Below are 144,179 nucleotides of genomic sequence, written 5' to 3' on the forward strand. Positions count from 1 at the left end.
TATTTACATTACAGTAAGAAGGTTTAATATTTCACCTATAAAGAAGCTTAAGGAGTAAAAACCCAAAAGACTATAGTTTAGTGGGAATATAAGCAATAGCTGTAAACAATAGTTGAATGAAAAAATGACCATTTTACCCATTTTTTGTCAATTAGCGATTCATAATTTCTTTCAGTGAAATAGAACCAATGAGAATGTAACACCAAAATATTTCCTGTGTAGTTACAAGATAATAATTAAGTGCATTAGACTTTAAACCATTTTCTTTCAATACTTTATACACAAAAATAATTTTTTGTGGATTGCAATGTAAATAATTATATATTACTTTTTAAAAAAGATTTATTTTATTTATTTGAAAAACAGAATTACAGAGAGAGGTAGAGACAGAGAAAGAGGTCTTCCATCCTCTGGTCTACTTCCCAGATGGCCGCAACAGCTGGAGCCACACCGACCCAAAGCCAGGAGCCAGGAGCTTCTTCCAGGTTTCCCATGTGGGCGCAGGGCCCCAAGGACTTGAGCCATCTTCTACTGCTATCCCAGGCCATAGCAGAGAGCTGGATCAAAAGAAGAGCAGCCAGGACTGGAACTGGTGCCCATATGGGATGCTAGTGCTTCGGGCCAGGGCTTTAACCCACTGCACCACAGTGCTGGCCCATATATATTACTTTTTTGTACTCTATTTGTTACTATAGATTAGGGAAAATATAAGGTATTTGTCTTTTGGGATTGGCCTATTTCACTAAGTATAATGGTTTGTATTTTGTTGCAAAAGATAAGATTTCATTCTTATTTATGGCTGAATATTATTCCATAGTGTATATATGCCATAATTTTTTTATCCAGTCATCAGTTGATGGGCATTTGGGTAGATTCCATATCTTCACTATTGTGAGTTCAGCTCCAATAAACATGTGCATACAGGTAACTCTTTCATATGCTGATTTCATTTCGTTTGAGTAAATCCCAGAAATGGGATTTCTGGTTCATTTGGTAGATCTATTTTCAGTTTTCTGAGGAATCTCCATATGGTCTTCTACAATGGCTGTACTAGCTTGCATTTTCACCAACAGTGGAAATATGGGACATTTTTTTCCTCACATTCTCACCAGCATTTATTTGTTTATTTTTTTGATTTCTGTGTGAGAGCCTTTCTAATTGGGGTGAGGTGAAACCTCATTCTGGTTTTTATTTGCATTTCCCTGATGGCTTGTGATCCTGAGCATATTTTCATGAGTGTATTGGCCATGAAACAAAATATTCTTAATTGCTGAACAATGCAATTAGCCTTGAGGGTCGGGGGTTTGAATCAAGAGATCATAGAAATTTTACACATTCCAAGCATTCCAGGGTAACAGGACAAAAGAAAACAAGGTAGCCAGGACAACTCTTCAGAAATCAACCAAGAACATAATAAGTTTTAGTTCAGCTTTATTAAAGTATAACTGGTAAATAAAAATTACATAAATATGGCATAAATTTATGCTTTATTATAGTGGGAATAATCACCACAATCAAATTAACACACCCATCACTTTCCTCTGTTAATGTTTTTTGTTTTATGGAAACATTTTAGACACATCATCTCGGTCAAATTTAAATATACAATACAGTATTATCAACTATGCATATATTATTACTGTACATTAGACTGGCAGAACTCATTCTTTCATAAAACTAAAACTTTGTACTTTTTTTTCTTTTCTTTTTTTTTTTTTTGACAAGCAGAGTTAAACAGTGAGAGAGATGGAGAGAAAGGTTGTCCTTTTTCTGTTGGTTCACTTCCAAAGTGTCCGCTATGGCCCACACGTTGTGGCCGGCACACTGCACTGATCTGAAGCCAGGAGCCAGGTGCTTCCTCCTGGTCTAACATGGGGCGCAGGGCCCAAGCACTTGGGTCATCCATCCTCCACTGCATTCCCGGGCCACAGCAGAGCTGGACTGGAAGAGGAGCAACCGGGACAGAATCCAGTGCCCCAACAGGGACTAGAACCCCAGGGCATCAGCACCACAGGCAGAGGATTAGCCTAGTGAGCTGCGATGCTGGCCAACTTTGCTCTTCTTATCAAACCTCTCTGATTTTCTCTTCCCCAGCTCTGAAAAATGTCATTCTAATTCTACATATAAGACAGATCATAAAGTCAAATCTTCTGCATCTGGCTTATCTTACTTAGCTTAATGTCCTTCAGGTTCATCCACATTGTTACAAAAGCTAAGATTTCCTTTTCTCATTTTAAAAGCTGGATAATATTTCATGTAGGTATCAGGGGTTATAAAATATTAATGGAAAAATCCCAATATTATTTAATTAAATTTTTCCATAAACGTTTTGAAGCTCCCTGGTATGTGTATATGTATGTATACATACATATCTTCAGAAACAGTATTGTTGGATTATATGGTGGTGCTATCTTTAGTTCTTTAAAAAATTCCTTGCTATTTTCCATAATGTCTACCGATTTACATTCCTCTCAATAATGTAGAAAGATTTCTTTTTATTCACATCCTCACTACTGCTAATTTTTTGTAGTTTTAATAATAGCCATTCCAATTAGAGTGAGGTGATACATTATTTGGGTTTGGATTTGTATTTCTCTGATGATAGTGATGTTGAATGCAATTTCATATACCTATTGACCATTTATTTGTATGTTTTGCTTTGAGATATGTTTATTTAAGTCCTGTACTCATGGCATCAAATTTGTTGATTTCAAAGTATATTACAAAGGTGTAGAAATCAAAATAATATGGTACTTGCATAAAAATGGGATGCATTTATACAAACCAATTGAATAAATAGACCAGAATTAAAACCATGTATCTATGATAAATTGACTTCAACAAGTGCTTAAAGAAGTCATATTGGCAAAGAACAGTCTTTATTACTAAATAGTACTGGAAAAATTGGGCATTTACATATGTAAGTATGAAAATGGTCCTTTATCTCATATTACATACAAAAGCATATTAAATTGATTAGCCTTGGGAGTCTGTTGAGTATTGTTTGTGGATCTGCAAATTTATTTCTGGTATTTCTGTTCCATTGATCTAGGCGTCTGGTTTTAATTCTGATACCATGCTATTTTGGATAATATAGCTTTGCAATATGTTTTGAAATCAGTTTTTGTGATGCTTTCAACATTGGTTTTTTGGTGTGTGTTTCCATATGAATTTTAGGATTGTATTTTTTGGTTCTGTGATGAATATATTAGTACTTTATTGGTATTTTGGTGAAGGTATAAAATGCTTTGGGTAGTATGAATATTTTAATAATATTAATTCTTCAAATCCATGATATAATCATCCCATTATTTTGTGTGTTCAATTTCTTTCATTAGTGTCTTTTAAATTTTATGGTACAGGCCTTTTACATTCTTGATTAAATTTATTCCAAATTATTTTATTGCATTTGTAGCTATTGTGAACAGGATTGCTCTTATAATTTATTTCAGATGTTGTTATTAGTGTATAAAATGCTTCTAATTTATGTATATTGATTTTGTGTCTTGTAATTACACTGAATTCATTTATATTCTAGAAACATTTAGCTTTTTATAAATACTGAATTGTATCACCTGCTAACAGGGATAATTTGACTTATTCCTTTTCTATTTATTTATCCCATTTATTTCTTTCTCTTGCCAAACATTTACTGTAGTAAAGGCAGTCTTGTCAACAATGATGCTAATAAAACTGAGAATATATATGCTGAAGAGTGAAACTGATCTCCCCCGACCCCAGCTTCTGGTTCTATACAAAAGTCAACTAATGATGGAAAAAACATCTGAAGTTTAGACCACAGGCTATGAAACTACTAGACCAAACCATGGTGGAAACACTTTAAGACATTGGTATGGACAAGAACCTTTTTTGGACAAGACCCCAAAAGATCAAGCAACAACAACAACAAAAAAACAAAAATATATAAATGTGACTATATCAAATTAAGAAGCTTCTGCACAGAAAGTGAAATAATCAACAGAATAGGAGGAAAAATGCAAATGGTTAATTTGAGAAAAGACTAGTATCCAGAATAGATCAAGAAATTCAGCAATGATGAATCAAATCATTTAGTTAAAATTGGGTCAAGGATCTGAAAAGACGTTTCTCAAAAGAAGAAATACAAATGGCCACCAAATATTTTTTAAAAATGCTCAACACCACTAGCCATCAGGGAAATGCTGACAAACCCTCAATGAGGCATCATCTCACTCCAGCTGGGATGGCTTATTATGAGTGGTTAAGACACAGGTTAAGAGGCCTGTGTACCACATCAGAGTTTCTGGGTTTGGCATTCACTGACTCCAGCTCCCTGAGAATACAGACCCTGGAAGGCAGAAGTTATGGCCCAAGTAGTTGTGTCAAAGCCACTTGTGTTCGAGACCTGGATTGAATTTCTGGCCAATGACTTTGACCTTGGCCCAGCTGTAGTCACTCTGGACATTTGGTGAGTGAACCAGGGGATGGGTGTTTCTCTCCCTCTCTTCCCCCCTCTATCTCTGCCTCTTGAATTGAAAAATAATTCAAAAGGACAAATGCTGCAAGGATATGTAAAAATGGAACCTTTACACACTTTGGTGGGGATGCAAATTAGTACAAACATGGAAAACAGTATGGAGAGCTTATCATATAATTCAACTATCTCATTTCTGGGTATATATCTGCAGGAAATAAAACTAGTGCATCTTAGAGGCATCCGTTCTCCCATGTTCAGTGGAGCACTGACTGATTCACAATAGCCAAGATATTGAGTCACCCTAGGTGTCCATCAATGGATGAGTAGATAAGAAAAATGTGGTATATACACACCATGCAACACAGTGATACTCAGCCATGAAAAGGAATGATTTCCAGCAAAATGATGAATTGAAGATTGTTATGCTAAGGGAAATATGCCAAACATAAAAAGACAAATAATTCATGTTGTCTATAATATGTAGTTCTTTTTCTTGAAGATTTAATTTGAACTCAGAGTAGTGATTATTATAAGCTGGGAATGATCCAAAGAATGAGGTTTAGAGGGATGTTGGATAATGTCCAACAAAATAGTTAGAAACAGCAGTTGGGTGACTATTTTGATAGCAACATATTATATACTATGTTGCTCTGAACATGGGGAAAGGATAAGTGGAAGTGCTAGCTAAACTGATTGTCCAGTTTGGTCAGTTTATGCTGTAGGTACGTGTTGACATGAGACACTGTGCCTCATAAAGAGGTACAAGTATTACATGTTGTTCAAAGTTATTTTAAAAAGTTATAAATACTGGGTTAAAACCCTAAATGTAAAATCTGAAACCATAAAACTACTAGAAGGAACCATGAAGAAAGGCTTTTTGACATTATTCTGGGTAATGTCTTTTAATATGGCATTAATAATGCAAACAGCAAATGTAAAAACACATGAATGGGATTGCACCAAACTAAAAATCTTCTGCCCAGCACAAAAATAAATGAGTAAAGTGAAAACTAAACTATAGAATCGGACAAAATATTTGCAAACCATGTATTTTATAGGGAAATAAGTTGAGAAATCATATTATTCAGTAGCAACAAATAAGCTAATTAGAAAACGCAACACACCAAATCTTTCACTTTTATTTTAAGACTGATAAGAGAGGGCTGGCCCCATGGCTCACTTGGCTAATCCTCCGCCTGCAGCACTGGCACCCCGGGTTCTAGTCCCGGTTGGGGCACCGGGTTCTAGTCCCAGTTGCTCCTCTTCCAGCCCAGCTCTCTGCTGTGGCCCAGGAAGGCAGCGGAGGATGACTCAAATGTTTGGGCCCTGCACCCACATGGGAGACCGGGAGGAAGTACCCGGGTCCTGGCTTTGGATCGGCACAGTGCTGGCCATGGCAGCCATCAGAAGGAAGACCTTTCTCACTGTCTATAACTCTCTGTCTCTCTCTCTCTCACTGTCTAACTCTGCCTGGCAAAAAATAAAAATAAAAAAAGACTTATAAGAGAGTTTCAGAAAAATAAGTAAGTTAATAAAAAAGAATGAATTTTTGTAAGTGAAACAGCATAACAGATACTCCTGTAATAAAGTTAGTTTCATTATTGTTGCATATAATGCTGATTCTTTTCTTTAGAAATGTTTTCATGAATGCTACTATTAAAAAAGCTTCTTTTCCTTGTGTGATTAAAACTGTTAATTAATTGTCAGATGAATTGTAAGGCTTTCACATATTTTCCTTGAAGGATCTGAAGTCATTAGTTTTCATGACTCTTCACAGCTATTCTTATGTAAGACCTTTAGGACAACAACAGACACTCTAGAGATTTAATAATGCAAGACAAAAAAAAAAAAAAAAAAAAAAAAAAACCACTGTTTTCCATTATCTCAACCTCCTGAGTGTTTCCCAGCCTAATTCATCATTTCCTACAATCTCTTCCTTCCCCATCCTCACAACACCACTTCTACATTATGTCTGAAAAAATTGAGATTTTATTATTATTTAATATCAGTTTATTATTTTCACTTTGTTTTCTTGAGGGCATATTGATAATTCCTGAGACATTAACATAAAAACTATTGTGATACTATAATATTAATTTGGAGGGTGATTTTTGGATGACATTGACATCAAAATTGGTGAATGTGGGTAAAGCAAATTTTTTTCCGTAATGTGGATGCACCTCATCCAAACAGTTGACTGTGCAAATGGAACAGAGTCTAGTCTCCATATGCAAAAGAGAATTCACTACTAGACTGCTTTTAAATCTATCTATCTATCTATCTATATATATATATATAAAACTCCTATTAATTCTCTTTCTCTGGAAAACCCTAACATATTAATTATATAAAACTTAAATATTCATATTAGATACATGTGTGCTTCAGAAATCTAGGAAAGACCAAATGACTCACTTCCCTCTGCAGTTATATCCTGGGTCCTTAAACACTTTTGGCTTAGATACCAGAGCACGTGTAATGGAGAAATTATTCTTATTTCATTGCCAGACAGTTTTATGTCACACATCAACTATTTCTCAAGAAAATGTCAATGCAAGAATTTTCTTTCATATTTGAAATACCAGAATATAACACCAGAAAATAGAATGAAAAAGGGAAATAAAATTGTTTAAAAATATTAATATCATCTGGTCTGGGAAAGATGGTAGTATGTAGATATAGAATGGCTATGTAAGGGAAAATCTTCTGAAGTCACTGATAAAATCATTTTCTTCTCAAATTCTTTTGCTTCACAGCTTTCTAGATGAATAAACAAGTCATAGCATACTACAAGACTTTGAACTTTTAAATTTACATAATTGTGATTTAATTATCTGACAAGTAACATACAAACTTTACACATAGAGAAATTTTGGCCACAGTAATTTTTCCCAAGGTAAAGTTCCAAAGTAGGATTCTGACATTCTGAAACAGAGAAAGCACGTGCAAGCGTTGACATCTCGTATATTGCATGGAAGAACACTAATATTTCTATTCTGTATTTTTCATAATTGTCCAGAATTTTTCTCAGAAAAAAATGTGCATAGATAATATTTCTTAATACAAAATTCCTCTTGAAAATTATATAGAGGATTTCTGCTTTCACATAAGGTTTTATTTTATTCCATAAATAATCAGGACATTAGACATAATGTGTTTTTTTTTGTTTGTTTGTTTGTTTGTTTGTTTTTTTCACCACCAGCATCTCCTTTAATAAAACGTGGAATGTGTGAGACAGGACGTGGGGGCGGGGGGACGGGAGGGTGAAGTATGACCATTTACAACCTCAAAAAAAAAAAAAAAAAAAAAAACAAGCAAACAAACAAAACCCACCGCCTCTGTACACATCTAGCGCCGGGCAGAGCGGAGGCGGCCCCTATCTGTAGAGGATGTCGTAGTGTCCGGGCGGTAGAGCATGCAGACCTTGGGCTCGGAGCCTTCGGGGAAGATGTGCGGGTTGGTGGTGCCGCCCTCGCCGCGGTCCAGGTACTCCACCTGGATGGAGACGCTGAGGGCCTGGGCTAGTGCGATGATGTGGATGTTGTCCCTTCACCTCCTGCTGGCAGAACTCCTTGAGGGTCCGCCCGCCCTCCAAGAACTTGCTCTTGCGATGCAGGTAGCCCACGAGGTAGTCCGAGGTGCTCTGGTCGTTGAAGGAGGCCAGCAGGTCAGCGACGGAGGTCTGCTTCTCCGCCTGCTCGATCAGGTCCATGAACGTGTTGTGGAAGTCCTCGATTGTGAACCCGGTGAAGCCCTGGGACACCAGGTCCTCTTTGCTCTTGGCTTTGAACCGCTGCAATTTTGTGTTGTCGTCCAGCAGTGCCTCCAAGTGGGAAAACCCGAATGCGTGATGGAAGCAGTTCCATCGGGCCTGGTATTCCGGATGTAGGAGTCCTTCTGTGGAGGTCCTTGATCTTCTGTTGGTAGATGTGGTCGTCCTCAGCGTACCCCTTGTTTAAGACCGAGAGCTCCAGCCATTTGGACACCAGGGGGTTGTGCACGGCAATCTTGCTGAATCCGGTCCTGCTGGGCCATGATGGCTTCACCTTAGGCCAGACAGTTAACACCTTCGGAGTCGCTGCCCAGCGGCTCCTGCTTCTCGACATAATGTGTTGCGGGTTTTTTTTTTTTTTTTTTTTTTTTTTTTTTTTTTCCAGGCAGAGTGGACAGTGAGAGAGAGAGAGACAGAGAGAAAGGTCTTCCTTTGCCGTTGGTTCACCCTCCAGTGGAACCAGGAGCCAAGTGCCTCTCCTGGTCTCCCATGGGGTGCAGAGCCCAAGCACTTGGGCCATCCTCCATTGCAGTCCCGGGCCACAGCAGAGAGCTGGCCTGGAAGAGGGGCAACCTGGACAGAATCCGACGCCCCGACCGGGACTAGAACCTGGTGTGCCAGGGCCACAGGCGGAGGATTAGCCTATTGGGCCACGGCGCCGGCTCATAATGTGTTTTCTGGAACTAAACAAAGACCAGCATAGGACCATGAAATAAAAAGGCAAAAGAGATAACTGCCCACAAAAACGCTGTTTGTCTGTGTGTGAATATTTTGTAAATCCTGGAGCAAGGAAAGCAACCCCAAAGAGCTGTGGTAACTTTTTATCTGGAGGAGATAGAGTTTGGAGTCCGAAAAAATGGAGGTAGCTATAATATGTAGGGGCAGGTGAATAGTGAGGAGGAAGTTACGCAGAAAAAGAACTCCAGAAATCTGCTTCAGGATCCCATGGAATCTTTGGTTCAATACCAACAGCATGCGAAGGTGAAACTTTGTGAAACTAGGTGAACTAAGATTTCAGAAGAGAAAAATGATTTCCAGGTACACAAGCCAATTCCTATGCTTCACACAGAACTGTCCACTCTTCCAAACCCCATAAGACTACGTGCAGCACATTCACCGGATGTGCAGGCAGTTAGCAGAGAGGAAAGAAAGTTCCTGCTTTAGTCATCAGTCTGAACTGCGCCACAGAGTAGATTATTGTAGACCGGTAGTCAGCACATTAAGGACCTAATCTAACCTGCCACCACTCAGTGAATCATATTACTTTGCCAAATGGTTCCTTAAGTAATTTACATATTATCCACGGAGATGTCTGTGTTAGGACATGAGAGTTCATTAGAATCCAAATCATCTACTAAGACTAAAAGGTATATCCATCTTACCTTTTATCAGAAATGTTTGCTGATTTCTTTCCTGTATTTGCCCTGATCAGAAGACAGAAGTGGCTTTCTCTCTGTCTCCTGATCTCTGTCTTTCTCTTTCTGTCTCTGGATCTCTTTCTTATGCTCGCCTTCTCCCTCTTCCTTCTTCCCCCCTTCCCTCCAGTCTGTCGGGTTTTCCTCAATAAACTCTTTCCCTTGAAAAAAAAAAAAAAAAGAAAGAAAAGAAAAGAAGAAGACATACGTGCAATTCCACAGTCTGTAAGAGCAACATTAAACACTATTAAAAGTAAGACAAAATGGGTTGGTGCTGTGGCTCACTTGGTTAATCCCCCACCTGTGGCACCAGCATTCCATATGGGCGCTGGGTTCTAGTCACAGTTGCTCCTCTTTCAGTCCAGCTCTCTGCTGTGGCGCTGGAGGGCGGTGGAGGATGGCCCAACTCCTTGGGCCCCTGCACCCGCATGAGAGACCAGGAAAAAGCATCTGGCTCCTGGCTTCAGATCGGTGCAGCATCGGCCCTGGCGACCATTTGGGGGTGAACCAATGGAAGGAAGACCTTTCTCTCTGTCTCTCTCTCTGTGTCTATAACTCTACCTCTCAAATAAATTAAAAAAGACAACAAAACCTAATAATCAAATATTAAAAATTCACATATTGTCATCCAAATCTACCACATATAATAGTAAGCAGGAGAATTTCTCTATATCCTGGAAAACTGACCAGGAAATGACAACAATGATGAAAGAAATAGAAAATATGTATCAAAATAGTTATAATTAGCATGCGTGGCATGTTTAGGGATTTAAAGAAAACATGACTGTAAAGAAGAGAGTAATAAGAATATAAAACAAAGTACCAAAGGGAAATGCTAGAGATATGAGTACAATAACAGAAGTTGGAAATTCTAGATTGGTAGGTTAGACTTGAAAAACTAATCAGTGAAATGGAAGACATAACAAGAGAAACTTAATAATAAAACAAATAAAAGCACCAAGACTTCAAAAGAAAATGAAGAAGCCTTATTGGTTTGTGGGATCATATCAATTACAACAAAACACATGTAATGTGGTATAGAAAGGTAATGTAAGGGGAAGAAGAATATGACAGAAACTCTTATTTGAAAGATGTGTATACTTTATACCAAGTAATTCATTTTTGGAGAGTATGTTCTACTGAAGGAAAACACAATAAGTAAATCTATACATAAAGGATGGCTATCGAAGAATTGTTCACATTATTAAAAATATGAAAATATTGAACAGTTATGAAATATCCTTGTTGTAAAACAGTAATTTAGTTTTAATATTTATTTTCATCTACTTGAAGGGAAGAGAGAGAGAGAGAGAGAGAGAGAGAGAAATTTTCCAACAGCTAGTTCTTTACACAAATGACAGCAGCAGCCAGGACTGGACCAGGCTGAAGCCAGGAGCTTGGGTGGAAGAGGATGTAGGTAGAAGATACCGAAGTACCTTGGACGTTATCTGCTACTTCCCCACATCATCAGCAGGAAGCTGGATCAGAAGCAGATTTGGAACTTGAACCAGTCATTCCAATGTGGGATGCAGGTGTCCAATTGGTGGTTAACTGCTAGGTCAAACACCCACCCTGATCTCATATTTTCAGAATAACTTATTATAAAATTATGTGTATGTACACATAATTACCAGATCGTGTGAGTGTGAGGAGAGATTTGTAATGTGAATTTTTTTTTTTTTTTGACAGGCAGAGTGGACAGTGAGAGAGAGAGACAGAGAGAAAGGTCTTCCTTTTGCCGTTGGTTCACCCTCCAATGGCCGCCTTGGCCTGCGTGCTGTGGCCGGCGCATCACGCTGATCTGATGGCAGGAGCCAGGTACTTATCCTGGTCTCCCATGGGGTGCAGGGCCCAAGCACTTGGGCCATCCTTCACTGCACTCCCTGGCCACAGCAGAGAGCTGGCCTGGAAGAGGGGCAACCGGGACAGAATCCGGCGCCCCGACCAGGACTAGAACCCGGTGTGCCGGTGCCGTAAGGTGGAGGATTAGCCTAGTGAGCCGTGGCGCTGGCCTGTAATGTGAATATTATAAAGATAGTGAGGTTGTACTGACAAATATAGAATAATAGTATAGAAAATGTAATTTTAATGTCATTTCACATCTGCTTATATTTCATGCAAAATTAAAGTGCTGCAAAAATTACAAACAATGTTCAATTAAAAGAAATTCATTAAATGCACACAGAAAAGCATAAAATTATGTGAATATATGCATATCCATGGTGAATTCTTGATACACATATATGTATATACAAAATAGAAATGCATTGTTTCTCATAGTGTCCATTTCACTTCAACAAGTTTCCCCTTTGGTGCTCAGTTAGTTGTCGCCGATCAAGGAGAACATATGATATTTGTCCCTTTGGGACTGGCTTAATTCACTCAGCATGATGTTTTCCAAATTCCTCCATCTTGTTGCAAATGAAATACTTTATCCATTTTAGTATTTTTTTTTTTTGTTCTAGTACCATTGGTTGAACTCTGTAATTAACACACAATTATTCTTAGGTGATTAAATTTTAACTGAAAAGTGATCCCTGTTAGGGATGTACCAATGCCATCTCACTAGTCCCAGTGATCAATTTCTGTTCACAATTGATCATAATGATAGGACTAAGAACCAAAGGGATCACATAAACAAGAATAGTGTCTGCAAATACTAGCTGATAGAATAAAAAAGGGAGAGAATGATCCAACATGGGAAGTGAGATACACAGCAGACCCATAGAATGGCAAATGTCCTAAACAGCACTCTGGCCTCATAATCAGCCCTTACAGCATGCGGATCTGGCTGAAAAGCCCATGAGAGTATTTCAGGCATGGAAAGCCAAGGCACTCTGGAAAAAAAAAAAACCTAAATGAAAGATCTCCGCGAGTGAGATCCCAGTGGAAAGAACGGGTCATCAAAGAAGGAGGTACCTTTCTCTGAAGGGAGGAGAGAGCTTCTACTTTGACCATGGCCTTGTCTAAATATTATCAGAGTCAGTGAACTCAGGGGGCTTCCATAGCCTTTGCAGCTCATGACAAGAGCCTAGGGTGATTACTGATGCCAAAAACAAGAGTGTCTATTGGTTAAGTCAACAACAGGAGTCACTGTGCACTTACTCCTCATGTAGGATCTTTGTCCTTAGTGTGCTGTACATTGAGATTTAATGCTATAATGAGTACTCAAACAGTATATTTCACTTTGTGTTTCTATGGGGGTGCAAACTGTTGAAATCTTTACTTAATGTATACTAAACTGATCTTCTGTAAAAAAAAAAAAAAGAAATTATCAATTCCCAACTTGACTCTCACTGGGATTAAACATGACAATAGGTCTGATCTGATTTCATCATCATTTAAAAAAATCATCTATTATTTTTCACTTTATGTTTCTGTGTGGGAGCAAACTGTTGAAATCTTTACTTAATGTATACTAAACTGATCTTCTGTATATTAAGAGAATCAAAAATGAATCTTGATGTGAATGGAAGGGGAGTGGGAGTGGGAAAGGGGATGGTTGCGGGTGGGAGGGATGGTATGTGGGGGAAGCCATTGTAATCCATAAGCTGTACTTTGGAAATTTATATTCATTAAATAAAAGTTTAAAAAAAAAGAAATGCATATACATGCATATAAAATGTATGAAAGGTATATGATCATATATCCACACTGACATTCTACTGCTTGGATTTATTAGAATACAAAATAAATAAAATAATTTAGTCATTGAAAAAACAATAGCACTATAGTAATGATTATCGTGATATGTCAAATGTACAAGTGCAACAATGCATTGTGAATATTTTATGTATTTCACAAATGTAAATTATATATTTCAACTAGCTTTAGAAGTGAATTTGGTAGGTGAGAGAGCAGAAATTTTATAATAAAATTTTGCCACATTTCTACTTTACTGCCACTAATAATGTAGAAAATTATCCATTTTATCTTACCACAGCAAATATTAGTTCTATTATCATTATAATTTAAAAATTGGAAATTGATAGCAAAGATGGCATTTTGTGAACTTATTCTGCATTCTTTAGAGTAGTAAAAAATGCCTGAAATGAATACATGTAATTATTTATCTTTTTTGGTGTCATTTAATAATTGAGGTTTTATTGATTATTCTGTGGATTCACATGGGTTCTTCTATCAAGATATGCTCTGAAATAGTTGCTAATAATAATTTAGTGCTGGTTTATAATTATCTTAATTTTGGTTAACACTTTTGACATACAGCAGCTATAAAGTATATCGAGTCACACTGGTCATTTTTTCCTATGATTATTTCTTGTTTACCATGATCCAACTTAAAATAACTGTTCTTTCCAATGAGCTTTCCATGTACACTGTATTGGATTTTTCCCTGGAGGGCTTTGTGAATTCACAGTGCTGTCAGGATTCCTGAAATCTAACCAAATATCAAATATTTCCCAAGGACTGCAGAAGTAAATGTTTTCATGCTGATTTTTAATCACATGAAATATTTAATGCTTAGTAAAGGATACATGCATCTAAAATTAATTCATATGTGAAGTTCGTGCAATTTTTCAGTGATCCAAGAACAGAAACTAAAGAAAACATATCTATAATGTTAAGGATTTGAAATTTGTTTTGGCACAGGAACTTTTATAGCAAGATTGAGAATTTTGCCGTAGAAACCTGTCAAATATATATTCTCTACTTCCCTACTAAACTTGTGATTTGGATTTTCCATATTTATTACTATAATCTATTAAAATTATTTTTATATAGAATTACATGTAATACTACAATTCATCTTGTCAGGCTTGATAGTTTTTCCAAAAAGTTATATGTATGCCTCTTGCAAAAATGAAATAATTTTTGTGTTAGTTTCATTATTACTTAATAGCCTTAACTGATATATTGAAGTTTCAATACTTACATGCTTTCTAATGTTTGTCCATTTAAGGTAAATTTAGTTTCTTTTCAAACTCTAGTAGTTTTCTATTTGAAATATATTGAAATTTTTACTTTGTTTTCTATCAGAATAGATGCTTTTCTTTTTCATATAGAGTTTTGTTTTGGTTTAGTAGTTGAGAGGAATAAGTGAGAAAAATCTAGTTCCAAGAAGTCTAGGAATTCTTGATTTTTATATTTTTTGTTATATCAATTCCAAGTGTCTGTGTATAAATTTAAATTATTTGTGGCCAGCTTTACGGCATAGCAGGTTAAGCTGCTGCCTACCATATTGGCACCCAATATGGGTGCTGATTCAAATCCTGGCTGCTCTACTTCCAACCCAGCTCCCTGTCATTGGGTCTGGGAAAGCCACAGAAAGTGGCCCAAGTGCTTGGTCCCTTACACCTATGTGGGAGATCCAGAAGAAGCCTGTTCCTTTGGCCTGGTCCAGATCCAGCCATTGAGGCCAACTGGGGAGTGCTACAGCCTCCTGCACAGGGTTTCTCAGAGGAATACATGTTTTCCAGATGGTCCTCTCGTCAATGGGAGCAGTGGGCAGCAGGCGGTGGTGGTGGGGCTGTCCTGGGAGACCACGCTGGCCCAGTGTAATGGTGCCGGCGGTGGTACCGCAGTGCTCTCCATCCCCATTGTTTCTCTTTCTGGCAAAACCGAGCCTCGAACCAGGAAGTTCCCCAGCAGGACACCTCCTGCCGCCGCTAACTATAATGTCACTGTCTTTCTAAATATCTTACAGCTTTAAAATCTTCTTGTCAGACAAAATTTAAACGAAGCCGCATGTTCAAGGCACTCAGTCAACTGGGTTCAATTGTCCTACTCATTATTCCCTAACCTGGTCTGCCCATCTCTTCCTTTTGCTCCTACCTCTGTGTCCTTTTACTTGTCTCTGTCCCCCTCACTGTCCCCTTCCTTTCCGTCAAATACTGACCCAAGCTGTGTGGCCATCTGGGGAGTGAACCAGTGGGTGGAGGATATCTCTTCTCTCTCTCTCTCTCTCTCTCTCTCTCTCTCTCTCTTTTTCTCTCCCTCTCCCTCTCTGTAACCATGCCTTTCAAATACATAAATTTTTAATATAAAAGAAAAAAAGGCTGATCCTTTATTTAGATTGGTTGAAAATTCTGTGTGTGATCTTAGCTTGAGAGAACAATGCATTTCCACGCTTTGTCATTTCACTCCTTTGCTGCACTGACATGCAGAACCTTGAGAATGCTAAGTTTCTAAATCAGGTTTTCCAGCTCAGTCTTGACAGTGGGCAGAAATTTCTATTCAGACCAACTTCTATTGAAAAAAAATCTGAATTTTTCATTCAGGAGGGTGAATTTCAAGTTTCTCCTTGGCATGACCAAGGTCACCTTTTACTTCTTGTCTTCTAAAAGCTGGCCACAGCTTATCAACAAAGTCACACGAATTGCTAGAAATAGAGTCGTAGGAAATATTGTTACATGATGGTGGTACTTAGCTTTATGTTAATTTCACTTTTTTTCCCCTCAATTTATATTACTTTTGCTTGCCATTCCTCTTGGTTTCTTTTGTCATCTCCATAGAACATGATACAAACATATCAGGTACACATTACAAATGTATCATTTTATTGTCATGATTTGTGATAGAAATACCAATAGTCTATAGCGATGCCCTTCAATAGAAATATAATATGAACCTAATACAAAAAGCATACATGTAATTTTTGTGCTTAACAAATAGGATGAAAGAAAGATATATTGTAATGCTGGGTGCCGGTGCTGCGGCGTACCCAGTAAAGCCGCTGCTTGCAATGCTGGCATCCCATGTGTACTCCTGTTCATACCTTGGCTGCTCAACTTTTGATCCAGTTCTCTGTCAATAGCTTGAGAAGAGCAGTGGAAGATGGCCCAAATGCATAGGCCCCTGCTACTCACATGGGAGATCTAGATGAAGCTCTTGGTTCTTAACTTGGACCTGGCCCAGCCCTGAGCTACTGCAGCCATCTGGGGAGTGAGCCAGAAGATGGACGTTCTCTCTCTGTCTCTCCTTCTTTCTCTGTAACTCTGGCTTTCAATAAGTAAATACGTCTTTAAAAAAGTAATAATGCAGTTTATTTAATTCACAATTAATCAGTTAAAATGTAAATGAAAAATTATTAATAATAAATTAACCTTTTTATACAAGGTCTTCTACATTCAGTGTTCATTTTACAGATAATGAAAGTATATCTCCATTTGGTCTCAAACATTTCGAGTGCTCAATATGCAGACATGACTTGAGGTTATGATATTGAACAGTATAATTCTATAGGGATTTCTAATATTGAATTGCACTTAGTTTATTTGCAAATTTGATGAGGACAGAGCGTTTGCCTATCTTGTTTACCATGATATTCACGGAACCAAGTGCAGGTTTGATATATAATTAGTTTAATAGAATATTTCTTTTAGAATTCTTCCTGTGATCTTAGGGTATGCTGGAAGGAAAATTAGTATTATTTGGCTGAATATTATTAACACGCTTATAGCAATAATATATAGTTTAATTTGATAGCATTATTAATTCTATTGAACTTGTATTTTAATGTTCACTGGATTGCATGAGTTAGATATTCACTTCTTTCGATTTTTATTTATCCATTTTGCTTACTTGAAAGGCAGAAACAGAGAGAGACAGAGGGAGAGAAAAGAGAATGACAGATGTGATATGAATTTTTTAGTAAAGGAAACATTAAAGTAAGGCAAAAGAAACTTTATGCCTACTAATCTTCAGCTATGTGAATTAAGGTAAAATAGTGGATACTCTATATTTGGGCAGCTGAGAGTTATTGCTGAATTTCCTTAATATTGTAAAATTGGATTAATAAAATATAAACAAGATGAATAATCATATTTGATGAGTTCAATATTTTAACATGTTAATTACCTTCTAAGTTCCATTCTGTCTCAAAGCCTTTTTACATACTGTGGAACATATTGAAGAATTATAAACATGTCATATAAAATATGTTGTTGTATATTTTTCAGTAACTAGGATTTAGGAAAACCTGCTCAATGCTTAACAAAAATAAAAATTTTGGGTGTTTTGTCTACATCAAAAGCAGTGCTTCATCAATGTAATAAATTATAGCACCTTTGTAAACTATAGATATTATATTGTATTTGTTTCATAGAATATTCTGTAACTAAATATTATTCTCTAAATATTTGAAATTATTAATATGTCCATAATATATTCAATGAAATGTATTTATTATGAAATGATATGTAACTTATTGATAAAAATAGTGTGAGTGAAAGAAATGTGTTATACATGTACATATATACTGTGTGTAGAAAATGAAAGAGCCGGCGCCGCGGCTCACTAGGCTAATCCTCCGCCTAGCGGCGCCAGCACACCGGGTTCTAGTCCCGGTCGGGGCGCCGGATTCTGTCCCGCTTGCCCCTCTTCCAGGCCAGCCCTCTGCTGTGGCCAGGGAGTGCAGTGGAGGATGGCCCAGGTGCTTGGGCCCTGCACCCCATGGGAGACCAGGAAAAGCACCTGGCTCCTGGCTCCTGCCATCGGATCAGCACAGTGCGCCGGCCGCAGCGCGCCGGCCGCGGTGGCCATTGGAGGGTGAACCAACGGCAAAAAGGAAGACCTTTCTCTCTGTCTCTCTCTCTCACTGTCCACTCTGCCTGTCAAAAAAAAAAAAAAAAAAGAAAAAAGAAAATGAAAGAGCATGCTAGCAGCTTGAAACAACTATTAGTAAAAAAAAAAAAAAAAAAAAAAAACTATGACAAGCAACATCTGTGTGGAAGGGTTATGCGTTCTTACTTTCCTTCTTATGCTTTTAAAAATATTTTCAAATTTTTTCACAATGAGTACGTATGACCCTTTTAAGAAAATGATTACTGCAAAAATCATGTATCACTAACGACTAATAAGTATGATTAATTAATATATACAATAAATACTTCTTTTAACAAATAAAAAGTACTTTGTTTTCTTTTAAGATCAGAACTTAAATAAATCGAAATTATATTTCTTAGATCCATCTGCTCCATTTATGCTCGCTCCTTTACCTCTGGGAAAGGAACTCTTTCTTGTGGCTCTATTTTCTTCATACCTTATCTTCTCTTGTCAATCCCATTGATGAGAATGAAATCTCTGGTGGAGACATTCAGTTCATCAGGAACCAAAGAGTATTGAGAGGTGATGCCTGCAATTGAGTCAATCTACCAAAAGTGCCTCTGAATGAAGGAGGTTTGAGCACTAAATAAGTGATGACACCTCCCTGGACAGAACAGGATCTAGTGTTTGTTAATTTGGGGCTGGAGATGCTTAGCCCCTGGACTTGACTGAGAACTTCTCTGAAGGGCCACCGCCATTTCAGATGCCCTATGGAGTTGGCTCAAGCTTTTCCTACTGTACTCAATCCCTTCCTTCTCTCTTCCCTGTTCTGATTCCTATATTCCTTCACAGACAACAGAGTCTGAGACATGACCCCAAATACTTCTTGGTTGCAAATCTCTGTCTTCTGATCTATTCTGTGAGCAATGAGACAAAGTAATTGTATACAAAATTGCCTCCCGCTGATGTTGCAAGGAAATATTTACAGGAAATTTTAAGATGCTAGATAGGAAGGTAAGTCCATTTTCAGTTCAAATCCCAGATGAAAGAAATGTCTTTCACTCATTCTCACTTAACATGGCAAAGACCCTGAAGTAGGGAGAGAACTTCAGTATGGAGAAAGTGGCAGCCTAAGCAGACAGACATACACTCTTCCTGTGGAAAACAAGGGAAGCTGTCAGGGAACATATTGCAGAACATTTAAGAGGGAAGCAAAGTCTCTGTGGAAATTGGTTGATGCTGATCTATTTAAAGGGAACTGTGGGTTTTTTATATTTATAATTCAATGGCTAAGTATTTAGTGATAATGGCTCATAAAATTGTTACTCAGAAGAAAGAAGATCAGCAGAGTTGGGAAAATTCAATCAGATTTAATTAAAGAAATATTATATTCTTCCTATGTTTTTCCAACCCTGTGCCAAATGTTGGGGACAGAGCAACAAAGCAAATAGACTTTAAAATACAATGGGGTGACCCTTTGTTTGGTTGTTAAGACCTTGCATGGGACACCCAAAACCCATATTGGAGCAACTACATTTCAGTCCCAGCTCCACTTGACTCCGGTTTCCTAATGCACACCCTTGTTCCTAACAGCTTCCCTTGTTTTCCACAGGAAGAGTGTATGTCTGTCTGTTTAGGCTGCCACTTTCTCCATACTGAAGTTCTCTCCCTACTTCAGGGTCTTTGCCATGTTAAGTGAGAATGAGTGAAAGACATTTCTTTCATCTGGGATTTGAACTGAAAATGGACTTACCTTCCTATCTAGCATCTTAAAATTTCCTGTAAATATTTCCTTGCAACATCAGCGGGAAGCAATTTTATATAAACACCCTGGGGGGCAGCGGGTTATGGCTCAAGAGGTAGAGTCCCCGCCAACTATGTTGGAGATCCAGACTGAGTCTTCAACTCTTGAGTTTTTCCCTGGTTTAACCCTCCAGCTCTTAGAGCCATTTGGGAAGTGAACCAACAGATGAAAGATCTTTGAAAGATCTTTGTGTCTGTCTATCTGTGTGTGTGTGTGTGTGTGTCTGCCTTTGAAATCAAATGAAAACAAATAAAAATTAACCAAAATAATGAGTCTGATACATTACTGATGGTAAGGCTTAAGGATTAAAAAGCCAGGAAAAAGAAAAGACAATATTGGTAGAAGTTTGTGATTTAAAAAAGATGAGAAAAGAGTAGGTGGTATTTGAGTCAGCACCTGAAAGAGTTGATGGAGTGAGCCATCTGTGCCATTGTGAGAGGCTTGGGAGAGATTTTAGTAGTGATTTTATGAGGGAAAAATGGTTAATGTTTCTTCACTTCCTTAGTTACATGTACTGCACAGTCCCTTACTTGTCCATTCCCCACACCTCCCAGTGACTGAACTTCTTACCTGCTGATTTTATGCTGTGTCATGGTTTAGTTACAACCCTACAATTATTGGAGCTCAATTGTTAAATTTAAACCTCATGTAGTTTTATCAAATCCAGGTTCATTCATTCCATGAAATATGTAACCTATGGCTTCTATCACACTTGTGGTAGAGGTAAAATAAAAGAATTAAGAGACTAATCAAGCAATCTGGGTCTTCCATTCACTGAATACTGGGAATATCTTGCTTCACATTTGGGCTGTGGCCAAGGACTGAAATATGAAACATTGGATAACTACTCTGAAAAGTGACTTGATGCTCTCATTTGCATGAATAATTCTGAAACCTGGTATATTCATTTTCCTCATAATTTTGTTGTTTTGTTGTTTGAAATATTTTGTGAAGTTACTCACCCTTTCCTTCATATTAATTTTCCTGCTGGTCTTTTCCTCTTATTTCATCACTCATGTTTCCTCTTTGCCTATCTCTACCCCTCCAAATATTGGCAATTACTAACTGTTCAACATTCCTGCAGTTTTTCCTTTTCCAGAGTGCGAAGTGAGCACAATCTCAAAACATGCAACCTTTAAAACTGACTTCCATTACAGCAAAGTGCATTTAAGACTCACAAAAGTATAAAGTATAAAGTAGGGGTCTTGTTTCCTACTTTTGCATGTGTAAATCCAATTTTCCCAGCACCATTTGTTGAAAAGACTGTCTTTTCTTCAAGGATTGATTTCAACTAATTTGTCAAAGACTAGTTGAGTTTAGCTGTGGGGATTAAATTCTGGGGATTCTGTTCTGTTCCATTCTTCTACATGTCTATTTTTGAACCAGTACCAGGCTGTTTTTGATTATGACTGCCCTATAGAATGTCTTGAAGTCTGGTATTATGATACCTCCACCTTTCTTTTTTGTTGCTTAATTGATTGCTTTAGCTATCTGTGGTCACTTTTGTTTCCATATAAATTTTAGCATCTTTTTTTTTCTAGATCTGAGATCTGACCATGGTATTTTGAGTGGGATCACATTGAATCTGTAAATTGTTTTAGGTAGTATGGAAATTTTGATATTGGTTCTTCCAATTCATAAACATGGAAGATTTTTCCTTTTTTGTGCCTTTATCTATTTCTTTCTTTAATGTTTTATAATTTTCATTGTAGAGATCTTTCACACTCTCGGTTAAATTTATTACAAGGTATTTAACTTTTTTGTAGCTATTGTGAATGGACTGACATTACAAGTTCTTTCTCGGCCTTGGCATTGTTTATGTATCAAGGACCTAAATCTACAACCTGATAACATCGAATCATTAGAGGAAAACATTGGGAAAATCTGCCAGACATTGACATAGGCAAAGACTTCTTGTAGGCCAGCGTCGCGGCTCACTAGGCTAATCCTCTGCCTTGCGGTGCTGGCACACAGGGTTCTAGTCCCGGTCAGGGCACCGGATTCTGTCCTGGTTGCCCCTCTTCCAGGCCAGCTCTCTGATGTGGCCAGAGAGTGCAGTGGAGGATGGCCCAAGTGCTTGGGCCCTGCACCCCATGGGAGACCAGGATAAGCATCTGGCTCCTGGCTTCGGATCAGCGCGGTGCGCCGGCCACAGCGCGCCCACTGCGGCGGCCATTGGAGGGTGAGCCAACGGCAAAGGAAGACCTTTCTCTCTGTCTCTCTCTCTCACTGTCCACTCTGCCTGTCAAAAAAAAAAAAAAAGAAAAAAAAAGACTTCTTGTAAATGACCCAAGAAGCACAGGGATAAAGACAAATATAGGCAAATATGATTATATCAAGCTAAGAAGCTTCTGTAGTGTAAAGAAAACACTATCAAATGAAGAGGCAACCAACAGAATGGGAGAAAATACAAAACTGATAAGGATTAATATCCAAAACCTTTATTGAGATCAAGAAATTCAACAATAACAAAATAAACAATCCAGTTAACAAATGGACTAAAGTCATGAACAATTAATTTTCAAAGGATAAAATACAAATGGCCAACAGAAACATGAAAAAATGTTCAGGATCACTAGCCTCTTGAGAAATACAAATGAAAACCACAGTGAGATATCACCTTACCCTAGTTAAAAAGGCTGCCACCCAAAAATCAACAAACAATAAATGCCGGCGAGCATCCAGGCATAAAGGTACTCCAATGCACTGTTGGTAGGAATGTAAACTAGTACATCTATTATGAAAGATAGTGTGTGCGCCGGCGCCACGGCTCACTAGGCTAATCCTCCGCCTTGCGGCGCTGGCATACCAGGTTCTAGTCCCGGTCGAGGTGCCAGATTCTGTCCTGGTTGCCCCTCTTCCAGGCCAGCTCTCTGCTGTGGCCAGGGAGTGCAGTGGAGGATGGCCCAAGTGCTTGGGCCCTGCACCCACATGGGAGACCAGGAGGAAGCACCTGGCTCCTGGCTTAGGGTCAGCATGGCATGCAGGCTGTGATGGCCATGTGGGGAGTGAATCAATGGAAGGAAACCTTTCTCTCCGTCTCTGTCTCTCTCTCTGTCTAACTCTGCCTGTCAAAAAACAAAAGGAATGAAATGGTCACTTTGGGATATAATTGTAGTTTTTAACCTTTTTTTATACTCCTGTGGAACTGTAGTCTTCCTACTTTTTACTTATTGAGTATTATGATTAGTGGTGAATTGAGCCTGTGAATATGGATTGGATTGAAGTTATGTCCTTGCAGAAACTGATTAAGAGAGGGTAGAAAGGAAGGAGATTTGGGGGGAGAAGGGGAGTGAAGGAAGTATGGTTGTGATTTTGGAACTATACCTATAGAATGTACAAAATCTATTCTCTTTATAGTAATAAAAAATTGAAAAGATCCACCTGTGATGTTGTATATGTCAATGGTTGATTATTTTCTTTGTTGGGTGGCATTCTTTTCTTGGATATGCAAAGTTTGTGTATATATTCATTTGTGGAGAACATTTGGATTAATACCAATTTCAACAACTCCGATTTATCCTCATATTAAATTTCTGTTTATGTTTGGGCTGAATGTATGTTTTCATTTCTCTAGGATAAATACTGGAGTACTTCAATAATTCATGGAGAAATAGAACTAAAGCCTAAATTTATTTTTGTGCAAATTTTTAAATAAATGCATTTTTTAATTTTCATAGTAAATATTTTTCACAAACTTTTTGAAGTTCCCCTTACCAACACAATTTCAAAAATTTTTGCATCAAAATAAAAATAGTGTAATTCAATTTTTCCACAGACTTCTTGAGGTACCCTTGCACATAGCAATGGAAATGAAATGGAAAAATGCTGAGGACTTTGATTTCATTTTTTTACATACTGCCAAGCCATTTTCTATAATGATTGCACAACATCTTATAAATAAACAACATTATATTCACAGAGCTCTGCATCATATATATATATATGTACATATATATATATTCTTTAGCAACTTATCTGGCCAAATCTCTACAACCTGAGAAAGACTATATCTTGGTTTCTAATTATTGAGTTACAATTAGGAAATAAACATTGTATATATTCAAGGTACAGCAGGACAATTTTTATATACATAGAATGTATAATGATTAACACAATCTAGTTAATTAAAACATCTTTTATCACAATTATAATATATGCAGAGATATGTGTGTGTGTGCATGTGGGTCTCCCACACAGGTGCAGAGGCCCAAGCACTTGAACCATCTTCTATTGTTTTCCCAGGCCATAGTAATGAGCTGGATTGGAAGTGGAACATCTGGGACTCGAACCCACGTCCATGTGGGATGCCGGCACTGCAGGTGGTGCCTTTATCAGCTACACAATATTACTGGCCCTAAAGCTGAATATTATATTGTATATATATACCACACTTTTAATCCATTCATCTGTTGATAGATACATAGGTTACTTCCACCTCTTGGCTATTGTGAATGATGCTGCAATAAATATGGGAGCATGGGTTTATCTTCCATATACTGATTTTATTTCCATTGAATTTATATCTGGAAGGGGGGGTTTGCTGGATCATTTGTTCTATTTGTTCGAATTTTTGAAGACAGTACATACTGCTTACTATGATGGCTGCATTTTTAAATTTAAGAATTCTATAAATCATTCTGTACAAGTCTTTTGATGAGTTTTCCACTTGACAAATATTTTTCCTCAGTCAGTATCTTCTATTTTTCTTGTTTAACACTGCTTTTCCCAGAGAACAGTTAATTTTTATGAAGTCCAATTTATCGTGTGTGTGTGTTTGGGATTGTTCTTTGATGTGATTGCTAAGAATTCTTTATCTAAACTAAGGTTACAAATCCTTTCTCATTCTTTCTGATTATTTTTGTATTTTTATTTTTGCATTCAAGTCTATGCTCCATTTTGAGTTAATTTTTGTATGTTTTGTGAAGCATAAGTCAAGGCTCATTTTTTTATAATATGCTGTTTTACTATTTCAGCATACTGTGTTATAAAGACTATCCATTATTTTTCCATGGAAGTCCTATTTGCACATATGTCATAAAATCATATCTCTATGGACTTCAGTTTGTTCTTATCTATTGTATCACACTGATCTCTTACGCTTTGACTAAAACCACATTGTCTTGATTACTATTTATTTGTATTATGTCTTAAAATTGGGTTGAATGTGTCTGCCACTTTGGGTAGCATTTTCAAAATTATTTTACTTTTAGAGTTAATTTTCCTTTTTACATACATTTTGGGATCACCTTTATGTATTAATGATCCTGCTGGTACTTCATGGGAATTCTGTCCCATTTATGGTTCAATCTGGGGAGAATTTACACCTTAGTGATATCGGTTCCCATACATGAAAATAGTTTATCTCTCCATTTATTTACACCTGCTTTAATTTTCTTCTTCAGTATTTTATAACATTCAACATAGAGCTGCTGAGTAAATTTATATATAAATATTTCATATTTTGGAGCTGTTGTAAGTGATACTCTTTTCTTGATATTAATTTTTAATTGCTAGCATATAACATTATGATTGTGATAAATTTATGGTTATAATATTATGGTTGTGATTTTTCTTTCATCCTACAGTCTTGCCAAATCCATTTGTTAGTACTGGGAATATGTATTTTAGTTTTGGTTGATTTCTATGTATATAGTCTTGACCATTTTGTCAATGACTTCTTTTACCTTCCTAATGTTGATTTCCTCTAATGTTTTCCTTGTCTTACTCTACTTATTTTCACCTACCTACTTTATCTGCAAAATTTAATTCTCATTTGTTTGTTACCTTTTCACAGATATTTTAGATAGTTTTTACAGTGGTTGCTTTAGGCATTTCTTTATGCATACTTTATATTTCCTTCTTAGAATTAATATTTTTTGAATTAACACATGTTATAGGAATATTTTAGCTGTATGGGGCTCACCCTTCATGTTCTATCATCAATATAGTATAGATACATCTGATAAAAATCTTACAAAATTATAATTTTGATATTAACTGTTCAAACATATTCAGCAGTTAGGTTGTGTAAAACCAGTGTATTACATTTACTGAGATATTTATCATTTCTGTTGCTCTTCATTCAGATTTCAGATTTTCCATGACATTCCATCTGACAGATTTTTTTTTTTTTTTTTGACAGGCAAAGTTAGGCAGTGAGAGAGAGAAAGACGGAGAGAAAGGTCTTCCCCCCAAATGGCCGCTAAGGGTGGCACGCTGCGCTGATCCGAACCCAGGAGCCAGGTGTCTCCTCCTGGTCTCCCATGTGGGTGCAGGTGCCCAAGCACTTGGGCCATCCACCACTGTACTCCCGGGCCACAGCAGAAAGCTGGACTGGAAGAGGGGCAACTGGGACAGAACCTGGTCTCCCAACCGGGACTAGAACCAGGGGTACCAGCGCCACAGGCGGAGGATTAGCCTAGTGAGTTGTGGTGCCGGCTCATCTGAGAGACTTCTAAGAACAATTTTTTACACAATTATTTCTTTATCTATTCATTTAAAAGGCAGAGTGACAACAAGGGAGAGAGAGAGAGAGAAAGACACACACACACACACACACACACAGATCTTCTATCTACTGATTCACTCCCAGAATAGCCACAATGGCCAGGCCTAAGCCAAAGCCTGAAATTCTGAGACTCTGGTGTAGGTGGCAAACGCTCAAACCATGTTCTGCTTCTTCCCAGGAGCATTATCAGGATTGGAAGTTAGCAGCCAGGACTGGAACCGGCACTCTTATGGGAATTTGGCACTGTTGGCAGCAGTTCTTTTTTTTTTTTTTTAAGATTTTTATTTATTTATTTGAAAGGCAGAGTTACAGAGAGGCAGAGGCAGAGAGAGGGAGAGGGAGAGGGGAGGGAGAGGGAGAGGAGTAGGGAGAGGGGGGAGAGAGAGAGAGAGAGAGAGTGAGAGAGAGAGAGAGGACTTCCATCCGCTGCTGGTTCACTGCCCAGATTGCGGCAATGACCGGAGCTATGCTGATCTGAAGAAGCCAGGAGCTTCTTCCCCGTCTCCCATGTGTGTGCAGAGGCTCAAGGACTTGGGCCATCTTCTACTGCTTTCCCAGGCCACAGCAGAGAGCTGGATCGGAAGTGGAGCAGCAGCAACTCAAACCAGCAAGGCAGACCATGGCTTTAACCCGCTGTGCTACAGCGCCAGATCCAAGAAGTTTAACCCACTGTAGCGTGACACTGACCGCTGGCAGCCTCCTTTCCACCACTCTCCTTGCATTTATTGGCTGCCAAGATGCTACCTCTTGTTCTGGCTAAAATACCCAGACATTAGTCTCCCTGAGCTTGCACTTCACATGGTTGGATTTACCTTGAAGAAACTGGAGAGAGAAAAGAAGCTTTGGGCATGCTGCTCTGTGACACAGTGACTACTTCTGCAGTTATATAGCTCATGAGCTACAGTTTTGGATCCTGCTGAGGTTAGAGCTGAGAGAATGACAATGGGTCTACCTGGCAGGAACTGTTCCCACTCCCAGGCCCGGAGAGCCAAAGGGGCTCCATTCCACAGTACTTCCACTTGTGCGGTGGGTACTGCTCTGTCACCAGTACTTACGCGTATATCTGGATGGTCAGGGAATTGACCTGAATGGAGGGAGGGCCATTGCTACTTTTTTTCTGGCATTCAAATCAAATGGGATCAAAAGAGGCAGAGTGACTTGTAGCACTGTTGGTTTTGGGCAGGTTGAGAACAATGTGGCATTTCCTTATATGGAGACTGGGGCTCCTGCCTGCATTAGTGTGGGGAGAACGTTTCACAGTACAATGCTGCTGCTTACCTTGGTTACAGCAGGAGGATCAAAAGAACTCTGCTGTCTTGAGGTTGTCACCTCCACTGGTTGGGAAAGAGATTGCCTCACCCTTGCTGGTGTTTGCTAGCAACAGAGCCAGGAAAATCACAAACCCTCTACTGCCTCACAAACCTCTCTGCCTCACACAGAGTAGATCCTGCAGGTGCTGCCACTTTGTGCTGATGCTTGCTGCTGGGTCAAGTCCTGGTCTGCCACCCAGCACAGCTGCTCTTAGCCATTTTCCAAAAGTCCTCTGAGAACTGCATGTTTTGTGTCAAGAATTCTTAGCCATAATTAGTGAGAAAAATAGGCTGGATGGGATATTTCTCTTTCATCTTCACCTTGAAGTTTGATAGTTGCTTTCTGGCAAATGCATTCATTCCTGTATTTTTTGGATAGTCTATTTCATCTGTCTTGCAGCTATAATACCTTTGTTTACTGATGGATTCTGTATGAAATGCTCCTGATAAATTTCCCAAATTTGCTGATGTTTCCAAACTTAACATGGACCACTTGTTCTTGTTACCCCAGCATCCGGCATCTACTATCATGCTTTGTTTCTTCACTGTTGGTATCAGTTTATCAAACTATTAGTCTTTGTCCACCTTATCTCCAAACACCTGAGACTTCTCCCCATGTTGGATGCCATTCTAGTGACGCCAGCCTGGTTGTCCTCATTCTTCAGGATTATTCCATCTCTGGAGTAATGATTTTGGGGCATCCTATGTTTGGATCTTAACACACCATCCTTCCTTGATCAGATATATTTCTCCTCAGTTCCTCCAACCTGCTCAGTCTTGTACTACAGTTTCATTAACTTTAGATTCTTTCCCAAGCAACAAACAAAAACCAATGGTGACTGCTATAGCAAATTACCATAAAATTGGTGATTTAAAACAATATACAGAGTTCTGAACTCAGAAGTCCCAAATTAATCTCATTGAGACAAAATCAAAGATTTGCCACATTCCTCTCTTGAGTGGAGAATTCGTTTCTTGCTATTTCAAGTTTCTGGTGGCTGCTGTAATTCCTTGGCCCATGGTTACATCACTGCGGTCTCTGTTTATGTCTTCATATTACCTTTATATTACTTTAATCTATGAGGGCCTAATCTCCTTCTGCTTCCCCCTTGTAAGAGCACATGTGGTTGCATTAAGGACTATATTTGATAACCCAGGAGAATCTCTCCTCATATTCTGTAACCTAACAATACCTGCAAAAAACCATTTTCCAAATAAATTGCTGTTTGCGGTTTCCAAGGATCAGGTCCTTATGCCTTTGGGGGCCATTGTCAGCCTGCTACACCTACTGATGCATCATAAATAAAAAAAGAAATGAAGAACTTAGAGATAAAATAAAGATTTTTATGGAACTCAAATTCAGGAACTGCAATCCAGCCTATTGATGGATCAGAGCCAGGAAGTGATTAGCTATTTGATCATCTCTCTGTCCTCCCCTCCTATTTCTCTGTCTCTCTTCTCTCTTTCCTCTTCCTTCTCCCTATCATCTTTTTAACAAGACAAATGAAATTTCATTTCAGTTCATTTTTCTTGCTTGCTTTATCTCACAAAACAACTGTCCTTTTTAAATCCTTAAAAAATATCCTGTTCTTCTGTCCTGTTAAATCAAATATCAACAGAAGTGAAATTGAAGAGCTTGTCAATCATAAATTTTAATTTGGTGTTAGATTATTAGAATGACAATTTAGGTCATGTACACATTTTACATTAAGATTGGATGGAGTATAGTGTTATACGTGTATGAATGGAGGAGTCACCTCTTAGGAATGGGTGATATTGGTCATGCTCCCCGACTCAAGTGTCTACTGCAAATAAGTTCTGACTGTGTTTCTCTGTGCAGACTTGCCTTCTTTCTCTCTATTCATAACATTACCCACAAATCTCTCCATCCTGGATGTACTCAACAAGAAGAGGTTATCTCTGTCTCTACCTGGACAAGTAAATTGTAAAATAAAACTATTGGAGAAAATTCCAATTCATAAATAAACAGAGGTCTCTGACTTGACGTCTTCAGTTTGTTATGAGTCTGTCTGCAAAGCCAGGTGCATCTCTACAAAAATCCCTCTGGGCTCCAGAATTCTCTGTCTTCTCTGCAGGAACCGAGAATAATGAATCAGTCGATTTCTTGTTTTCCATCCCTCTTTACCAGTTCTTTACTACAATTCTTTAGAATTCTTCTTTTCTTCCTCCACTCCACAGATATGGAACTGCTGCTGAACCTTTCTTTTCCCTTCTGCTATCTCTATAAACTGACTTTTTCCAGAAATAAACTTCCATAAGGAGTTATCTAGACTCCTCGTCTCATTTTATTCATTGCATACACATTCGTCAACCCACTGAAATCTGGCTTTCATCCGCCTTATGCCTGTAAACTACTCTCATCAAGGACACGGATACCACACTTATTGCTAAATCTAACAGGAATGTAGTTCATTTCCACTTTTACTTATGTCTCAAGAGAATTTGACGCTCCTGAAAACTGTTTAATCTTCAAACATTCTTCCATTAGTTTTCATGACATGACTTTGGCTCTCTTTGTTCTACTTGAGCTCTGCTCACTTTATCGTCCCTTTTATTTCTTCCTTCGTTATAATTTTTTAAATGCACCTCCAAACTGATGCCTTCTCTTCTCATGCAACAAGATCTTCCTGTTGTGTCATTCTACATGCACAAGTTCCATTAGTGTGTACATGCTGATACCTCCCTAGCCAAAATTACTCTACATTTACTTTGTGATTGCCAAACACTACTTTCTTCTACACATTTATTTTGAAATTTCTCTGAAACATCCTATACATATTTAACATTGAACCAATCATACCAGATCAGTTATCTCCTTGAAATACATGTTTTCTCCAGTATTAATTTTAATAAATATATCACCATTATCCACTCTATTACCCAACAGAAAAAGAAGTCTTTCTTCAATTTCTCCTTTTAATCAATAACAGATCCTATTACTTGTACTTCTCAGCTTCTGATTGTGTCTCCTTTCCACTTCTGCTGGTACACTTTTAGTGCAAGCTGAAATCTAACAAATTCCTCTCATCTGTTGTCTCTGTGAAGATACATAAAGCAGTCTAATCATTTGGTATTCTTAAGGAATTCTAAAAGAGTCACTTAGAAAATGTAAATTTGTTCATGTTGCTGGCAATGTTAGACTTTTTTAGGTTCCCATTAGCTTTATGTTAAAGTCTATATGTTAAAATCTAAATTCCTTCACATAACTTAAAATTCTCTTCATAATCTTAGACCTGCCTACATAGCCAGTCTCACCTTGTCATGTTCTCTAAAATTACAAGGCATGGATGGTGTAGACTACATTTGTCTCCCAGGCTGTGTCATGCCATTTTCTTTCATGTACTTTTAAAGGTACATGAAGGTTGCCAGGTTTGAAATCATCATCTACTTCTAACTGGCCCTGCATCAGAGCCCTGCATCAATGCTGGTTGCCTTGAGAGACATTTCCTTGACCCCTACATCAGTCAGTTCCCACTGACAAATACGGCCATGGCATTCAAGACCACTAATCCCTCGGCCTGATGTTCTGACTCAACAGGTTAAACCACTGCTTAGGTCACCATGTTTCCCTGCTAATGCACCTGGGGAAGCAGGGGATGATGGCCCCAGTGCTTGGGTCTCTGCTGCCCAACCAGGAAACGCCAAGGGAGTCCTGTCTCCTGGTTTTGGCCTGGTCTGGCTCTGGCTATTGCTACCATTTAGGGAGTGAAAAAGTGGATAGAAAATCTCTCTCTCTCTCTGCCTTTCAAATCAATTAATCTTTTTTTTTTTAAATCAACATTCCCATTTAATTTACTCTATTAGACAGTTGGGGTTCAGCCAGGAAAACAAAACCCACAAAACATATTTGAATTAATGGATATTTGGGAAGTGTTGAAAAGCCAAAAGGGGGATATTAGCTCTCCTAAAATATTAACAGCAGTTGGAATCCTCAGGAACCAAGGGAAAAGGCTGTGATATGAGACCACAAAATCCAAAATGACCAGGTGAGAACTGAAACCATGGAAAGGGCTGTCCAATACGCTGTGTGACCATGAGCAAGGTGGCTGTGGAAAGAAGCGAGAGCCTCTCAAGTGATATTGCCACTGTCAGAAAAATGACTGACAGTGGATAAAGATGAGGGGAGGAACAGCCTGGCATCTCTCACCTTCTTTGCTGCTGATCCACCACTAATTCCTCTGAGTGGCAAAACCCAGACTACAATCTGGTGATGTGGGAGCCATGGAGGTTTCATGTGAGAACAAGACCCCACTATGATACAGAAAGTGAAGGGAAGGTAGAGGATGTGTATGATCAAGATTGACTGTATATATATATATATTTATTTATTTGACAGGTAGAGTTATAGACAGTGAGAGAGAGAGAGAGAGAAAGGTCTTCCCTCTGTTAGTTCACTGCAAAATGGCTGACCTGGCCGGCAGCACGCAGATCCAAAGCCAGGATCCAGGTGCCCCCTCCTGGTCTTCTACGCGGGTGCAGGGGTCCAAGCACTTGGACCATCCTTCACTGTCCTCCCGGGCCACAGCAGAGAACTGGACTGGAGGAGGAGCAGCTGGGACTAGAACCCGGTGCCCATATGGGATGCAGGAGGAGGATTAACCAAGTGAGCCACGGCACCGGCCCCAAGATTGACTGTATATTTTAACTAGCTGAATCTTTTAGGAAGCATAAACAGAGTGATTTTTTTGTTGTTGTTTTGACAGGCAGAGTTAGACAGTGAGAGAGAGAGAGAGAGACAGAAAGGTCTTCCTTTTCTATTGGTTCGCCCCCCAAATGGCTGCTACGGCTGATGCGTTGTGGCAAGCGCACTGCGCCCATCTGAAGCCAGGATCCAGGTGCTTCCTCTTGGACTCCCGTGAGGGTGCAAGGCCCAAGGACTTGGGTCATCCTCCATTGCCCTCCCGGGCCACAGCAGAGAGCTGGGCTGAAGAGGAGCAACTGGATTTTATTCTTTACTAATTTATTCTCAGAATATAGACTTTGCTGAGTTCCTAGTGAGTGCTCATAAATACTTATTTGAAGCATTGATAATGCCAGTGTCCCCTTACATTTATTCAAATTTTATCAAAAAATTCACAGAAATGTAATTAAAATGAAAGTTTTCAGGCAAAAGCTGTGAAATCCATGCCTACAAAGGATTTTTAAAAAGTTCCTAGGTATATGAAAAAACTATGCATGAATTAAAAAAATTTTAACACCAAAATAAGTTTCTCTTTGAATTACATTTCTATAAACTTCTTAAAGTCCCTTTGTATATATACAAACAAATACACACACACGTATGCACACATTTTATTTTAGGATTTCAAATATTCTTGCAAGGTTTTCCTTTTCTTTCTTTTTTTTTTATTAAGAGAAAGGGTTTATCGGGGAGGAATCCAACAGATCAGAAGGAAGGGCGAAGGAGGAAAAGAGGGAGAGAGTGTAAGAGAGAGATCAAGAGAGAGAGCAGATGCGAGAGAGATCAAGAGACACAGAGAGGGAGAGAGAGAACGAGGAAGAGAGATCAGGAGACAGAGAGAAAGAGAGTCACATGGCAAGGCTTTTCTAACAATTGGATTCAGCAGTTATCTCTAGATGCAGTTTCTGCAGATCTCTGTGAAGTACCTAATACACTAGCCCATTCACATTTGAAATTCAGGTATCTGAAGTAGGTTAAACCAGGCGAGCCCTGTTGCTCATTTATGGCTCCTAATGCAGGTTGTTTCTGCCTGAGTGTATCATGCGTCAGCTATTTACTTCCCTTCATAGTGTGTCCTTTACCACCTGACACCCTCTTTCATCTATTTTTTGGGTGATTTTTGCTTCCTTAGTGAATGCCATCCTTGACACTTTCTCTCACAAGACTCGTGTTGGCTTGTGGCCCAGGAGACAGCAAGTTATACTGGGTTTTCTAATATACTTCAAAAGCTCTGATTGCATTCTGACATCAAAGAGCCATAGAATGACAGAATGACAGCTCTAGATTTCACTTTGAGAAGTCATCTAGTTTAATCCCTTTCCGTCTAAAAGGCTAATAACTATAGTGTAGGTACTGGCTATCTCATACATTTTTTATTCTTTTTGCTTTTACTTAGGCCTCCATGGATGACATTTATACCACCTTGCAAGCTACTGCATCCCATATTTAAGTAAATACTCATGGACAAGCAAGTACTTCTTCTTTTCCTCCTTTACATTCCTTAGAAAGAAGAAATCAAACAGCTTTTCAGAAATCACTGTTAAATTTTGGAAATTAAGCTCATTTTAGAAATTTATATTTTTAAATATTTTTCTTTAAGTAAACAAAACCTCAATATTTTTTGGTTAGGTCCTTTTATGTTAATCTTTGAATAACTTCTTTAACATAAATGTTATAGATGCAGCATACACCAAAATATGATCTCTCCATCTCTGCCTCTCAGTGTCTCTGCCTGAGCATAAGTGAATGTGTTTATCTCTATTTGAATTATAAAGATTACTTCACCTGTCTTGTGTGATGTTGGTGTTAAAATAATACAGTCTTGCCCAACATTTCAAAACAAATTTTTCATTTGTATTTCTCAAACATGCTAATAGAAAAATATTATTGATTATAGATTTTAATTTTATATTTTTCCCACCCCAAAATTGTGCTTGTTCTTCACTCTTCACTCATCCCTACCCAAAACACTCCACTGGAAGTGCCACACGAATATTCAGGTCTAAGACCAAGGCAGCTTGGGTATGGGATTTTTGCTCTTATTATAACATTGTACTGTTGTTGTGCCCATTTCAATCAATATTTATAATAAATTGATGCTGAGATTGTTGTTTGTAGTGAAAAGGCTGCAACCAAAGCGATGCGTTTTCTCTTTTGAGACAGTGCAAATACGGCTATTTCAAATATAATTTCTTAAATGAACCTTCAACTTTGAACCAAAATAGCATGTTTTTATAAGCAGATTCCTGAATAATGGTGATGATTGATCATTAGTTTGGATGTTGGCAGAATTATTTTGAAATAATTCTGAACAGTCTATAGCATCATCTCATACGTGAAGTACAGGCATGATTAATAATAAAACATCATCTCATTAATGATTTCCAATACAACTTTAGATATTCATGAAAAATTTACTGGCTTTTTATCCAGCTTATAAATTGAGAAAAGTGAGATTGAGAACAAGAGAGATAGCAAGTGAGCTGGTATGAACATTGGAACAACAAATGAAATATTTTTTCTCTTTGCTCACTGGAGTCATTGTTGTTAAATGACTGGTGTCTGCAGCTTGAATATGGTGTTGTAAAATGCTGTGAAGACACCAGTGGATTCCTTGTGAACATAGTCTTAAACAAAGTGCCCATGTTTGTGTGTGTTTGCCTCTCCATTCATACTGAAAGTCACTGGTGTTTTCTGCAGTTACTAGCACATCATTTATTGAACTGTGCTTAATCCCTTGGTATTACTTCAGATATCTTCGCTAGACTGGGCATTTTGCCTGTTTAATTTTTATTTCTGGAAAAGCATCATAGACTGTAGTGAGAAAATATTTCCATGCAGTTATGGGTCTTCCTTACAACTAATTTTAGCTATCTTTTAAACTTTTAACTTCTAAGACAAGCGTCAGCTACGTAAGGACAAGCTAACTGTCTCCCACACATTTCACTCCTCTCAGCTGCCTCCCCCAGCAGCTCTGCTGCTCTAAATGGATTTGTCTGAGAGTATAATTCAGACGTGTCTGGAAACTTACATACTTAGAAATTAATGGTCTTGAGGTCGGCGCTGTGGTGCAGGGGATTAAAGCCCCAGCCTGCAGTGACATCATCGCATATGGGCACCGGTTTTAGTCCTGGGTGCTCCAATTCCAATCCAGCTCTCTGCAATGGCATGAGAAAAGCAGTGGAAGATGGCCCAAGTCCTTGGGCCCCTGCACCCATGTGGGCGATCTGGAAGAAACTCCTGGCTCCTGGCTTCAGATCAGCTCAGTTCTCTGGCCGTTGCGGTTATTTGGAGAGTAAACCAGCGGAATGGAAGACCTCTCTCTCTGGCTCTGCCTTTCTCTGAAACTCTTCCAAATAAATAAAATAATTCTTTAAAAAAAGAAATTAATGGGGACAGCATCATGGCTCACTTGGTTAATCCTCCGCCTGCAGCACCAGCATTTTATATGGACACCGAATTTTAGTCCCGGTTATTCCTCTTCCAGTCCAGCTCTCTGCTGTGGCCCGGGAGGGCGGTGGAGGATGGCCCAAGTGCTTGGGCGCCTGCACCTGCATGGGAGACCAGGAAGCAGCACCTGGCTCCTGGCTTCTGATCAGCACAGTGCCAGCCATAGTGGCCATTTGGGGAGTGAACCAATGGAAGGAAGACCTTTCTGTCTCTCTCTCTCACTGTCTATAACTCGACCTGCCAAATAAAAAAAAAAAAAAATTAATGGTCATTATACTTTGATAATACTTCTTTGTTGAATGTTTATTTCTTTTCATGTTGTTCTGTTATTTAATAAATGCATAATTATGTATTATTCATATATAATGGAATAAGAAGTCAAAAGTTCTACACATAAAAAGCAGTGGAGTTAGACACACTTTTTAGGAAGGGATTCACAGGGTAGATAATATCTAGTTGGGTACTTTTGGTGGATTTTAGCACCACATGCATATGTGATGTGTATTAAAGGAACTATATCATAACTCAGTTCACATGTCTTACAGATAAGCCAGAAGGAATTGACTGGTAAATTATTGTTTTAAAAGATTTTTGAGAGAGAGAGAGATCTTCTATGTGTTGCTGTTTACCTTCCAAATGGCCTCAATAGCCAGGGCTGGACCAGGCTGAAGTTGGAAATGGGATCTCTACCCTGGTTTTCACATGTGTGGCAGTGGCCCAGGTGCTTGGGTCATTTTCTCTTGCCTTCCCAAGCACATTAGCTAGTAGCTGGATTCAGAACAGAGCAACTGAGACTTGAACTGGCACTCAAATATGGGATGCTAGCGTGGCAAATGGCAGTTTAACCCCTAGTTGGTAAATTTAGGTAGAGAATTTCATCACAGGATGACTGAGAAAGATGAGTGTCATCTTAATCTGATCTGTGATGGCTCCACCACTCTCTAAGGGATAGACAGCTTTTGAACATGGCCATGGTCCGGGACACAACTTCCACCAGGTAACCATAGAGACAAGCTATCACATAGTGCTCTTCGATTCAAGACCATGTTTCTCACTTGTTCCTTATACAACTACAGCGAGGTTATTAAATTTCAGATTTCATTTTATTCATTACAAGCATGCTATATACCCAATCATTGCCAATTCCCTTTACTTTCTTTTTTTTTTTTTTTTTTTTTTTTTTTTTTTTTTTTTTTTGACAGGCAGAGTGGACAGTGAGAGAGAGAGAGAGAGAAAGGTCTTCCTTTGCCGTCGGTTCACCCTGCAATGGCCGCTGCGGCTGGTGCGCAGCAGCCGGCGCACCGCGCTGATCCGATGGCAGGAGCCAGGTGCTTCTCCTGGTCTCCCATGGGGTGCAGGGCCCAAGCACTTGGGCCATCCTCCACTGCACTCCCGGGCCACAGCAGAGAGCTGGCCTGGAAGAGGGGCAACCGGGACAGAATCCGGCGCCCCGACCGGGACTAGAACCTGGTGTGCCGGCGCTGCAAGGCGGAGGATTAGCCTAGTGAGCCACGGCGCCGGCCTTCCCTTTACTTTCAATTTACAAATTTTCTCTTCCTGTTGGTTATATCTATAAATTGAGAATATCCTTTTAACGAGTTAAACTCTATCAATGTCATTTTTTTTTCCATTTTACAAGATGTCCTTCATTGGAAACTGTTATGTAGAGACAAAATACATCAATGTTTAATTTATTTCTGTTTAATTTATTTATTATGATCCTTACATAGGCTCTGAAGAAGATTCTTCTGCTCATAGTATATCATTATCATAGGTAGATTAAATGTAATCATTATATGTTTTATTTATATTTTCTCCCTTCTAATTTCTCTTATATTCCAAATCTGAAGAATATTACTAATGTATTAAAATATATCTTTTTAAAAACATATTTATTTATTTATTTATTTGAAAGAGCTACAGAGAGAGAGAGAGAGAGAGAGAGAGAGAGAAAACACTTCCATCTGCTGGTTCACTCCTGCAATGGCCACGGCTGGGCTATGTTGAAGCCAGGCTGGAGCCAAGAGCTTCTTCCAGGTCTCCCATGTAGGTGGCAGTAGCCCAGACACTTGGGGCATATTCTGCTGTTTTTCCCAGGACATTTAGCAGGGAGCTGAATTAGAAGTAGAGCAACTGGGATGTGAACTAGTGCCCATATGGAATGCTGGCATCAAAGGTGGCAGCTTTACCCATTATGTCACAATGCTTTCTCCTAAAATATATCTAAGAATATATGTGAAGTATATATTACTTATTTTCACAATTATTATTTATATCAATCACATTGTGCAACATTGTTTTCCATATTAGGGCCCAGCGTGGTGGTACAGTTGGTTAAATTTCAAGCTGCTCAACTTCTGACTTAGCTCCCTGCTAATGAGCCTGGGAAGATAGCAGAAGACAGCCCAAATACTTGGGACACTGCACCCATGTGGGAGAACTGCATTGAGTTTCAGGTTCCTGGCTTTGGTCTGTCCCAACCCTAGCCATTGTGCTCCTTTTGAGAGTGAAGCAGTGGACAGATCTTTGTCTCTCTCTCTTTCTCTGTATGTGTGTGTGTATGTGTCCCCCCACCAACTCCAATTCTTATATAAAGAAATCTGTACACCAAACAGATTTTTTTAAAATTTCCCATTTTTACACCCAGTGTTATGTTTCTAAGACATGTTTCATCAATAACACTTAAAAGCTTATCCAGGTCTTGGACGTTCTACACACTAAGTAGTCTTCCCTTACATGCCTGTATCAAATTTTTATTGTCAATTCCCTCTGTGAGAGTGACCCAGGTATCTCCATTGCAAACATGTTCAAAGGAACATCGTTATGATCTAATTTCATTTTTAACAGATCCATAAATCTCTTAAAAATGGTGCACTTACTTATTTCTTTTACATCAATGAATGAAAGCTTTTATTTCCTCACTTTCTCTTTCTTTCTTTCTTTCTTTCTTTCTTTCTTTCTTTCTTTCTTTTTTTTTTTTTTTTTTTTTTACAGGCAGAGTGGACAGTGAGAGAGAGAGACAGAGAGAAAGGTCTTCCTTCCATTGATTCATCCCCCAAATGGCCGCTACGGGCAGGCGCACTGAGCCAATCCGAAGCCAGGAGCCAGGTGCTTCCTCCTGGTCTCCTATGCGGGTGCAGGGCCCAAGCACTTGGGCCATCCTCCACTGCACTCCCAGGCCACAGCAGAGAACTGGAAGAGGAGCAACCGGGACAGAATCCCGTGCCCCAATCGGGACTAGAACCCGGGGTGCCGGCGCCGCAGGTGGAAGATTAGCCAAGTGAGCCGCGGCACTGGCCTATTTCCCCATTTTCTACTAACACTTGAGCCTATATAACTTTATAATTTTAGAACAGTTTATTGGCATTTTGCTAACCTCTTCATACATTTCTTAGCTTTGCTTATGTTGCCTTTGGTTAATGAAAATAATTTATTTTCAATGAACTTATTTTTATGTATTTTCTTCATTTTATGGTTAGTGCTTTTATGAACTTTAAAAGAAAATATTCTCTACCTTAGGATCACAAAGATATTTATTAATTTTTCATCTCTCATTGAATTACTTGACTTTAAAATTAATCTTTATGTCCAGCCTGAGGTCAAAGTTTTCCATCTGTTAAATATTGCTCACAATCAAGGTCAAACATTCCTCCTTTTATTCCTAATTTAATATAATCTATGTCACATACATCTAATGGTTTCATGATTTATTTATTTTGAAGGTGTGACTTATATAGATAGACAGACACACACACATACACACACACACAGAGGGAGAGAGAGAAAGAGCGATCTTCCATCCACTGGTCCACTCTCCAGAGGGCAGCAACAGCCAGAGCTGGGTAATGCCAAATCCAGGGGCTAAGAGCTTCATCCAGGTCTCCCACATGGGTGGAAGGGGCCATCTTCTATTGCCTTTCCCAGACCATTAGCAGGAAGCTGGAACAGAAGTGGAGCATCCTGAAAATGAACCAATTGTCGATATGGCATGCCAACGTCACAGGCAGCAGGTTTACCTGCTATGCCACAACAGCAGTCCCTAGTGCTTGGTATTTCATTATTTTAAAATTCACTTTATCTTTCCACTAATGTCAAATGAGCTATATAAATGTCCCTGAATGTGTAGAATAGCTTAACACCTGGTAGAAATCCTCACTTGCTCTTTACTTCCTTATGATTAATTTTAAAAATCAGCTTGGTATACATTTTATAGTCATTATTTCCCATATACATTTTGAGTAATGTTTGGCAGAGCTTCTTGTAATTTTAGTAGATTTGTTTTCAATTATTACTTTGATTTGACAGAATACATTTGTAAAATGCAGTCATGGACAGAATGTACACTGAATATTTCTTGTTTTCCTTTCCAATATTTGCTCCTTTTCTCTGGACTTGGGCAAATGCCTCTCCCTTCTCTCACAATTAGGGCCACAGTAAGGGTTTCTCACTATCATGTTTTGGAGGGAAAACAAACTTAGGTCTGAACTCCACTGACTCTTGTAAACTATTAGTGGTAGCCAGCACTGCTGCCACATAGCAGTCCCACACAGACGTGTCCCTTGAGGACAGGGATAGAGGCAGATTACCAGTAGGCAGATAAGGAAAAGTAGATGCATTTTCAGAACATGAGTTTACTTATCAGTCCACCAGGGCACATCTATTTGATACATGCTATTTTATTTCACTTGCCTGTTCTGTTGTGATTTCTTGTGTGTGTAAAAATGCCTCTATAATAAAATATGATTTATGCACTCAGTATTTAAGAGCCTAAAGATAAGCATTAGTAATAAATGCACAACTAGTTAGTAGATGCTTATAGATGTATAATGAAGTAACAATTAATATGAATTATTAATTTTTAAAGAATGATAAATTTTTTTTAACATTTATTTCAAAATCAGTTACACAGAATGAGGAGAGGCAGAGAGAGAGGTGGGGGGTCTTCCATCTGATAGTTTACTCCCCAATTGGCTGCAATGGCTGGAGCTGCGTAGATCTGAAGCCAGGAGACAGGAGCTTCTTCCATGTCTCCCACATGGGTGCAGGGGCCCAAGGACTTGGGCCATCTTCTACTGCTTTCCCAGGCCATAGCAGAGAGCTGGATTGGAAGTGGAACAGCTGGGTCTCGAACCGGCACCCATATGGGATGCCGGTGATTCAGTCCAGGATGTTAACCCACTTTGCCACAGCACCCAAGAATGATAAATTGCTAATGAGCATACCAGGCGTTATATATCTGAAAGCCTGTGAATCTAACTACTTCTTTTATTTTTAAGATTTTTTAATTATTTGAAAGGCAGAGTTACTGAGAGAGAGAGGCAAAGACAGAGAGAAATCTTCCATCTGCTGGTTCATGCCCCAGATGGCCACAATGGCCAGGGCTAGGTCAGACTGAAACCAGGAGGCAGGAGCTTCTTCCAGGTCTCCCATGTGGATGCAGTGGCCCCGGAAGTTAGGCCATCTTCTGCTGCTTTCCCAGGCATGTTAGCGGGAAACTGGATTGGAAGTGGAGCAGCTAGTACTCATATGAGATGCCAGGTACGTATAAACAGGAACTCATATGAGATGCCAGCACCTGCAGCAAACCCATTTTTTTCAAGATTTATTAATTTATTTGAAAGGCAGAGTTGAGAGAGAGAGAGAGATTCTAAGTTCTCAAGTAGATGGCATAAGTATTTTCAAGTCTTATGAGAATATTTTTAGAAAAAATAAAAAATTGGTTGGTAGGTTCCATACACTATTATGCATATCTTCTTTGTGGAAAAATATTTATTCTTTATAAGTCACCGAAAGTCTACTTTGAGGTGAAAACTGCTGAATACATTGTGTAACCTGGTTTGGGCGTGATTTTAATTTGGAGGGGGTTGATGATATTGGCATGTTAAAAATGAGAACTGACTTTGTGTATCTTGTAAACGGAGCTAAAATAAAAAATTCACAAAAGATTTTGAGCACAAGACATTCCAGGACATATTAAAGATATTTGACTTCATTACCAACACCGATAGTCTTACAATAATCATATTGTAATTTAAAGCTAGAACTCAGTTGGACATTGTTAAGGGTTGAGTGGGATTTGTCTCCCCAGATCTCATACAGCTATTTAAATATGAATTGTTGATGGAGGAAGGGTAGAGATTTATCTAATTGCAGCAGCTACGATTTGTGGCCAGAGGGGCCTTTGGATCATTGAGGGTGTGTCCTCCATGGGTGGTTCCAATGAGAGATTTGAGTATTTTGAGTTTGAGTTTGCCTCTCTCATTCCTGCCCTCCACCTCCGCCATGACTAACTTCCATCAGACACTGGACTGTGGGAACTCATGATCCTGCAGCTGCCAACTATAAGCTGAAATTAACCTTTTCTTTCCCAAATAAGTTCATCTTGTATATTTTAAAGTAACAGAAAGCATCCTAATACAGATATATATGAAATATTTCCTCTGATATATTTAAACACGAATCTGTATAGATTTTCTACATAAATTTAAAAATATATAAACACATTAAAAGTAAATAGAGGGGCCAGCACTGTGGCATAGCAGGTAAAGCTGCCACCTCTGGTGCCAGCATCCTATGTGGTCGCCGTTCATATCCCGGCTACTCCACTTCCAATCCAGCTCTCTGTTATGGCTTGGGAAAGCAGTATCTTAAGATGGCCCAAGTCCTTGGGCCCCTGTACCCGCATGGGAGACCTAGAAGAAGCTCCTAGCTTCTGGCTTTGTATCCATGCAGCTCCAGCTGTTGTGGCCAATTGGGGAGTGAACCAGCGGATGGAAGACCTTTCTCTCTATCTCTCTGCCTCTCCTTCTCTCTCTGTGTAACTCTGATTTTCAAATAAATAAATAAATCTTTTTTTTAAATCAATAGAAGCATTTGAGAAATTGTTTTATCTTTCTGGAACATTGATTTGTAATTTATTGTCCAAATCATGCAGCTTTTGTAAAGAAGATGGAATTCAGGAATAACAGCTGGAGGGCAGCAAAGCAGAACAGACAGTTATGCTACTTCAATAATATTAGGTTATTTCTGATTGCATATGTGATTGTTTTTCTGTAGTTTTTGTTTGTTTTCAAACACTACCCATGTAATGTGGAGAATCAGTGGGAGAAGGTGTCTAGAATTCTTCTGTTGATCCTAATGTAGACATACTCTGGGCTCAAGAACATCTGTGGCAATATTGCTTGATAATTGATGATTCCAAAGGATGCAAACTTATAGATTACTCATTAGTGGGAAGAGATCCAGACTTCTCTTCCTTATCTAAGTTTTCCATGGCATAATTTCTCAGCTTGTTACTAGTAACAAGCTTTTCCTAACCATCAGAGAAGTTTTTGAATTCTGGTGACAGAGATAAATGGAGAGGTGGCCAAACTGTGTATTGTTAAGGCAGTACCTGCTCTGTTTCCATTTGCTATTTTACACCATTTAGTAGGAATTACATGCTGCCCACAGTAATTAAAAATATGTGAGAATCACAAGCAAAGACAGTTCAGGGATTTTCTGTTTGTCAAAGCAGCTGGTTGAATTGCAAAATTCTTATGCACAAGGAAAACATACAGAAATAAATCATTATTAACCATGCTACAGAAATTTTTTTCTGAATTTTTGTTGCTTGGCAATTAGTTCTAACTTGAAAAACTGTCAGATTTATCAATTTCAGTAAATCTTTTCAATTTATTTTTGTTTTTACCAAAACATAATGAATATGTATTTGTATTTACTTGCTAAGTTATTGACTTATAAGTTAGCAAACTCTCTCAAGTCACTGAATCATTTTCAGAAATAGCACCATTGTGTGACTAAATTTTAGCAGGGGTATGCAAGACTCAAAAACTCCATATAAATGCTGTAAAGAACAGTTCACATAAACTTCACCATTAAGTCAGATTTTTTTCTGACTCAATGGATGGAAAAAACCACATAAAACATTTTACAAACCCCCGAAATTGTGTCATTAAAGGATAACAAATGAGTTTTAAACCCAGTGTTAGAGTTTTAATGTAACTAAACAATATCAGTCTTATAAAATCACATGGCTTTATACATGTTCAAAAGTTTAGTACAGTTGATCACTAGTGAAGTTCCACAAATGCACAGTGAAATTAGAATAAAATATTTTCCAAAATAAGAAAAATACTTAAATGTGTTCTGTATTTAAACATTCTTGAATTAACTTTTAGCCATATGTATAATTAAGAAGTCATTTTTAAACCATTTTGGAGGGAAGGTAGGATAGATAAATACATAAGAATGTAGTATTTTTGTCAAATTAGAATGAGTAACATGACCAGCACTGTGGCTCACTTGGATAATCCTCCGCCTGCGGCTCCGGCACCCAGGGTTCTAGTCTCAGTTGGGGTGCCGGTACAAGTCCCGGTTGCTCCTCTTTCAGTCCAGCTCTTTGCTGTGGCCTGGGAGGGCAGCGGAGCATGACCCAAGTGCTTGGGTCCCTGCACCCGCATGGGAGACCGGGAAGAAGTACCCGGCTCCTGGCTTCGGATCTGTGCAGCTCTGGCCCTAGCGGCCATTAAGGGAGTGAACCAATGGAAGACCTTCTCTGTCTCTTTCTCACTGTCTATAAATCTCTCTGTGTCTTTCTCTCTCTCACTGTCAACTCTGCCTGGCAAAAAAAAAAAAAAAAAAAAAAAAAAAAAAAAAAAAAATTAAAAAAAGAATCAATAACTTACTATTCTCCTTGCATTTGAAAATATTTAGACATTTTGCATTTTTTTAAGTGTGCTAACTTGACAAATTAGTTTGGCTGAATTGTCAACTAATTCAAGCATTAGATTGTCTTTGATATAGAATGCTACATTTCAATTAATAGAAAAGCTATTCAAATTAGCTCTATGACTTTGCAAATCATCATATACTGTACAATGCTATATCTACTAAAGGAACAGCTTCAATGGTAGATAAAATTTATTGTAATCCCACAGAATGTCTTGTGGAAGCAATACTCAAAGTTCTATTCCCATGGCATTACTATTTAGTATGATTTCATGTTCTAATGTGATTTCATGTTAAAATATAATGTTATTTATTAAAAATTTTTATTCTGGCATGCAATTTTGTTGAAGATACAGATGAATATGAATACCCATTTATTGTTCAGATTTATTATTCAATTCTTTCTATGTCTTTACCTCAATAATTTGATGACCACCACAATGTTTCAACTTACTCCTTTATTCCAAAGAAAGTATTTTACATAGCTGTACTTTCAACAATATTTTTTCAAAGAAAGTAGATTTATATTATATTCCATACTTTGCCAACTTTGTGCCCCTACTCACCTTTACCACAAATAAGCAAACTCTGCCAAGAAATCAATTCAGCGTAGAAAATTTAAATTACTTTCCTAAGTCTGTGGTAGATCTTAGAGGGAAGTAAATATGAAATAATTGTAACACTGTCTTGCACAAGGTGTGCACAATTTAGTATAGTTCTTTCATAAATAAAAACACTATGTTAAAGAAAGTTAAGCAATTGTATAAAAATCCCATCAATAGTATTCAAATTATAAGCTGAATATAGTAATCAGTATTTGGGAAAAAGGGAGACAACTTTTTTAGCAAAATAATATTTCAAGGAATACTACATGTTTACTTTAATTAGTTTGTTATTCAAGCATCACATTTGGATGCATTATTTTGTTGAAAATGGGATTTACTTCAGTGATTCTGGGTCCAAGGGTTTAGTGTGACTTCTCTGCTTCTTGTGTGATTATCCCTGTTTCCTTGAGTTTGCAATTTACTGTCTATAGTGAAAACTATATATTAGCTTGTTAAGGATAACAAAAATCCTCCTACGTATCACAACTTTGTTTGATCTAGAATTAAAAATCAGTATTGTTAATATTAAAAGAACTTATCCAACATACACTAATGAAGTTCCACAATTGCACAGTGAAATTAGAATAGAACATTTTCCAGAAGATAGATTTTTAAAGATGAAATTTTGATATGAAAAGAATCACTTTCAGATGTTAATTTTTAAATCAACATTTAATTGTTTAAGTGACTTAATTGGTTTTCTCGCAGTAGAAGTTAACTCCATTCACCTGTTCATTGTAATGCCATACATCATCCTGTGGAAGCAACTTTCACTTGACTGGACACTTGTTTCAGCAAATGTGCAAAGGAAAAGTTGGACTTTTGATCATAAAAGTTTTTTCATAAGACTTTAAAAATTATTTAATGCACATAGATATTACTGTAGTTATAAAAGGCAAATATATATAATATATGTATATTAATATATGGAGACAGATTTTGAACTTAACGAAGGCTAAAATAAATATAAACTATAACCAAAATTGAATAGTGCCTGCCTCCTGGCATTTGTGTAGATAATTGGATAACTGAATATAGGAGGCTTATTTGGTTTGAACAGATATTAATTCAAAGGGGCTATTTAATAACACTTCCTTTAAAAATGATAGTTGATGTAATTAAAATTCAATAATTTTTTCTTCTGTTTTGTCACTTTTGCTTTCCATTCTCACTTTCTTTTTCCAGTCATATCTTTCAATACTGGTATTTTATGATGGAATGTTATGTTTGTCTTATTAATAATAATTTTGGTTTGTGGTTTCAGTAGTTGCTTATAGTTAATAGTATGTATTTCCAATATATCATGGTTTAACTTCTACTGATATTATACTACTTTACCTGTAGTGTAAGAAATAATATTAAATTTTCATTTCTTCTTACTTTTGCTTTTTTATCACATACTTTTATTTTACATACATTATTCAACCCTCATTATATTTTTATGACTTTCTTTCAAAGCAGGTAGTGTATTTTAAAAGGACACATGAGAATTTCTCAAGAAGAAAGATCTCCTATATTTACCCATAAGACTTCTTTTCTGTGGTTTTCATTATCTTTGTGTAGTTCCACTTATTCTTCTGGTACCTTCTTGAGTTTTACTTAAGTACTTCCTTAAACTTTTCTTATAATATGGTTATGTTGGTGAAAATGTTTGATTGCTTTACATTTTAAAAAACACTATTTCACATACTTTTTCAAAATATAATTGCATGTACTGTTCTTATTGTTTTCTTGTTATAATTGTTCCATGAACTCCCAAACTTCTGTCATTGTTATCTTTATATATATAATATACATGTGATATAACTTTTCCCTTGGTAAATTTTAATGTTTTATGTTTTTTACCTTGCTTAAGCGATTGAATTATGATGTACCTTAGTGTAGTTTTCTTCATCTTTCATTTGGATATTGTTGAACTTCTTGAGTCTATGGGTTTGCAGTTTTTATCAAAATTTGAACATTCTTATTCATTATTTATTCAAACAATATTTCATGTCCTAATTTCTTCCCTTACGGATTTCATATGCCACCTTTGGTTGGTACTCAATCTTCATAGCCTAATCTCTCAAGTTGCCTACCTGTGCACTCTATCCTCTCCAGTTTTCTTTCTGCCAATTCTAGCCACCTTATTTCCCTGAGTTCTCAGTGCCACCTCCTAACTCAGGGATTTCAACCTGCTGTGATAGAGTTAGCTCTTTCTGTGCCATGGTCTACAGAGCTCTGTCTTTTTTGCATGACATATCCAAGGGAAAAATGCTGGGAAAAGGCATACATGTGTATGTCTCACAGACATCACATACAGTGCTACAGAGTGTATATGTGCAAGCATGTCTTCCATGTACTTTGTGCTATAGTTGTTCCGAGCTGGAGGGTGAAACTATTACATCTTCAATGGAGGCTGAGGTCTCTAACAATTTTTCTGTTTATACTTCAACCCTGTACTCTCCATACCTTTTACTTTTCCTAGTCTGCTGTCTCTTTGCGGAGTCATTGTGACTTCATAGTTTACTTCAACACTAATTTTGACTTAATAGTTATGACTTCTTTTAAAATATTTCTGTTATTTAGTGACTTTTCAGTGTATGTGTCACAGACTACTCCCTCTCATTCCTTGTGCCATTGACTTCACAGAATTTTCTCAACATGTACACCCAACAGCAGGTGTTTATGGCATTATATTGACAATTTAGATTCAATATGATGCACAACAATGACAGAATATTTTAATAATTCCCCACAAATTACCTTTCTTGGTGTTCTATCCTCATGTTTGATAAACATTTCATAGGCTACTGTATTTTTTTAGCTTAGAAAACTTTCTGTGACATTTCTGTATTTCAAGTTTGCAGACAATGAATTTTCTCAGGCTTTGAATTATTCAAAAAAAGTCCTCATTTCATTTTGAAAGGAATGTACACAGAGAATGTAATACTAATAATACTTTTTTTTAACATCTTTGTGTGCTTTTTCACTACCACCCGGATTACATAATTAATGATAGAGCAGCAGGGTAAATTCTTATCTTTTCCTTCTAACTCATCTTCATCTCTCAAGCTATTAACATATTATCAATATCATGCATTTTCAACAATTTATTTATGAATCTTGTGTATTGAGATGATATTCTTTGCATTGATTTGTCTGAGGTCTTTGATATTACAATTCTATAACATGATTTGCCTGAGATTTTGAAAGATTGATTTGTTATTTCTTCAGATATTTTTCCAACTCCTTCATTTTGTTGAAACTCCTACTAAGAACATTTTTCTTAACCTAATTTTCCACAAATCACTGAGGTTCTATGTTTTTAATGTTAGTATTTTTGTCTGTTCTATATCTGTATTAACTGTTCTTGTTTTTCCAGTGTGTAATATGTTCTGAATTTCATCCAATGAATATTGAATTTCATATTTTTTTCTGAAAATTCCATTTGGCTCTTTTGATATGTTCCATTTGTCTCCTTTTTATGGTAACGGGTTCCTCAATGTTGTTGAGTGAGTGTAGTGCATTTATAACAGATTTTGAGATTTTATTATATGAATTATATTCTATTTATTGATTTTTATCTGGTTTGGGATCCTATTTTCCTCATGTTCACACTAGTAATATTTGTCCTCATATTTTTGTGGCTAATGGATTTTGTTTTTTTCTCTCCTAATCTACCAAGATTGTTAAATAAGTTTTTCTGTAGTAGTTAAACTCCAGTTCACTGTTTGATCAGTTAATGACGTGTTTTCTAATTCAATTGTGTATTTTTAGAGAAGCTTATATTCCAGGGTAGCCTAGCATTACTATATTCTCTGCTGATGACTGGTTCTCTTCTTAAGGACTGTGGATTTTGACGAAGATTCTCCACTCCAGCTGGACATGAAAGCCTCCCAGCTCTGTATTCATACCAGCAACTTAGCCTATAGGTTCTCTGTTCTCCTGACCTTGCAAAATTTCTACAACGCATTCACATATAATGCATTCAGGATCACATAATCACATTCATATACAGGTTCCTGAAACTGTGTAAAATAACTACTCTGTTATGAGATCTTTAATTTCTAATGGCTTCTTCTTCAAAATCAGAAAAACTTCAATTCTGCAAAACATATATGTATTGCTTGGTTTCACCCCATGCACCATGCTCTAGATTTTCCTTCAAGCAGAAAGCTAGAGTGATGAAAATTTCCTCCTTCAGTTCTCCTTTCCCATGGATAACACACTGTGGTATCTGATGCACAATGTATGCACATATTGTTTAATTTATATTGTTTACTGTTGCTTTTGTTTATATTGTAGGGAATGTGTAGAGATAGTAAATTCATCACAACCAGGATTGTCCAAACTTTTTTGAGTTCTCTTAAAGCTCGGAAATTGCCAAAAGGTATGAGTGAAATGCATATATATATATATATATATATATATATACACACATACATACATACATAAATGTCAATTTTAGAGATGTCCCAGAAACTATACACTTTTAAAATGTATTTCAATTCCAAGCCAAACATTTTAGTATAACATAATGCATTCTATAGTTAATAGAGGAAAAAATGGTAACGACTAGGGTTATTTTACTAAGAAGAAGTCAGATAAATGAACTCATTTAATTTTTTCACTGAATTACTAGGTTTGAGATATTTGGACACCTACATACCTTTTTGTTCTACTTGTGACAAAATTTGATAGACAGTCTCATATTTTGTTTGAGGGCATGATTGGACAACAGAGAGTTGGTACATTTATACCAGGTTACATATTTTAAATGTGACAAACTACCTGAGGGAGAATCTCATCATTTTTAATATTTGACTTTGAAAATCAGAACTGTGTTACGTTGTAAAAACAAGCTAAATGGCCTTGTGGATTTGGGGCCATTGTGATAGGTTTAAGCTGTGTTTTATGTATAGGAATGATACATTTCTCTATGAAAACTTTTCCTTTCATTGGATTTTCCTGCTTTTGGGCAAGTTAAAAACAAGATCAGAAATTTAACTGTATCCTTTTTTTTACATAAAATATATCTTTATTTTAATATAAAATATTCATAACTCTTCTGAAAATATCTTTGGGTAAGTGCTTCTGTGGTAATAGGATACAAGAAAGAGAACATTTTAAATTGAAGAATTATTCATACTAGACATTTTCCAAAAGGTTCTGAGTTAAACAACTCTTGTATATTTTAGACCTAGTCATATTATTAAGCTTCTTTTAGTTCTCTGAAAACATGTCAGAGAAAAATGATACTGAGAGGAATGCATTTTACTCATAAACTTCTAATTGGAAGAGAAAATTATAAAGAGGCAGTGAATAATGAGGACAAATGTAAATGAAGATTAGAGGGGTATATTTCAGGAATTAATTGCAAAAGCACTCTTACAATGTCAAGAATCAGAAAACTGAAAGAACAAGAATCCCAGTGTAGGTGTTTATCTTAAGTGCAAATATTATGTATATAATGTTATATATATATACACACACTATATATATAACTTGCATAATACATGGTTTTGTTAATAATAGACTATAAGCTTTTTATCTTCTAAACAGTAGTTAAAAAAGAATGTGTGCTTCGTATGCTTAAGCCCAGGAATAATAATAACAAAAATTACTGTTTCTTAAGTAATTATTCTCAAGTATTGTGTTAGATATTAGCTCTAATTGTTACAATAATATAATACTTCAGAAAAGTTTGAGAAAATTTGAATTAAATGATGAGTTTATTTTGTTGCAAATATTTTTAAATTTATAAATAGTTTTTTAGTAATACATTTTTTCATAAACTTTTGGAAGTCTTCTTGTAACCGTCACACTGGGTGATCCTGACCACTTTTGTTTTTCCAAATGGGGAACTGTCTCAAGGTTGAATGCATTGCCCATGATGAAGGCAGAATTGGAATACAGGTCTTCTTGACTCTGGCTTGAATATCTAAACTCTTTTGTCTCCAAATGAAGTAGATATGATATAGTTTTTTTTCTGTTTGATTTTTTTTTAACTCTTCATATCTTTTCACAGTAAGCGCCACAAAATCCTGGTGGTAGTTATTGAGGACAGATGAATTTGTATTTCATTTGAATACAGGTAGCTGTAACACACTCACAAATACTGCTTCTTCCAGAAACGTTTATGATATTTTCCAATTCTAGCACGTTGACTTTCTGATAGCCAAATGCTATCAGAAATGCTGCTCGCTACGGGGTAGCAGGTCCGATGGAGCTCCTCAGGACCAGCCTGGGGAGCTCGGGGGCCGAGTGGGATGATGAGTGTCCACGGCAAAGGAATCACACCAGAGCCGGGAGATCAGTCAACGCCCAGGGCACAGCCGGGCTCTCGACTTTATTGGGAGGGGGAAAAGCTTTTATAGACACAGAAAGGGGGCTTTCCAGGGCACAAGGGAACTGAGCCAACCAGCTGAAAGGTAAGGCAGGACAGGAGCCGGGCACACCCTCAAGGGCCTATCGCAGCCGAGGACACGTACTGTTCACGAGTACGGAAGTCTCCTGTCAGGCTAGACACCTCCTCTTGGTATGCCATTTTGTATTTTGGAAACACTGAGTCACTGTAACGCGGAAGTATGGCAAACTCTAGAGAAAGCTTGGAGGTTAGCAGGCCCCACAGCCAAAGTAATTGGATTCCTAAAAAACCCACATGGGAGATTCAGATTGAATTCTTGGCTTTGGAATTTAGCCTGGACCAACTCTGGTTGTGGCAATTGTTTTGGGGATGAATTAGTGGATGGGAGTGTTCTAATGCATGGGTGTTCTCTCCCCCCACCTCATCTAAATAAATAAAAATGAAAAAAAAAAAAACAGTTTCTTTTTGTCTGCTAAAGATACATGATAGTAATTTTTGGAAAACTAATGAGCTCTACACGTTGTTGTCTTGCTCAGTTCAGAGATCCATAGACCTGGGTTCGGGTTGGAAGAAGCCCTTGCAAAGCACAGGGATGCATTTCTTATAGTTCTGGAGCTCCAGATTCTGAGATCTGGGTTCCAGCAGATCTGAGCTCTAATGTGGGTCCTCTTTGGGTTAGAGACTTCTCATTTTATCCTCACGTGGTGAAAAAGAGTAGTTAGTTTTGTCCTGTTCTTGTAAGAACATTAATCCCATTCATGAGAGTTCCACCCTTAGGACATGTTCACCTCCCAAAGGCTCTACTTCAAAAACACCAGGGCCCTTCTGTGGGTCATTATTTAAAAATTTCAGCAACGTGTTCCTCATTTGAAACCATTGGTTCATCTCGGTGACAGATTGTTTTAAAAGTCAATCAAACAAACAATATTAATAAAACACAAAATACTTTGCTCCTGGAAGGATGATTTCTAGACATTATCTTTGGGTGTCCTAAATTATTTGTATCAATACTCTTTAGTTATCACTACCAAGCTATTCTCTTATACGTATTAATGGGATTTATGGTGATAAAATCATAATCTGTTGCAATTAGATATTGCTATTTATAGTTAAGTGGATGAATGCTTTTTGTTGTTCTGTATAGGAAACTTTTTTTTCTGAAGCTATATTTCACTAAATGATCCTGTGGTTACTAACATGGCATCAATGGATAAGAAGGAAGAAGTTTTCCTACAGTGAAGAGCCTTGGTTTTAATGTTGCAGTTTTGGTCCACATTCTTGGTTGCAACAATTTAAACATTGGGTTTAGCTGGATATGAAGATATTTACAATCCCCTTAATCTATTTTGGCATAGGGTCATGATTACTTTAATAGCTGCATTTATCACCAATAACTTATACTTAGAATAGTACTAGGGTGATTACTCTGTTCACTAAAATTCTATGAGGAAAAATAAGCTTTAAATATTATTTCTATTCAATTTATAGAAGATAAATGAGCCATTTATTATCCCTTTATATAGATGACTTACCTTTACTCAGATTTTATAGAGGAGTTCATCATTAAATACATCCTAGTAAAAAGAATGCTTTCAAATGAATTTCAGAATCAATTGAGAAATTCATATTAAAATGTTGTATCATATTAGAAGTTCTATCTCATTTTGTAGTCTTTTAAAAAATGTTAATATTATCCAGACAGAAAGTTCAAATTAGATGCTGTGATTTTTCTTAAATAATAGCAACTACAGTAATCTCCATTACAATTACATTTTTTCCATTTTATTTTCTCATTGGACTTTGTTGTAATGAGTCCTAAAATTTTGTGACAGATTTTTGGTCAAGTTGTTTCCATTAAAAAGTACTGATTTTAAAAACTAATAACTTAAAACTGCCAATCACAAAAAAAAGGAATGGTCTACAAATATTCTCCTTTCCTTCTGAAGGTTTACGATGCATCGTTATCATTAACTAGTCGTTACTATGAGACTTAAATGGCCAATTGAGACAAACAGTTCTGAGACTGGGCTTCCACCCCTGGTGAATACTGGCGTGGTATGTGTTAGGTATAACATTCATTTAGCCTTCTGAGCTTTCTGAGCAGACTTGGTGACCTTGCCAGCTCCAGCAGCCTTCTTGTCCACTGCTTTGATCACACCCACAGCAGCTGTCTGTCTCATATCACGGACAGCAAAATGATGCACAGGAGGATAGTCTGAGAAGCTCTCAACACACATGGGCTTGCCAGGAACCATATCAACAATGGCAGCGTCACCAGATTTCAAGAATTTAGGGCCATCTTCCAACTTCTTTCCAGAATGATGATCAACCTTTTCCTTCAGCTCAGTGAACTTGCAAGCAATGTGAGCTGTGTGACAATCCAGTACAGGGGCGTGCCCAGCACTGATCTGACCTGGATGGTTCAGGATGACCACCTGAGCAGTGAAGCCAGCTGCTTCCATTGGTGGTTTGTTTTTGCTGTCACCAGCAACGTTGTGATGGCAAACATTTTTGACAGACATGTTCTTGACACTGAAGCCCACATTGTCCCCAGGGAGAGCTTCATGGTGCATTTCAATGGGCTTGACTTCAGTTGTGACATTGACTGAGAAAAGTTACCACCATGCCAGGTTTGAGAACACCAGTCTCCACCTGGCTCACAGGGACAGTACCAAAACCATCAATTTTTAGAAATCCTGTAGAGGCAGATGCAAAGGCTTGTCAGTTGGTCTAGTTGGTACAGGATGGTCAAGGCTTCAAGCAGTGTGGTTCCACTGGCATTGCCATCTTTGCCGGTGACTTTCTGTCCCTTGAGCATGGCATATTAGCCCTTGGCTCCAGCATGTTGTCACTGTTCCAACCAGAAATTGGCACCCATGCTATTGTGTCAGGGCTGTAGCTAATTTTCTTCTTCCTTTTTAAGATTTATTTATTTATTTGAAAATCAGAGTTACACACAAAGAGAAGGAGAGGGGGGGAGAGAGAGAGAGAGAGAGAGAGAGAGAGAGAGAGAAAGTCTTCCATCCACTGGTTTACTCCCCATTTGGCTGCAAAGGCCGAAGCTGTGCCGATCCGAAGCCAGGAGCCAGGAGCTTCTTCTGGGTCTCCCACACAGGTGCAGGGGTATAAGGACTTGAACCATCTTCTACTGCTTTTCCAGGCCACAGCAGAGAGCTGGGTCAGAAGTGGAGCAGCAAGGACTTGAATTGGTGCCCATATGGGATGCTGGCACTGCAGGTGGCAGCTTTACACACTATGCCACAGTACCAGCCCCCAATTTTCTTAATGTAGGTGCTGACTTTCTTAACAATTTCCTCGTATCTCTTCTGACTGTAAGGTGGCTCAGTGGAATCCATTCTGTTAACACAAACAATTATTGTTTCATACCCATTGTGAAGCCAGAAGGACATGTTCATGAGTCTGTCCATTCTTGGGGGCACCAGCTTCAAGTTCCCTAGCACTAGCAGCAACAATCAGGATAGCACAGTCAGCTTGAGATGTGCCTGTAATTATGTTTTTGATGAAGTCTGTGTGTCCTGGGGCATCAGTGCTAGTCACATAACACTTGCTGGTCCCAGATTTCCAAGGGGATGTGATACCACACTCATGCTCCTCTTCCAGTTTATCCAATACCCAGGTATACTTGAGAGACCCCTTTCCCATCTCAACAGCCTCCTTCTCAAAATTTTCAATGGTTCTTTTGTTGATGTCACCAGATTTGTAGATCAGATGGCCAGTGGTGGTAGACTTGCCCAAATCTACGGGTCCAATGACAATGATGTTGATTGAGTCTTTTCCTTTCCCATTTTGGCTTTGATTAGGCGGTGGTTTTCATGACATCTGTCTTATGGCAGCAAACCCATTGTGAAAAAGCTCATTTAAAAAAATCCAAAGTACAGGAACTGTGCTAAGCACTTTATACACATCTGAATCATCTGATTCCAACAACCTTTTGTATATGCCTATTATTATCTGCCGTCAGTTGGGGATCATTGAAATTGTGTTCTAAGGTTCAGTATTGGAGATATTTGATCCAAGGTTAATTCTCTTCACCACAGTATTATTTATGACCAAACCAAGAAAAAACTAATGCCTGATTACTGTTATGTTAACATCTTTCTTACACTCAGAGTTAGTAACACATTTGCTAATTTAAAAAAATTCTCATGATAATGATTGATAATTCATTTGATACCATTAAATATTGTCCTAAAAGCATTCCTCGTCTGCCTTAGACGCATGGTTATCTTTAAGAAAGTCCACATATTTGAAATTAGGTTATGGCTAATATGATTCTTAAAAGCTATCATGTACTTAAATATGCATAATGTTCACTAAGCTTTCTGATAATTTTCTGTCATGATAAGTTAATTAGTACATCATTTGTACTGCAATGACTGCAACCAACTGTGTCTAACTTAAACAGAGAAGAAACCATTGAATGATGGACAGAATAAAAAGGGAATTGTGGGGCAAACTGAGCCACCAAGAATTGGAAGCAATGATTCTAGAAATTCTGTAAGCTGGTTCAATGGGCAATCTTTATGGCACTGTCAGATGGTTAAGTTAGTGCCAAATATTTAAGTCCTTGTTTAAAATACAGTTGCTGCAAATACAGTGCTTTTCAAGTTTTGTTATAATTCTTTGTCAAACAAGTTGTTAAGGATTATATATATATATATATACTATAGCTTTAATGATTTGGGGACTGATTTTAAACTGACTTTAGGAGTGAATTTGAAAATCTTTTCATTTGATTACTGTATATAGCAATTACCTATTTTCCTCTTGAACGGTGGTCATTTTACTTTTCATTTTTTGAACATTTTCCTTAGTGGAGCAGTTACATGTTTGACAACAATGTAAATTAAAAATATGTTATCTAAAATAATAAAGAATACATTATATTAAAACATATGTACACTTTCTTTTATTTTTTTAAAGATTTATTTATTTGACAGGTAAACTTATAGACAGTAAGAGAGAAAGAGAGCGAGAGCTAGGGAGAGGTCTTCCATCTTCTGGTTCACTCCTCAAATCGCTGTGACTGCGGGAGCTTGGCCAATCTGAAGCCACGAGCCAGGTCTCCCATGTAGGTGCAGGGGTCCAAGCATTTGAGCCATCTTCTGCTTTCCTAGGCCACAGCAGAGAGCTGGATTGGAAGAGGAGCAGCCAGAACTAGAACCAGCACCCATATGGGATGCCAGCACTGCAGGCAGAGGATTAACCTACTGCGCCACAATGCCAGCCCTACATATGTATACTTTCTGAGAAGAGAGTTTCTCATCAGCCCATTTGGCTCAGGTGCCAGGAGAGGAGGTAGGTGAATCTGATGTAAGATACACACTATACATGAGGTTGTTGTAGCTCCCTAAAGGCTCCAAGCTGTTATCATGGATGCTGGGTAGACAAAACAACTGGTATCAATTAGACCAGATTTTTAAATAATTGTCTCTCATTAATAATTGTCCAGGAAAATAATTCAAAAAACATTATATCATCCAGCTTGAAACATTATTTTTATGTGGTAATAAATTTGCATATGTATTTGAAAATTTCCAATGCTGCTCATTGTCAGCCATTTACACTTGGTTGCTTATAATGCATGATTAATTTATTAGCTTTTTTTGTTTTGATTTCTTCTTCAGTTGCAAGTTCTAATGCAAATACTTAACCTAGTGTGCTTAACAAAACCATTGATATTCAGCATCCCCACCCATCTCTGTGCTCTGGATAACATCAACCATACAAGGGTAAAAAATCCTCTGTGTCTAGATTTCTATCAGTTTTTCCCAATGAAATCTGTACATTTTGAACCAGAATTTGAAAGAAGACTGAAGCTAGATTGTTTATCCTTATGTCAGCTGGCAAGCATGTTGGACATGAGGATTGGCAATGACTGGTTGCCGTGTTGCAGGGTCTGGTCACTAGCTCTGTGAGTGTGTGGGAGTTGTGGTGTGTGGCAGTTGTGGTAACTGTAACAGTAATAGCAGAATCAGTTTTCTCATGCAAGTTGACAACAGTGTCAGCATTGAACCAAATGCCACCTACTCCTCCTGTGTGTATCCAACGATTTTCTAAGAGTTGGTTATTCTTCTTAGGTTTCCTAGACGAATACCACATGAGAAGTATTATATATAATCACAGAAATAACATATCCAATGGTGTGTGTCTACTTGTGTGTGTGTGGAGTCAAACAAACCTGAAATTACATATTACATCATAATGAACTTGCTGAAACTTGATTTCTTCAACTTATAATGCTCATAACAGGTTCATTATGTTGTATTATTGTAAAGATACAATGGTAGAACATATATAAAATATCTGCCTCCAATAGCAGCAGTAAATAAATGTGACAGACAGAGGGGAGGAAATTGCTATTATAATATGAGAATTGAAATTATGCAATGTGCTCAGTTTCTTGTTGCTTGTATAGAAATTAATTATTTCTAGATGTTTTACATATTTTCTCAATTTTCTGACATTCAGTAGATACATTAAAAAACAATAAAAAAGAAAAAACAGATGTATGATTTTCATGAGTTCCAGGATTTCATTATGACAGGTAACTTATTAAATAAAGACAGCAAGCAAGAAAATGTACTTAAGAAAATCGTTTCTTAAATGTGTGCACAAATGGATTGTATTTCTAGAGAATAAGCTGCATTCAGTGTAGATGTAACAATTGAATGAATATGCATTGACTTCATGGAAATTAAACTAATTTTGGGAAAATGATTTCATTTTCATAAGACAATCTAATCAAGGCATAGGTTCTATTTAGAGTAATTAAAGTGAATTGGTTTAAATATTCAGTTTAGTTATAAGTGTTTTGTTTGAAAAGCATCAAGATTTTTCTTAATTTTAGCAAATATTTCCATTAGAAAAAATCATTCTATTTATATTCTCTGTTTAGTTTGAAACATCTGAATTAATCAAATTTCCTTTAATTGATTTCCATAATAATTGTAAATTTTGCAAATCTTTTATTAGTTTTTAAACATGATGTCTTGGTTTGACAGATTTGATGAATGAAAATAAGTATACTCCAAAATTCACTGGACACCACTGAAAGGAAAAGTTAACATACTTTCTTAAGTTATACTGGGAGATTACTTGTTTGATGATTTTTAAAAAAGTAATTTTTAAAACATCAAATTCTTGAATGTTTTACCATATTCATAATTGAAAAATAGTATCAGAAGCAGAAGAATATGTATAGTTTTAGTCAAAACAACTAATTTTAAGTGAACTTCTTCCTCCAATGAACACTTTCAATATTGGGTGATTGAAAATTTATTCAAATTGCAGATACTCAATCTGTGATTGACATATAAATTGAGAGGAAAATAAGATTTTAAGGTTTTTATTGTTAACAGTTATTACATTAAAATGTTCCTTATTTTTCCTTTTCTGTTTCCACTCTAATAATATAACATCATAACTTTAAAACCTTAAGTGGACATAAAATTGTATGCATTTATCCAGTACAATAGAGATTATACTGGATAAATAGAGATGATGGAAAGGCGGACTGCCAATGACTCTACACAACAACTTTGTTGAACTGATCACATTTATTAATAGGTAAGACTATGAAAATATAGAAGCTCAACACTTATTCAACTCACACTTTCAGAAACTTGTTTGTGTGTGTGTGTTCATGTTTTTTCACTATTGTTATATGGTTTCAATTAGCACATGCCTAAGGACAATAAGTTTATTTTCTCTATTTTATTTCCGTCCAGATTAACTATGGTCAAGAAAGAAATATGAGTGTGGAGAGGGTAGGAGAGGGAAATGCAAGAATGAGAGAAAAAGAGAGAGAGAGAGAGAGAAAATATAAAGAGAGAGGATGAATAATAAAATCTCTATATGAATACATGCATGAGAAAAATATGTATGTACCATATGTTTTTTATCTACGAAAAGCTTAGTGCCTGGTTCTATCATAATCTCCTTAAACAAATCAATGGCAAAAATAAGGGATATACTTCCAGAAATTTATAGATTATCTTCTTAAACATTTTAGTGTGTATAGTCTTTCCTTTGCATTTTATATAAAATATTTCTTCTTTTGATTAAAATGTTAAAACCATTAATACTACAGAGCTCAGGAATTATTGAGGCTTCTGTGAATACACTTAGTATTCAATATTCATTGACAGCTCTGTCAACATTTTTTAGTACATGTTGAGGTTTCTCTGATATAATTTCATGTTAATTTGAAGCAATGTCTGCTTTTATTGAATTTTTTTCTTTGCAGAGTCATTATTTGGGTCACAACTTAGTTTTGGTTTCTTTCCAAAAATTTTATCTGTGTTCTAGTTTATATATATTCATAACATGAAATGTGATGAAGGTTTTACATTTAAATCAGAGACACTGAAGACATCAGCTCATAGATACAAATATTTCAGCTCTTACTCTTATAAAGTGTTCAAGAAATAAACAAACTGTTCTTGATTGCTCATTTACTAAAATAGTGATTTTTTTTTAAAATTTTTTAACTTTTATTTAGTAAATATAAGTTTCCAAAGTGCAGTTTATGGATTACAATGGCTTTCCCTCCCCCATAACTTCCCTCCCACTAGCACCCCTCCCATCTCCTGCTCCCTCTCCCATTCCATTCACATCAAGATTCATTTTCAATTATCTTTATATACAGAAGATCGATTTAGTATATATTAAGTAAAGATTTCATCAGTTTGCACCCACACAGAAACATAAAGTGTAAAATACTGTTTCAGTACTAGTTATAGCATTACTTCACGTTGGACAACACATTAAGGACAGATCCCACATGAGGAGTAAGTACACAGTGACTCCTGTTGTTGACTTAACAATTTGACATGCTTGTTTATGGTATCAGTAATCTCCGTAGGCTCTAGTCATGAGTTGCCAAGGCTATGGAAGCCTTTTGAGTTCTCCTACTGCGATCTTATTCAGACAGGGTCATAGCCAAAGTGGAAGTTCTCTCCTCCCTTCAGAGAAAGGTACCTCCTTCTTTGATGGTCCTGTTCTTTCCACTGGGATCTCACTCACAGAGATCTTTCATTTAGGTGTTTTTGTTTGTTTGTTTGTTTGTTTTGTTTTGTTTTTGCCAGAGCGTCTTGGCTTTCCACACCTAAAATACTCTCATGGGCTTTTCAGCCAGATTGGCGTGCCTTAAGGGCTGATTTTGAGACCAGAGTGCTGTTTAGGACATCTGCCATCCTATGATTCTGCTGTGTATCCCACTTCCCATGTTGGATCATTCTCTCCCTTTTTGATTCTATCTGTTAGTATTAGCAGACACTAGTCTTGTTTGTGTGATCCCTTTGACTCTTAGACCTATCAGTGTGATCAATTGTGAACTGAAATTGATCACTTGGACTAGTGAGATGGCATTGGTACATGCCACCTTGATGGGATTGTATTGGAATCCCCTGGCACGTTTCTAACTCCACCGTTTGGGGCAAGTCTGATTGAGCATCTCCCAAATTGTACATCTCCTCCCTCTCTTATTCCCACTCTTATATTTAACAGGGATCACTTTTCAGTTAAATTTAAACACCTAAGAATAATTGTGTGTTAATTACAGAGTTCAACCAATAGTAGTGATATTTTTGTGAAAAGAATCTAAACAATGATGAAAAATACAAGAAAGGGGTTGGTTGTTGGGGCACTGCTGGCTAAGCTGCTGCCTGTGATGCTAGCATCCCATAGGAGTGCTGGTTCTAATCCTAACTGCTCTAATTCCATTCCAGCTCAGTGCTAAGGTGTCCAAGAGATAGTGGAAGACTGCAGGAGTGTTTGGTCCTTTGCTACCCATGTGAGAGAACCTAACAGACATCTAGCCTCTTGGCTTCAGCACAGCTCAGCCTTGAAGAAATAAGTATTTCAAAATCCGAGCATATAAATACAATATGTGTGTGTATAAATGGATAGAAATCATTTTCTAAAAATGAAGTCACAGAATGAACTTTGTTTTTAATTATTAAATTATTCAATTTATTTTTCTGTATCTAATGGAAGAAAAAATACAACAATGAACATAAATGAGTTATCAAACTATGAATAGATATGGAGGAAAATTAAATACATATTGCTAAGAGAAAGAAAACAATTCGAAAGACAATTTGAGTATATGGCATGCTGGGAAGAAAAATATGAATCAACAAAAAATCCATTTGCTTGGTTCTGGTGGGAGGGAGGGAGTGATGAGTAAGTGGAGATAAGGAGGATTTTTATAGCAGTGCAATCGTTCTTAATAATACTGTAGTGGTTGATGCAAATTTTTGTGAGTTTGTGAACGATAGTTTGTACAACACTAAGTTTCTGTCCCACAGAGTGATTCCTAATGAAAAATACAGATATTTGTTCATATCTATCAAACATTTGTTAATTATCAATATTATCACATAAATTGTGATAAACATACCATAATAGTATAACTGAGAGGTATATAGGAACTCTTGTAGTCATCATTTAGTTTTTTCTGTGAATCTAAAACTGTTCAACATCTATTCATTTGAAATAACTTGGATGTACTTCAGGTAAAGATTTGTTCAAATGACAAAAATTGTCCCCAATATGGAAATAGATGTAAGTCTATAGGCAAAAATCTAATGAGAACATTGACTAAAGTCCCCAAAATCTTTGAATCACATCCAAGCTATGTATGTCAAAACACATCATAATTAAATTCTGAAAATTAAATACACTGAAAAAAATCTTTGAAGTGGCCAGACACAAAAAGACAACTTACCTATAGAGAAAAGACAGAATGAAAATGGGTTTCTGTTCAGAAACCATGGAGACCAGGAGGAAGTGGCACAGCCTTTCCCAAATGCTGAAAGAAGAGGAATGCGTACACGAGATCATGTATCTGCAAAAATATCCTGTAGGAAAGCAAGGAGAATCAAGGCATTCTGAGATGCCAAAAAACAAAAACAATTTATTATGAACAGGCCTATCCCAATATACTGGCTAAATGAAGTTCTCTAAGAAAACAAACAAATAAAAAGGGATCTGAAACATCAGACCTCACAGCCATCGCATCAACATCAATCAACACCATTAACAAAACTTTTAGCAAAAATAGATTTCCCTTGTAATCTTGGGTTTTTAAAACTCTATCCACAACTTGAAGAATTACTTTAGAAAGTAAAAGAAAGTCATGGGCTGGCGCTGTGGCTCACTAGGTTAATCCTCTGCCTGCAGTGCCGGCATCCCATATGGGTGCTGGGTTCTAGCCCCGGTTTCTCCCCTTCCAGTCCAGCTCTCTGCTGTGGCCTAGGGAAGGCAGTGGAGGATGGCCCAAGTGCTTAGGCTTCTGCACCCGCATGGGAGACCAGGAAAAAGCACCTGGCTCCTGGCTTTGGATCAGCGCAGCGCCGACCGCAGCGGCCATTTGGGGGGTGAACCAATGGAAGGAAGACCTTTATTTCTGTCTCTCTCTCTCTTTCTCTCTCTCACTGTCTGTCAAATAAAAAAAAAGTCATTCAACTCTGATGTGGTACAAAATATGCATAGAGAAAATATTTGATAAGTCTGTGTTAAACAAAGGAGGGTAAGGAGATATGGAGGAAGACAAAATGTTTATATATTACTTGCATTTGTAAAATGATGAAACAAATGAACTATATATAATCGTACATATGTATTTATATATATTATATATGCAATGTGTGGAGTCACTAATTTAAACATTATCAAAAATATGTGATCAAAAATACTATACCAAACCAAATGTATTTTTTAAAAATTATTCAAGTAATTCATAAAAAAGCACAAAATTAAGAGTATAGAATTAAAAATGAAAGGAACAAACAGTAAAATAAATAAGCTGGCAGATTCTATCTTTAACACATCAAAAATTAGATAAAGAAAACAAAAAGTACAAATGACCAAAACTCATAAAACATCAAATAAATGCTTATAATCCCTTACCTATTAAGAAAATGAAATCGGTGATTTAAATTTCTATAGATATATTCAAGTCCAAATTACTTGACCCGAAAATTCTATCAAATCTTCACTGGAATAGCACCAATTCATCACAGACTATTCCAGAAAATAGAATAGAAGGAACTTGTTCAAAATTCATTTCATAAATCTGGTATTACCATGAAACAGAAACTAATACAAACGAAAAAAGAAATAAGGTCAATATGTCCTTTGAATATGTACAAAAAATCCTTAACACAATATAAGCAAATAGAATTCAGCAATATGTAAAATAATTAGACCAGGATTGCATGTTTTTTTTTTCCAAGTATGCAACTCTAGTTTAGTATTTTACACTAATCAATGTAATTTAACATGTTAGCAGACTCAAATGGAAAAAGCACACGATCATAATATGTATCCATTCATCAACAACATAGAAAAGTATTTCACAGTGTCCTTGATTCCACCAGTATAAAGTCTCTCAGAAAATTAGGAATAGGAAAGAACATTCTCATATAGATAGAGAACATTCATACAATGGCTGGTGAGAGCATGTTATAGCACTAAATGCTTACATTAGGAAAGAGGTAAGTATAAAATCAATAATTTAGGCTTCTATCTCAAGAGCCTAGAAAAAGAAGAGAAAAACTCAAACAGAAGGAAGTCCGAAGGTAGAATCCAATGACTTTCAAACAGTAAAAGCAAAAATTTAAAGTCAATAAAAAATCAATGATTGTGGCAAAACCAGTTAAGCTGCCACCTGGAAGGCCGACATTCTTTGAAGGATCAATAAAATTGAAAAACTTCTCATAAGCATGGTAAAGAAATAAAAAGGAGATACAAACTACCAACATCAGAAATGAAACAGAAGACATCTGCATAAACACAGTAGGTATCAAATAGATAATACAGGGATACTACAGAAAATTCTATGTATATAAATTTAACAATTTAGATGAAATATATACAGTTCTTTTAAAAAATTGTAAGTTGAACCATACTTAAAAAAAAGCATGCACCACCATACAACCCAACAATTAATTGCAACTCTTGGTAGTTTTAGAAAGACCTACATTCACTCAAAAACCTAAATAAGACGGGTTATGAAATCTCCTTTACAATAGCCCAAAAAAGGAAACAGTGCACATATTTTTTACTGGTGGAGCTGCTAAATTTTTGTGTGTATATACTATTGAGTCCATCTTACTAATCAAAATGAACTATAGGTGCATAGCAATTTATATGAATGTGTAGAATATTATTCTTGGTGAAGAAAACTGATCTTTAAAAGTTACATATTATTGATTCATTAATATAACACTTTTGATAAAAATGATATCAAAGGATGTTAGATTAGCAGTTGCCAGGAGTTAAGGAGAGGGTAAAGGTAATAAGGAAGTAGATGTGGTTGTGATGATAACGCAACACATGATAACACAGATGCTACGTATGTTGATGGTATCCATGTATACATTTTGGCTGAGAACTTGGACTATTGTTTTGGAAGAATAGAATTTGTGGGATTCTGGGTAGAGTGTAAATTATTTTGGTCTGCATTATATCTTACAACTGCATGTGACTCTACAATTATGTAAAATGTTTTAAAATATATTAAATAAAAATGTTTCAGAATTTCCAACATATTTTAATAAGTTGCTAAAGCCAATTAGACTAGAAACTCATTTTGAATCTCAATATTAAAAAAATTATATCATTGATATGAACATAATTAATTCTGCCTTATTATTTTTTCTTCTAGGTGATGGGACATAGATATAAGTTATGAGAATGAGAATGAATAGGATCATAGCAAGCCTTAGACAAATAACATGAATGAAGTAGGGGCTGAATATTAGTAAACAGGGTCATGTTTGGAAAAAATTATGTTATGATACACATAAAAGTTTTATAAATTTCAAACTCACTGAATGGATTTTGGAATGCATCAACTTGGCTAGGCTGAACTACATTTCCCAGAACCTATTTGTAGTACAGTTTTAGAAATTCATGCATATTCATGTGTTTCCATTTTTGGGGTAGACGTAAGGGAGACTGTTGCCAGGATTTGCTAGGCAGAAGGAAGGAGTAGCCATATTATTGTGCCTGTGTGCATGCATGGACACATGCATTTCATACTTGCTGCTTTGTCTTGTAGACATGAAGTCTCAACTGCACCTGCTGTTGCTCTTCATTATACTAGATCCCCTTTCAGTTTTTCTGACAACTGGTCAAGGTGTCTTTAAAGGACATTGGTTTCTGTTGTATCACCTGTCACCAGTCAAATGTAACAATAACGGATACAGATTTCAGTCCGTTCTTTCTGATTTCCAGCTAGTGTTTGTGGGTTCCAGCCTCCTCGCTGGTCTTCCTTTCTTGATTGCTTTCCCTGTGGATTTCAACATCACCTATCAGATGCTAAGACAACTTCACCAGTCCACAATTGTGTATACTAATTCCCTGTACCAAATCCTTACTTCTAACTCTAGACACGGGTTAAAGTGGTAAGGAAAGTTTTGATCAATAATGTGCTGCTGGAATTGAAAAAAAAAACAGAGAAATGTGGACTTAACTTTCATTTGTACAGACGTGACTGGGAGTTTTAAAGGGAAGATTATAAACAGGAAAATTGTGTGAGCGGAGATTAAGTAAGTGAAATGAAAAATTACAAAAAAGAATGTAGGGTGGGTTGGTCCATTTGAACCTAGTATTATTAATATCTTTATCTACCCAGTGGAGACTTTTAGCCAAAAGCTCAGAAGTGCCTGGCTCGCCTTTGTAGATGAGAAAACCTTAGTTTAAAGTAATTTCAAATAGCGGCTTCATTTTTTTTTTTCAGTTTATTTATTTATCTGAAAGAGGACCAGGGGAGAGAGAGACAGAGAGAGAGAGAGAGAGAGAGAGAGAGAGAGAGAGCACTTCTATTATTGTTCGATCCCTCCCCAAAGTGCTGTTAACAGCCAGAGCTGGGCCAGGCTGAAGCCAAGAGACTGAATTCCATGCAGGACTCTCGCATGGGTGGCAGGAGCCCATACTCTTGAACTATCATCTACTGCCTTCCTAAATAATTAGCAAGAAACTGGATGAGAATCAGAGCAGCCAGGACTTGAATAGCTCTCTGTATGCGATGCAGGAGTTGCAAGTGGAGCTTGAACTACTGCACCGAAACACTGGTCTCTGTTACAGTTGTGCACATTTTCTTTAGATATATGCAAGCAAGTATTTGAGATATCAAGCAAAAAGACATATGGCATTATGAATTTACTAATATAAATAATACTTCATTCTCAGATAATTTAAATGTATTGAGAGGCTATAAAATAAACATTTAAGGAGTTGGAAATATCTGTAATACAAATTTAAGTTGGAAATTATTCTGTAATTTTATTATTCATATATGCAATGACTTCATTTTCAGATATGCACTAAATTTAATGAAAAGAATAATTTAGAGCTGGTAGAGTATAATAAGATGTTGATTATGTTTTAAATATACAAGCCATTACAATATTAAAAAGATGCCAACCATAAATTTTTGAAATGCATTGACAGTCACTCTCAATAGTATTAATTTGGAAACCTTACAGGTAGGACTTCAGAAGATAATTTCTCTTTTTTATAGGAATGTTAAAATCTGAAAATTAACATTGGCTATCCCTAGTGCCTGTATTCCTTGCACTGAGCCATCATCTGAAAGCTTGAAACACAACTTAATTTTCTGAGCCTGAAGAACAAGGCAAAGCTCAAACATGGAAGAAAATGAACTGGATCTTTGCAAGATTCTACATCCATGATTGTTTTCTATGACTGCATTATAACACATTCACCTTCCCACAGTGAGGAAAGCATAGATCTTTTTAAATTTTTTGTCAAAAATGTATTTATTAATTTATTTATTTGAAAGGAAGAGTTACACATGCACACACAGATCTTCCATGTACTGGTTCACTCCCCAAATGGCCTCAATGACTGGGGCTGGGCCAGGCCAGGCTAACACATTTCTCCTGGATTTCCCACGTAGTTGGCAGGAGCCCAAGGTCCCACGCCCTCCTCCTCTGTTTTCTCAGGCACATTAGTATAGAGCTGGATCAGAAGTGGAGCAGCCATTCTAACTGGTGCTGATATAGGATGCTGGCATCACAGGCAACAGCTTAACTCATTATGCCACAATGCCAGCCCCAGAAACTTTTTAAAAATGTTCATATGAAGCTTGAGCTGGATTTCTAATAATCAATAACAAATAATACAAGAGCCAAATATTCTCAAATATTTACGTATGTATGTATATATGTATGTATGCATTTGAGAGACATTGTGAACACAGAGAGGGGGAGGTGGAGAAGGAAAAGACAGGCAAAGGAGAAGCAGAAGGAGAGGGATCTTCCATAAACCCATTCACTATATAAATGGCTACAATAGCTAGAGCTGGGCTAGCATGAAGCCAGGAGCTAGAAACTCTATCCAAGTCTCCCACTCAAAGTGGAAGGAGCTCAAATATTTGTATCATCAAAAGCTGCACTCCCCAACACATTCGCAGGTAACTTGTTGGAAGCAGAGCGGTTAGGGCTTGATCTGGCACTGATATGAGATGCTGGCATTGCAAGCTCCAATTCCCATGGTCAAATTTTACACTTCACTCACAATTGCATACTGTGATGAACCTGTATTTTGGGCACTGCTTCATTCTGTGCTCTGATAAAAAATTTCATTATTACTATTATTATTTTATTAATCTCTGATTTTGAAATGGCCAGTGTTTGTTTCCAGCTTTTTGGAAAGATTGACATGTGATTTATCCATACTCGACTGAAAAATTAAGGCCATGAATAGGACACAATATGTGGGAATGTCTAACATACTTTTGTATAATTCTATTCTTTTTTCTTCTTTCCTTCAGGAATGTCATAATCTTCCATTTCTCCAATTGTGGCAATTCATTTTTCATTGTTTGTTTTTTTGACAGGCAGAGTGGACAGTGAGAGAGAGAGAGACAGAGAGAAAGGTCTTCCTTTTGTTGTTGGTTCACCCTCCAATGGCCGCTGCAGCCGGCACGCTGCGGTTGGTGCACCGCGCTGATCCGAAGCCAGGAGCCAGGTGCTTCCTCCTGGTCTCCCATGCGGGTGCAGGGCCCAAGCACTTGGGCCATCCTCCACTGCCTTCCCGGGCCACAGCAGAGAGCTGGCCTGGAAGAGGTGCAACAGGGACAGAATCCGGCGCCCCGACCGGGACTAGAACCCGGTGTGCCGGCGCTGCAAGGCGGAGGATTAGCCTAGTGAGCCGTGGCGCCGGCCTCATTTTTCAGCTTTAAATTGCATCTTTTAAGCACAATGCTATATATATATAGTGTACTACATACATAACATATATAGTATCTCATGGCAGGATTCTACTTGTCTCCCTGAATCCTTATTAACCAGCAAACTACTGGGCACTATTGATTTAAAAGGAGTTGTGAAATGATAGAATAACTTGGCTAAGCAAATAAATGTACTTTCCCCCTCTGATTAGCAACAAATGACACCTTCACTTTTTGCAATATCTGTTTACTTATCAGTGAAATATTGTTGATGTGAACAGCATTAGCACTCTGGAGAGTCTGGAGTCAGCTGCTGTAGCTGTAAGCTTTGTATGAAAAGGTTGTGTGTTTGTCATAGCAGTTCAAGGGCTCCCCAGTGTAAGTTTCTAAATTTTCCTATGAATGCTTTGTGTTAGTTGATTGTTTCCATATTCTACCCTGCTCTTCTTGGTTTATGACACTCCGCATTCCCATTTTTTGTTATTGCTCCTGGTTCCTACATTGGGAGTACTTAGTAATCAAGACTGATAAAAGTTGACTTCCACAAACTTATAGTAGGAGAGAATAAAAGGAACACAAACTAACTATATGAAATTAGCAGTATCTTGGTCCATATCAGTGCAAAAGGACTATGAATAACACATATAGCACAATAACATATACAATTTCATATAGACATAATTTTCAGAATCCACAAAATGGCACACACTTCATATATGAGAGATCTTCAATACAAGCATGGGAAAATGTAATTAAAGGATAAGTTTATTTGCACACAATGTTTTTTGAAATCCATGTAGAGATTTTATTTTATGCAATTTTCAAGAATATTACAAGGATCCTGTCTTAATAAGAGCTCACAGATTTGACTTCAATAATTTTTTGGTGTGCTTATAACTAATACTTCAAAAATATGAGAAAATATTAATTCTTATATAAGACATTTTGTGATTGTTCCTTTGTAGCATTTGATCCAGTTTTTCTAAGATAGTATTCTGCAAACTAAAAACATCCAGGTAATAACATTTTTGACTACTCATAGTGTATTAAGGTCATAATGCACTGATTCTATTATGTAGTCAGTAAAATTGCAAAGCTATTTTGTTTTGATGTACATTTAATTTATTTAAAATACACATGTATTTAATATAATACTCTCTCTATATATTATAGCTAATGGAATGTTCATGGATTAAATTAATGTTAATAGAAATACCACGTACGAGCCAGCCTTTAATGTGAGATTCAAAATTAAATTTATAGTTTCTTACTCAGTGTTTACCTATGTGTTTAGCTCTTTATAAAATGTTATTTTCATGTTTTTCCAAATGGATTTTTGACCAGAGTAGTGGAGAATTAAATTATTGATGAGATACTCTTACAAGAAAGGTTTTATTTAAAGCACAGAATAAATATATATTAGAGATTCATTTGTAATAGCTGGGTGCTGGCACCGGCATAACTATATGAAAGTGTTAATAGCATAGAGCATAGATCACTGCCTTCTCACCTCATCTTTGCTGATCAATCAGTAAGTGATCCCCGGCTCAGCAAGAAGCTGGAGCTCCACCTAGAGGTGGAGTTCCAGACCGACTGAAAAATGAATTACGTCGCTATTCAGCATGTTTTGTGTAATTTACATATTGAATTGTTTAGGAAATGTGATATTATAAATGAAAATGATATTCTACCGTATTGTTTAATTTTCCTCTAACTCAAAAACAAAATAATCAATACTGGGCTATATTTTCATTTAAAAAATTCTTCACTATGTTTAAAGTTTTCAAGAATTAAAACACATTTAAAAAAATAGAACAATGAGAATTAATTAAAAATGGATAGTAAGTTGAAATTTGACAATATTTAATAATGATGAACATAAAATTTTTGGTTTGTTGAATTCACCAAACTTAAAAATTCTGATGAACATAACGTTGTAGCATAATTAAAATTTTGGAAAAGGGACTATTTAGTCAAACTAAGGTAATGCTATTTATAATTTGTATGTTTTATGTTTAAAGACATTGGTACTATAGCCAATGTTAGAGATATTAATTAGAGAAATTTTAACCTACATAGTAATATAACTTTGTACTATATCCAATGTTAGCATATTGATTAGGAAAATTTTAACTCCCATAGTAATATAACTTTGTATAGTTACATAGTCTTAGAGACAGCAATTTATCCAAAATTTAAGGAAAAACAAGGAGTGAGCAGCAGGAAATGTAATCTTTCTAATTATTAAGAGAAATAATATTTTATTCAGATAATATGATCCTCTGGAGAACAATGCTGTCTTTAAATACGGATGACAAAAGTAATGGTCAGAAAAGTGATATTGGAAGGTGAGGAAAAGAGAAATCACTTCTTCACCTTTGTAGTTGTAGGTGTAGAGGAAAATTTTTTGTGTTAAAGAGCTCTAGAGAAAGTAGTGAATCAAAGGAACACACAGGTATCAAGACACACATGCATTTTGCAGACTTATGAGTGGGAACATCAAAGAAGATTATGTTCGTAAGATAAAATTAAAATGAATGCTTGGTTCAATGTAGAATGCTAGACATTAATAGGCGTTGGAGTTCCGAAATTATAGAAGATAGTCATTTATGCAATGACAAAATAAACAGGGATGTTTTATAATGTATTTCATCTTCATTGCCTCCTGGAGAATGGTGTCCTTTATATCTGAAATCTGTGTATAGTACTGATAAGTGTATTATTTCTTACCAGACATTGGGAGTTTTGCTTAGGGCTACTGTGGCTTAATGACTTGAGTAAGCAAGCATTAAATAGTTATTACTTGGGCAAAGAATTGGAGACACATTGAGTTGGCATTCATTCTGCATTATTCTTATCAATGTTTGGTTTTCACTGAGGCTGATATTTCTCAGAGAAATGGTTAGTGATTAATTTTTCTTCATACATTGGACATACAATGAACTGGCATACAGTTCATTTTTCCTTGATAGAACCAAAATAATAACCTTGGTTTACCTGTTGCCTCTGTGAAAATATTCATATTAATGATTTTCATCACAAAGTGGTCTTATTTCAATAATTTAATATGTTACCCAGGTTGTCATGGTTAAGAGAAGAGACTCAAAATACACTGCCTCCAACTGAAAACTGTTTATGCCATTCATTAGCAGATGACATGCAAAAAAATAAAGATGTTTTTAGGTTTGAAAAAATTAGCAGCATAAGTAGTGGATGCTTGATTTTACACTGAGAGATAGGCAATAATAAAGGAGAAACCTGTGGTTTGAGTGACACGTTCATTTTGCCAGTTACCAAAATAGCATACAAAATGCAGGTAGGCAGTGAGATGAAGCAATGAGACAAGAGAGTAAACTGTATTTTTAGCATGCTAATATTTTGTGTGTCTGTAATCTACAGCAATGGATGTTTAGAAGATAGTTGCATATCTAAAATAATGGTGGAAGGCAATGAGGTTGATTAATGTCTCTTCTCTCCATCTTCTTTTCTTAGAATTTAAATATATTTAATCTCTCCAATCTGAAAATAACAACCAATAATTGCATAACGCTTTATTTTATCTCATATCTGTACTTTCTTTCAGCATCAAATCCCTTAAGAACTATGTAGCTATACCGAGTGGATTTACCTGATATAATATAATAAAAGCCTACTTTTTTCTTGACTTTAATAATGAACATCATTCTTCCTTAAGCTGATTTTGCATTAGCTCTCAGTTGTGTTCATCATTCTCAATGGTTGAACTCACAACAATCCTAGATTTGCTCCAGTTTTGTGGCTACTACGGCCATTGATGAAGTAATCTCAGAACTCAGTTCTAGAGACAACAAGTCTCATATTCGTTGAAAACCACTTATAGGTGATTTCATCTCAGTAAGCTAAATCATTCCTAAGAGTTTACATTTGATTTATGTAGGTACATATATACCATGACTTTTTAAATTTACTGATTTTTTTAAAACTGACATTCAGCTTTTTTTTTCAGTCCTGATTTTTTAGCTGTGCTCAAAATCTTCTGCCTTGTGATATCTTTAAAACACTCAAATTGGAAAAAAAAAAAAAAACCTCCCATTCATCTTCCTTAAACTTGAATACGTTCTGTAATTCACCAATGTTTTTTTTTCATAGAGAAACATCCTCATCAATAATCTTGTCTATGTAAGTCATCACAATTAATCAATTATAATCCTATCAAGAAAATTTTCAAAATATTTCACAATGTCATAAACCTCTCTTCATTTTTACTATCATCCTAGTTCAATATATCATTTTTTAAAAAAAGAAATATTTTGCAATAATTATTTATTTTCTTTTTCATATAGTGAAAGACAAAAGAGAAGTCAAAGGTAGGTCATCTTTATAATATAAAATATTGTTAATGAGTCACAATTTTGTGAAACATACTCATTTTAGTCTGTTATACATCATTTTATACAACTAATACTTTAGCTGACAAACTATAATTTCTCACTATATTTGTTGAATAGATCTGAAATGCTATACATTTCCTTGAAGCATTGAATAATCTGACCCCTGATTAACTTTAATTAGTAATTACACTACTTTTAAAAATAATAGAATGTACCTTGTTTTGCACATAGATTTTATCTGAGCAAAAGAAGATTCAGAGAACTCTGTGTCATTGATTCTTTTGGCTGAATGTGTAGAAAACCAACATTAATTACAATGAAATAACTGGTCTGCCAATCCAATGTCCAGACTCCTCATTCGGTGCTTTGAACTACAGAAAAATTCCAATGAAAGATTCAAGAATGAGCAGGCTCTCTTTTTCTCTCTCAAAGATAATATTGCTCACTTATTAGGACTATATAAATTTATTATAGACTAAGAAACATGGAATCTGAAAACCTGTTCAAGTTAACAAATTATTCTTATTTAAAATTGTATTAGACACAGAGAGAACGAGAGAGCTCTTATCCACTGGTTTACTCCCAAAATGACTACGATGGCCAGATTGAAGCTAGAAGCTGAGAATTCAAGCCAAGCCTCCCTTGCAGGTTCCTTGAGATATTGCCACTGCTTTCCAGGATTTATATTAGTAGGTGCTGGAGTCAGCAGCTGGAGATGGGTGTTGAATCCAGGCACTCCAGTGTGGGATGGGTATAGCTTGACCACTAGGCCAACGTCATGCCCCTGTTCAACTTCCTCTTTACTTGCATTTTATAAATTAACTTTCACAAAGGAATTCATATAGTCACATCCAATAGTAGCCTTAAGACTAAGTGTGTTTTACATATAATTTTAAAACTATGGAGTAAAAAATGAGTCCATAGAAGCCATAATATAATGAAGCAATGGCAGACCATTGCAAAGGTATACAAAGTAGGTTTGAGGTTTGGGAACATTGCTGTACAGGACATTGCAGAGCTTCATGTGATGAGGAATAAGAGCAAAGAGAATATAAAAAATCTCTACAGGAGAGATTATAACATAGTTATCAAGAAAACAGGAGGGGCCGGCACTGTGGCTCACTTGGTTAATCCTCCACTTGCTGTGCCGGCATCCTATTTGGGTGCTGGTTCTAGTCCCGGTTGCTCCTCTTCCAGTCCAGCTCTCTGCTGTGGCCTGGGAGGGCAGTGGAGGATGGCCCGAGTCCTTGGGCCTCTGCACCCGCATGGGAGACCAGGAAGAGCTCAGCACAGCGCCAGCCCTAGCGGCCATTTGGGGAGTGAACCAACGGAAGGAAGACCTTTCTCTCTGTCTCTCTCTCTGTGTCTATAACTCTACCTGTCAAATAAATTTAAAAAATAAATAAAAAACAGGAGACAGTGATGTATCATTAAATTATATTATTTCATTGCTGGCTCTCCAGTTAGGACTCTAAATATCTCCAGGATCTACCTTCAAAAATGAAAACCGGAAAGGCTAACTCTAAGCTATTGTATTTGTGATGTTGAAAAGTAAAGTTGAGGGGCCTGCACTGTGGTGCAGTGGGTTAAAGCCCTGGCCTGAAGCGATGGCATCCCATATGGGCACCAGTTCCAGTCTTGGCTGCTCCTCTTGCAATCCAGCTCTCTGCTACGGCCTGGGATAGCAATAGAAGATGGCCCAAGTCCTTGGGCCCCTGCACCTGCGTGGGAGACCTGGAAGAAGCTCCTGGCTCCTGGTTTCTGAACAGCGCAGCTCTGGCCATTGCAGCCATCTGGGGAGTGAACCAGCAGATGGAAGACCTCTTTCTCTTTCTCTCTGTCTTTACTTCTCTCTATAACTTTGTCTTTAAAAAAAAAAGTTGAGGAAAAATCCACAATATGTCTAATTCCCTTTGACAGATCTGGAATTGGGTAATTTAATATTACTTCTTTTTGTTCACTTTCAGTTTGAGGTGCAAACTGTAAGGAAGTTCAATACCTGTAATTTGTAGTTTTCAAAGTTTTGACAAATAAAACTTTGACTATATGTTACTACTGAGAAATTGTATTTTTAAGCCATAATTACTTAAGTCTATCTTGAGCTTTATTCCTAAGAAAGGCAGAATTTTTAAACAGTGCAAAGTCCTGAAGTTTTATATCTTCACAGGTGCAATTTTCAGCACATAACTGCATATTTTTCCCAAAGTACAACTGTATATATTTTTAAAAATAAAGACTCATATTTTGCTTAGCTCAAATAGAATCATTTCTTTTTTTAGTTTTTTCAAGAAATATTTTATGCCATACAGCTCTTTTCAAGTAAATAATATCTATCATCTTATGCTAGTCAAGCATATTCTTTTAGGAGACTATGGAACAGCTGGAAAATTTATGAAAAATCAAACCATTTGAAAATATTTTAATAAGAATGATTATTTGTGTGGCACTCTGAAGAATACTAAAAAGGATACCTCTCTGCCTCTTGCTTTTCTGTCAAGTAACTAACCAGACTACCCCTTTCCTTCTCATCAGTGCCAAACGCATCTTTGCTTTTTCTTCTTTCAAACTTTGATCCCATGGGAAGTTGCCAAGAGAAAAAAATCACTTTCATCAACTTCATATTATCCAAACCTATCATTTGAATTTGTCAACATCTGTCCACAAAAATATTCAAAATCTTGGGAGATTTGAGGGGTTCTTACAACTTTTCCTGCCTTTCTATTCCTTCCTGGAGCACATACATTTATATGCAATGAGTATACAGTTTCTTTCTGGAACTTGAGTGTTGTTTCCATTCTGTTTTAGGCAGATCTTGAGGAATGGGGAAAATAGAAGAAGGGAGGATGTACAATTAATGACTCTTTAATGGCTAGACAACAAATCCTTGCCTTGTTCCAATCTTTGTTTATATCCTTGAACAATCGGCTGACCCATAGGATGCCCAAAATAGCTGTTCTCCCTGAGACAAATGTCAAGGGAATTCTGCTGAATCACAATAGTTAATGACAAAACAGCATGTGGTTCCATCTCTTAATTTGACTTGTTTTTACTTCATTTTTCCTTTCAGCTTCAATTACCGATTTCATTTTCAGTTATCTTTTCTTTCTGGAACTTGGTTCTACCACATCCTGAATTCAAACATTTTAAAGTGTGTCTCTTTGGTGGTATTATTCTCCCCCAAATTATTCCTATTTACTTAGGTAAAACTAGTAGAGTGTTAACATAATTTAAATGCATTAATAAGATGAATGCATTGAATAGACCATAATCTCAAAAACCTTCTGTGCTGAATAAAAGTTTTTATGGTATTTAAATATTTGTGTTCATAGTGACAAACTGCAGTAAATGTGTAGCTTCACCAAAATTAGTACAAAATGATGGAATTTAAGCAGTGATTAATTGAAATACAACTTTCGGGCACTTTCCAAATTCACTCCTTATGTGTGGTCAAGTAAGATAATTGTTAGAAACATTAATAGGATGATGACAAGAAAATGAGAAACTCTTATGCTTTAGTTTTTCCATTAGCAAACTAGATAATCTCATACAAAATATTTAGTTTCACTGATCATGTATTTGGTTCAACTATAAAAAGAAACTAGCAATACTTTTTCGACCTATGTACACTAAGTCCATTTAAGTTAACGAATGTGTATGCAGTAGGTAATGGCATACAATGGTTCTTTATCAAAGTACTGGCACTTCAGCAACTGTACCTGGGTGTAGATAGAAGCAAGGAGATAATTTCAAAATCACAAAGCAGAACATGGATAGGGTAGAACTGCAATTTATATCTCATATAGGAAAGTTTAGTTTGGCAGTTGGTTAAGAGACTTAGCACAAGGTCTTCAATCATGGCCAAGCTGTTTGTCAGACTAAGCACTCGGTCTTCAATCACCGCCAAGCTGTTAGTCAGGCCTAGATAACAGTGTCCTGTGTGGTAGCATAGCAAGGAATTTATGGACCCGTCTTTCTGATGGTCCAGGTTTGTATTGGGAATTGATTCCTCTTTTTTTAATCTCACAATGCTTTTCAGCTTTAAGCAACACTCAGGTGTGCTTATGAAATTTCCTTGTGAAAAAAGTAACAATATTAACCATTTAGTCAATGATGATAAAGATAAGAGCACAGAAATCATTGCTATTATATCATCTCACCATTTTGTACAGGTACAATTGTAATTATAAGATTAAGGATGAAATCAATCTTGACAGGCAAGCAGTCCAAATACATACAATTCTCTGCATTGTTATACAGTGTTTTTTTTTTTTTCATATTGTTTGCTGAACTCTTTTACTTAGGGTAGGGCTGACTTTATGATCATTAAGAAAAGTGAAAGTAGATCTTTGTAAAAATGAAGTGCAGGAATGAGAGAGGGAGGTGGAAGAAGGGTAGGAGTATCGGCGGGGGAGGGGGAGGGTGCGAAGTATCACTACGTGGCTTAATCTGTATGTATGAAATACATGAAACTTGAATAATTTAAATAAAATTTTAAGTAAATGAATAAATAAGTGAAATTTTGTTAAATTTGGTGGGATGGAAAGAACACTGCAGACTCTGGCTTCAGATCAGCCCTTCAGGCATTCAGATCTGGCTAAAAAGCCCATGAGAGTTTCTCGGGCATGGAAAGCCAAGACACTCTGGAAAAAAAAAAAAAAAAAGCCTAAATGAAAGATCTCTGTGAGTGAGATCCCAGTGGAAAGAACAGGGCCTCAAAGAAGGAGATACCTTTCTCTGAATGGGGGAGAGAACTTCTATTTTGACTATAGCCTTGTCTAAATAAGATTGGAGTTGGTGAACTCAAGAGGCTTCCATAGCCTTGGCAGCTCATGACAAGAGCCTCAGGAGATTACTCATGTCATAAATAAGAGTGTCAATAGTTAAATCAACAACGGGAGTCACTGTATACCTACTCCCCATGTAGGATCTCTGTCCTTAATGTGTTGTACTATGTGAATTAACAGGAAAACTACTATTCAAACAGTACTGTGTACGTTGTGTATCTATGTGGTTGTAGTCTGTTGAAATCTTTATTTAGTGTATACTAAGTTGATATTCTGTATATAAAGATAATTGAAAATGAATCTTGATGAAGAGTGGGATGGGAGAGGGAGTGGGAGATGGGATGGTTGCGGGTGAAAGGTTGGTTATGGGGGCAAAAGCTGCTATAATTCAAACGTTGTACTTTGGAAATTTATATTTAGTAAATAAAACTTGAAAAAAATAAAAAAGAACACTGCAGATAGAATTACCATAACTCATTCATAATATTTAGGGCCATATAAATATCTAATCTGTCTGGGTCTTGCCTATGATGTTAGTATAACAGTAACAGAAGGGAAAGAAATATTCTTAACTATCTGGGTTGTTTTGAAAGTTCCTACCTGTGAAAATATTTTAAAGATCCCAGAACACCATCCAAATACGATCTATGATTGTCATCTTTATTCGTTTGAAACAGAATGTGGAATAAAATACTAGATTGCGAACTATAAATTTAATTGACTAAAATAAGAAGTTTTTTTTTTTTTTAGATCTGGAAAAGATCTGGAAATGTAAAGGACATTATCAAAAGAAAATGATGAAAGCAAAATTGCTTAAGCAGACATTCACAATGGGAAAACAGGTTAATTAATGAGATATTCTATCCAATTTTAAAAAGATATGTGGAGGCTGGGGGATAGCTCTTTCAGGATGAAATGAAAATAAATATGTAAATGGATAACAAATGAAATTGTAGACTAAAATACAAAATATTCTAGCTTAAGGAAATAAAGAATCAATGCTGAGCTTAAGATTGAACATTAAATGAAGACAGTTAGAACTTTTCAGAAGCATAAGTTACGTCCTTGGAGAGAATGACCATGACGTGTCCAATACACATTCTTATAAAATATTCCCTTTTCCTCGTTGAAAATAATAAAGTGGACATTTTTAGAAAATAAGGATTTTCCTGTGGACCTGATGTACATTTTGAGGTTCATCTGGGAGTGGTAAACATATCATAACCTTGGCGTGGCTAAGTTTGGGGAGTGGTGGTGGTGAAAAATACAGACACAAAGGCTCATAGGATTAAGAAAACAATGCATCAAGAAAATCAAATACTTGATTAGCTGTGGTAAACAGCATAGATAAGAGTAGGATTTTTATTCGATAAACATTTTTCAGGGCAGTATTTTTAGGTTAACTAAGGTTGTGAATGAGCTCTGTCAAACACTGTAGATTTTAATTATTTCTTCTTTAGAGAATCTTTTGTTGAAAAGACATCTGTTACTATGACAAAAAACTCAAAAGAGTGTTTCCTTGTTGATAGTGTCTATTAAATGGGACTTACTGCAGGACTTTCAGTCCTGTGACATATCTTTGTAAGTTTCCCAGGAAGATTGAAGGAAAAGAAAGGGTGCCAAATTCAAACTCCATTCCGAACTTGATCTCTGATATAATATTATTTTCTAGTCTCTTACTCCAGTAAACCCACTCAGATCATTTGTGGAGCTAGTACAACATGACAGCAGCTTTCTTTTCAAAATCATCATACATTTTTAACAACGTACATGTTTATAATCCTTGCTTGTGATGTTCTCATAATAACAGATGGTTAATACACTATATTTTCTGAAGACAGAAAATTTAAGCAGGCAAATAGTCTGGATGGAGATTGAATCAATAATACAGACACTCCCAATAAAGAAAATCCCAGGACCAGTTCGTTTCACTGGTGAATTCTACCAAAATTTTAAAGAACTGATTCTACTTCTTTTCCAACTTTTGAAAACAATTGAAAGGAAGGGCATCATCCCAAACTCTTCTATGAGGCCAGCATCACCTTATTCTTAAACCAGAAAAAGGTAAAACTAAAAGAACTATAGACTGATATAACTGATGAACATCGTAGCAACAATCCTCCACAAAATCTAGCTAATAAAATCCAACAGCAGATCAGAAAGCTCATTCACCTGGACCAAGTGACATTTATCCCTGGCATGCATGGTTTATTCAACATAACACAAATTAATAAATGTGATGCATCACATTAACAAACTAAAGAACAAAAATCATGTTATTATCTCAACAGATGCATAGACTGCATTTGATAAAATACAATAATCTTTGATGACAAAAATCTTAAGCAAATTGAGTATAGAAGGAACAATGAAATATATAAAAGATTAAAAGAGAAATAGAAGACACATGAAAAAGGAAAAATCTGCCATGTTCGTGGACTGGAAGAAAATAACATCAAATTGTCCATATTACCAAGAGGAATTTGCAGAATCAATGAAATTCTAATCAAAATACCAATGACATTCTTCTAGAATCTAGATCTTGAAGAAACAATCCTAAAATTCATATAGAAACACAAGAGGCCCCGAATATTTAAAGCAATCTTAAACAATAAAAAGCAAAGCCAGAGACATTACAATTTGATTTCAAGACATCCAAAAGTGCAATTATAATCAAAACACCCTGATACTGGCACAAAAATAGGCATGTAGACCAATGGAACAGAATAGAAACTCCACATCAATTCAAACATCTACAACCAGCCAATCTTTGACAAATGAGCTAAAATCAAATTTTGAAGAAAGGGCAATCTCTTTAACATAGAGTGTTGGGAAAATTGGATCTCCACATACAGAAGTATGAAACAAGACCCCTACATTACACCTTATTAAAAAATCAAATAAAATTGCTTCAAGGATCTAAATTTATGAACTGATATCATTAAGTAACAGGAGAACAACATCAGGGAAACTCTGCAAGCCATTAGCATAGCCAAAGACTTCTTGGAAAAGACCTCAAGAAGCACAGGTAATCAAAACAAAAATAGATAAATGCAATTAAATCAAGTTAATAAGCTTCTGTACTGCAAAACAAACATTCAGCAAAATGAAGAGGCAGCTGGCAGCACGGGAGAAAAGGTTTAAAACTATGCAACTGAAACTGGATTAATATCCAGAATCTATAAAGAGCTCAAGAAACTCAGCAACAACAAAACACTCCAGCTGCCAAGAAATGGGCAAAGGCCTTGAACAGGCATTTCTCAAAGGATGAAATTCAAATGGCTATCAGACACATGAAAAAGTGCTCAGGAGCACTAGCCATCAGCAAATTGCAAATAAAAAACACAATGAGATTTTACCTGACCACAGTTAGAATGGCTCTCAAAAAACAATAAATTCTGGTGAGAATGTGGGAAAAAGTGTACTCAAATCCACTGTTGGTGCAAATGTAAACTAGTACAGACATTGTGGAAGACAGTACGGATTCTCCTCAGAAATCTCAAAATAGATCTACCATTTGACCCAGTCATCTTACTCCTAGGAATTTACCTCAGCAAAAATGATATCAGCATATACAAGGCTTATCTGTATTCCCATGTTCATTGCAGCTCAATTCACAATAATACAGATGTGGAATCAACCCAATGTTCATCAGCTAATGACTATATAAAGAAAATGTGGTATATATACACTATGGGATAATACACAGCCATAAAAAGAAGGAAATCCCATCTTTTGCAACAAATGAATGTAATTGGAAACCATTATACTTAGTGAAATGCCAGTCTCCAAAAGATAACTAACATGTTTTCCTTGATTTGTGGTAATTATTAGAGTAGAAAAAATGTAATGTATATGAGCAAAATCGATGCTTTCAGATTTGATGATTGTTTACACTCCTTGTCTCTACTGTAGAGGAGCAGTGCTTTTTTCTTCTATTTGAATTCCTTACTTAGTGGAGGTGTAGGCTTATGATTATAAAATAAAATGAAATTATATCATTGTAGAAATTAAGATAAAAATAAGAAAGGGAGAAGGAGGGAAGGTGGGAGCAAGGGTAGAATGGGAAGTATCATTATGCTCCTAAATATATAAGAGATGCATGAAATGTGTTCACCTTATATAAATAATAGTTATTGAAAAATAAAGTTATGTGGTAAAAACCAAGAATATGACTAAATTGTGTATATATTTATTAATAGTGTGTCAATATCGGTTGATTAAATGTAACAAATGTATCTACTAAAGTTAGTAATAGAGAAAATTATGTTTCTTTTATTTAAAAGATTTTAATTATTTATCTGAGAGGTAGAGTTGCAGACAGAAGAAAGGGACAGATATTAATGTCTTTCATCCCCTGCTTCACTCCCCAAATGGCTGCAACAGCCATTCTAAAAATAACTCTTATTTTAGAAAATGGGTTTGTGAAGAAAATAGTGTAATGATAACAAGCCATAGAAATTAAGAGTAAAGAAGATTAGTTATAGTATAAGTTTCACATTTTTTTTTAATTAGAGAGGCAGAGAGACAGACAGACAGACACACACACAGCTTCCATTGCCTAGTTCATATCTAAATACTTGCATGACCAGTATTAGGCAAGGATCAAAGCTAGAAGCTGGGTATTTCAATCTAGTTCAATCTAGTTCTCCCATGTGAGGAACCTTTATACTTTAGCCATCGCTGCTGCCTTTGTAGAATTGCACTAGCAGGAAGCTGGAGTCAGGAGTCTGAGTCAGGTAAGAAACCCAAGCACGCTAATATGGATGCCAGCATCTTAACTGTTAGATTAAATATCCACTCCAAAAATTAATACTTAATTAATAATTATATTTAACTAAAAATGAAAAAATTTACAACAATGTTAAGTGAGAAAATAGATCATAGAATGTGGCATTTTCATAAATTAATTTTAGTTTAAAAGAAGATATTTTGGCAGGTCCACCTTTCCAAACGCTGTATTCTTTGTCTCCAGAATTTTTTGTAAACAATCGTGTGTAGGCTCTGATGTTGCTTTTATCAACTTTTTCATAAAACACAAATATCATCTTCAATGGTTATTTAATTATACCAAAACTTATGAGGGATGAATGAGGAAAAAAATGGTTCACAATTTCAGGGAAAGATGAAAATCACTAATGTTAATCTATGCAGCAAATATGGTAATTTGAAAAGTCATTATATGCTGAGGAAAATAAAGTGATAAGATGGAGTACACAAGGTTACAAGAAAAGCTATTAATTTTGGATGTTGAAAGAGCATCTAGCTTAAAGGAAACTAATGACTGAATGATAATTGACCCCTCTGTGAAAAAAACCTTTTATTCTGTCCCTAAGGTAAATGCCAATTACATATATTTAGAAATAATTGGAAGACAAGATACCATCCAGTTAAGAAGCAGAAAAAGTGTCTTGGCTAGTTTAAGTGGGGTTGGATGAGGGAACCATGTGGGTTGGGATGGCATTTTCAAGGACCAACCTTTTTGGGACTTAGTAAGCCATGCCAAGGATTATGGAATCAAGTTTAACTATAAGGGAAACCCAGTGGAGGATCTGCTTTTAAATAAGTACAGATTTCCCTTATCTTTCTTTAATGTTATAAAGCTTTTCTAAATTTAACCAACTTTAACCATTATGAAGTTTACAATTTTGGAACAAGCAATGATGGTCACTAGAAATATGATTCTTTAAAAATTATTTTGAACTTTTTGGGCACTGATATTACATTACACAGAAGTTAAAGGAATAATCCAGAAGAAAATAATTTAGGTTTTTTATGTTGTTTAAATATTTAATTATAATTAACTAGCAAATAAAGAATATAGTTTAAAATGATCATAAAATTTATTATGTTATTCAGCTATTAAAAAATGAAGAGCTTTTCCAAACATCAGCAAAAAAAAATAGAACTTGTTATTTTAAAACTCTGTGACCAGTAAGAGAATATTATAAGAATAACTAAAGTGACTCTGATTAATAAATGTAAATACCATATATGAAAAAATGACAAAATTTAAGTGTATAAAAAGAAATTCAGTTATCACAACAAAACAACATGCTTCTGGAAAGAAACAGCTTCAATGGCTTAAAATGGTTACAGTACTCAATTTAGATTATTAACATTTAAATCAATTTATGATATTTAAATTCCAATAAAATGATGCTGCCATTTATTAGAATAAATTCAAATATGAAGATTATATTTGTTAAGGAAGCTAGGCTATAACTTTATCACTAAAAACAAAAACAAAAAAGTATTTGAATTCTCATAGAGTTATAAGTGTGACTTAGTTTAAAATGTACTTTGTTTCCTGAAACCAAATAAGGATAAAATGAATTATTTAACAACAATACTTACTTCTTTTTTAAAAAGATTTATTTATTTATTTGAAAGGCAAAGTTACAGAGACAGAGAGATAGAGAGAGAGGTCTTCCATCTGCTGGTTCACTCCCCAAATGGCCACAATGGCCAGAGCTGGGCTGGTCCAAAGTCAGGAACCGGGAGTTTTCCTGGATCTTCCACATGGGTGCAGGGGCCCAAGGACTTGGGCTATCTTCCTCTACTTTTCCAGGCACATTAGCAGGGAACTGGATCAGAAGTAGGACAGAGAAGACTCAAAATGACACCTATTTGGGATGCCAGCATCACAGGCAGTGGCTTTACCACTTATGCCATATTGCCATATGCCATATTGATGTAAGTAGGTTCTGGGAATCCCAAGGTCCTGTAAACACAAGTAAACACAACAAAGTCCTGGAAGACTAGACATTTAATCAAAAAGGGGGCATTTCTATAATAACAATTTCCCACCTAATAATAGTATTCCTTTCTATATATGTATATATATTTATTCTTTAAATGCATCAATATTATTACTAACAATATTATTTTAGAAAACAGTTTCAGATCTTTGTGACAATTGTTTTGCCCTAGAGTATAATCCACTAGAGATCTGTAGTCACATCACTGTTTTAAAATTACGTCATAACATCTTCCTTGCCCTGAATTCATAAGCAATGTTCATTGGATCAATTGTGTTTTAAATTGCTATTAGTTGCTTCTTTATTATTTGACTTGACTTTTTATTTACTTTATTATTTTATAATTTATTTTATGTGATTTTTAACAGGTTCAATTTCCTTTGTAGATAAATTCTATAAACATATTGATATCCCCATCCTCCTTCTCTAACTCCCTCCACCCTCCCTCCCACCCTCCTTTTTTCTCCCTTATTAATAGTTTTTGTGATAATATATTTTAAATGTATATTACAGAAAAAAAGCTTAATACTTAGCTGAATAAGAAGTTTAACAAGTAAAAAGCCAAAATACTCCTATTTTAGTGGGAATATAAACAATGGCTATAAGAATAACTGAATGGAAAAATGACCACCTCATTCTTACTATACCTTGTATAGTAAATTTTAAAGTAATCACAGGTCATTATACTCTAGTAGTATAATTTTCTTAACCAATGATTTGACAAAGTTATAAAACAAAGTTTTACAAAACTATATCTGCAGCAATACTGATATACACAGAGTTTCTTTTTTTCCTTTTTTTTTGGTTTGTTTTTGGATTTTAGCTCTAGTATATAAGTGATAACATGCAGTATTTGTCTTTCTGGATCTGCCTTATTTCACTCAACATGATGTCTTCCAGTTGCATACATTATTCTGCTTATGGTAGAATTTCATTCTTTTTTTGCCTGAATACTATTTCATTGTGTATATATATCACATTTTCTTTATTTATTCATCTTATGATGGACAACTTGGTTGATTCCAAATTTTTGCAACTGGGAAAAAAATGCTGCTATGCACATGGTGGTACAGGTATCTCTTTGATACATTGTGTTCAAATCCTTTGAGCATAAACTCAGTAGTGGGATTCCTGGATCATATGACAAGTCTCAAGTCTATTTCTACTTTTTTTTTTTTTTTTTAAGAAATCTCCACACTGTTTTCCACAGTGGCTGTATTAATTGACATTCCCACCAAAAGTGTATAAGTGTTTCCCTTTGTCCACATCCTTGCCAGAATTCTTGTACATTTTAAATAATTATGTAACTAATTATACAACTCTGCAAGATATGTTATCATTAGGGAAGACAGCTTTGTCTTCCTATCCTGACTTTCAGTACCCTGAAGCTCACTTTCCTAGAAATACCTAGTTTTTTGGTTCCATTTCTGAATATAGGCAACTATGCATATATGTACATGCTATATCTTTGGAAAATGATATTAAAGAATATATTCTGGTCTCCACTTTTTTGTTAGCATAAACATATGAGAGATTGCTCTACATAAGAAGATAGTCACGTTTCTCGTTTTTCCTCAGTTACATTATGTTTCATTGCATCTTTGTAGGATAGATAGGGGCAATAGTTCGATTGCTAGGAATATTCCTTGTGTTGGGGGCGGTGATCATTTATTAGAGATTGATGGTGCCTAGAAATACCAATTAATAGTTATGATCAACAGTTTCTTTTTCTTTTCTTTTCTTTTCTTTTTTTTTTTTTTTTTTTTTTTTTTTGACAGGCAGAGTTAGGCTATGAAAGAGAGAGAGAGACAGAAAGGTCTTCTTCCTTTTTCCGTTGCCCCGCCCCCCCCCCCCCAAGTGGCCGCTATGGCCAATGCCTTTTGGCTGGTGCACTGGGCAGATCCGAAACCAGGAGCCAGGTGCTTCCTCCTGGTCTCCCATGCGGGTGCAGGGCCCAAGGACCTGGGCCATCCCCCACTGCACTCCTGGGCCACAGCAGAGAGCTGGACTGGAAGAGAAGCAACCATGACTAGAACCTAGAGCCCATATGGGATGCCAGCACCGCAGGTGGAGGATTAACCTAGTAAGCCACCACGCTGGCCCCAAAATGCACATATATTGACATCAACTGTTTTTATAGTCATGCCATAATTGAGACATGTTAAATAATCTTTGTAAATCTGTTCATTTTATATGAAATGTCTTAAAGAGTTCCTGTGAAGTTGGTGTCAATGAAAAAAAGAGGCCTGAAAAGGACTATTTCATAGGCTTGACTTCACAATCAACGGCACTTACACCATTTAATAAGACTGTCAGTGTGCATCAATGAATAGGTGGTTACATATATTTTCATTTCCCAGTATCACAGTACTTTCTGAGCATGGAACTTGTTCTTAGCTCTCCACATGGATCTAACAAAGTACTTGGGTCAAAATTACTGTTGGATGGAGCTTCAGTTTCATGTATGTAACCAAGCACTGTCATTGCCAAAGTGAAGGCATCAAGCACTGTGGACACTCAATGTCCCCCTGTGATGATCTGAAACCAGTACTTAGAGAAAGAAGTAAAACCAGGTGTGTGGACTGCGCAGACAATGTTCTTAGATTTGTAATTTTGGTGCAACTCACTTACTACTGTCCCCTCGAGGGGGACTCGAAACTTGAGGCTCCCAAGCCTGCTCCCTGCTCCTCTATTACTGCTGAAAGCTCTCCAGTTAGGGTTGTCCTGTGACTCTTCCCTACACATGGAATGCTCTCCCAATGGGTGTGTTTTTCTAATTCTCTCATTTCTATCTTTCTATCATTTGACAGCCAATCTACTATCTATATATTTAAGTTCATTCTTTGGTTCTACGAAATTGTTCTTTAGTTCATTATATACTCTAAAGCCACACTGGAGAATTAGGTCTGAAAGAAAGTGGTTGAGATGGGTCAAAGTCTTTTTACATGAAAAGGAAATGTTATTCCAGAAAAGGGATGAAATCAAGGTAAGGCAAAATGAACAATGAAAATGAAAATCAGAGCTGAGATTTTTCAAGAAATGATATCAAATTGTTAGCAGTGGATCAAGGACTGATCTTGTTTAGTTTTGCACTTTAGTTTGCTTTGTTGTTTTGTTTTGACCATGATGTGTTTTATACTCTAGATTGATTAATTTGAAGCCTCAGAAGATGCTGCCCAGGCACCTATATTTAAAATGACTTGCTCAGGTGGTTTGACTACACTTTACAAATTTAATATATCTGAGTACTTGCATGCCATTTAATATGATAATTTCACAATTTGTGAAACATGAAGTTAAATTTTCACCTTGACGTGGACGATGTGACTATTTGAAGTTATGGTAGACAAAGAGCAAATTTTTTCAGAAATCTACCAACAATAGATGCTGGAGAGGATGTGGGGAAAAAGGGACACTAACCCACTGTTGGTGGGAATGCAAATTGGTTAAGCCACTATGGAAGTCAGTCTGGAGATTCCTCAGAAACCTGAATATAACCCTACCATTCAACCCAGCCATCCAATTCCTTGGAGTTTACCCAAAGGAAATTAAATTGGCAAACAAAAAAGCTGTCTGCCCATTAATGTTCATTGCAGCTCAATTCACAATAGCTAAGACCTGGAACCAACCCAAATACCCATCAACAGTAGACTGGATAAAGAAATTATGGGACATGTACTCTATCAAATACTATACAGCAGTCAAAAACAACAAAACCCAGTCATTTGCAACAAGATGGAGGAATTTGGAAAACATCATGCTGAGTGAATTAAGCCAGTCCCAAAGGGACAAATATCATATGTTCTCCCTGATCGGCGACAACTAACTGAGCACCAAAGGGGAAACTTGTTGAAGTGAAATGGACACTATGAGAAACAGTGACTTGATCAGCTCTTGTCCTGACGGTTGATGTACAATGTAATACTTTATCCATTTTAGTATTTTTGTATTTTTTTGTTCTAGTACCATTGGTTGAACTCTATAATTAACACACAATTATTCTTAGGTGTTTAAATTTTAACTGAAAAGTGATCCCTGTTAGGAATTTGGAAAACATTCTGCTGAGTGAAATAAGCCAATCCCAAAGGGACAAATATCATATGTTTTCCCTGATAGGTGACAACTAACTGAGCACCAAAAAGGAAACCTGTTAAAGTGAAATGAACACTATGAGAAACAGTGACTTGATCAGCCCTCACCCTGACTGTTGATGAGCAACTTAATATGTTATCCCACTTAGTATTTTTTTTGTTTGCTCTACTTAATACTTTTGGTTGAATACTGTAATCAATACACAATTCTTCTTAAGTGCTGAAACTTAACTGAAAAGTGATTGCAGTTAAATATAAGAGTGGGAATAAGAGAGGGAAGAGATGTGCAATTTGGGACATGCTCAAGCTGACTTACCTCAAACGGTAGAGTTAGAAACATACCAGGGGATTCCAATTCAATCCCATCAAGGTGGCATGTACCAATGCCATCTCACTAGTCCCAGTGATCAATTTCTGTTCACAATTGATCGTAATGATAGGACTAAGAACCAAAGGGATCACATAAACAAGAGTAGTGTCTGCAAATACTAGCTGATAGAATCAAAAAGGGAGAGAACGATCCAACCTGGGAAGTGAGATACACAGTAGACCCATAGAATAGCAGATGTCCTAAACAGCACTCTGGCCTCAGAATCAGCCATTAACGCACACGGATCTGGCTGAAAAGCCCATGAGAGTATTTCAGGCATGGAAAGCCAAGACACTCTGGCAAAAAACAAACAAACAAACAAACAAAAAACAACAACAACAAAAAAAAAACAAAAAAAAAACACAAAAAACAACAACAAAAAACTAAATGAAAGATCTCTGTGAGTGAGATCCCAGTGGAAAGAATGGGTCATCAAAGAAGGAGGTACCTTTCTCTGAAGGGAGGAGAGAACTTCCACTTTGACCATGGCCTTGGCTAAATATGATCAGAGTCGGTGAACTCAGGGGGCTTCCATAGCCTTGGCAGCTCATGACAAGAGCCTAGGGTGATTACTGATGCCATAAACAAGAGTGTCAATTTGTTAAGTCAACAACAGGAGTCACTGTGCACTTACTCCTCATGTAGGATCTCTGTCCTTAGTGTGCTGTACATTAAGATTTAATGCTATAACTAGTACTCAAACAGTATTTTTCACTTTATGTTTCTATATGGCAGCAAACTGTTGAAATCTTTACTTAATGTATGCTAAACTGATCTTCTGTATATAAAGAGAATTGAAAATGAATCTTGATGTGAATGGAAGGGGAGAGGGAGTGGGAAAGGGGAGGGTTGCGGGTGGGAGGGATGTTATGGGGGGGAAGCCATTGTAATCCATAAGCTGTACTTTGGAAATTTATATTCATTAAATAAAAGTTAAAAATAAAAAAAAAGAAATGAAATAAAAAAAAACAAAAAAAAATTTAATAATAAATATGCTGAAAAACTCAATTGTTGACTTGTGATTGTTACTGTTCTAAATAGTATGAAAGCTTTCAATGATGCGATGTTTCAGTCTAGTTAAGGAAATAAATCACTTATAAATTACTTAAGTTTAAAGCCTAAACACCATGTCCTATGAATTTGATAAAGTTTTGTCCCATTTAAAATAAGGAATAAAGTTTTTTTTAAGATTTATTTAGTTATTTGAAAAGCAAAGAGAAAAAGGGGGGGGGGAATGAAAGAAGGAGGGAGGGAGGGAGAAAGAGGGGGAGAGATATCTTTCATCTATTGGTTCAGTTCCCAAATGGCCACACTGGTGGACAATGGGCCAGGCCAAAGCTAGAAGCCAAATCCAGGAGCCAGGAGCCAGGAACGCCATCCTGAGTTCAATAGTAGTATCTAGATCAGACATGAAACAGCAGAGAATCAAACCTCTGCTCCAAATAGGATGCCAGGGTGGCAAGCAGTAGCTTAACTTGCTGTGCCACAATGTCGGCCCTGGAAAACAGAATCTAGATTTATGCCCTAACAGGAGTTTATTATAGTACAGGTCTGTTTGCTAGATATATTCAGTTCAATATACTAGCTGTTCATCTCGTTGAAAATCTCCAGTGCATTCATAAAATTCAGGAAAGACGTTATGACTATTTTAGATTCCCATATAAATGAAATCATGCAGTGTTTATATTTCTGTAAGTGCCTTTTTCACTACAAGTTGTGCTTCAGGTTCTTCCATGTTTTTCAAATGAATTTCCTTCTCTTCTATTTTAAGGTTAAATGATAGGCTGTTATTCAAACCAATGTTAATGGGCATTTGTGTTGATTCTGTATGTTGATTATTATAAATAATATTGCAGTGAATACGAACACATCTTTAACATAATTGCTAAATTCCCTTTGGTGCATATACCCCGAAGTAGGATTGCTACATCATCTTGTAGCGTTATTTTATTTTTTTGAAAAATCTCTGTACTATTTTCCAGTGTAGCAGTAACAGATTTCATTCCAATCAACACTATATGAGGTCGTCCAATTCCTCCACATTCTAGTATTGTTCCATTCTTTTGATACTAATAATTCAAATAAGAATGAGATTATGTCCCATTGTGATTTTTGTTGCACATTTCCTCAATGGGTAAGGATGCTGAGTATGTTTAATATTCTTGATGTTCATTTGTAAGCTTTGAATAGTGGTTGCCAACAACTGGAGGCAGGAGAAATGGAAAATGGAATATTATAGCTCCAGCATATGGTTTCAGCTATGCAAGAGCAGTAAGTTCTAGATATATGTTGTAAAACATAGTATCTATGGTTAAGGATATACTATTATGAAAATAGCATTATATACTGTAAGGTGTTAAGATACTAGATATCACATTAAGTTTCTTACTATACACACAATAAAATAACACCGTATATATTTTGGAGATGATTGATATATTTAATATGTTATTGTGATGATGTTATTATAGGTATATGCCTTTGTCCAAGCTCATTAAAATATATATTAAATATGTGCATTTTCATAGCAATTATGTCTCAATGAAGCTTAAAATGTTTATAATAAAAACAAGAAGGAAGGAAAAAAGGAAAGAAGAAACTGAACCTTTTGTGTGTATAAAAAGCAAGTTATTTTTATTTTGCAATTCGAATTTTTGCTGTGCATACAGAAGACGACAGAGTCCTAAATACAACTGAGTAAATTTGGAAACAGAAGCAAAGTGAAGCAAGCTCTGGGACAATTCTATGTATTTTTTGGCAATGTCAGTACAAAGATGTCTACCAGTCCCTTGCTAGGTTAAACAAATTAAAACAGAATGAGTCCTTAAAGAATATTTTCCAAACCATCAGAGAAAAGCTGGGAGCTGTAAATAATTATACTGGGGTAAAATGTGTCAATTTAGACTGCCTGGGCAAGTCAGGATTTAGCAACAACTACATTATCACCAAATTCTCATCATACGAATATTGTAAATCTCTACTGCTTCTACAACTAAGTAGTATTTAAATTGAAGTGAAATATTGTTAGTGATCCTTATATTATTATATACCATGGTAAAGATAGAGGGAATGCTTGGAAGTTTACAACCACCAAAAAAGCTTTCTTAGTTCTGCTTTGTTGCTTAAATGTCATTTTTTCCAATTCCTACACTTATTTTCATTTTGACATCCAAATATTTTTTGTAGATGGAAATTTATTGCAACTATGTGAATGCCAGCTGTATTCACTGTGGCATGTTGTTATAAGACAAGTTACTGACTTTAAACAAAGAGTCACGAATGGAAAACTTTGAATTCTGAATACATTTTGCATAAATACTTATCTTATTTGGTTTGAAAATGTAAAGTAAGTTCATCAACTAGAAATATATTTCAATATTGGGTTTCCTTAAAACCTTTCTACATTTATTGTCTAAATTAGACTAATTATAGTCAAAAATCAGCAGCTAAGGAATTAATAAGTAATTCATAATGTTAAATCAATCTTTTCTAATTTAGATAATTACACAATAAAGAATTTTAAAACTGTAGTTTTCATCCACTGTAAAAGAGGATTTCCTGGGGGGGAAATTATATAAAAATAATGGAAAATTTCTCATATGAGAAAAATAATATTAAATATTCACACACAATTAATCACTTACTCTACATTTTCTCATTTTTTCTGAATACTTCAATTCACAAGCGGGACAAATCCTTCAGTTCCCATCGTCTGTCTCCATGGAAACCATTAACTATACCATTAGAATTCATTTTCCCTGTTGCAAAGCTACGCATAGCTAACTATAGGGACTTCAGATTGTGTCAACAACACTTCAGAACTAGAAATTCTGGAAAGCACATTGTTGTGAAGAATGAATTATGAGAACGGATGCCTGAAAGACAAAGAGGATTGCCTGGATTATCTCCCTGTGATGTCTGTCACCATTCAGTTTCAAATTCCCTTTGCTATTGTAGATAGCTAACAGTTAAAAATATTTGTAAATAAAGAGTAGTCATTACTTTTCCAAGAAAAAGATATTTTTATTTAAAAATTTTTGAGGAAATACATTTGGTTGACTTTCAGTGAGAGTTTTATTGCAAAATGATTGGTACTCATCATTTGAATAGATCCTGAGCTGATAAATAAGTTTCAATATTAAAATGAAATATGGTGGATCTATCATCACAATGTGGTCCAGTGGATTTTAGTTTTTGTTTCAACACCTCAATAACGTGATACAATTTAATCAAGGGGAAAGGCAACAGTTCAGATCTTTTAGGATGTTTTGGTTTTCAAGAAAAATTAGGAGATGGTATTGTGGTTCAGCAGAATAAAATGCTATCTACTACGCTGGCATTCCAATATTGGAATGTAGGTTCCTGTCCTGGGTTCTCCACTTCTGACCCTGCTCTCTGCTGATGTGTTTGGGAAGGCAGGGCAAGATGGCTTACTCCTGTCACTCTCTTGGGAGATCTGGATGGAATTCTGCACTCCTGCCTTCAGCCTGGCTCTTGCCTGGCCCAGCATCCGCCGTTGTAGCCATCTGGGGTGTGAACCAGGGGATCAAAAATTTTCTCTCTGTCCCTGCTTCTCTGTCACTCTGCCTTTCAAGGGAACAAAATGAATCTTCAATAATAAATGAAAAATATCACATGGAAGCAATAAAATACATGGAAGTTAAATATGAGATGTTCATTGTCATGTTTAAAAACATAATTTATATTATGTTATATATTATTTAATCATGGTTTGAGTTAAGATGTCAGACATCCCACTTGGCATAATCTATGTGAAATTGACCATAATTAATAATATTTCTTTTGTCTTTGGAAATTATCATGTAGAGAATTAGATTTGAAAGGCACAATTAGAATTATTGTAACTTGCTTATTTTATATGACATATGAATGCATTTCTACAATGTATAAAAATATTTTTCAACACTGAATGATAAAACTTGTAATTTCAAGTATATGCATATATTTGTTCTTAACTTTTAAAAACTCTGACATAATATTTGCACATATGTATAAGACACAGTGTGATAATTAGACATGTGTACATATACAGTGTATAATGATAACATCATGGGAATTAGCATTTCCATGTCTTCAAACATGTATCATTATTTGTTGATGATTAACAGCTAATTGCAATATGTTTCTGAATTGTTTTCCATTGAGTGAAAGTACAGTTTATTCAGCCATTCACCTCTTTTTTTCTGTTCTAAACTAGCATGAATAAAAGGACTATGGGCATTTGTGTGCAGTCTTTGTGAGAACATAAATTTTCATTTCTCATGAGAGATGATGCGACTGCTGGTAATTTTGTATTTCATATTATATATGATTTATTTTACAAAATCACTGTATTACTTTACCTTCTCACTAGTAATGTATAAGTGGTGCAGTTTTTTTTTTCCAGCTTTTTCAGTATTTGGTATTGTCATCGTTTTGTTATTTTAGCTATTCTTATATTTATATAGTGATTGCTTGTGATTTCAGTCTCTCTTTCTCTCTCTCCTTGTCTTTCTCCATCTTTTTCTCTGCTGCTCAGTCTTTCAAGTAAATGAATTTTTAAAACAAAGTATAATGAAGTGCTTACTTATAAACATAATAAAATATATTCACATTCTATCTGCTGATTTTTTTTTTTTTTGACAGGCAGAGTGGACAGTGAGAGAGAGAGAGACAGAGAGAAAAGTCTTCCTTTGCCGTTGGTTCACCCTCCAATGGCCACTGTGGCTGGTGCGCTGTGGCCGGCGCACCGCGCTGATCCGATGGCAGGAGCCAGGTACTTATCCTGGTCTCCCATGGGGTGCAGGGCCCAAGCACTTGGGCCATCCTCCACTGCACTCCCTGGCCACATCTGCTGAATTTTTATACAATAGCAATGAAAATTGTGAATGGAATTAGGAAATGTTCCCATTTATAGTAATATCCAAAAGAATAAAATACTTAACAACAAATTGAAATAACTAAATTTTTAAAAAAAAACATCCAATAAGACCTAAGTATAAGACCTAAGTAAATGGAGAGACATACTGAATTTGTTGGTTGAAAAATTTGATACTCTATCAATATTAATTTTTCCCAATTAATCTGTAGTTATAATGTAATTATTATCAAAATCTTAACACTATATTTTGCAGTATAAAGGCCCTGAATTTACATGAAAATGCAGGCAAATTCAATAGCTAAATCTGTCTTAAAAGTAATAAATTGGGGAGAATCACTTGTCCCAGTAGTAAGGCTAATTATATAGCTATGATAATTAGTAGTGTGGTATTAACACAAGAATGGACACATAGATCAATGGAATAAGATACACAGAAACAGGACCCTATAGATTTATGCTTATCTGATTTTCAACAAAAGTATAAAAGCAATTAACTAGAGTAAGTGTACTGACTTTAATGAAAACTCAAAATGGATCATGGATTTTCATGTAAAATGCAAAACTATGAAACATTTAGAAGCAATAATCAGGAGGAAAAGTTTTGGTTATAGAGCTAAGTAAGCAACAGTTATTGTATTTTATATCAGTAAGATGATCCATAAAAATAGATTTTTCTGTATTAGACCTCATCAAAATAAATAACATTTTATAGAAGACTAGGTTATAATAATTAAAAGAAAAGCTGCAAATGAGGAGAAAATATTTATAATCTGACTATCTGGCAAAATCCCAGTATCCAGAATATGCAAAGAAGGCTAAAAATTCAAGAGTAAAGCAAACAGCCCAACTAGGAATTAGGCAACACTCATATGAGTAGACATTTCCCCAAATAGATGATACATATAACAGCAACCACAGGGACAGATGGCAAACAGTATTAGCCATCAGAGAAATGTGCAAATAGGCATCTATCTGTACTTCTATCTACTCTACCTCTCCAGTTGTCCCATCATTATTTGTTGAAAAGACTATAGTTTCCTCAACTGAACTGTCCTGAATTGACTTGATCATTGTCAAAAGTTAAAATTAATGCAAAGAATTACTTTACTATTGTCAATTCTGTTCCTCTGATCTACGAGTGTGTCCTTAAGGCAGTATCACTGTCATGAATACTATAGGTTTGTCACAGGTTCTGAAAACAAGGAAGTGTGAGTATCTTCATTTGTTTTTTCCATTTTAAGATATTTTGGCTGATTCTTGCTCCCTTACTTTTCCATATGAATTTTGGGGTCATCTTGTTAGCTTCAGGAAAAACTAAACTGAGATTTAAAGCAAACTATTTTTAGGTTTATTTCTTTGAAAGTCACAATTACAGAGAGAGAGAAGGAGACACACACACACACACACACACAAAGAGAGGAGAGAGAGAGAGAGAGAGAGAGAGAGATCTTCCATCCACTATTTCACTCCCCAGTGGCCAGGGCTGGGCCAAACTGAAGCCAGGATCCAGGAGCCTGAAAATTCTTCTGGGTCTCAAACGTGTATTCAGCCCAAACACTTGGGTCATCATCTGCTGCTTTCACAGGTGCATCACCAGGGAACTAGATTATAAGTGGAACAGCCAGGACTCCCACTGACTCTCATATGGGCTGCTGTCACTGCAAGCAGTAGTTCTACCTGCTTTGCCACAAGGCCTGTCCTAGGAGCAATCTTTAAACATGTGGAAGGATAGGGGAATATTGCCTTTTAAACAACATATCTTTGTTGGTGTAATATAATAGTATGAATAAATATAAAACTGCATTTCTATTGTGTATGGCTAGGATGGATTTTTATAGATTAATGGAAACCATGTGAGAAAATTTTGTGAGTAAATAATGTTCAATAATATCAAAATTTTTTTCAGCTAGATAATTAAATTAGAGAAATTTATGAATATGGCCTAAAATCTATGCTTTCCAAATACATATAATAATTTTTAATCTAAGTACAACATTGTCCATTCCAACCCTACCAATTACATGATTATTGTGATTGTCTTAATACTAGCGTATTTCATTTCCTCAATGATTTCTCCATTTTGTTAACATAATAGCTGTGAATTTGGATGCATGTTGTAGATGGTGATGATGATAATGATGATGATAATGATAGGAAAAAGGAAGATTACAGAATCACCAAAAGAAGTAAGAAATTTGTTGTGAAAACATAAATAAATATATATATTATTTACCATTGCTTTTATGGATTTCCAGGTACCAAAGGAAATGAAAATATAAGAGAAAAATTAAAAAGTAGAAAAGATGCATAAGGAAGAGAATAAATTTTAGAGTAATAATTTTGGATAAGAAGACAAAATTTCATAGAGGCAGTTCCATCTTGTGCCCACAGGTCTTGATTTCATAATAATCAAATGCAAAATTCTACCTGTGTGCTAATATCTCAACTGAGTAGGAGCTGATAATCTTACAATATTTCATTTTCTTCTGTAGGAGAAAAACAATGACTACCTTAAGGTAAATAAAGTCATAGAAACACCTTTATATAAATGTTCATACATTTGGCCAGGTGTAGTAAAACTGTATATTGACCAGAATTATTATTCAAATATCAATAAACACATGATGTTGACACACAGGATTTTATTTTCAAGATAAACTACATAAACATAAACCACAGTTCTCAGGATCCTTTTTTCCCAACAACTAATAAATTAGAAACTCTGCAAGATCTTGTCTCCATAGACAACCTAGCAGTATCTGAAAATGATACTAAAAATCCTTTTTACCTGAGCCACTGTTGTGTCTTGATTTTATGAGTTAAAGCAACAGATTTCTACAAGAGTTGTTTCTGGAGTGATATCAAATTTCTATGGTAATTTCTACCCATTCTTAAGGTAGCAATTACAGGAGCATTGAATCCTACATTGCATCAGTCAGCCCTGCATAATAAATAGTCCAGATGGAAAAAGAATATAGAAAAAAAATCAAGCAATTGTAGAAGGCAGAGCACCATGAATGTTCAGATTATGTAGGGGACAAAATATATGATGAAGAAAGATTATACTTTATTTTTATTCCTAACTCTGCCATTAATTAACCATGACCGTGGGCAGGTGTTTGCCATGTTTTTTACTTGTCATTGTTTATGTAAAAATGTACAAGACACACTAACTGATTGCCTTAGATTTACTGCTTTTTAAGGGATTTTACACAAGTTGGAAAAATGTACACCAGTCATACTATCTAAGTCCAGAAAACTATGGACATCCCTTGTTTTGCACGTTTTCTGATACTCCTATAATTTTTTAGGAGCCACATTTCTAGTGTGTACAAAGATATGTTGTTTCTAGTTATTTTCCACCTTTCAGGTGCAAGCAGGGTATCTAAGACGGTTGAGAGTAGTACTATGGCTCCTTCTGTATCTTTAGATAAAATGTGCTACAGTCTCTTCTGTTTAAGTTTTACAGACTATTTTTCCTTCAATGTATTGTCTCAATCTTATCATTTATGATGTTTTATCACTCAATGTTTGACCAATTAAGGCTTGTATGACCATGAACAAGATACTTAATCTTTAAATCTGAGTTTCCTCATCATTGAAGCTTTGTCAGAAGTAAACATACAATACTGAAATAAATGGTTTATTTGATAAACTAATATGGTAGGATACAGGAAAACATCACTCTACTTTTAAACTCTTATTTACCATCTTTCATTCCCTCCACAGATAGATTCTTGGCATAAGCCACAACTGTAAGTATTATTTCAAAATACTAATAAATAATTACAATGCTTCAGTAATTAAGATAAAATATAACCCAATATCTGTTATTTTTTGCTCTGTGTTTTGTTTCATCTTCTGTAATCTATTTTAAGCTTTAGATAAAAAGAATCCATGCCTTACTATCATTGATAACTTCTAGGCTTTCCAAAATTTCTTCTACTTATAGAGATAAAAAAAAATGTAGAGAAGTGGGCCTTGGAACAGAGAGGCATGGTGTACATGATTGGAACATAGAGTCAAAGTTTGAGTTAAGATTCTAGACTTCATATGTGTTAGTCACATGAGCATATGACCTTAGATAATAACTTGGTGAATCTGTATATGAAATTCTACATCTGTGTTTCAAAAATGATAACATTGGCCTCATGAAGTTGAAGTTATACTATAATAAATTGTCATAATTCAAACTCTGAGAGTAACAAATGGAACTTAATAAACTTTACATGTTTAAAGAAATACTTATTTATTTTAAAGGCAGAATGAAAGAGATAGTGGAAGAGACAGAGAGAAATAGATATTACACCTGTGGAAAGAATCTCAACAGTTGGGGCTGGGCCAGGCAAAGGTTAGGAGCCAGGAACTTCATCTGAGTCTCCCAAGTGGGTTGCAGATGTCCAAGCACTTGAGCCATCTTCCATTGGCTTCCCAGGATTTTAACAAGAAGCTAAACCCCAAGAGGAGAAGCTGAGAAATGAACTGGCACTCAGATAGGGGATGCCAGCGGTGTAAGATGTGTCTTATCCTACTGCATCTCAATGCTGGCCTCAGCATTTAGTAAATTTTAAATAAATACTTTTAATATAATTGCAAATATTAGTTGAGTTTGTGCACTGTACACAGCATTTTATTGCTCTTTGAAATTTTAATTTGTATAAAAATATAGTGTTAAAATTATACTCATTTTACAAGAAAATCGAGAGATCAGTGTTAAGTACTCTGTAAACAACATTTAGACTTTATATTAGAGTTCCAATTTGAACACAGATCAGTTTTGCATCAAGTAATTTTCCTATATTAAGCACTTGGTATACTTCTTTTTAAAAAAAATATTTATTTGTTTATTTGAGGGTCAGAGTTACAGAAAAAGAGGGAAAGAGAGAGGGAGGTGAGAGAGAGAGAGAAAGAATCTTCCATCTGCTGGTTCACTCCCCAAATGGCCCCAACCACCAGGGCTGGGCCAGGCTGAAGCCAGGGTAGCAGGAAACCAAGCACTCAGGGCATGTTCTGCTGTTTTTCCCAGGCCATTAGCAGGGAGCTGGATTGGAAGTGGAGGAGCCGGGTCTCTAACCCATGACCATATGGGATGCCTGCATTGCAGGCTGCAGTTTTACCCATTATGCCACAACTCCTGGCCCTAGCTCACATACTTTTAAGAAGTGTAAATTTAATGAATAAAAGAATGAATACTCAAAATAGCTTATATGAAATAATTACTAAATGTTAAGTCAAAGATGTTAAGGGCCAAATTTAGTCATTTGCTCACCAGTTTGTGATAAGTGATCACAGTAACTGTTACAGTGTGAGAATAAAATTTAAAAAATAAATAATAAACTCATTTCCTTGGTTCTAGAGCCAATAAAACTTCAGATGGTCATGCAAATAAAGCCTTGCCAGCAGACTTAGTTCTATAGGGGTCCCCTCGGTAGGCCCTGGTAGAGCCTGACTGCCCTCTCTAACGCTGTCTCTCTCCAGTACAAAAGCATGAGCAGTCATTGCCCCTTCAGAGGGGGGTTCATAGAGACAGGAGACACACAGGCTCTTCACACAGGCAGGCATGGAGGGACAAGGGGGCCCGAGGAAGAATGATGCAAGCACCCGAAACACTGGATGAGGTTGCATCATCAGATGGGGTTGCATCAGTCAAAGGCCAGGACCACTATTAATCTTGGGCACTCTGTCAACTTCCAGTGCAAAACAATCTACTTTGGCTCTAATCTCACTGACTCTGGAGAGTGTTTCAGTTTCACCTCATTAGACAGTCTATGCAAAAAAGGTGATTCTAGCAGCTGTTCCCCGCGTTGCTCACAAGTTTTCATTTTATTAGCATATATAGCCACCAATCAGGGAAAAGTCCCCATTTAAAAAAAAAAAAAACATACAAAAAATCCTAGACAAGGACTAATGTTTTGGCCACCCCATCTGGGACCCTTTCTGGCACTGCTGGAGCTTTCTATTTTGCTTTGTCAATTGTTTAATAAATTTTCCTTCCTTCCTACACACACACACACACACACACACAGTCCAAAGCCTCAAGACACACACTTTAATTTGTCTTTTCAAACCTTCAAAATGATAAGGATGACAGTCTCTTATCAAGAACATAACCTTTTTGTTAAATTTGTTAATTAGAAGTACTTTATAAAGTTAATTTGATGCAGATAATCCCATCAAGATAACTCCATAATTGCTTATTTCTAGTTCAAGTGTTTTGGATAATTTGAAGTACAGAGGTGGTGAATATTTTGGCAAATATCCGTCAGTTTGTATTTACCTGAGATTTTCTCATATGTTCCTAAAGTCATGGATTTGTGGGAGAATCCCACAGAGGTTACGTCCCAACACACTGCATCTTTTTGAGGGTATCTGGTGTCAACATGGCTTACTCCCACTCTTTTTAGCACAATAATTTGCTGAAGGTAGTTTATTCCAGATTTTTCCATTATGGCTGGTGCCGTGGCTCACTAGGCTAATCCTCCACATTGCGGCGCCGGCACACCGGGTTCTAGTCCCGGCCAGGGCACCGGATTCTGTCCTGGTTGCCCCTCTTCCAGACCAGCTCTCTGCTGTGGCCCAGGAGTGCAGTGGAGGATGGCGCAAGTGCTTGGGCCCTGCACCCCATGAGAGACCAGGAGAGGCACCTGGCTCCTGCCTTCGAATTAGCGCAATGCGCTGGCCGCAGCCATTGGAGGGTGAACCAATTGCAAAGGAAGACCTTTCTCTCTGTTTCTCTCTCTTGCTATCCACTCTGCCTGTCCAAAAACAAACAAACAAACAAACAAAAACAGATTTTTCCATTGTAAAATACATATTTTCCCTTTCCTTTCTCCACACTGATGATGATGTAGGTGCCACTCAGAAGGAGAAAGAATGTGAAAGCATTGTGCTTGGATTTTGAAAAAAATCACAAAAATTCACATATCTGAGAGAAAATATTTTGATATTATGCAGATATTCTGCCACATGCTTAAAATTTTCATGCACTGATTTTGATATTTATCCATAGATTCTGTCAATAACCATTTTTCTATGGTTTTCTAATAGTGAATTCCAATTTGCCTTTTTATTTTCAACCTTACCAATGGGGAATTTTCTCTAAGGTAGAGTTGTCTCATTCCCTGTTTATATATTCAATTATATATTTAAACCAGTATGGATTGATGATATGCAAGAGTACTTCAAAAAGTCTCTTGGAAAATGGAATTGAAAAATAAGTTTTTCTGTTGAAAATGCAGTTTTCTTGGGATATACATATCCATGAACTTTTTGCAGTCTCTTTATCCAATGGAATTTCAAATATTTTTGCATATAAATAAACATCTTTTAATTCCATTTTCCAAGAAATTTTGAAAGAATGCTTGTGTAGTTTATACTTAGAGTTATTATTCAATATTATGTTATTTATTTTTTTGATCAAATTGTTTCATATTTGGCCGTTGGGAACTCTTTCAGATCGATTGTTGTTTCTTAATGACATACCTCCAAACTTTCTGTTTTCAAACACTTCTTTATTTTGTGGCACTAAAATATTCCTCAAGCTATTTACTCTAGAATAAATCATTTCTCCAAAGAATACTTATTATTTTATTTGAACATGTATTTAGAAGCCATGACCTGGGTCCTATTTGTACTTATTTCTTCTACAATGCCACAGTCTCTATGGCTTACCAGGATATAGGGCTAAAATATATATCTATGTATATAACCAGAACCTATACATATATCTACTTTCTCTCTGCTCTTCCTATAATGACACACATGTTTAGAAACAGAGACCTATACAGATATCTTTAACTCTCACCTAGCCCTGCAGCAGTAATTCTAGACTTTTTTCTGCTTCCTTGAATGTTTTAATTTGTTTTTTAACATCTTTTCTTGACAGTAAGGAGCCTGGATCCCATTATCACCAACTCATTTTTTTAGCTCTAATATGCATATACATTAGTTTCACATTACAAACCCATGCCTTATGAGAAACAAATTTTCTGACTATAGTGTGTATACAGAATTCTTTTAGACTTCTTTATGACACCAGAGCCAGATTCTGCTACTCAAAACTACTTAGATCAAGTATGTTTTTTGCACATTCCCTTAGGTAAGGTTAGGTCATGCATACATAATAGCATTATTTATTTGTTACAATTTCAATTCAATTCTGGTAAGAAATTTTAATCAATAAAATATTGCATTTCAACACTAAGCTATTGCATTAGAAGCACTTTCAGGTAGAACTGAATGGTTTCTATAATATAATTGGATTGATAATATGGAGATGATGGGATTATTATATCTGGATCTCAGGAAGCACCATGCTATGCTGCTGTCTCAGTATAATGATATTAATCTGCTTCTTTGTGGTTTGAATGACTTAAGAACAAAATAAGGCTGTTGAGCAGATTTTGGTTTTGAGGTCTCTTATTTGTAAAAAGACTATATAATCTCCAATGTTCGTGGTGTCATTAAATACATTTTGGCTTTGAAATAATTACTGGTTCAGTTGTCCACATATTTTGGCACAAAGATGTTTCATCAAGAAACATAAAACTAAGCAGAACAGGAGTGGGGAAAGCAAAAGGGGTAGGAGTGTGAGTGGAGGGCAGGTAGAGTGGGAAGAATTACTGCGTTCCTAAAGTTGTATTTATGAAATGTATGCAAATAAATAGGAAAAAAAAACCTAAGCAGAAACCAAAAGTAGTGGAAGCCTAGAATATCCACAATATCCACATGTAGGTCAAGATTTTCCAGTCCCTTTTGCAATGAGATAATCCCATTTAACCAGAGTTGACCTTAATTTATGAAAGAAAGGGACTTGAGTCACTTCTGGTTCAATGTAACCAAGAAGTGATGTGTGTCCTCCATCGTTGGCCTTCCCTGCTCAAAGCATTTGTTCCAGGTGGAACAGCTAAAATAAAAAGAAGGAACTTCTGGGGGCCGGCACTGTGGTGTAGTGGGTAAAGCTGCCGTCTGCAATGCTGGCATCCCATATGGGCGCTGGTTCGAGACCCAGCTGCTCCACTTCTGATCTAGCTCTCTGCTATGGCCTGGGAAAGCAGCAGATTATCCAAGTGCATGGGCCCCTGCACCCTCATGGGAGATCTGGAAGAAGTTCCTGGCTCCTGGCTCCAGATCAGCACAGCTCCGGCTGTTGCAGCCAATTGGGAAGTGAACCAGCAGATGGAAGACCTCTCTCTCTCTCTCTCCCTCTCTCTCTCTGCGTCACCTTCTCTCTCTGTGTAACTCTAACTTCCAAATATTTAATGAATCTTAAAAAAAGAAAGACTTTCTAAATTGTTTCAGACATGAGTAAGCAAGAACCAAACATTTTTAGTGCAACTGGGGAAGCTAGTATTAATATTCTACTACAAAATGTGATGGCATGTTTCCTTCTAGAATTATTCAAGTAATTGCTTTTCATATGCTGCATGATTTATGTATTGGATACAATGTGAGTGTAATGCCAATTCTGCATGTTGTCTAAGCTGATCATCTCTTAGCAGTGTGGCATGAGAAAATCCTTGTGATGACAGCCAATTAATGTGAAGTACTCTCCAGTATTCTCTTTTGAATTGCCACTGGGCCAACATAATTGTAGAGGCAATTATGCAGCAGAAAGATCTAAGATAACGATTAAAAAATGGCAACCATGACTTGGGCTCTGCTCCAGATATCCTTTTGTGTATCTTTTGGTCAAAGATACAGAACTTACCTGATAGAGTAATTTTAAACATGAGACATAATGGATATACAATATTATTGGCACAGGGCAGGCACTCATAATTATTTTTAATTCTTCTTCTTATCTCCTTCCTTTCTGAAGATTAAACAGGAAATTGGCATTTTCCTTTACACGTTTACGTGGTACAGTAAGGATCCACTTAGAAAAATAGGCTCGGGAGGATGCATTTCTTCCATCAGAAACAGGTCCGTGCTCATAGGGGGCTACAAGATCTGAATTCAATATTAATGTAGCAGGAATTTTGAGTAGGTGTGGGCAACAAATGCTATAAAGCTTCTGTTGTCTTAAATTTCAAGGTGTATGCTAAATAATAATTACTATCATCTATACTTTCATTTAGAAAAACATGGCAACTTTCATCTATATATCAGCATTTGATTGTTACAGTTCTGTGTAGGGTTGTGGAAGATATCTTTTATTAAAAGTAAAATTATCCAGGGTATGTACTAAGTAAATGGTGAAACCAGGTCTTTGATTCCAGAAACAGTACTTTACAGGAGGCATGCTGTAAAAAGTGCATGCAAAAAGTGTATATAACCAGTCATACATCTCATTAAGATGTTTCCTGAGGATCAGCCATGCTTACTTCCCCAAGAGGTTCAGCAAAATCTGTGTGCGTATATCCAAAAGCAGAGGGACAGATGGTAGAAAAATCATACATAGATAATAGGGAAAGAGAGAGAGAGAGAGGCTGGGGGTGGGGAGGGAGAGAGAGAGAATTTTGTCTTTAAATTAATTACTGAGAAGTCATAACTATGTAACAACCTATATGGATATCTCAATAATTCTTAAATTCTTAAATTTCTCACAGTTTTCTTTGTCCTAGTGTTTGTTTGTTTGACAGAGATTTGTGTCTAGGTAATAAAATAAGCATTAAAGTGCATGCAAATTAGCTACTTCAGGGCATTTTTTTTTTTTCTAAGAGGGAAAGGAGTAAATTCTAACACAGAGAGGACGTTCTAATGCAGAAAAGTCAGGCTTCTGGGGGTCAAGCTTCCAGCTACCTTATTTTTTCTGCAAATGTTAGTCTTGTTTTGTGTCTCAGAAACATGATTTTTAAGATCTGTAGTGCAGAAAGGATTATGTTTTTGAAGTAACAGGGATGAAACTATTGTTCTGTGTGGGGTGACTAACAATTTATGTGAACTTCTTTGTTTTTTGCTATAATGTGAAAATGATCCGTGTGCAAAGCATTGATTTTCATTTGTGAAGCCTATTTTCACAATGGGCTTCCTTCTAGTCTATTTCATTGACGCACTAACTACTCCTCTGCTATAGCTGTGTCATATTGGACAGCGTGTTATGCCTAATGTTAGTTTGTGTACTTAGCTAGATGCTACTTTTTCCCATTATGCTTTTTTTAAATACATTCATCATCAGTGAAATCACATATTCACGTTGAGACTCCTTGCTGAGCAAGACATAAAAATTTCTATTAACTAAAGCAAAATAAATACAAACAATCCATTTGGACAATACTGTGCATTTTGTTGGTTCTTTATTAATGGACTTTGTCAGGGGTACAAATAACAAGAAAGAAAGAACAAGCAGTTCAACCGCAGCATGTGAAAAAATATTATGACTATCACTGATACGCACTATATAATCTAAAGTAGCATGTGGGCTTCAGTGAGATTATCATTTATAGATGCACTGCATGAGACAATAACTGAAGATGCAAGGCAGTGACCCTGAGTTTATCATGAGAATGTCACTTGTAGTGAGCCAGGACTGAGTTGAGCCAAGTATAAAAGTGAGAATAAATCAATTACTAGTCTTAAACTATTACAGAGGCAGGTACAACCTTCCTTCCTTTCTTCCTTTCTTCCTTCCTTCCTTTCTTCCTTCCTTCCTTCCTTCCTTCCTTCCTTCCTTCCTTCCTTCCTTCCTGACAGGCAGAGTGGACAGTGAGAGAGAAAGACAGAGAGAAAGGTCTTCCTTTTGTTGTTGGTTCACCTTCCAATGGCCGCCGCGGCCAGCGTGCTGCGGCCAGCGCACTGCGCTGATCCGATGGCAGGAGCCAGGAGCCAGGTGCTTTTCCTGGTCTCCCATGGGGTGCAGGGCCCAAGGATTTGGGCCATCCTCCACTGCACTCCCTGGCCACAGCAGAGAGCTGGCCTGGAAGAGGGGCAACCGGGACAGAATCCGGTGCCCCGACAGGGACTAGAACCCGGTGTGCCGGCGCCGCAATGTGGAGGATTAGCCTAGTGAGCTGCGGCGCCGGCCACAACATTTCAATTACTGACTTGTGCTAACGAATTCATTTTCTTGTGGGAGCAATGGGTGCTAGGGGAATACACATAATTCTAAAATGGGGCAAAAATTGTACCAACGTGAAGATGGGAAAAAATACACATGAACTAATATTCCTTAAGACAATATGAAATACAAAGACATATACCAGCAGCCTTGTTTAGGGACTGGAGACTACCATTTTGACATCTAGGTTAGTGACATTTATTCTCAAACTTCTACAAATTCATAATTTCACCAGTTATGTATTTTCAGTCTTTAAAAATGGTAAAATGAGACAAAAACTTTCCAAGATGTCACTAAGAGGAAATAAGTTGTTCATCTGGTCACTCAATACAGCCTGTGAAAAGCACCAAATACATGGCAAGGGAATCTTCCTGATACTTTCAGTGTGACAGGTAAAATAAGATCAGATCAGTACAAATGGTCATGTGGAAGCAAAGACAAGGCTAAGGAAGTACTAGGGCTCCAACATTTACAAGAGATTGGGAGTGTTCTCTCTGACATCATATTCATAAAAACTTCGGACATATATCTTATGAATGTCAAAAAAAATTTAAGACCAATGTTAAAAATTCCATTAAGTCATCAAGATTACAATGATTATTAATGTTAATGGAAAACAATATTGAGATAATTCAGTATGCTATAAAAATATTACATGTCGATAGCTTATAAAATTTAAGGTATTGGACCTGGCATTGTGGTTCAGTGGTTAAGCTGATGCTTCTGATGCCATCATCCAATGTGACTACGTGTTCAAGGCCCACCTTCCCCACCTCCAATCCAACTCCCTGCTGATACGCCTCAGAAGCAGCAGATAATGGTCCAACTATTTGGACTCCTGCCACCCACGTGGGAGACCTAATGAATTCCCAGATTCCTGATTTCAACTTGGTCCAATCCTGGCTATTTTAGCCATTGGGGTAGTGACCCTCCAGATGGAAGGTCTCCCTTCCTCCCTCTTTTTGAGTAATGCTGCCTTTCAAATATATAAAATAAATCTTTTTTTAAAAAATGAAGGTATTAACTGGACTTTAAGACATTACTGTGCCACTGTTTGTCTGTCCTCCCAGAACACCTCATCTATCTGTCCATCTTTTGCTTTTATCTCTACAAGAACAGTGATGTAAGCCTTTAAAAAGCATGTAACTTATATCTTTGGGGATGAGGTTGTATTATATAGCCTTTATTTTTGTAACACAGTGAAATCCAGAATATATGTATATCAAGTATATCTGTATCTCTCTATACATATAATTTATGAATGAATACTAGTTATGTTTAGTATTATTACCTACTTTACGAATGTTTGATTTGATGACTAGTCATTTAAACCTTTTTTGAGTGTATTCTATATGTTAAGGAAAAACTACTAGTTAAATGTAGATTTAATATACATAACACCACTAAAGCCATCCCTGACTGCAAAGAAAACCTTGCATCAATCTTCTTTAGATCAAATGCCTTCGGGTGTAACCATGATTTATGATCTACAATGGAACAGTAGCCAAATGGCTGAACACATCTGCAATACAGCCATCTGTTTATGCCTAAATACCAGATGCTATATATGTTGAGCATTTATATTTACTGAAATTGCCTTAATATGTATGCTTAGCTCACTTACAACACTGAGCTAATAATAAACACAGACTATCAATGTTCCCACATCATAGATGCATGAAATGCATTGTGTTATACATGTCTGGACACTGAGCAAAATATCCTAGCAGGTCATAGCAAAATAGGGGAACTATAACAAGGTGTCATACAGGCATCTAATATTTATAGTTAATGAAAATATTTGAGTTCTCTTGTTAGCTAGATCTTTCCCCAATAGATAACATCAGCAAAGATTTTTTTTTGAATTACAAATTTCCGTGGAATTGATGAGACTCTTGACAAACCATGTCAATATGGTCATAGGTATTCGATCTTGTGTGGGGGTGGGGGCATGCTGTTTTCACCAATTGTCGATTCAGAAAAAGCTGGATTATCCTGAGGATGACAATGCACTTTCCTTTAGATAAGAGAAAAAAGCTATTTAATACATCTCCAACTTTCTTATACATATTTGATCATAAAGTAAATTTTCTTTCTTCGTATTTGGAACACCTGTCCTGAGGTATTCACTCTTAAAGTGTTGATTTCAGAGAATCGATCTTTGTGTCTAAGCTTAAATAAGTCATGTTTGCCCTCAAGTTTGAAATGTGTGTGGCTGGATGATTAAGCAGGTGGTAAGAAAAGCAGGGACTATGGAAGTGATAGATAATGTATTCCGGATAGGCACTGTACACATGCAAGGTGAGTAACACTACTTGTCATACATTTTGTGTTTGAAAGGTTCTCAAGAGAACTTTGTGCCAAAATATATTATCATAGATATCTGCCAATCAGAAATTGGTGATTTGTTTCTTTTTGTTAATGAACTAGCTCCAATTAGTCTATGAATCTCCTAAACAAATCTTTATACCTTAGCATACTTCAATTATGTCTTATTAATATAAGAAGTAGATTTAAAGCCTTAAGAGTGATATGAAAAAAGTTAATATTTAAATGCATACACAAGATACATATAATTTTTTAAAGATTTATTTATTTATTTGAAAGGCACAATTAAAGAGAGCCAGAGGCGGAGAGAGGGGGGAGAAAGGAAGAGAGAGAGAGAAAGAGAGAGAGAGGTCTTCCATCTGCTGGTTCACTCCCCAAATAGTTGCAACAGCTGGAGCTGTGCTGATCCGAAGTCAGAAGCCAGGAGCTTCTTCCAGGTCTGCCAAGGACTTGGGCTATCTTCCACTGCTTTCCCAGGCCATAGCAGTGAGCTGGATCAGAAATGGAGCAGCCAGGACTTGAACCAGCACTCATATGGGATGTCAGCGCTGCAGGAGGCAGAATTACGTGCTAAGCCACAGTGCTGGCCTCAAGCTACTTATAATTATAATGATACATCTACAGTTATTATTGTACATATATAAGTATTTCAAAAATCTATAGAAAGTGGAATTAAAATAAGTTTAAGTTCAACTTATTTTTTTTATTTTTTAATTCATTTTTAGCAGATTCAGTGTGCTTTGCCGATACAATTCTAAGAACATAATGATATTCCTTTGCTTCCACCTCTGTAAAATAAGTTTATTTTGATTCAAGAGATTTTGAAATCCATGTATATACAGGGCCTTCAAAAAGTTCATGGAAAAAGCAAATTATAAAAAAAAAAAAAAACTATGCATAGGTTTCAAAATTCTTTTTACCCAAAGAAACTTACCTTTCCTTTTAAAAATTTACTTTTTTTATTTTGAAGGCAGAGTGCCAGAGAGAGGGATAGAGGGATAGAGAGTGGAGGTCTTCCATCCATTGATGGACTATTCAAATCACAGTTATCAGGGCTGAGCCAGGCTGAAGCAAGGAACCTGGAACTCCATTGGAATCTCCCACAGGGATGACAGGAGCCCAGATACTTGGGCCATCTGCTTCTGCTTTCCCAGGCACATTAGCAAGGAGCTGGCTTAGAAGTAGGTTAACTGGGACTCAAATCGGGGCTCATACAGGATGCTGGTATCAGATGGTGACTTAGCCTACTACACCACAATGCCAGCCCTACAACATCATTCTAGATCAAGTTATATGTTCTAAAAAGAAATTGCAATGTAATATGTAGTCCTGCAAACTTTTAATGTGTTGAAAACCATATGCAGTAAAAATCCTGGGAAAACATCTACTGTCATGAAGTTTTCTCAGACATCTTACGTTTTAAGCCACCCTATGTTTTCCCAAGAAGTTTCACTCCCAGCCAGATAGAGAATGAAACAACGAATTATTTTTTAAAGGCTGTCTTCAGTTGTGTGAATCAGAAATAAAAATTACAAATATTTGATTTTTTCTATCTCCAGGAAACATTTTTTCCAGAAATTGAAAGACAGGAGTAAAATGCAATAAGAATGGATTTCAAATGGTTACAATTTATTTTTCTACTTTTAAAATAAATACTACTGACAACATGAATGAACATTTTTGCTTTATGCAGCTGTTTGTTTTACAGAAATTCTAAAACCTGATAGTATCCCAGTGAATTTTCTTTCATTCATTATCAAGCAAAACAGAAGTGTTGGCAATAATTCTGTCTTTTAGTTGTTTATACTGTCACTGTGATGGCAGCTGAACTTAACACATCATTTGTTTCCAGAAAAATGAATTCTTCCATGTCACAAGCAGGCCCAAACACTGTGATTCTGCTTTTTATAATGTGCTTGTATTTACACAAAAAGCTTCATTGATGTGGTTAACTTGAATCTTTCAAGTGTCAGATTTTAGATGTTTACAAATTGACTGACAATCATGCTGAGTAATAACCAGATAAGTAACATAGAAACCTGTTTTATAAATACTTTAGGGACTGGTGTTTAGCATAGTGGCTAAAATGCTACTTGGGGCATCTGCATCCCTTATCAGAGTTCATGGTCATAGCTCCACTCTGGATTCAAGATCCCTGCTGATATACACCCTGGGAGGTGGGAAGCAGGAAGTGATTGTCCAAGTACTTGGGTCCTTATCACCCAACATGGGAGACCTAAATGGAATCCCTTGCTCCAGGTTTCAGTCTGGTTCAGCCCCAGCTGTTGTAGGCATTTGAGGAGTGAACCAGCAGTCAACCAGCAGATGGAAGGTCTCTCTCCCCCAACCGTCTTTCTCTCATAAAAAGGTAAATGAATAAATAGGAATTTAAACCTCAATCATTATTATAAAATTTCATATTACACCATAAGATACCCAGCACTGATTACAGGGCTAGAGTAAGAGGGATGCTATTTAGATGTCAGAAGCTATGCCTCATTCTTGCTAACTATTGGATGTCAGTGACCAATTTAAGCTGATGTGCTAAGAAATAAGCTCTGTTCTCTTGCTACTTGTAAAACATTTAAATATGTCTTTGGTTAAGAAATCAATCCCTAGGCTGGCGCCATGGCTCAATAGGCTAATCCTCCACCTGCAGCGCTGGCACCTTGGGTTCTAGTCCCATTCAGGGCGCCGGATTCTGTCCTGGTCGCTCCTCTTCCAGTCCAGCTCTCTGCTGTGGCCCGGGAATGCAGTGGAGGATGGCCCAAGTGCTTGAGCCCTGCACCCACATAGGAGACAGGAAAAGCACCTCGCTCCTGGCTTCGCATCAGTGCGGTGTGCCAGTTGCAGCGCACCAGCCGCAGCGGCCATTGCGGGGTGAACCAACGGAAAAGGAAGCCCTTTCTCTCTGTCTCTCTCTCTCACTGTCCACTCTGCCTGTCAAAAAAAAATTAAAAAATAATACAAAAAAATCAATCCCTGCCAAAGGCACAGCATATTGACTCATATATTAAAGTATAAATGCAAGAAATACAATGAAAATCATCCCAATACACAGGCTTCTGTGGGAACTCATTTTTCTGTTTGTCCTATTGTTTTGTAAGTCTGACTTAGTCTATCAAAGTGTCTCACACATTTGATCATGAAGCTTTCAAAGTGAAAAAAGATACTTAAATTCCGCTGACTGGATAGCTGCATCAGATGATGGATAACAGTGAAGACTCTGTGCTCTACCCAGATTAGTGAAAGAAGATTGGTTCAATAAACACCAAAGGATGAAGAGCCACCCAGAAAATCTCAAACAGCTTGACCTCTGTGACTTCATAGCAACAATGATGAGAAAAGTTTTACAGCCACAGAGACTGCAATCTTACAGAATAAAGGAGAGAAGTGATATTCTCTTACTAGGTCTTAAGTGCATTAAGAAAATCACATTTATATAATATATATAAAATATCAATATTTTGCAATAAACCACAAAGTCAGCATTTCTATTTTTACATCAATATTTTTTGGAAAAGCAGAGACAGAAACAGATACTCTATCATTCACTGGTTCTTTACTCAAATGTTGGTAACTGTCAGGACTAGCTGGACAGCACCTGGCTGAGCCCGCGGTTGGGAACTACACACAGGTCTTTTACATAGATGTTGGTACTCAGGTACTTCAACATCCATCTGTTGTCTCCAGGGGTACTTTAGCAGGAAGCTGGAACCCCAACTGGAGCTGGAACTCAAATCCAAGCAATTCAGTGTTGGATGTGGACAGCCCAGGCAGCATCCTGGCTGGTATGCCAAATGCCTCCCTACACTGAGGATATTTTGTGGAAGTCTTCCTTGGAATATTGTCCTTGTAGTCCAAAACAATGCATTTTGTATGCCTCAATCCTGTACCCATCTTCCCTTCCCATCCCCCACCTCTATCTGTTCTCAAACATTTGACTAGAATTAAATTATACCATAGGCTTCCCTGATTCTCCACCTTACTGATTGCAGATCATGAGACTTCTCTGCCTCCACATACACATGAGAAAATTCCCCCTCCCCATATATATATATATATATATATATATGTGTGTGTGTGTGTGTGTGTGTGTGTGTGTGTATGTGTACTTTTTTGTGTGTGTCTCTCTGTGTATAGTATTATTTCTGTTTCTTTTAAGAACTCTGGCTGGGAATGGTGCTGTGGCTTAGCGGGTAAAGCCACCATCCACAGTGCTGGCACCCCATGTGGGCATTGGTTCAAGTCCCAGATGCTCCACATCCAATTTAGCTCTCTGCTATGGCCTGAGATGGCAGTAGAGAATGACCCAAGTCCTTGTGCCCCTGCACCCATGTGGGAGACCTGAAGGAGGCTCCTAGCTCCTGGTTTCAAATTGGCGCAGCTCCAGGCATTGTAGCCAGTTGGGGAGTGAACCACCAGATGGAGGACCTCTGTCTCTCTCTCTCTCTCTCTCTCTCTCTGCTTCTCCTTCTCTCTGTGTGTAACGCTGATTTTCAAATAAATAATTAAATCTTTAAATAAAAAGAACCCTGGCTAATACAAATCTTGGTACATAAGTGGTTTTAAAGGAACAAAATTTTAAGACGAGTTTTATTGGTCAGCTATCGGGTTTCTGGAATTGCCTAATCTGAATATATTCTAAGATGCAAATAACTCTATTCTCAATAGGAAATAAAGCATTGAGAGTTAATCCTATGGACTATTTATAGAAATATGAAAAAAATCTCTGTTTAATTTTCCTAATCAGTCACTTATAAGAATTAAGGAGTTAAGAGACTCTATATGTGTTATTTTTACATTTTTGGAAGAGTTAAGGAATATAGTGATGATTGGTTGCTATTGCTATTCCTGTATGTAGTAGTGAAAGAAAAAAAAACTGAGCTCAGAGATTAAAACCCCAGTTCAAGTGCTATTGCACAAAAGTTGTAAGAGCTTCCAGGTGTGCCCAAATGGAAAGCTTTTTCTTCTTGAGTTCTAAGGCAGAAATTGCAGACAATCAAATGCTTATGATTGCCTGAATGACAAAACAAGTTGAACTTCCAGACCTGCAGAATTTCTGGTGTTAAACAGAGGATATTGATTAAGAGAGAATGGGATCCTGTATGTAAGAATGGGAATGTGAAGGAAACCCTGGTGAAACAGGGGCCACTGAATCCCTAAATTTTGATGAGTTTTCCATGCCAATGGAAGAGGAAGTCTCCTCATCCCCTATGGAATGCCCACACAACCCCTGCAAAAGTGGCCATTCATCCCCAACGCCAATGGCCTTACCATCTCCTTGAGAGGATATTAATCTGGCAGTGCATTAGGAAATGGTAATTGCCTGTCAAAAGGTACAGACATATCATGCAATACAATACTGACTTTCCTCAAGACTCACTCCCAAATGGTGTCATTCAACCATCATAGACAAGGAGCACATAATTACCACAATGGACAGCAGAGTTAAAGCGGCACTCAGAATAGTTTAACTCCCACACACTTAATTGCTTTGGCTAGTTAATCATGGTGCTTCCAGCAGAGAAATAAGTAGGAACTCTTCTAGATTCTTACTTGACCCATATAAACAGAAAATTCTTAAATCTAGTGAACAGAAGTAAAAAATGTGATTCAGATCCTAAAACAAAGAACCATGATCCCTTGGCAAGTTCCCAGACATAAGCACTTTACAGATTCATTCCTGTTGAATGAAGAGGCCAGTTACCTCTGAGAAATGACTCTAAAATACTACTAAAAATTTATATTAATCATTTTCTTAGCCTTTCCTAATGGATTCTGTGGACTTTTATAAGGATAACTGTTCAATGGGTATAAGAATTAATCAAGACACTAGCTAGACACTAGCTCTGAAATAATGTTGTTTCCAGGAGATATTAAATATCATTGTGGTCCTCTAGTCAAATTAGGGGCTCACATTTTAGCTCAGGTCAATCTCAAGTGAGTTTAGTGTATTCACATACAGATCTTACATTTATTTCCCAGTTTCTAGAATACATAGTTGGAACAGGCATACTTCGAAGCTGAAAGAGTCTCTGTATCACTTCCCTGACCTGTGTAGTATGGGCTTTTATTGTTGAGAAGGCAAATGGAAGCCATTAGGATTGCCTGTGTCTAGGACGGTAGTTAATAAATAGCAGTGCCTCAATTCTGGAGGATCTGAAAGATGTAGAGGCAGTGATTTCTATCACATTCTCATTCAACTTTCTTATTTGTCTTATGCAAAAGACAGGTGGACCCTGGAAAAATGACACAAGATTATTATTTATATAGACAATGACTCCAATGGTCTTTGCCAGATGTAATTACATGCTAAAAACAAAAAATAAATAAATAAATAAGATACCACATAACCTGCTAGTAGCATGCAGGAATTAATTTGATGAACATTTTTTTCCTCTCTAATCCCTGTTTGTAAGATTACTGTTAGCAGTTGGAAATCTCATCAATACAATTTCTTTTTTTAATATTTATTTATTAACTTTTAAGGTAGATTTATAGAGAGGCAGAGGCAGAGAGAGAGAGAGAGGGAGGGAGGGAGAGAGGGGTCTTCCAACTGTTGGTTCGCTCCCCCAGATGGCCGCAATGGTCGGAGCTGCACCGATATGAAGCCAGGAGCCTGGGCTTCTTCCAGGTCTCCATGTGGGTGTAGGGGCCCAAGGACTAGTTTCCTAGGCCATAGCAGAGAGCTGGATCAGAAGTAGAGCAGCCAGGACTCGAACTGGTGTCCCTATGGGATGCCAACACTGCTGGCAGCAGTTCTACGTGCTATGCCTCAGCACCAGCAGCACCAATACTATTTCACCTACTTCCTACATCACAGTTATATCAACTTAGCAGCCATGGCTAAAATTTCCCTTCCACACCATGTCAGACTGGTCCATTACCCTGATGGCATTATGCTAATAGAACCTAGTGAGAGGGAAGTAGTAACTTCTGTAGACATTTGTGAGACATAAATCCTGATCAAATTCATGGGATTTCCATCTCAGTGGAATTTTTAAGGGTCTAATGTCTTAGGAACATGCCAAGATAACCTTTCTGAGGTTAAGGATTAATTATTGTATCTGACCTTTTGCATGACTTTTATGGGTACAGGAGGACTTGTATCCCCAGAACTCATGCAAGATGCTTAAGCTCTCATGTGGTAATCTTAACAGTTGATGGATTAAGAGGGGCGATGCAAGCTAATTATAGCAGCTAGGAAGTTGGGCGAGTGGGAGATGTTTTAATCATTGTTGGCTTACCATCAGAGAGTGGCTGTCATTAGAGAGGGTTGATTATTACGAATTCAAGTTCAGCCTAGGTGTCTGTCTGTTTCCTGAGTCAACATGTGTTTGTTTCCTCCACACTCATCATTACCATCTTCCAGATATGCTGGACTGTGGAGGTGTCAAATCCTGAAATATAACCTCCAAACTGCAATAAGAAATAAACATTTATTTCTTAAGAATCTCTTTTTGATTGATTAGTAAAAGTAATAAATAGTGGACATATACAATGATCAAAAAAAGAGGCACAATGCTTAAGTGAGCCCTTTTGGATTTTGGAAGGTGATGTATTCCACAAAAGGCTATCTTACTCTGGCCCAATGTCTGAGTGAGTAGAAAACTGCAGTCTTTAATAAATTATTTATTTATTGAAAAGGCATAGTGACAGAAAGAGGGAGAGAACTTTCATCTACTGGTTCACTTCCCAAATGATGTTAACAGTCAGACCTGGGCCAGTTGAAAGCCAGGAACCAGGAATCCCAATCCGGTCTTCCTTATGGTTGACTAGGACCGAAGTACTTGAGTCATCATTCTGTTTTCCTAGGCACATAAGGAGGAAGCTGGGACTAGATCTGGCACTCCAACATGGAATGCCAACATCAGAAGCAGCAGCCTAACCTACTTTGCCACAATGCCTACCACAGGGTGCTAGTCTTGAGTGGGTCTCAGATAAAAAGGAGGCTCTGACACATGTCCTAGCATCTGGGGAAACTGATTTGCCTGTCAGTTCATTTGATCCAGTATATCTAATAGTGCTTGAAGTGTTATTGTCATATAGGGATGCTGTTTGAAGCTTTGAGCATACCCTCGTATTATAGGCCTGGTCTCTTCTGTAGATAATCATTCATCTTTTGAAAGATAGCTCTTGGCCTGCTATTGAGCCTTATTATAGATTAAACACTTGACCACAGACCACCATGTATTCACAAGCTCTGTGTTATTTGACCAACAAATCCATACACTGCATTACCAAAGGGAACTGTTTATAAGTGACTACAGCAGTTCAAGCTTGAAGATACAAATAATTAACATGAAGAATTTACAGAATTGTCCATGGTATCAGTTCTTTCTATCCTACAATATTTCTCTCCACCCGTGCCTGTGGCTTCATGAGGAGTATTCTACAACCAGTTGTCAAAGGAAGAGAAAACTTGGGCTTCACTTAAGATAACTTCAGCACCTCAAAGTGGAGAGCTCTTTCCCCACCCAACTCTGTCATCACACATGGGGCTCTTAACAAAAAAGTGGCCGTAGTAGCAGAGATGGAGGTTACACACGGACTCAGCAGCACAGACTGTCACTCACCATGACCAAGCTGGCCATGGCCACCACTAAGCACCCATACTGCCTGCAATGGAAGCCAGCATGCAGCCCCCATTACAATGTTGTTCCACTGAGTGGCAATCAGCGACTTGATGGAAGATTTGCTTCGTTGGAGCACTTCCATAATGGAATGAAAATCTTTTTGTCCTTATCAGCATAGTTACTCTAGATATGAATTTATCTTCCCTGCTTGAAGTGATTCTCCACAAACTGCTATCTTCAGACTTATAGAATGCTTTTCTACCCCAATGGTAGAAACTCACCTTACAGCAAGAGAAGTATGCCAGTAGATCTGTACTTATGGAATCTACTGATATTACCATGGCCTCTATCATCCTAAAGCAGCAAGTTTTACAGAACAGTAAAATAAGACTTTTTAAAAAATATATTTATTTATGTGTTTGAAAGGCAGAGAGAAGGAGAGAGGTCTTCTATCCATCAGTTCACTTCCCAAATGCCTGCAACAGACCTAAGTCAGGAGCCAGGAACTCCATCCTGATTTCCTACATGGATGGCAGTGACCCAAGACTTGGGCTACTATCTGCTCCCTTTCCATGCACATTAGCAGGAGACTAGACTGGAATTAGAAGATCCAGGACTCAAACCAACACTCTGATAAGGGATGCTAATAGAAGATGTCAGTGAGGGTGTTTCCAGAAGTAATTTGTATTTAAGTTGATTCATTAATGTGAATGGACATAACCAATCCTTTGAGCATCATAGTAGAACAAAAAATGAAAGAAGAGCAAATTGTCTGTCTTTGTTTGAGACATTTAACATCTCTTGCCCTTTGACATCAGCATTGCTGGCTCTAAAACATTGAGATTCAATCTGGACTTCCCCTAACATCACCCACTCTTACTCTGATTCTCAGCCTTGAGATTCAAATTTAATCACACCGCTGACTTTTTTGTTGCCCTAGGTTGCAGACTGTAGATGGTGGGACTCAGCCTCTGTCATCATGTGAGCCAATTCTTATAAAGCAGTCTCTCTCATCTCCCTCTGATTTGTTCTGCTTCTCTGAAGAATCCTAACACAATTACTCAATAACTGCCTAACCTGTAGAATATAACTAAAGGATCATTCTGCTTTCCATAAATTTGAAATTGGATATGGAGAATTATGCACAACTTGAAGTAAATTATATCCACTCATGCCTAGCAAAAAAATCGCCAATAAATGTTTCTCATTTCTTATTTCAGCATATTGCCTATGTTTTAATTACCAAGATACTAAAATATGTGACTATAGGTAGTAGTAGAAATATTAGAAAATTCAGAAAATTATTTTCCACAATTGCTAAATATAAAAGAATGAAACCAAAGACTGAAATGTAGTTTTCTGGGAAATATGATTAATAATATAAAAGTCTCACTTTATCTGTAATGAAATGAAATATAAGAAAATTTATATTTGTCAAATAGTAACAAAACAAAGAAACAGTAAAAAGATAATTTCTTTTTCAAGCATTGTTTTTATTCTTGAACAGGATGTGGGAACATAGTGTATTATTTTAATTTTAAATGAAACTATTTAAACAAATAGTGTTTCTCTCAGAACAATGTGTATAATTATCTGTTATTGAATTAAAATCTCCTTGATTTTGTAAAACAATTCAATTTTTTTCTAATTTGATTTAACTATGGAATGGTTTTATTTCCAGATAATATACTTCATTTCCAAGGTTGTTGAAGCAAACTGCCATAGGCTAGGTGGCTTCAACAACAGGAGTTTACTGTCGTACAGTTCTGGAGGCTAGAAATCCGAAATCAAAGTGCAGGCAGAATTGATCCCTTTTGAACTTTATGAGGGAGGATTTCTGTTTGAAGCATCTGTCCTTGGCTTCTACATGACTATCTTTTAACTGTAACCTCACTCAACTTGGATGGCCTCTGTGAAGATCTTATTTCCAAATAATGTCACATTCTGAGGTACTGGGGTTTAAAATATCCATTTAGGAACTTTTTTTGTGATGGGGACACAATTTAACATATTACTTATTAATTTTATATTTTTGTAGAGATTTGTTTATTTGAGTGGCAGAATTACAGATAAAGGGAGAGACGTAAAGAATGATCAATCACCATCTGGTTCACTCCCCAAGTAGCCACAAAGGCCAGATCTGGAGCAGGTTGAAGTCAGGAGCCAAGAGTTTCCCCTGCCTCTCTGAATCTCTCACTGGCATCTCAGGTGCATCAGCAGGTAGGTGAATTGGCAGTGAAGCAGTCAGGACTCAACCTGGTACTCCAGTCGCATCCCACCTACTGTACCACCACCCTGACACTCCATTTGTACTATATCAAAGCTTCCATCACTCTAAGCTTATTGATACATACAAATGTGAAAACATACTCATTTTGTATATACAGATATATATGCACACATATATAAACACAGATGTAAATGAACACAAAATAAACCAGGACCGTCAATTGTGGTCCTCACCTTTTCTCTTCTTTAACACTTGCTCTTTAGAAAGCATTATCTGGAATAGCTGGTTTGAAAGTCTCTGAAAACTTTGAAAATACTTAGGCTGGAGGCAACAGAATTCACTGGCTCTGTGAACAAAATTCTCTTTGATAATATCACTATTTTTAATAAAAGATGATCTCAAGGACAAAAATCTCTCACTTCCTATTCTCACAGTGAATCAGCATATAATCACTTGTAAAAAACATTGCTTCCTAAATTGTTATATATTTTAAATGCTGCTATAGATCAAACAGTAAAGTTTGCCTTTTTATGTCTTTAAAATAAAATCTATTTTCACCTATGTACCAGTTAGGGAGAGTTGTCAGGTTTCTTTTGTTTGTTTGTTTGTTTTCACTTTTTGAGAGGACTTAAGTTAAGGATTATTGGAAAAAATAACACACATGTGGACAGCATATTTACTACATATTAAAATATCCATTTCAGAGCAGTAGAAAGGAATAAAGCTTGGAAACTCAGGAAAAGAAACACACACAGAGAATATTATTTTTTTAAACATATTCTGCGTGGCAGGGAGAGTGTCTTGGAACAACAGGCTAAAACAGCTGATCGGGATGCCTATATCTCATATTGCGGAGCCAGTTCAAGTCCTGGCTATTTCACACTTTTGATCCAGCTTCCAGCTAATGCACCTGGGAGGCAGTAGATGGTAGCTCAAATACATGGATTCCTACCAACCCCATGGAGACCTGGAGGAAGTTCCTGAATTTGGTTTAGCCCAGTACTGGTTGTGGTGTGCATTTGGGGAATTAATGTTCCTATTGAAGCTCTCCCTCTGCCCAATTCTCTCTCTCTCTCTTACTCTGCCTTTTAAATAAATAAAGCTTTTCTGAAAAACAAAAACAACTTGCACAACTGTCATTAATCTGTCTCTGACTGGCAACAAATTTATTAGTTGCTGAAACAGTGAGGGGAAAAAAACAGAATCAGTATGTAGAGAAGATGTCATACCTTTGGGAAAAGCAAAATAAGTTTGGTGCTCTTGTTACTGAAATTATCTGGTAATGGGTTGAGAAAAATAAAAGTGCAAACAACACAATATGAAAACCCGAGGATAGGGCTTCTGTAGGCTAATACTCCCAAGAAATTTGGTAAGATTCAATAAAATAATTGTTCTTGCTATCAAAATGCTTGAGATACTACAGAAAATAAATCTCAGGTTTATGGAAACATTTTTAAAATAGTTCCCACAAAAACTAATGGCTCGCTCTGTCTCTGTCTCTCTTTCTCTCTCGCTCTCTCTATATATGAAATCAGAATATGAAATCAGAATATTTATATATGAAATCAGAATTTATATATATGAAATCAGAATTTATCTGATGGATACCAAGAGTCCAGGACTAAAATTCAATTTCTGAAAAAAAAATTCAATTTCAGTGTACACATATGTTGATAAAAAAACTGGTAGAAAACCTATCAAAAAAGCAGCATATACATGGAACTTTTCTACTTTCCAGAATTCTGCTATATTTTATATCTTTAAAGGCATTTATGATATTCATGATATCATCTGTAAACTTCAAAATAACTAACATGTGTATAAGTTGATCTTTGTGCACACAGAATGATTTGCTCAATGTGTTTTACAGTATGCAGTTCTGTGTGTACAGGTTCCCTGAGAATTATTACAAACAAAGTACAGATCAGAAAATCATGATGCTGCAAATAGTCTCAAGTTCAGAGCTGGCTCAGCTTGTATTGCTTTTTGTCTTTAAAGCACCTTGTAGCTTCTGGAAACTCCTCATGGATACCATTGCCAAACAGCTTCATATCTATCCCTCTCTTCCTCTGTCATTTCCCTCCTTCCCTCATTTTTCTCCCTCCATCCCTCCCTCTCCACCCTTTCTTCCTCCCTCCCCCCTCCCTTCCTTCCTTCTTCCTTCCTTCCTTCTATTCTGTCTTATTATGTGAGATATTCTTGCTTTTAGAAGACAGTGGAGAATGAAACATTTCTGAACTGATATACTGAAATTACTTGATCATGAAAATATTGGTAGAGGGAGAAGTCATATTAGGGATATGAATTATGCTAAAAGTATTGGGACAGTATCTGATTTTTTTTTTAAGATTTTTTTTTTTTTTTTTTTGGAGAGAGAGTTACAGACAGTGAGAGAGAGAGACAGGGAGAGAGGTCTTCCTTCCGCTGGTTCATTCCCCAAATGGCCACAACAGCTGAAGCTGCGCCAATCCAAAGATAGGAGCCAGGAGCTTCTTCCCAGTTTGCCACACAGGTGCAGGGGCCCAAGGACTTGAGCTATCCTCTACTGCTATCCCAAGCCATTAGCAGGGAGATGGATTGGAAGAGGAGCAGCCGGAACTCGAACTGGAGCCCATATGAAATGCCAGTGCCGCAGGTGGAGGATTAACCTACTGTGTCATGGCACTGGCCCTGGGACAGTATCTGATTAACAGGATATAAAACATATTGCGGGGGGGGGGGGGGGCGCCGTGGCTCACTTGGTTAATCCTCTGCCTGCTGCGCTGGCATCCCATATGGGTGCCGGGTTCTAGTCCCGGATGCTCTTCTTCCAGTCCAGCTCTCTGCTGTGGCCCGGGAGGGCAGTGGAGGATGGCCCAAGTGGTTGGGCCCCTGCACCGTCATGGGAGACCAGGAGGAAGCACCTGACTCCTGGATTCGGATCCACGCTGCGCTGGACATGGCGGCCATTTGGCAAGTGAACCAACGGAAGGAAGACCTTTTTCTCTGTCTGTCTCTCTCTCACTGTCTATAACTCCACCTGTCAAATAAAAAAAAAAAGTATTCTAAAAAAATATTGCAAGGGAAAAAGCATCTATAAGCTCACAAAGTGATTCATTAATTCATTTACTGTGGCTAGCTAGCAAACATAAAATTCATGGCTTAGTTGTACACACTTTTGCCTAATTTCTAGGTTAAATGCTTCTCTGGAAAATCAGAATAAATTACATTTATCAAAAACCTATAAATGCTCTTCTGTGAAGTTAATATCTGAAAAACTTAGAGAAATGGCTTCAGTGTTCATCAGGCCGAAATTATAGTTAACGTAAGAAGGAAATCAATAATTTTATATATTCATAAATCAATTACTATTAGATAGCAAGTTTAAGATACAAGGTATGGTAGGAGTATGAAACAATGTGGATACTCAGAAGTGATTTATCACATTGTAAAAACAGGGATGATGAAACAACACAATGAAAATAATTTCAATATAAGACAAAATGATTTTCAAATAATAATGGTGCCTATAAATATTGCAGATCTCAGTGGTAGAAGAGCTTCCTGGGTCGACTTTTGTAAGGGAAGTAGAGATAAAGGTCGAGTTGAAATGTTTAAGGATTCTAAAATTTTGTTCATTTTAAAGTAAAGCTATTCTCTAGGAAAACAAAACGAATTACTACATTTCACTACTTTCTATGAAATAGCAAATTATGGGACCAGCATTGTGATGTAGCAGGTTAAGCCACCACTTGTGATGGCAGCACTCCATTTCAGAGTGCTGGTTTAAGTCCTGGCTGCTCTGCTTCCAATCAAACACCCTGCTAATGCACCAGGGAAGGCAGCAGAAGATGGTCCAAGTACATTAGACACTGTTAACCCTTGGGAGACCAGGATGGAGTTCCTGGCCCTGGCTTTGGTCTGGCACACACTTGACTATTGTGGGCAGTTAGGGAGTACACCAGCAGATGTAATTTCTTACTCTCTCTCCCTGTCTCTCCCTCTCTAATTCTTTGACTTTCAAGTAAATACATAGTTAACAAACAAATTTATTTAATGAAAAAGCAAGTTTAATTTTCTCCAATAACCATTACCACAATTAGTATATTTGCAGGTACATATGGTTATAGAACACAGAGTCATCTTTTGCTATTATTAATTCTCTGTCGTCCAATACAAGCTTCCTATAATAATGATATTTTGGCTTCATATGCTCATTATCTCTATCATTTTTCCTAAATATACTGCTTTCTCAAGATAACCTAAAATGTTTAAGCTTCATCACTATTTTTCTATGACAATTGTGTGCTGTATTCATGTAGATCTATCATACTTAGGGCTGGATTAAGATTATATATTAAGAAAGTGAACCTTTGCATTATTAAAATAGACTGAATTATTTTGACACAACATTAATTATATTTGATAATTTGGAAGAACTTCTCTATGATATTTTGTTCTTCAAAGTATTTTTTAAATATTCTCTTTTTATAAAAACTTTTAAAATTGAATATATGATATTTTAAAGTTCATTAAATTATGGTATTGAAAGATAACTTTAGAAAAATTGAAATCACACTTAGTTTTTCCCTAATGTGCATTTCTATGAACTTTTGAAGACTCATTGTATTACTAAAAAATACTTACATATGTCTGACTAATTTTTTTAATAAGGAGTATACATTTATAATGATTCATATCACAGAAACAAATCTAAATTGGAAAAGTATTAAATATTTCGTAAACAGTCAATAAACAGAACTGAACATCACTCTTAGAAAAGTATGAAGGATATGAAAATAACTTTTTTTCGAATGGCTGTTTATTTATCTGTTGAATGCTCTATATGAGTCCCAAGAGATCATTCTACTTTGTCCTATTGTGAAGTAAAAGAATTTTACAAAGTATATTATTGTATCAATAGTGAGAGTCACAATTTGAAGTTCATTTTTTTTTTTTTTTTTTGACAGGCAGAGTGGACAGTGAGAGAGAGAGACAGAGAGAAAGGTCTTCCTTTTTGCCGTTGGTTCACCCTCCAATGGCCGCTGCGGCTGGCGCACTGTGCTGATCCAAAGCCAGGAGCCAGGCGCTTATCCTCGTCTCCCATGGGGTGCAGGGCCCAAGCACTTGGGCCATCCTCCACTGCACTCGCTGGCCACAGCAGAGAACTGGCCTGGAAGAGGGGCAACTGGGACAGAATCCGGCGCCCCAACCAGGACTAGAACGCGGGGTGCCGGCGCTGCAGGCAGAAGATTAACCTATTGAGCCACGGCGCCAGCCTGAAGTTCATTTTTAATAAGTGGCAGCATCACATTTTTTTGGCTCCACAATTTTATTTCCTTCAGATTTGTAACCAGAAATCCAAAAGTTCATCACTGTTATGTTCATCCCTACCATTTATTTCCTCAACACATTTCATCACCTAGAAGGCAAATTTAACTGAGTTTTAAGATCTAAAATCTGGGGTGTAATATATCAGCATGAGGAATGTGACAATTCTCAGAAGAAAACATCAACTGCTAATAAATATTAAATTATATAGTGTATTATGATACGGTATAGTATCAGTGGGATAATGAAAAATCAATGGATATATCATATTTTCTTTATCAGCCACATTGTATCATGTAGCATGCACGCCTTTATTGTGTCCTCTTCATAATGTGATCCATAATTGTAACATGAAATTTCCTGATTGTTTTTCATCTTGTAGCCCAGTGGGATGAAACAGAAAACCCAAGAATATTTTCAACTGAAGTTTTACCTAGAGGAATGTAGACTTTAGACTCTGAACTAATACAGTACTCTTGTTGATTTACTAAAGATTTAAAGCCAATGGACGAGTAATAGCAAATATGCACTCAGAGTATTTCCATAGCCTTCATTTTCCTTTGAGTCATCATTTTATTCCTAAAGTGGATGGCAAAGCTAAACAGCCTTTGAGCCAACATGAGCTGTTCAATAGCTACTAAAAATTCATACTGTCTTGCTATTATTTTATTTTAGATCATAACCTTTTTTTATGTTCTGAAATAAATTTGACATTACTTCAATGCTGTTCATTGAAAGTAGCTGAAAGAAGCTGAATCTTCCTCTCAGAGGAGTGTTCTAGAAACAAGAAGGTCAAATTATAGAGCATACAAATAGGAAAATTCCCAGTCATGATTCATTGTTTTAAAAAATATTCATCATACTTACTAAGACTCAAAAATAAAAGAAACATACTGAATCTTATTTGAACACAAAAGTTATTAGGAGGTCAGAGGTATTTTCAATAGAAGGGTAGGAATGAGGCATATCTTAAGACAGACTGAATCTAGCTGGGAATCCATCAGAGAGGTCACACAGAATAAATCTCTGCTTGTTACACACTAGCGTCTCCTGCTTCTTGGAGTTCTTACCAAATTTTACCACCACATTACCCTTACATTACCTTACTTCCAGACATGCATGGGAATCCATTAGCTGACTTTTTTTTAAAGATTTATTTATTTGAAAGAGTTACACACACATACACATACACACACAACAGAAAGAGAGAGAGAGAGAGGAAGGGAGAGAGAGAGAGAGAGATCTTGTACTGCTTTCCCAAGCCATAGCAAAGAGCCGGATTGGAAGTGGAGCAGCCTGGACTCGAACCAGCATCCATATGGGATGCTGGCACTGCAGGTGGTAGCATTACCTGCTATGCCACAGCGCTGGCCCCACTGACTTTCAATCTTGTTGTTCAAAGTAGCAATGTAACAACTCCCTGTTATGCATATATTCACGTTTACAGAATCATCAGAATTAACTTCAAATGCACTGTTTAATTTTTTTGGCTTTTATGACGTCAAGAATTTTGTGATTTGTTTCATGTTCCTATAAAATAGTAAAATGTCATAAAGAAATCATGACTGTCTTGCATTGTGGCACAACGGGTTAAATTGCGACTTGCTGGAGTCTCATAGCAGAGTTTCAGTTTTAATTCCTTCTACTAGGCTTCTTTTCCAGCGACTTGCTAATGTTCCTGAAAAGATAACGAAAGTTTGCCTAATTGTTTGGGCCATGTGAAAGACCAAAATACGAGTTCCTGGTTCCTGAATTCAGCCTGGCTCAGTTTCTGTTGCAGCAGCCTTTGGGGAGTGAACCAGGGTACAGAATTTCTCTCTGTCTCTCCTTCTCTCTATTGCTCTGCTTTCCAAATAAATACATAAAAATCTTGAAAAAAGGAAATGTGATTGAAAAATTTGAACTTGTTCTAATTGCTGAGCAAAGCATTTGATAATGTATTGTTTAAGGTGCTCACATTGACTTGTATATTAATTCTTATATTTGTAAGTACTTATGTTTAGAAAAAAATAAACATTTAAATGCATGATAGTGACCATCTAAATGAATTTTAAACTATCAACAACTATATGAAGAAATGTTACATTGAGTTTTTTTTAAACTTTTATTTAATGAATATAAATTTCCAAAGTACAGAATATGGATTACAATGGCTTCCCCCCAATAACGTCCCTCCCACCCACAACCCTCCCCTTTCCTACTCCCTCTCCCCTTCCATTCACATCAAGATTCATTTTCGTTTCTCTTTATATACAGAAGATCAGTTTAGCATACATTAAGTAAAGATTTCAACAGTTTGCTGCCATATAGAAACATAAAGTGAAAAATACTGTTTGAGTACTAGTTATAGCATTAAATCTCAATGTACAGCACACTAAGGACAAAGATCCTACATGAGGAGTAAGTGCACAGTGACTCCTGTTGTTGACTTAACAAATTGACACTCTTGTTTATGGCATCAGTAATCACCCTAGGCTCTTGTCATGAGCTGCCAAGGCTATGGAAGCCCCGTGAGTTCACTGACTCTGATAATTTTTAGACAAGGCCATGGTCAAAGTGGAAGTTCTTTCCTCCCTTCAGAGAAAGGTACCTCCTTCTTTGATGACCCATTTTTCCACTGGGATCTCACTCACAGAGATCTTTCATTTAGGTTTTTTTTTTTTTTCCAGAGTGTCTTGGCTTTCCATGCCTGAAATACTCTCATGGGCTTTTCAGCTGGATCCGCATGCCTTAAGGGCTGATTCTGAGGCCAGAGTGCTGTTTAGGACATCTGCCATTCTATGGGTCTGCTGTGTATCTCACTTCCCATGTTGGATCATTCTCTCCCTTTTTTATTCTATCAGCTAGTATTTGCAGACACTATTCTTGTTTATGTGATCCCTTTGGTTCTTAGTCCTATCATTACGATCAATTGTGAACAGAAATTGGTCACTGGGACTAGTGAGATGGCATTGGTACATGCCACCTTGATGGGATTGAATTGGCATCCCCTGGTATGTTTCTAACTCTACCGTTTGAGGTAAGTCAGCTTGAGCATGTCCCGAATTGCACATCTCTTCCCTCTCTTATTCCCACTCTTACATTTAACAGTGATCACTTTTCAGTTAAGTTTCAGCACTTAAGAAGAACTGTGTATTGATTACAGTATTCAACCAAAAGTATTAAGTAGAACAAACAAAAAAAATACTTTATCCATTTTAGTATTTTTTTTTTGTTCTAGTACCGTTGGTTGAACTCTGTAATTAACACACAATTATTCTTAGGTGTTTAAATTTTAACTGAAAAGTGATCCTTGTTAGGAATCTGGAAAACATTATGCTGAGTGAAATAAGCCAATCCCAAAGGGACAAATACCACTTGTTCTCCTTGATAGGTGACAACTAACTGAGCACCAAAAAGGAAACCTGTTAAAGTGAAATGAACACTATGAGAAACGGTGACTTGATCAGCCCTCACCCTGACTGTTGATGAGCAACTTGATATGTTAACCCTCTTAGTATTTTTTTTGTTTGTTCTACTTAATACATTGAGTCTTTTATGGTGAAAATTCAAGATATTACTATCCTCAGAAATGCTATATTATAATAACCTTTACTAACATGATACTGACATCTATTTGTGACATTGACTACTATGTATGTAACATGATGTTCATTCTTGAATAAAACTCCTGTACAACTGAACAGATAGTTGCTTTGCCAACATTAGTACTATATTTGTGTTATCTAAAAATGTCATTAGCTCTGTTGTTTTTATTGATTTTCTGTGTAGTTGTTCTGTCCATTGATGAAAATGGAGTATTGAAGACCCCAATTACTATTGGATTGGAATCTATGTCTCCCTTTAGACCCATTAACATTTGTTTTAAATAGTCAGGCACCCAGGCCTTGGGTACATATATATTTACTATAGTCACATATTCCCATTGAATTGATCCCTTAATCATTACATAATGCCCTTCTTCATCTCTTTAACAGCTTTTGTTTTAAAGCCTATTTTGTTTGATATTAGGGTGACTACACCAGCTTGTTTTGCTTTCTGTTAGCATGAAGTATCTTTTTCCATCCTCACACTTTTAGTCAGCATGCATATCATTGGTGAGGTGTGTTTCTTGTAGGCAGCAAACAGATGGATCTTGTTTTTTAATCTATTCATCCAGTCTGTATCTTTTAATTGGAGAATTTAGGCCATTTACAGTGATAAATAACGATTTGGTCCTACCATTTTGCCATGAACATTCCTATTTGCTTTGGATTTCCTTTGTAGTTTTAGTAGGAGGTTTTCTTCCTTCACATTCATTCATAGTGAGGATTGTTGGTCTCTTTTTCAGCATGTACCATATCCTTAAGAACCATTTGTAAGACTTGACAACTGGTGACAAATTTTTTCAATTTCTGTTTGTTTTGGAACGTCTCTATTTCACCTTATTGTATAAACGAGAACTTTGCTGGATACAGTATTCTGAGTTGACAGTTTCTTTCTTTTAGGACTTGGAATATGTCTCTCCATTCTTTCCCAGCATATAATGTTTCTGATGAGAAATTAGCTATTAATCTAATTGGGGATCCACTGAAAGTAATCTGGCATTTCTCTTGTGAACATTTTATAATATTTTCTTCATGTTTTACTGTTGAATGTTTGACTATAAGGTATTATGGTGAAGAGGATGCCCACTTTCACCATTGCATTTCTATATAGAAGTTTTAACTGTAGGCATTAGGCAAGAAAAAGAAATTAATGGGGTAAAAACTGGAAAGGAGGAAGTCAAATTATCCCTGCTTGCAGATGGGATGATTCTATATATTTGAGAATCCAAGAGTCCACTAAGAGACTATTGGAACTCATAAGATGAGTTGCAATATATAAAATCAACACACAAAGAATGTATACACAGACAATACTATGGTTGAGAAAAAAACTTTTAAGATCAGTCACATTTACAGTAGAAACAAAAAATTTACATATCTTGTATTAAATTTGACCAAGAAGATAGGTGAAAGATCTCGAAAATTACAAAGCATTAAATAAATAAATAGAAGATACAAAAGAATTTTCCTTGTTTGTGAACCGGAAGAATTAATATCATCAATGTCCATACTACTGAAAGCAATGATCAGATTCAATGCAATTCCAATCAAACTGTCAATGATATTCTTCTCAGATCTAGAAAAATGATGCTAAAATTCATATAGAAATAGAAGAGATCCTGAGTAGTTAAATGAATAGCTTAACCAATCTTAAACAACAAAAATGAAGCTGAAGGAATCACAATATCAGACTTTACCACAGGGCAGTTATAATCAAAACAGCCTTGTCCTGGCCCAAAAATAGGCATGTAGACCAATGGAACAGAGTAGAAACACCAGAAATTAATCCATGCATCTACAACCTATGAATCTTTGAAAATTAGCTGGAATCAATCCCTGGAGAAAGAATAGACTCTTCAGCAAATGGTGCTGGGAAAATTGGATGTCTGCATGCAGAAGTATGAAACAGGATGCCTACCTTACACCTTACACAAAATCTAACTCAAAATGTATCAAAGATATAAATCTACAATCTGATGCACTCAGATTGCTAGAGGAGAACATTGGTGAAACATTGGAAGATACTGGCATAAGCAAAGACATCTTAGAAAAGACCCCAGGAGCTCAGGCAATAAAGACAAAAATAGACAAGTGGGATTACATCAAGAAAAGAAACTTCTGCCCTGCAAATGAATGCCTCAGCAAAATGAGCAGGCAACTGATAGAATGGGTGAAAATCTTTGCAAACCATGCAACTGGTAAAAGATTAATATCCAGAATCGATAAAGAGCTCGAGAAACTCAATACAACAAAGCAAACAATCCAGTCAAGAGATGGGCACATGATATGAACAGGCATTTTTTTTTTTATTTCACAGATAGAGTTAGATAGCAAGAGAGAGAGAGACAGAGAGAAAGGTCTTCCTTCTGCTGGTTCAGCCCCCAAATGGCTGCCACTGTGCCAATCCAAAGCCAGGAGCGAGGTGCTTCCTCCTGGTCTCCCATGCCAGTGCAGGGGCCCAACCACTTGGGCCATCCTCCACTGCCTTCTCAAGCCACAACAGAGAGCTGGCCTGGAAGAGGAGCTACCAAGACTAGAACCCGGCGCCTATATGGGATGCTGGCGCAGCAGGCAGAGGATTAACCAAGTGAGCCATGGCGCCAGCTCCTGTGGCATTTTTCAAAGAATGAAATACACATGAAAAGGACACATGAAAAATGTTCAGGATCAATAGCCATCAGGGAAATGTTAATCAAAACACCATGAGGTTTCACCTCACCCCAAGTAGAATGCCTTTCATCCAAAAATCAACAGCCAAAAGTGCTGGCAAGGATGTAGGTAAAAGATACCTTAATCTACTGTCCGTGGAAATGTAAATGAGAACAATCATTATGGAAGACAGTATGGAGATTCCTCAGAAATCTGAAAATAGATCTACAATATGCCCCAATCAGTCCCACTCCTGGGAATTTACACAAATGAAATGAAATAAGCATATGGGTTATTTGTTACCGCCATGTCTATCACAGCTCAGTTCACAATGCCTAAAATATGGAATCAACCCAGATGTCCTTCAACTGAGGACTAAAGAAAGTGTTGTATATAAATGCAAGGTGTCTGGCACATAACAAATCTTCCCAGGCAGACGAATCAATTGATTCACAGGCTTTTATTGGGGTTCCGCTCCCAGGCGTGATTCCCCAGTCCCAACAGAGCACCAGAGCAGGGGCCGGGGAAGTCGCGTGTCAGAGATTGGGAGAGCTCCTTTTATAGAGTCAGGGCATGGGGGTTAAAGGTTGAAGTGGTTTGATCCTCATTGGTTGACCTTTAGGCACCCACAGGGACCTTGACAAGGACTTTTCTTCCCCAGAAGTACAGGTAGGAACTTTCCAATCCTGGAAGTATAGGCCTTCCTTCCATGCGGATTTCAAAGCTACCAATAAACATAGTGGAATATTACTCAGAAATTAAAAAAAAAAAAAAACCTCTTGCCTTTTGCAGCAAAATGGATACAACTGAAAACCAGTATGATTACTGAAATAAGCCAGTGTCAAAAAGACAAATATCATATGTTTTCTCTCATCTATGACAGCTAATACAGAATACAAAAAAAAAGTATGGGAATGAGATAGTCAATTTGAGATAAAATTGCCATTTTAACTACTGTTTATCCTCATGTGGATCTGTGATTTCCCTACTTTTTACTTGTTGAATATTATGGTTAGTGAATTAAGCCTGTAAATATAGAGTGGACTAACATTACATCTTTGCAAAAACTGATGCAATGAAGGGAGGGAGGGTGATTGTGGGGGCAGGGGAGTTAGGGAAGTGTGGTTGTCTTCTTGTAACTGTACCTATGTAAAGCATAAACTCTGTTCTCCTTATATTTTTTAAATGATTTTGTTAATTTATTTGAGAGGAAGAATTACAGAGAGAGAAAAAGAGAAAGGTCTTCCATCTGCTGATGGCTACATTGGAAGGAGCAGGGTCAATCCAAATCTAGGAGCTGGGAGATCCTCTTGGTCTCCCAAATGTGTGCAGGTGCCCAAGTACCCGAGCCACCTTCTACTGCTTGCTTTCTCAGGCCATAGCAGAGAGCTGGATTGAAAGAGGAGCAGCTGGAACTTGATATTGTTAAACAGCAATACTACTCAAAGAAATATACAAACTCAATGCAATCTCTTAAAATTCTAGTTACTTATTTTCTACAAAATCCAATTTCAAATTCATAAGGAATTAAGAGAAACCTTTAAGTTATCAAAATAATATTGAAAAAGAGCAAAGTAAATTCCAAAATTATTCAATGTGGGAATAATGATCTTGTCAGCAATGATCCTGGGGCACACAGGTTTCCACACACTAAATGATAAAAATGCCATATGTGAAAATTGTCTCAAAATAGATCAACAGCTTAAATTTAAGAACTAAAATACTAAGAACACAAGGATAGATCTTTGTCTTTGTATTTGTTAATGGATTTTAGTTGAGATACAAATATGTAGTAATGAAATAAAAAAGTGGATTCCATAAAGCCTATATTTTTAAAAATTATTATTTATTATAACTTGAGTCATACATGCCAAAATATATTAATATATATTTACACCTTGCATTTAAGATACCCAATTACTTTTTTAATCCATCTATTTACAATCCTGTGGGGCTATACTTTGGTTATTTTTTTTAAGATGTATTTATTTATTTGAAAATCATAGTTATACAGAGAGAGTAGGAGAGGCAGAGAGAGGTTTTCCATTTGCTGGTTCACTTCCCAATTGGCCACAACAGCCAGAGCTTTGCGATCTTAGACCAGGAGCAAGGAGCTTCCTCCAGGTCTCCCATGTGGGTACAGGGGCCCAAGGACTTGGGCCATCTTCCAGTGCTTTCCCAGGCCATAGTGGAGAGCTAGATCAGAAGTGGAGCAGCAGGACTTGAACCGGCACCCATATGAGATGCTGGCACTGCAAGCGGGGGCCTCGTCTACCACACCATAGCGCCGACCCCAATTTGGTTATTTTAATGGTTATGATAAAAATGTAAATAATAGAGGTTGAGTTTTGAATTTAATTGCTCAAAAATAAATATTTGAAGAATCTCCAAATAAGTATGGTGAATATGGATTTTATCCATGCATTATAGTACTTAGCATAGTAAGAGGATTGGAAGAATGAAGGAGAAAATATATAGTATGATCAACATTAGAATCATAATTTTAAAAGTTGACTGAGAATTCCTTGAAACTTGTCCTTCAAAGAGTGGAGTTTAATTCTCTTGCACTTAATTATAGGCCAACTTTCGTGATGTTCTGATATTAAATAGGATCTCCAGAAGGAAACTGGCCTTTTGATAAAAAAAAAGGCTTGATTCACACAACTGCAGCATCCAGATTCTCTCATCCAGCATTCAAATATAATGCTGAATGAAACAGAGGCAAGCACTACCCTCAAATTTCTGCTCAAGTATCAGATTTGTGAGTATAAATTTTTGCTTTTGATTAATCAAATGTCATAGAAACCATGATTTGTGAATTTCAGTACTGGCTTCAAATAGACAAAGCTGCTTCCACCTGCTTTACCTTTTAGAATATTCAAACTTTGATGTTTTAAAGAAGCACTGTGAAGAGCCCAGGTGTATGTGTTTTGACTGACAGCCCCTCCATTTAAGTTCCTAGGCAACAAGCAATACCAATCATGAGTCAGGTGATTCCACTCATGTACTTGGCTGCCATTTTGGAAAAACGGAAGGTGGCAGATTCTGACAGACTGACTTTGTATCTACATATCTAGAGAGACAAGCTGTTCATGAGAGAAGAGCATTTATATCAAAAGTATTGAAAACGGCAAGGGTACATTTCTCTAATACAGAGCTCTAATGATAGCTTGCAAAAGAGATCAGCTGAACTCCAGAGAACAGACAAATTCCTATATTTGGGCTTATTTCAATAGGGCCTCAATTTCATAGCAACTTTTGAATCCATATTTTGAATGCTCAGTGAAGTTTCACAAATAGATTTTTGCAAAAATCTGTCTATTCAATATTCTCTGATTTCTTAAACTGTAATTCAAAATTGAAACTGTGCTATAATTATACAACATAAGTATTACAATCTAGTTTTAGTTAAATATATATGCTTCTCATTATATAACTAGTGAATAAAGAGCTAAGGATAATTATTGATCTGAAATTATAAGCAGGATATAAAAATTGCATTTCATCATCAGAAACAGAATCATTAACTCATCTAATTAATTCAGGAAAATATCCAGAAGGTTATAAGATCTTGTGTATAAAGAAATGAGAGAGAGAGAGAGACAGGTCTTCCCTTACCGTTGGTTCACCCTCCAATGGCCGCCTTGACCGGCGCACCGCGCTGATCCGAAGCCAGGAGCCAGGTGCTTCTCCTGGTCTCCCATGCGGGTGCAGGGCCCAAGCACTTGGGCCATCCTCCACTGCCTTCCCGGGCCACAGCAGAGAGCTGGACTGGAAGAGGAGCAACCGGGACAGAATCCAGGACCGGGACTAGAACCCCGGTGTGCCGGCACCGCAGGCGGAGGATTAGCCTAGGGAGTCACAGTGCTGGCCTGAGAAATGAAAGTTCAGAAGAAGGCTTTCCTGTCAACAGCATGATGAAAGAAAAAAAGGTAACAAAAGACAGAGCTCTCTGCTTCTACTATGTGCTAAAACATTGGGTCTTTCTTGTTCTGTATGTGAAGAAAGCCATTTAAATAGCCTTTCTGTCTCTCTTTTATATGTCTGTGCTGCTTCTTGTCTCATCTCTTTACCTAGTTAGTGACCTCTTATTTTCTTTTTCTATTGCTGGCTTATGCTCTTTAGAGAATGTAGCAAAATATATAACATAACTTAAATAATTTTTATACATCAAATCTTGTAGGACATCCACTTAAGATGCCGCAAATATATTATATTTTCCATTGCCTAGAAATTTTCATTTGCTGTTACTGGTTGTTAATAAAAAAAAATTATGGGTTTCAGGGTACTCTAAATAATTCTAATATTTCAAGGGAAAAAAACTATATCAGGAGGAAGGAAATTTGACTGCCTTTTAAAAAGCACACACAGATTTCAGAACATCAGGGATTGAAAGTATGCTAAAGTGAGCACAATTTCATCCGTTCTCAAATCTCTAAGTTCCCTTTCCACCCCTGCATTCTGCCTCTATGCTCGTGAGACATTCAGCTTCCAGGTTTTGATTTGTCTTCCTTTCCTGTGTATTTAGAGCTTTCATTAACATGGGGAGTGTTACTAGGACGGATTTGCTTATCATTCTGTAGTTCTCAGGATGCACTGCACTTCAGATCCTCTAGATTCAGACACTTTAGCGAAGAAAAGAACATTCAGCAAAACCGCTGAACCAAAAAGCAAAAAAAAAAAAGCTAATTAGGAAACAGTTAGAATTGAGTTTGTTTACGCTAGGACCCTTGATTTTTTTCCTGTCGTACTTTATCTTCCCTACACTGATTCCTGCATCCATCATGTTTCATTCCTCTGAAATCAGCTTATGCACTTAATGGTCCAGACTGGGCAATCAATGTTGATTGAAATCAACTTTCAATTGATGCAAGAGGTCTACTGCTGCTCTGAGAACCAGCTGTGTAAATCTAAGAGAAAGATAACTGTCAGCTTTTTCCTTAATTATAGATTTCTACATTTTCTTAAGCTTACTGCTATTATAGTGACCCAGTAGACACTTGTATAAAGAAAAGAAAAAAAAATCACTGGATAAATGCCAAAGGTTATATCTTCAGATCTCATCAGTTTGATACCATGCTTGACAAAATAATTTATTCCAGACTTATTAGCCTTCTAGGAATGAATTAATTCCTTGTTTGCCTTGTAGAAATGATTTTGATAGATACAAGGTCTAGATGCTTGTCGCTTCAGTACTCATTGAGATTATGTTGTTTCCCAGGCCAATTCAAAAGGAATAAAGTGTTTTGTCTTGCTATGGAAGCAGAACCTTGCATTCTGAAAATTTTCAAACCTATTATACTACTTTTTATTTTATTAATGTTGAAAGCAGAGAGATGGCAACAGAGAGACAGATATACAGCGAAAGGAATCCCATACACTGGTACACTCCCCATTCATCCACAAAAGGCCTGAACAGGGACAGAAGCTCCAAGGTAGGATCCACCCAAGTCTCTCACATGGAGCCAGGTCATCACTGCAGCCTCCCAGGGTCTGCATTAGCAGAGTGCTGGAGTCAGGAACCAAATCAGGAGTCAGCCCAGGCACTCTGAAATGGGACGTAGACATCTTAACAACTTAACAGCTAGGTCAAACACTCCTCTCTCCAATATACTTTCCTAATTTCCACTTACCATTGTTTTACAGATAATAGCTTCACAACACTGATAAGATTGTTTCTATTCTCTCAAAATAGAATATCTATTTGTGGCTTTTGGAGTTGAGAATAGGGTCGCTTCTGGGCCTTTTGGCTAAGATCAAGAGTAGCATTGAAACTAAGGATGTTACCTTATCAACCTTTTTTCTCACCATTACTTTCCATCAAAGGCCTTTATTTGTTCTCGGTGATTTTTCTTATTCTTCTGCTTTTAATCACTCAAGAAATAATTTGTTTCTTTTTATTAAAATAAAATGTGAAAAAAGTAGTGGAAACTATAAATACAATGTCATTTGATCCTTTACTTGCTCTTTCATTTTTAACATCAAAAACTTGTTTTTGTTTCATATAGCACTTTCAGTAAACTTTAAGTTTTTAAACTTTTTTTTTCAAAAGATTTATTTACTTATGTATTAGCAAGGCAGAGAGAGAGAGAAAGAGAGAGAGAGAGCGAGCTTGCATCTGTCAGTTCACTCCCCAAAAGGCTGTACTAGATAGAACTGGGCCAGCTCAAAGTCAGGAACTAGAACCACATCAGAGTCTTCTATATGTGTTACAGGGACCCTATACTTTGTCCTCTACTGCTTTCCCAGGTATATTAGTAGGAAGCTGATATGGAAGAAGAGCAGCCAGAGCTGGAAGAAGCTTGGAATGTCAGTGTCACAAGCCACAGCTTAGCCTGCTGCACCACCATGCTGACCCCACTATATTTTTTAGAGCAGTTCACAGAAAAACTGAATATATTTCCCATATACTCCCTGCTTCCACAGACACACAGCCTGCTATCAAATTCCTTAACCAGTGTGCCATATTTTTATAATCAAGGAAATGACAGTGGTACATCATTATCACCCTAGGTCCAGAGTTTGCATTAGATTTCACACTTGCTGTATTAACAAATGTCTAATGACATGCATCTGCTGTGATCATTTCATACAGAGTAGTGTCACTGCCCTAAAAATCCTCTTTCTCCATCTATTCAGCACGTCCTTCTGGTAACCCCTGGAAACCACTGATCTTTTTATTGTTTCCATAGTTTTATCTTTTTTCCTTCTCAGAATGTCATTTTCTTGAAATCATTTTGTGGGTTAACCTTTTCAGGTTGGGTTCTTTCACTTAGAAATACCTTTTTAAGATCCCTTCTTGTTCTTCCATGAGGTGACAATGCAACAAATAATAATCATTGCCTGGAAATAGTGCAGCTTGTGTACCTATTTACACACTGAGAGAAGTCTTGGTTTCTTCCACATTTCAGCACTGAAGAATAAAGCAGAGGGCCCATGCTGTGATGTAGCAGGTAAAGCCGCCTCCTGTAGTTCCAGCATCTCATATGGTTGCCTCTTAGAGTCCTGGCTGCTCCACTTCCAATCTAGCTCTCTGCTATGGCCTGGGAAGGCAGTAAAAGATGTGCCAAGTCCTTGGTCTTTTGCACCCTCATGGGAGACCCAGAAGAAGCTCCTGGCATCTGGTTTCACATCGGCCCAGCTTTGGCCTTTGTGGCCATCTGGGGAGTGAACCAGAGGATGGAGGATGGAAGATTTTCTCTCTCTCTCTGTCTCTGTCTCTTTGTAACTTTGCCTTTCAAATAAATTAATAAATAAATATTTTAAAAAGAATAAAGAAGTTATCAATATTTATGTGTATTTTGTGCAAGTTTATGTGTGAACATGTTTTTAACTCATTTTCAACTTGTAGCCAGGAACGTGATGGCTGAGTCACGTTGTAAGGCTATGTTCAGCAGCAGGCATTGTGGGATCTATATCACATATCAGAATGGTGGCTTAAATCTTGGCTTCTCTTCTTCTGACCCAGATTCTTGCTTTTGCATCCTGGGAGGCAGTTGATGATGGCTTAATTGCTTGAGGCTCTCTTTCCTGTTGAGAGAACAAGATGGAGTTCCTGGTTACTGCGTTTGTCCTAGCCTACCTATGAATACTGTGGGTGACTGAGGAATGAATCACTGGGTGGAATTTTTTTGAAATCTGTGAAAATTTTGCTTTTTTCCCAATAATTCATGTTTTTCACAAATTCTTTGAAGATTTCTTTTATGTTGCTAAAGCTTTCAAATGCATTTTCTATACATTTCTTGAATTTTTTTAAAGATTTATTTGAATTTATTTAAAAGGCAGAGTTAACAGAGATAGAGAGACACACACATGTATAGGGAGAGAGAGAGAAAGAGAGAGAGAGAGAGAGAGAGAGAGATCTCCCATCCACTGGTCCACTCCACAAATGGCCACAACAACCAGGGCTGGGCCAGGCCAAAGTCAGGATACAAGAGCTTAGTCTGGGACTTCTACGTGGGTGCAGGGGCCCAAGTACTTGACTCATCCTCTGTTGCTTCTTCAGATGCATTAGCCACAGCACTGGCAATGATTTCTTGAATTTTAGTTTAATAGATGAAGAAATTGAGGATCAGAAATGTCAAACAATCTACTTTGGTACAAAGATAATAACAATTAAAGACAAAATACAAGGGCCAGAGTTGTGGTGCAGCTTGTTCAGATGCACCTGCAATACTGGCATCCCAGATGAATGTCAGTTGGAGTTCCAGGTGCTCCAGTTTCAATCCAGCTTTCTGCTAATACACATGGGAAATCAGCAGAAGATGGTTCAAGTGCTTAGGCCCCTGACACTCATGTGAGAGACCACGATGGAGTTCCTGTATCCTGGTTTTGGCCTGTCCCAGTTCTAGCTGTTGCGGCCCTTTGGAGAGTCAATTAGTGGATGGGAGGTCTTTGTCTATCCCTCTCTCTCAGTAACTCTGCCTTTTAAATAAATAAATGAATAAATATATATTTTTTAAAAATACAAAATGCAATCTATCTTCTAGTTATCTAACCTCTGCAGATATCTGGTTCTTGTGTTAACTTCCTCTTTTAAACATGAGGCTCTATTTTCCTTTGTTAGATAAATGGATGTTTTCATTGAATGTAAGAGACAATTCTTTAGAAGGCTCTATCATTTTAAATATAATCTACTTTCCATTATGGGAGTTCATTTCACCATTGAGAAATACACAATTTAGTAAATTCTTCTTGCAAAATCACTTACAAAAACCCACATTCAATATAATGTCTATTTGTAGTTGACATAAGCAAGTCATTATGATGTGAGAAACAGAGTTAGAGGAGATGTATTTTCCAGTAGAGGAAAGTAGGTTAAGTCAGAATAGGGGGAATATCACCATCAGTGACACAGCAAAGAGAAGTTTTATGAAGCAACTCTTTGGAAAATGTCAAGTAATCATTAGTAGGAGAAAAATGAAGCAGAATCATTGGAAAGAATGCTGAAGATAACAGTATACAGACGTCGTGGCACGTGTTTCATGTAGTAGTTGAGATGCTGCTTGGTCACAAGCATCCTGTAGCAGCACACCTGAGTTTGAGTCACAGCTCCAGCTCATAATTCCAGTTTCCCGCTAATGTGCATCCTGGGAGGCAGCAGGTGGCTTGTGGGAGAACTGATGGAGCTGCAGGCTCCTTCAGTGTGGTCTAGCTCCAGCTTTCAAGGACATATGGGAAATGGATCGGCAGTTGGGAGCTCTCTGTCACTATGCTTTCTGTCTCTGTCTCTGTTCCTCTTTGTCTGTCTTTCAAATAAATAGTAAATAAATAAAAATTAAATAAGTACATATATATAGAGATCTTAATATTCTTTTTAGCATTAGTCCTGCATTGACATACACATATGTGTTATATTTCAATCATATATGACACATATATGTGCTTAGTAAATTTACAAGCATATTTGTATGTTTATATTAATACATCTTACATATTTTATAAAATCAAATGAACAGTAGTCTGTGGTAGAATTTTAAGAAAACATTTGAAACTAATAAGTTCATGAAAGATTGTTGTGGGAAGAAATTTGAAAGTTTTTATTTATTCACATGATTTCCAGAGAAAGGCTTGGATTCTCCAAGTAAATTTTTGTAAGATCATAGGATAAAAACTGAGTTCATTTACTGTCATGTAACATTTAAGATGCTAGTCACATTGAACTACTTGTAGTTGCATGTTTTGTGCTTTCACATTTCTCTGTCTTTATGAATGCTTACCCTCAATTACGTGGTGTTCGTGTGGCTCCTATTTATTTTTTAATATTTTGCTCTAGTTTCAGCTAAAAAGTATTTCTGAAACCTGTTCACCCTTTCTGAATGGATGAGAGAGTCTGTCAACTTCTTTGACAATATATGTGATCATTCTCTCACTCACTCACTCTCATATACATATACATACATATATATGTATTTATCATCTATTAAAATTCATCCGATGTCAATATCCAATTCATGAACTTATTTTCATGTACTGTCTAATTTATTTGAATGCTGTGAGAAATTGAAGTATATCCAGGTAATTTTTCATTCTATCTCCCTCAGTGGCTAACTCACATGGATGCTAAATAAATAATTGTTGGAAAAGCATAGAATAGATGCCGGTCAGAATTTTCATTTAAGTTAATTTAATTTTTATCCTGTTATTTATTTTAAATAATAAAGAAAATTCTTCTTATACTAATTATATAATTTAAAATGGATTACATGTTTTTCACTGTAGAAGGCATATTTTAAGTATCATAATACATGCCATTATTTCTCATATTGAGTTCAATAATGTTTCTTTTGACCATCTGTTATTAAGTTAACTTTATGAATGCATTTCATTGTTTCTATTTTGAAATTATTTTGTGCATGCATTTCCATGCCCAGTGACATCTCCCCAATTGTGCAGATCTATTGAGGAGGATGTATTAGAGGTTTCAAATGTTATACTCTATTCCTTTATTTCAGAGCCAAATACTGTTGAACTCTGTGTTTTGACAACTTCCATTTCATAGAATATCCCAGGCTTCATCCATTATTTATTTAGTTCCTTCTGGAAATTCAGAGCATATCAACAGGATTAGGCATTTTTTGGTTATTTCAGCTGTTTCACACTGAACAAAAATACACTCATCAAATTCAATAGACATTGTTAGAGATAACAGTGATAGAAAGCTATGCACAAATAAGAGTCAAATTTATGTATAAAAAGTATTTTCAGAGAGTTTATCATGATCATTGATTAAAAACCAGATATTTTAATGCATGAAAACTATTTTAACTTTTTAACATCACTACTGCTGCATACAAAGCTGATTTCCTTTGGCTGTCCTACAATACTTTTGGTATTTGACTCATGTACAACTTGAATATTGAGAAAAAATTGTGATGAATGTTTCGTACTGCTTCATTTTCACTACAATGTGTTTCAGATCATTGTGCATTTCAGATTGGATTTATGCTGTGTCATCCTTTCAGAGACACAATTTTGGTTCCTGTCTGTTTATTGGTCTATTCATAATTTTTTCAGAAAATGTCCTCATAACTGTCTATACATTTTATTTGTACTCCATGATATAAAATCCATAAAGTACATGAATGTCTCCTTTGTCTTTCACATAAACACATCTTCTCCTGGAACTGGACAATGTTCTGAGTGTCTATTTCATACTTTATTCAAAGGGCCAATTTAAACTAACTGAAATAAGGATGGCTATGCACATGTCAGAACAGACTGAGAGCATAGGACTCAGGTGATCAGAATTGATAAAATTGCTACTTGTATCAGAATGTCAACACATGGCATTGGAAAATTTATATACACAGCTCTGATTGCCAGTGGTCCATCGGAGCAAAACAAGGTCGGCAAGCAATGTCACAACAGTAGATACCATAACAAGCAGTAGATGAGGGAATTCCTAGTGAAGAAAACAGCTGGTGGGGATGCATCAGAGAAATAAAAATATTAAAATACAAAACCATAGTTCATCCACTAACTCTTTAACACTCTATGATGTAAACTAGTTGACAGGAAGCCTGAAGCAGCTGGTAACATTGGTATAACATGATGTAGTTAGATAGTTTTCGGCAGATATTTTTCTGCAGGGATCTTTATGTGACCTTGAGAAAATGACAGAAGGAAGAAGAAATAAATTTGAAAGAAAGGAAGGAGGAGGGAGAGATGGAAAGACATATCATTAATGCTCTTAGAATTGTATCTATGAATTGTATGAAACTGTTCTCTTTATAGTAATTAAAATATAAATAAAAATAAAAAGAGGTGATCCAAAGCGTGTGAAAATGAAACTGAAGGAAAAGGAAAAAAATGGGTCTTGCTGAGTGCATAAAAATATCGCTATTTAGTATCAGGAGTTTAGCCTCGTGGTTAAGATGCTCTGTTTTACTTGGGAGTACTGGGCTCCTGGCCTTGGCTCCTAACCCTGCTTCCTGCTAATATAGACCCTGGGAAGCAGCAGTGATGGTTCAAGTAACTGAGTTCCTGCCACCACATGGAGGATGTGGATAACATTTCTGCATCTTGCCCTGAACCTTGGTGCAGATCTAGTCCCAGACACTGCAGCAGGCATTTTAGTGGGAGCCAGCAAATGGGAGTGTGCGTGTGTGTGTGTGTGTGTGTGTGTTAGTTAAAAATATAAGCTTGGGGGGCCAGTGCCTTGGCTCACTTGGTTAATCCTCTGCCTGTGGCGCCGGCATCCCATATGGGCGCCAGGTTCTAGTCCTGGTTGCTCCTCTTCCAGTCTAGCTCTCTGCTATGGCCCAGGAAGGCAGTGGAGGGTGGCCCAGGTGCTTGGGTCCCTGCACCCTCATGGGAGACGAGGAGGAAGCGCCTGGCTTCTGGCTTTGGATTGGCACAGTGCGCCAGCCTTGGCGGTCATTTGGGGGGGGTGAACCAACG

At 36.8% G+C, this 144,179-nt stretch overlaps 2 pseudogenes; both read right to left on the minus strand.

Moving 5' to 3' along the window:
• Positions 1–7,832: 7,832 nt before the first annotated feature.
• On the minus strand, positions 7,833–51,134 carry LOC100356453 (ubiquitin thioesterase OTUB1 pseudogene; annotated as a pseudogene).
• A 2,550-nt stretch (positions 51,135–53,684) lies between these two features.
• LOC100356712 (elongation factor 1-alpha 1 pseudogene) lies at positions 53,685–79,629 on the minus strand (annotated as a pseudogene).
• Between the last annotated feature and the right edge of the window lie 64,550 nt (positions 79,630–144,179).

This window comes from Oryctolagus cuniculus, chromosome 14 (genome assembly GCF_964237555.1).
Source record: "Oryctolagus cuniculus chromosome 14, mOryCun1.1, whole genome shotgun sequence".
NCBI classification, from domain to species: Eukaryota; Metazoa; Chordata; class Mammalia; order Lagomorpha; family Leporidae; genus Oryctolagus; species Oryctolagus cuniculus.